Raw genomic sequence first — 144,179 nt, 5'->3', positions numbered from 1 at the left:
AATAGGTCTCATGAATGTCTTTTGAGCCTGGTATCCTCTACAGCTGTCTCCACGCCAGTATTCTCCATTGTAGCAGAACATCTCTCATCCATGTGTTCGCATCTCTCCTCAATCCGTGCAGCCAGCTTATCGGCCAGCTTCTCTTCATGTCTCCCCTAAAGTCGACTTCACCAGGACTGGGCAAGTCTGAAAGTACCTCGGAGCCTGACCAGTAAGCTGATGACAGGCAGATCTTCCACTGTCTGCCCTTTCAGGTTCTGGAAACTGACCTGTGACCTCAGGTCTTTGGGCAGCAGCAGTATCTCGAACTTACACAGCTTCCCGGACCAAACACCTAAGCCAAGCTCCACAGAGGGCGGCAGCCCCTCCATCACACTGATCCACCCACAGAACTCTGCCCGGTTACCTAGGATCCAACAGCCACAACAAGCCTCGCGGTAAACACCAACATTCCACCTGGAATCCAACCACTAACTGCCATCCCCAATGGCTGCTGCATCTTGTCAGTGTTGGGGGAGGGGCTGCATCCGACGAGAGGTTCCTAAGGTAAATGTGATTCTACCCACTAGCGTCCCATGGGCCTTTCTTCTTCCCTCTTTCCTTTTGTTCAGATCTCTATGCACAGTACCAATGGAGGGAAGTGTGTCCCTTTTCAGTTGATGGTTTCACACGTCTTTAAACTTTCTAACAGTTCACAGTACACAGAGACCCACTAAAGGAGACTTATGTTCCTATAATATCCGTACACCCGGAATACATATGCGTCGCCTGATTTCTGCTGAAACACCCGCACTCTCAGGACATGGATCCATTGGTTTCATGGGGGCTGAAATTCCAAGAAATGAAACCAACCCCAATGTGCACTTTGCTGTCAGTCTCTTTTGCTCTTAGTACACTTTGGCAGAGCTACTTGCCTTTGTTATAGGCTTCTTACAATTCTTCTCTACGTAGCCTAGAATATGGCATTCCTTCATCCTGTTGGAAGACATACAAGTCTACATCACGGACTAGGAATCCATTTGATTCCAAATCGGCATTAGGGTTAGGTCACGATATGTTCTTATGAATCAAAATTTACGAATATGAATGCACGCCTCCGAATACAAGTGTGCTGAGTACATGCAAGCCGCGATAATGGGTCGATGCATGCTGAATGATCCTTGACATCACCTTAAGTATTTTCTTTTGAATAATCATGGTTCCCTTGGTAAATATCAGCCAACCGTACCATTTTGGTGTTTGTTTGTTGGTTTGATTCTTTGTTGGTCTGCTTCTCGCTTGTATTGCAAACACGACAGGCCATGCATCTCTCCTTAAGCTTGAAACAGAGAGTCAAATAAGCTGATTCACTTAAGAGAGTGCTTCCAATCACCTATGATTTCCTGCTTCCTTCTCCCTTCTTTACGGTTTTGATGTCCTCCTTGCCTACTTCTGGTTTCTTCTTTGCCACTCATGCTATTCTTGCATTTCCAATAATGGTTTCTTCTTTCCATTTCATCTTGCTGCTTTTCTATTCAGGGTAGATTTCTCAACCATTCTTGTAGGATAAGTTTTGAACTGCTGAATTCTTTTAAGATTTGCCGGTTTGTGGAATTTTCTAGCTCTGCCGTTATTAGGACTGGTGATCATGTGGCATAGGCTCCCCTAGGTGGCAGCATTTGGCCATTCAGGATATGGTCTGTGTCCTGGCACTCCTCCCTCTCCTGCAATATTGCTGCCGAGATATCAGCTGAATCCCCTCTTGAGGTTCCCTTGTGACTATGTTGTTTCCTCCAGGTGCATTGTAAATCACTGTGATATTCGTGAGCTTTGTTGATTTGAATCATACAGCTGCTGGTAGGTCTATTGTGATTCCACCTCCTTTGGATGCTGTGTAATTCCTGAATTCGCATACATGATTCTTTCTTGGCTTTCAGGAAGTTTCAGTCTGATTTTTCTACAGATAAATTTTCAGACATTTTTTGTTTCCTTATCTCTTGCTTTTCCATCTGGGACCCTTATGAATTCTAGTCTTTCATGCCCTGTCTTAACCCAGGGTTCAACAGCAATGTTTACATTGCTTTGCACTTGCTTTCCTATGTCTGCTTCTGACCGAGGTTTTTCTGATCCCATGTCTTCACCGTCATTCACGCGTCCCTCTGCATTATCTAGTCTGCTTACGACTAAATTTTAGCCCTGATATTATCACATCCATTGAGTTTCCTGATATTTTTTGGCTCGTCTTTAGACTTTCTCTTCCCCTTTTCCGGTATTCTGCCTTATGTGATTCTGAGACACTGTTGTTTTTCAGTGATTTCCTGACCTCCATTTTCAACACATGGTCTGGATAGCGTTTTGCAGTCTAGTTGTTTGAAAGCTTATCTTTTGGGCCTTCAATATCTTTGGAACTGAAAATGGTACTTCCTGTTTCTTTTACTGTACTTCTTCACCTCTACTGCTCAGGTAATATCAGGTATGTAATGTGGACTTCTAGGGCTTTGTTAAGTGAAAATTTTAGACTTTTGGCTCTACGCAATTCCATGGGATTTCTGTGTGGACAATTTCTCCTAGACATTGATGCCATATCGTGTTCCTGTGTGTGTTGTCTGGTATATCTCCAATTGCTGTTGTTGCATTAGTTTTGATGAAAAACCAATACTATTTCGATTTGCATAACTTCATTTTGATAATGCTTATCTCACAATTCTGAAAGTGCACAGGACACTTCCTCTTGTGGAAATGAAGCTTTTAAAGGTTCTCAGCTCTGCATTCTGCTCTATGTCATTTTGGAGTGTTTCCAAAACAGCAAACTGAGAGTGCGCTTGTGCTTTGTAGTTCCACGGGAATGTGCCAATGAAAGCAGTTCTTCTCAGAGCTTCTCTGTCTACAGAAACACCAGTGGAAGCATATCTATGGATGTCACATATCAGGGCCTGCTGGAATGATCCCGCAGACCTACCTTGGTGTCCTCGGTGCCGTACCGTGCTGGTGCCATCCAAAATGTAGCATCCGCTTTAGGGAGATAATGCTGTAGGTAATGCTTCCTCTTCTAACGCTGTGGACTTGGACCACTCTTCCTTGTCCTCTCATCCTTTTGGCACGGGTGCACGAAGGCAACCACACAGCTGTTGCGCATCCTGTGCCTCAAACCAAACCATAATCCCAGCCCAGGTTATGAATGTAGCAGATCCTAAGTCTTTTCATTCTGATTTCAAAACCAAGGCCCCCTGGATCCCTCAGACCAGATGAACGATATCTCTGATTCAGCCCCACACGTGCTCTATTGGCAAAATGCCCAATTGGTCCCTGGACCTGCAGATGCACTGGCTGTGGCCATGGGACATATTGGTAATCTCAACCACGTGACCAGTTTTGATGCTTTATCATTGGTACACATTTTGGTTTGCTCTCTTGATTCGACCCACCACATCCCACAATGCACTCCAGATCCCTGAGACTCAGCGTGTGCCATCATTCGTATCCCTATCCCTCACAGAACGTTGCCTCTGCTACCTCAAATTTGGCAGCTGGGATCTTGGACTCCGAATCAACTGTGGGGATATTTTGCGCTGGTTTCTTTGAGTTCTGTCAGCCAAGCATCTGCTGTGCACTCTTGTAAATCTCAGCACATCACCTTCTATCCCATGTCTCCTGTCCGCTTGAGAGTGTGCGTCCAAGTTAAACAGAGTTTCACCCTTGTTGCTCCATCACCAGGGGTCAAACCCTCACTGGATTCCATTTCCTGCTTTGCCTTCTCCTGCTTCCAGGTGTCCTGAGGCCTCATCCTGTCTTTGGAAGTAACAGACCTCTCTTCGGCAAGTGTCCTGTGCCAAGGGCTGGGTGAGTGGATGTTTCCATTGCTCTGTTCATGGGAGCGAGTGAGTGCAGGTTGCACTTCTTCTCTGCCAACTGGGCTTCGATGAATCAACACTATCCAGATACATTTCACAGAAATGTGATATTTGCTTAGCTCTTTGTTTCTATACAGCCGTGGTGGGAGGGATGGTCCGAATACACCTGTTTTGACATTGTGTTGATATCTCATTTGCAGTCTTTAAGAAGTTTAAAAGAATTCATTTACATATTTTGGGAGTTATACGGAAATGAAGTTATTTTTTGAAACACACTCAATCGACCTAGAAGCCAGACTTGTCAATTTTGGTAACATTTTGTCAGCTCGACGGAAAACCTAGACAGATAGAATGCAAATTGGCAGTCCAAACTGTTAAAGGGTTCATGTCGGCTCTTTACGGTTGAAGCCTCCGAAACCAACAGGAACCATGAAATAACTATTGGAAACTTGAAATAACCCCCAAACTTGGATACACTTGTGCATTGGTGCCCTTTACTCCCAATGACACCTACTGGCCAATATTGGCATTTCAAGGGGTAACATCCCTCTCTAGGAAAATACAAGAGGAAAGAAACCAAATATATACATTTAGGTTTGAATCCAAAAGCACCTAGAGGCATTCTAGCTAGGAGAACCCTGCTGCTATTATGCTAGTCTATGGAGAACCAGGTGTTCTTCTATCAGTGATGAGAACGCTTAATCATCCGATCATGTTGGGTAAAGCCATTTAACGCAACCAAGTCTGCACCCGCATGATATAGTGCCCACGGGGGCTTGACTCAAGTGAAAGACGATCCACATAAGCTGTGTCTTTTATATCATTGGCGACTTTTACAGTACAGTTCCCTTTCTGACTTGTACTATTTACCTATACTGTCTTGAAAAATTGAGGCCTAATACAGATTCAAGTTCAGTCAGATTCCCCTCTCTTACCACACTCCCTTCACCCCAGGGAAGACATAAGCACAACATTTGCTGAATCTAGCGGAAGGCCATCGTTTCTAGGTGTGAGCTAAGTATTCAATTCCTATCTATTTCAGCCAAGTTTATTGGACCTTTAAGGAGTTCACTGTTGTTCACAGAGTGTGAAGCTGGAGGAACTCTGATTCTAGGAGGGGCTTGTTTTACTCGTAATGGCTTCATTGCAGCTCAGCTACTGATCCTTCAAAATGGATGCCTGTGTGGAGGGGAGGGAAGGCAAGTGCTTGCTAGCTAGGCCCAAACCTGGGAAAAGGCTTACCTGGGCTTGGTGAATTCTGGTCTGAATGGCTTGGGAAGGCCCCGTGGGAAGTGTGGATTCCCATGACCTCTTCCAAGAACAGGAGCGTTTTGATCATCTCTGCCATCTCTTCTCTTGCAGACGTCAGGGACCTTGGACCCGTTCTTGGAGAAGAGAATTGAGGAACTTCCTCAAGTCCACGTTGGCACTCCGTATGTTTCTGCCAGTATCAGCGAGGTTCAATATGTCTCATGAATGTCTTTTGAGCCTGGTATCCTCTACAGCTGTCTCCACGCCAGTATTCTCCATTGTAGCAGAACATCTCTCATCCATGTGTTCGCATCTCTCCTCAATCCGTTCAGCCAGCTTTTCGGCCAGCTTCTCTTCGTGTCTCCCCTAAAGTTGACTTCACCAGGACTGGGCAAGTCTGAAAGTACCTCGGAGCCTCACCAGTAAGCTGATGACAGGCAGATCTTCCACTGTCTGCCCTTTCAGGTTCTGGAAACTGACCTGTGACCTCAGGTCTTTGGGCAGCAGCAGTATCTCGAACTTACACAGCTTCCCGGACCAAACACCTAAGCCAAGCTCCACAGAGGGCGGCAGCCCCTCCATCACACTGATCCACCCACAGAACTCTGCCCGGTTACCTAGGATCCAACAGCCACAACAAGCCTCGCGGTACACACCAACATTCCACCTGGAATCCAACCGCTAACTGCCATCCCCAATGGCTGCTGCATCTTGTCAGTGTTGGGGGAGGGGCTGCATCCGACGAGAAGTTCCTAAGGTAAATGTGATTCTACCCACTAGCGTCCCATGGGCCTTTCTTCTTCCCTCTTTCCTTTTGTTCAGATCTCTATGCACAGTACCAATGGAGGGAAGTGTGTCCCTTTTCAGTTGATGGTTTCACACGTCTTTAAACTTTCTAACAGTTCACAGTACACAGAGACCCACTAAAGGAGACTTATGTTCCTATAATATCCGTACACCCGGAATACATATGCGTCGCCTGATTTCTGCTGAAACACCCGCACTCTCAGGACATGGATCCATTGGTTTCATGGGGGCTGAAATTCCAAGAAATGAAACCAACCCCAATGTGCACTTTGCTGTCAGTCTCTTTTGCTCTTAGTACACTTTGGCAGAGCTACTTGCCTTTGTTATAGGCTTCTTACAATTCTTCTCTACGTAGCCTAGAATATGGCATTCCTTCATCCTGTTGGAAGACATACAAGTCTACATCACGGACTAGGAATCCATTTGATTCCAAATCGGCATTAGGGTTAGGTCACGATATGTTCTTATGAATCAAAATTTACGAATATGAATGCACGCCTCCGAATACAAGTGTGCTGAGTACATGCAAGCCGCGATAATGGGTCGATGCATGCTGAATGATCCTTGACATCACCTTAAGTATTTTCTTTTGAATAATCATGGTTCCCTTGGTAAATATCAGCCAACCGTACCATTTTGGTGTTTGTTTGTTGGTTTGATTCTTTGTTGGTCTGCTTCTCGCTTGTATTGCAAACACGACAGGCCATGCATCTCTCCTTAAGCTTGAAACAGAGAGTCAAATAAGCTGATTCACTTAAGAGAGTGCTTCCAATCACCTATGATTTCCTGCTTCCCTCTCCCATCTTTAGGGTTTTGATGTCCTCCTTGCCTTCTTCTTGTTTCTTCTTTGCCACTCATGCTCTTCTTGCATTTCCAATAATGGTTTCTTCTTTCCATTTCATCTTGCTGCTTTTCTATTCAGGGTAGATTTCTCAACCATTCTTGTAGGATAAGTTTTGAACTGCTGAATTCTTTTAAGATTTGCCGGTTTGTGGAATTTTCTAGCTCTGCCGTTATTAGGACTGGCGGTCATGTGGCATAGGCTCCCCTAGCTGGCAGCATTTGGCCATTCAGGATATGGTCTGTGTCCTGGCACTCCTCCCTCTCCTGCAATATTGCTGCCGAGATATCAGCTGAATCCCCTCTTGAGGTTCCCTTGTGACTATGTTGTTTCCTCCAGGTGCATTTTAAATCACTGTGATATTCGTGAGCTTTGTTGATTTGAATCATACAGCTGCTGGTAGGTCTATTGGGATTCCACCTCCTTTGGATGCTGTGTAATTCCTGAATTCGCATACATGATTCTTTCTTGGCTTTCAGGAAGTTTCAGTCTGATTTTTCTACAGATAAATTTTCAGACATTTTTTGTTTCCTTATCTCTTGCTTTTCCATCTGGGACCCTTATGAATTCTAGTCTTTCATGCCCTGTCTTAACCCAGGGTTCAACAGCAATGTTTACATTGCTTTGCACTTGCTTTCCTATGTCTGCTTCTGACCGAGGTTTTTCTGATCCCATGTCTTCACCGTCATTCACGCGTCCCTCTGCATTATCTAGTCTGCTTACGACTAAATTTTAGCCCTGATATTATCACATCCATTGAGTTTCCTGATATTTTTTGGCTCGTCTTTAGACTTTCTCTTCCCCTTTTCCGGTATTCTGCCTTATGTGATTCTGAGACACTGTTGTTTTTCAGTGATTTCCTGACCTCCATTTTCAACACATGGTCTGGATAGCGTTTTGCAGTCTAGTTGTTTGAAAGCTTATCTTTTGGGCCTTCAATATCTTTGGAACTGAAAATGGTACTTCCTGTTTCTTTTACTGTACTTCTTCACCTCTACTGCTCAGGTAATATCAGGTATGTAATGTGGACTTCTAGGGCTTTGTTAAGTGAAAATTTTAGACTTTTGGCTCTACGCAATTCCATGGGATTTCTGTGCGGACAATTTCTCCTAGACATTGATGCCATATCGTGTTCCTGTGTGTGTTGTCTGGTATATCTCCAATTGCTGTTGTTGCATTAGTTTTGATGAAAAACCAATACTATTTCGATTTGCATAACTTCATTTTGATAATGCTTATCTCACAATTCTGAAAGTGCGCAGGACACTTCCTCTTGTGGAAATGAAGCTTTTAAAGGTTCTCAGCTCTGCATTCTGCTCTATGTCATTTTGGAGTGTTTCCAAAACAGCAAACTGAGAGTGCGCTTGTGCTTTGTAGTTCCACGGGAATGTGCCAATGAAAGCAGTTCTTCTCAGAGCTTCTCTGTCTACAGAAACACCAGTGGAATGCATATCTATGGATGTCACATATCAGGGCCTGCTGGAATGATCCCGCAGACCTACCTTGGTGTCCTCGGTGCCGTACCGTGCTGGTGCCATCCAAAATGTAGCATCCGCTTTAGGGAGATAATGCTGTAGGTAATGCTTCCTCTTCTAACGCTGTGGACTTGGACCACTCTTCCTTGTCCTCTCATCCTTGTGGCACGGGTGCACGAAGGCAACCACACAGCTGTTGCGCATCCTGTGCCTCAAACCAAACCATAATCCCAGCCCAGGTTATGAATGTAGCAGATCCTAAGTCTTTTCATTCTGATTTCAAAACCAAGGCCCCCTGGATCCCTCAGACCAGATGAACGATATCTCTGATTCAGCCCCACACGTGCTCTATTGGCAAAATGCCCAATTGGTCCCTGGTCCTGCAGATGCACTGGGTGTGGCCATGGGACATATTGGTAATCTCAACCACGTGACCAGTTTTGATGCTTTATCATTGGTACACATTTTGGTTTGCTCTCTTGATTCGACCCACCACATCCCACAATGCACTCCAGATCCCTGAGACTCAGCGTGTGCCATCATTCGTAGCCCTATCCCTCACAGAACGTTGCCTCTGCTACCTCAAATGTGGCAGCTGGGATCTTGGACTCCGAATCAACTGTGGGGATATTTTGCGCTGGTTTCTTTGAGTTCTGTCAGCCAAGCATCTGCTGTGCACTCTTGTAAATCTCAGCACATCACCTTCTATCCCATGTCTCCTGTCCGCTTGAGAGTGTGCGTCCATTTTAAACAGAGTTTCACCCTTGTTGCTCCATCACCAGGGGTCAGACCCTCACTGGATTCCATTTCCTGCTTTGCCTTCTCCTGCTTCCAGGTGTCCTGAGGCCTCATCCTCTCTTTGGAAGTAACAGACCTCTCTTCGGCAAGTGTCCTGTGCCAAGGGCTGGGTGAGTGGATGTTTCCATTGCTCTGTTCATGGGAGCGAGTGAGTGCAGGTTGCACTTCTTCTCTGCCAACTGGGCATCGATGAATCATCACTATCCAGATACATTTCACAGAAATGTGATATTTGCTTAGCTCTTTGTTTCTATACAGCCGTGGTGGGAGGGATGGTCCGAATACACCTGTTTTGACATTGTGTTGATATCTCATTTGCAGTCTTTAAGAAGTTTAAAAGAATTCATTTACATGTTTTGGGAGTTATACGGAAATGAAGTTATTTTTTGAAACACACTCAATCGACCTAGAAGCCAGACTTGTCAATTTTGGTAACATTTTGTCAGCTCGACGGAAAACCTAGACAGATAGAATGCAAATTGGCAGTCCAAACTGTTAAAGGGTTCATGTCGGCTCTTTACGGTTGAAGCCTCCGAAACCAACAGGAACCATGAAATAACTATTGGAAACTTGAAATAACCCCCAAACTTGGATACACTTGTGCATTGGTGCCCTTTACTCCCAATGACACCTACTGGCCAATATTGGCATTTCAAGGGGTAACATCCCTCTCTAGGAAAATACAAGAGGAAAGAAACCAAATATATACATTTAGGTTTGAATCCAAAAGCACCTAGAGGCATTCTAGCTAGGAGAACCCTGCTGCAATTATGCTAGTCTATGGAGAACCAGGTGTTCTTCTATCAGTGATGAGAACGCTTAATCATCCGATCATGTTGGGTAAAGCCATTTAACGCAACCAAGTCTGCACCCGCATGATATAGTGCCCACGGGGGCTTGACTCAAGTGAAAGACGATCCACATAAGCTGTGTCTTTTATATCATTGGCGACTTTTACAGTACAGTTCTCTTTCTGACTTGTAGTATTTACCTATACTGTCTTGAAAAATTGAGGCCTAATACAGATTCAAGTTCAGTCAGATTCCCCTCTCTTACCACACTCCCTTCACCCCAGGGAAGACATAAGCACAACATTTGCTGAATCTAGCGGAAGGCCATCGTTTCTAGGTGTGAGCTAAGTATTCAATTCCTATCTATTTCAGCCAAGTTTATTGGACCTTTAAGGAGTTCACTGTTGTTCACAGAGTGTGAAGCTGGAGGAACTCTGATTCTAGGAGGGGCTTGTTTTACTCGTAATGGCTTCATTGCAGCTCAGCTACTGATCCTTCAAAATGGATGCCTGTGTGGATGGGAGGGAAGGCAAGTGCTTGCTAGCTAGGCCCAAACCTGGGAAAAGGCTTACCTGGGCTTGGTGAATTCTGGTCTGAATGGCTTGGGAAGGCCCCTTGGGAAGTGTGGATTCCCATGACCTCTTCCAAGAACAGGAGCGTTTTGATCATCTCTGCCATCTCTTCTCTTGCAGACGTCAGGGACCTTGGACCCGTTCTTGGAGAAGAGAATTGAGGAACTTCCTCAAGTCCACGTTGGCACTCCGTATGTTTCTGCCAGTATCAGCGAGGTTCAATATGTCTCATGAATGTCTTTTGAGCCTGGTATCCTCTACAGCTGTCTCCACGCCAGTATTCTCCATTGTAGCAGAACATCTCTCATCCATGTGTTCGCATCTCTCCTCAATCCGTTCAGCCAGCTTTTCGGCCAGCTTCTCTTCGTGTCTCCCCTAAAGTTGACTTCACCAGGACTGGGCAAGTCTGAAAGTACCTCGGAGCCTCACCAGTAAGCTGATGACAGGCAGATCTTCCACTGTCTGCCCTTTCAGGTTCTGGAAACTGACCTGTGACCTCAGGTCTTTGGGCAGCAGCAGTATCTCGAACTTACACAGCTTCCCGGACCAAACACCTAAGCCAAGCTCCACAGAGGGCGGCAGCCCCTCCATCACACTGATCCACCCACAGAACTCTGCCCGGTTACCTAGGATCCAACAGCCACAACAAGCCTCGCGGTACACACCAACATTCCACCTGGAATCCAACCGCTAACTGCCATCCCCAATGGCTGCTGCATCTTGTCAGTGTTGGGGGAGGGGCTGCATCCGACGAGAAGTTCCTAAGGTACATGTGATTCTACCCACTAGCGTCCCATGGGCCTTTCTTCTTCCCTCTTTCCTTTTGTTCAGATCTCTATGCACAGTACCAATGGAGGGAAGTGTGTCCCTTTTCAGTTGATGGTTTCACACGTCTTTAAACTTTCTAACAGTTCACAGTACACAGAGACCCACTAAAGGAGACTTATGTTCCTATAATATCCGTACACCCGGAATACATATGCGTCGCCTGATTTCTGCTGAAACACCCGCACTCTCAGGACATGGATCCATTGGTTTCATGGGGGCTGAAATTCCAAGAAATGAAACCAACCCCAATGTGCACTTTGCTGTCAGTCTCTTTTGCTCTTAGTACACTTTGGCAGAGCTACTTGCCTTTGTTATAGGCTTCTTACAATTTTTCTCTACGTAGCCTAGAATATGGCATTCCTTCATCCTGTTGGAAGACATACAAGTCTACATCACGGACTAGGAATCCATTTGATTCCAAATCGGCATTAGGGTTAGGTCACGATATGTTCTTATGAATCAAAATTTACGAATATGAATGCACGCCTCCGAATACAAGTGTGCTGAGTACATGCAAGCCGCGATAATGGGTCGATGCATGCTGAATGATCCTTGACATCACCTTAAGTATTTTCTTTTGAATAATCATGGTTCCCTTGGTAAATATCAGCCAACCGTACCATTTTGGTGTTTGTTTTTTGGTTTGATTCTTTGTTGGTCTGCTTCTCGCTTGTATTGCAAACACGACAGGCCATGCATCTCTCCTTAAGCTTGAAACAGAGAGTCAAATAAGCTGATTCACTTAAGAGAGTGCTTCCAATCACCTATGATTTCCTGCTTCCTTCTCCCTTCTTTACGGTTTTGATGTCCTCCTTGCCTACTTCTGGTTTCTTCTTTGCCACTCATGCTATTCTTGCATTTCCAATAATGGTTTCTTCTTTCCATTTCATCTTGCTGCTTTTCTATTCAGGGTAGATTTCTCAACCATTCTTGTAGGATAAGTTTTGAACTGCTGAATTCTTTTAAGATTTGCCGGTTTGTGGAATTTTCTAGCTCTGCCGTTATTAGGACTGGCGGTCATGTGGCATAGGCTCCCCTAGGTGGCAGCATTTGGCCATTCAGGATATGGTCTGTGTCCTGGCACTCCTCCCTCTCCTGCAATATTGCTGCCGAGATATCAGCTGAATCCCCTCTTGAGGTTCCCTTGTGACTATGTTGTTTCCTCCAGGTGCATTGTAAATCACTGTGATATTCGTGAGCTTTGTTGATTTGAATCATACAGCTGCTGGTAGGTCTATTGTGATTCCACCTCCTTTGGATGCTGTGTAATTCCTGAATTCGCATACATGATTCTTTCTTGGCTTTCAGGAAGTTTCAGTCTGATTTTTCTACAGATAAATTTTCAGACATTTTTTGTTTCCTTATCTCTTGCTTTTCCATCTGGGACCCTTATGAATTCTAGTCTTTCATGCCCTGTCTTAACCCAGGGTTCAACAGCAATGTTTACATTGCTTTGCACTTGCTTTCCTATGTCTGCTTCTGACCGAGGTTTTTCTGATCCCATGTCTTCACCGTCATTCACGCGTCCCTCTGCATTATCTAGTCTGCTTACGACTAAATTTTAGCCCTGATATTATCACATCCATTGAGTTTCCTGATATTTTTTGGCTCGTCTTTAGACTTTCTCTTCCCCTTTTCCGGTATTCTGCCTTATGTGATTCTGAGACACTGTTGTTTTTCAGTGATTTCCTGACCTCCATTTTCAACACATGGTCTGGATAGCGTTTTGCAGTCTAGTTGTTTGAAAGCTTATCTTTTGGGCCTTCAATATCTTTGGAACTGAAAATGGTACTTCCTGTTTCTTTTACTGTACTTCTTCACCTCTACTGCTCAGGTAATATCAGGTATGTAATGTGGACTTCTAGGGCTTTGTTAAGTGAAAATTTTAGACTTTTGGCTCTACGCAATTCCATGGGATTTCTGTGCGGACAATTTCTCCTAGACATTGATGCCATATCGTGTTCCTGTGTGTGTTGTCTGGTATATCTCCAATTGCTGTTGTTGCATTAGTTTTGATGAAAAACCAATACTATTTCGATTTGCATAACTTCATTTTGATAATGCTTATCTCACAATTCTGAAAGTGCGCAGGACACTTCCTCTTGTGGAAATGAAGCTTTTAAAGGTTCTCAGCTCTGCATTCTGCTCTATGTCATTTTGGAGTGTTTCCAAAACAGCAAACTGAGAGTGCGCTTGTGCTTTGTAGTTCCACGGGAATGTGCCAATGAAAGCAGTTCTTCTCAGAGCTTCTCTGTCTACAGAAACACCAGTGGAATGCATATCTATGGATGTCACATATCAGGGCCTGCTGGAATGATCCCGCAGACCTACCTTGGTGTCCTCGGTGCCGTACCGTGCTGGTGCCATCCAAAATGTAGCATCCGCTTTAGGGAGATAATGCTGTAGGTAATGCTTCCTCTTCTAACGCTGTGGACTTGGACCACTCTTCCTTGTCCTCTCATCCTTGTGGCACGGGTGCACGAAGGCAACCACACAGCTGTTGCGCATCCTGTGCCTCAAACCAAACCATAATCCCAGCCCAGGTTATGAATGTAGCAGATCCTAAGTCTTTTCATTCTGATTTCAAAACCAAGGCCCCCTGGATCCCTCAGACCAGATGAACGATATCTCTGATTCAGCCCCACACGTGCTCTATTGGCAAAATGCCCAATTGGTCCCTGGTCCTGCAGATGCACTGGGTGTGGCCATGGGACATATTGGTAATCTCAACCACGTGACCAGTTTTGATGCTTTATCATTGGTACACATTTTGGTTTGCTCTCTTGATTCGACCCACCACATCCCACAATGCACTCCAGATCCCTGAGACTCAGCGTGTGCCATCATTCGTAGCCCTATCCCTCACAGAACGTTGCCTCTGCTACCTCAAATGTGGCAGCTGGGATCTTGGACTCCGAATCAACTGTGGGGATATTTTGCGCTGGTTTCTTTGAGTTCTGTCAGCCAAGCATCTGCTGTGCACTCTTGTAAATCTCAGCACATCACCTTCTATCCCATGTCTCCTGTCCGCTTGAGAGTGTGCGTCCATTTTAAACAGAGTTTCACCCTTGTTGCTCCATCACCAGGGGTCAGACCCTCACTGGATTCCATTTCCTGCTTTGCCTTCTCCTGCTTCCAGGTGTCCTGAGGCCTCATCCTCTCTTTGGAAGTAACAGACCTCTCTTCGGCAAGTGTCCTGTGCCAAGGGCTGGGTGAGTGGATGTTTCCATTGCTCTGTTCATGGGAGCGAGTGAGTGCAGGTTGCACTTCTTCTCTGCCAACTGGGCATCGATGAATCATCACTATCCAGATACATTTCACAGAAATGTGATATTTGCTTAGCTCTTTGTTTCTATACAGCCGTGGTGGGAGGGATGGTCCGAATACACCTGTTTTGACATTGTGTTGATATCTCATTTGCAGTCTTTAAGAAGTTTAAAAGAATTCATTTACATGTTTTGGGAGTTATACGGAAATGAAGTTATTTTTTGAAACACACTCAATCGACCTAGAAGCCAGACTTGTCAATTTTGGTAACATTTTGTCAGCTCGACGGAAAACCTAGACAGATAGAATGCAAATTGGCAGTCCAAACTGTTAAAGGGTTCATGTCGGCTCTTTACGGTTGAAGCCTCCGAAACCAACAGGAACCATGAAATAACTATTGGAAACTTGAAATAACCCCCAAACTTGGATACACTTGTGCATTGGTGCCCTTTACTCCCAATGACACCTACTGGCCAATATTGGCATTTCAAGGGGTAACATCCCTCTCTAGGAAAATACAAGAGGAAAGAAACCAAATATATACATTTAGGTTTGAATCCAAAAGCACCTAGAGGCATTCTAGCTAGGAGAACCCTGCTGCAATTATGCTAGTCTATGGAGAACCAGGTGTTCTTCTATCAGTGATGAGAACGCTTAATCATCCGATCATGTTGGGTAAAGCCATTTAACGCAACCAAGTCTGCACCCGCATGATATAGTGCCCACGGGGGCTTGACTCAAGTGAAAGACGATCCACATAAGCTGTGTCTTTTATATCATTGGCGACTTTTACAGTACAGTTCTCTTTCTGACTTGTAGTATTTACCTATACTGTCTTGAAAAATTGAGGCCTAATACAGATTCAAGTTCAGTCAGATTCCCCTCTCTTACCACACTCCCTTCACCCCAGGGAAGACATAAGCACAACATTTGCTGAATCTAGCGGAAGGCCATCGTTTCTAGGTGTGAGCTAAGTATTCAATTCCTATCTATTTCAGCCAAGTTTATTGGACCTTTAAGGAGTTCACTGTTGTTCACAGAGTGTGAAGCTGGAGGAACTCTGATTCTAGGAGGGGCTTGTTTTACTCGTAATGGCTTCATTGCAGCTCAGCTACTGATCCTTCAAAATGGATGCCTGTGTGGATGGGAGGGAAGGCAAGTGCTTGCTAGCTAGGCCCAAACCTGGGAAAAGGCTTACCTGGGCTTGGTGAATTCTGGTCTGAATGGCTTGGGAAGGCCCCTTGGGAAGTGTGGATTCCCATGACCTCTTCCAAGAACAGGAGCGTTTTGATCATCTCTGCCATCTCTTCTCTTGCAGACGTCAGGGACCTTGGACCCGTTCTTGGAGAAGAGAATTGAGGAACTTCCTCAAGTCCACGTTGGCACTCCGTATGTTTCTGCCAGTATCAGCGAGGTTCAATATGTCTCATGAATGTCTTTTGAGCCTGGTATCCTCTACAGCTGTCTCCACGCCAGTATTCTCCATTGTAGCAGAACATCTCTCATCCATGTGTTCGCATCTCTCCTCAATCCGTTCAGCCAGCTTTTCGGCCAGCTTCTCTTCGTGTCTCCCCTAAAGTTGACTTCACCAGGACTGGGCAAGTCTGAAAGTACCTCGGAGCCTCACCAGTAAGCTGATGACAGGCAGATCTTCCACTGTCTGCCCTTTCAGGTTCTGGAAACTGACCTGTGACCTCAGGTCTTTGGGCAGCAGCAGTATCTCGAACTTACACAGCTTCCCGGACCAAACACCTAAGCCAAGCTCCACAGAGGGCGGCAGCCCCTCCATCACACTGATCCACCCACAGAACTCTGCCCGGTTACCTAGGATCCAACAGCCACAACAAGCCTCGCGGTACACACCAACATTCCACCTGGAATCCAACCGCTAACTGCCATCCCCAATGGCTGCTGCATCTTGTCAGTGTTGGGGGAGGGGCTGCATCCGACGAGAAGTTCCTAAGGTACATGTGATTCTACCCACTAGCGTCCCATGGGCCTTTCTTCTTCCCTCTTTCCTTTTGTTCAGATCTCTATGCACAGTACCAATGGAGGGAAGTGTGTCCCTTTTCAGTTGATGGTTTCACACGTCTTTAAACTTTCTAACAGTTCACAGTACACAGAGACCCACTAAAGGAGACTTATGTTCCTATAATATCCGTACACCCGGAATACATATGCGTCGCCTGATTTCTGCTGAAACACCCGCACTCTCAGGACATGGATCCATTGGTTTCATGGGGGCTGAAATTCCAAGAAATGAAACCAACCCCAATGTGCACTTTGCTGTCAGTCTCTTTTGCTCTTAGTACACTTTGGCAGAGCTACTTGCCTTTGTTATAGGCTTCTTACAATTTTTCTCTACGTAGCCTAGAATATGGCATTCCTTCATCCTGTTGGAAGACATACAAGTCTACATCACGGACTAGGAATCCATTTGATTCCAAATCGGCATTAGGGTTAGGTCACGATATGTTCTTATGAATCAAAATTTACGAATATGAATGCACGCCTCCGAATACAAGTGTGCTGAGTACATGCAAGCCGCGATAATGGGTCGATGCATGCTGAATGATCCTTGACATCACCTTAAGTATTTTCTTTTGAATAATCATGGTTCCCTTGGTAAATATCAGCCAACCGTACCATTTTGGTGTTTGTTTTTTGGTTTGATTCTTTGTTGGTCTGCTTCTCGCTTGTATTGCAAACACGACAGGCCATGCATCTCTCCTTAAGCTTGAAACAGAGAGTCAAATAAGCTGATTCACTTAAGAGAGTGCTTCCAATCACCTATGATTTCCTGCTTCCTTCTCCCTTCTTTACGGTTTTGATGTCCTCCTTGCCTACTTCTGGTTTCTTCTTTGCCACTCATGCTATTCTTGCATTTCCAATAATGGTTTCTTCTTTCCATTTCATCTTGCTGCTTTTCTATTCAGGGTAGATTTCTCAACCATTCTTGTAGGATAAGTTTTGAACTGCTGAATTCTTTTAAGATTTGCCGGTTTGTGGAATTTTCTAGCTCTGCCGTTATTAGGACTGGCGGTCATGTGGCATAGGCTCCCCTAGGTGGCAGCATTTGGCCATTCAGGATATGGTCTGTGTCCTGGCACTCCTCCCTCTCCTGCAATATTGCTGCCGAGATATCAGCTGAATCCCCTCTTGAGGTTCCCTTGTGACTATGTTGTTTCCTCCAGGTGCATTGTAAATCACTGTGATATTCGTGAGCTTTGTTGATTTGAATCATACAGCTGCTGGTAGGTCTATTGTGATTCCACCTCCTTTGGATGCTGTGTAATTCCTGAATTCGCATACATGATTCTTTCTTGGCTTTCAGGAAGTTTCAGTCTGATTTTTCTACAGATAAATTTTCAGACATTTTTTGTTTCCTTATCTCTTGCTTTTCCATCTGGGACCCTTATGAATTCTAGTCTTTCATGCCCTGTCTTAACCCAGGGTTCAACAGCAATGTTTACATTGCTTTGCACTTGCTTTCCTATGTCTGCTTCTGACCGAGGTTTTTCTGATCCCATGTCTTCACCGTCATTCACGCGTCCCTCTGCATTATCTAGTCTGCTTACGACTAAATTTTAGCCCTGATATTATCACATCCATTGAGTTTCCTGATATTTTTTGGCTCGTCTTTAGACTTTCTCTTCCCCTTTTCCGGTATTCTGCCTTATGTGATTCTGAGACACTGTTGTTTTTCAGTGATTTCCTGACCTCCATTTTCAACACATGGTCTGGATAGCGTTTTGCAGTCTAGTTGTTTGAAAGCTTATCTTTTGGGCCTTCAATATCTTTGGAACTGAAAATGGTACTTCCTGTTTCTTTTACTGTACTTCTTCACCTCTACTGCTCAGGTAATATCAGGTATGTAATGTGGACTTCTAGGGCTTTGTTAAGTGAAAATTTTAGACTTTTGGCTCTACGCAATTCCATGGGATTTCTGTGCGGACAATTTCTCCTAGACATTGATGCCATATCGTGTTCCTGTGTGTGTTGTCTGGTATATCTCCAATTGCTGTTGTTGCATTAGTTTTGATGAAAAACCAATACTATTTCGATTTGCATAACTTCATTTTGATAATGCTTATCTCACAATTCTGAAAGTGCACAGGACACTTCCTCTTGTGGAAATGAAGCTTTTAAAGGTTCTCAGCTCTGCATTCTGCTCTATGTCATTTTGGAGTGTTTCCAAAACAGCAAACTGAGAGTGCGCTTGTGCTTTGTAGTTCCACGGGAATGTGCCAATGAAAGCAGTTCTTCTCAGAGCTTCTCTGTCTACAGAAACACCAGTGGAAGCATATCTATGGATGTCACATATCAGGGCCTGCTGGAATGATCCCGCAGACCTACCTTGGTGTCCTCGGTGCCGTACCGTGCTGGTGCCATCCAAAATGTAGCATCCGCTTTAGGGAGATAATGCTGTAGGTAATGCTTCCTCTTCTAATGCTGTGGACTTGGACCACTCTTCCTTGTCCTCTCATCCTTGTGGCACGGGTGCACGAAGGCAACCACACAGCTGTTGCGCATCCTGTGCCTCAAACCAAACCATAATCCCAGCCCAGGTTATGAATGTAGCAGATCCTAAGTCTTTTCATTCTGATTTCAAAACCAAGGCCCCCTGGATCCCTCAGACCAGATGAACGATATCTCTGATTCAGCCCCACACGTGCTCTATTGGCAAAATGCCCAATTGGTCCCTGGACCTGCAGATGCACTGGCTGTGGCCATGGGACATATTGGTAATCTCAACCACGTGACCAGTTTTGATGCTTTATCATTGGTACACATTTTGGTTTGCTCTCTTGATTCGACCCACCACATCCCACAATGCACTCCAGATCCCTGAGACTCAGCGTGTGCCATCATTCGTAGCCCTATCCCTCACAGAACGTTGCCTCTGCTACCTCAAATTTGGCAGCTGGGATCTTGGACTCCGAATCAACTGTGGGGATATTTTGCGCTGGTTTCTTTGAGTTCTGTCAGCCAAGCATCTGCTGTGCACTCTTGTAAATCTCAGCACATCACCTTCTATCCCATGTCTCCTGTCCGCTTGAGAGTGTGCGTCCAAGTTAAACAGAGTTTCACCCTTGTTGCTCCATCACCAGGGGTCAAACCCTCACTGGATTCCATTTCCTGCTTTGCCTTCTCCTGCTTCCAGGTGTCCTGAGGCCTCATCCTGTCTTTGGAAGTAACAGACCTCTCTTCGGCAAGTGTCCTGTGCCAAGGGCTGGGTGAGTGGATGTTTCCATTGCTCTGTTCATGGGAGCGAGTGAGTGCAGGTTGCACTTCTTCTCTGCCAACTGGGCTTCGATGAATCAACACTATCCAGATACATTTCACAGAAATGTGATATTTGCTTAGCTCTTTGTTTCTATACAGCCGTGGTGGGAGGGATGGTCCGAATACACCTGTTTTGACATTGTGTTGATATCTCATTTGCAGTCTTTAAGAAGTTTAAAAGAATTCATTTACATGTTTTGGGAGTTATACGGAAATGAAGTTATTTTTTGAAACACACTCAATCGACCTAGAAGCCAGACTTGTCAATTTTGGTAACATTTTGTCAGCTCGACGGAAAACCTAGACAGATAGAATGCAAATTGGCAGTCCAAACTGTTAAAGGGTTCATGTCGGCTCTTTACGGTTGAAGCCTCCGAAACCAACAGGAACCATGAAATAACTATTGGAAACTTGAAATAACCCCCAAACTTGGATACACTTGTGCATTGGTGCCCTTTACTCCCAATGACACCTACTGGCCAATATTGGCATTTCAAGGGGTAACATCCCTCTCTAGGAAAATACAAGAGGAAAGAAACCAAATATATACATTTAGGTTTGAATCCAAAAGCACCTAGAGGCATTCTAGCTAGGAGAACCCTGCTGCTATTATGCTAGTCTATGGAGAACCAGGTGTTCTTCTATCAGTGATGAGAACGCTTAATCATCCGATCATGTTGGGTAAAGCCATTTAACGCAACCAAGTCTGCACCCGCATGATATAGTGCCCACGGGGGCTTGACTCAAGTGAAAGACGATCCACATAAGCTGTGTCTTTTATATCATTGGCGACTTTTACAGTACAGTTCCCTTTCTGACTTGTACTATTTACCTATACTGTCTTGAAAAATTGAGGCCTAATACAGATTCAAGTTCAGTCAGATTCCCCTCTCTTACCACACTCCCTTCACCCCAGGGAAGACATAAGCACAACATTTGCTGAATCTAGCGGAAGGCCATCGTTTCTAGGTGTGAGCTAAGTATTCAATTCCTATCTATTTCAGCCAAGTTTATTGGACCTTTAAGGAGTTCACTGTTGTTCACAGAGTGTGAAGCTGGAGGAACTCTGATTCTAGGAGGGGCTTGTTTTACTCGTAATGGCTTCATTGCAGCTCAGCTACTGATCCTTCAAAATGGATGCCTGTGTGGAGGGGAGGGAAGGCAAGTGCTTGCTAGCTAGGCCCAAACCTGGGAAAAGGCTTACCTGGGCTTGGTGAATTCTGGTCTGAATGGCTTGGGAAGGCCCCTTGGGAAGTGTGGATTCCCATGGCCTCTTCCAAGAACAGGAGCGTTTTGATCATCTCTGCCATCTCTTCTCTTGCAGACGTCAGGGACCTTGGACCCGTTCTTGGAGAAGAGAATTGAGGAACTTCCTCAAGTCCACGTTGGCACTCCGTATGTTTCTGCCAGTATCAGCGAGGTTCAATATGTCTCATGAATGTCTTTGGAGCCTGGTATCCTCTACAGCTGTCTCCACGCCAGTATTCTCCATTGTAGCAGAACATCTCTCATCCATGTGTTCGCATCTCTCCTCAATCCGTTCAGCCAGCTTTTCGGCCAGCTTCTCTTCGTGTCTCCCCTAAAGTTGACTTCACCAGGACTGGGCAAGTCTGAAAGTACCTCGGAGCCTCACCAGTAAGCTGATGACAGGCAGATCTTCCACTGTCTGCCCTTTCAGGTTCTGGAAACTGACCTGTGACCTCAGGTCTTTGGGCAGCAGCAGTATCTCGAACTTACACAGCTTCCCGGACCAAACACCTAAGCCAAGCTCCACAGAGGGCGGCAGCCCCTCCATCACACTGATCCACCCACAGAACTCTGCCCGGTTACCTAGGATCCAACAGCCACAACAAGCCTCGCGGTACACACCAACATTCCACCTGGAATCCAACCGCTAACTGCCATCCCCAATGGCTGCTGCATCTTGTCAGTGTTGGGGGAGGGGCTGCATCCGACGAGAAGTTCCTAAGGTAAATGTGATTCTACCCACTAGCGTCCCATGGGCCTTTCTTCTTCCCTCTTTCCTTTTGTTCAGATCTCTATGCACAGTACCAATGGAGGGAAGTGTGTCCCTTTTCAGTTGATGGTTTCACACGTCTTTAAACTTTCTAACAGTTCACAGTACACAGAGACCCACTAAAGGAGACTTATGTTCCTATAATATCCGTACACCCGGAATACATATGCGTCGCCTGATTTCTGCTGAAACACCCGCACTCTCAGGACATGGATCCATTGGTTTCATGGGGGCTGAAATTCCAAGAAATGAAACCAACCCCAATGTGCACTTTGCTGTCAGTCTCTTTTGCTCTTAGTACACTTTGGCAGAGCTACTTGCCTTTGTTATAGGCTTCTTACAATTCTTCTCTACGTAGCCTAGAATATGGCATTCCTTCATCCTGTTGGAAGACATACAAGTCTACATCACGGACTAGGAATCCATTTGATTCCAAATCGGCATTAGGGTTAGGTCACGATATGTTCTTATGAATCAAAATTTACGAATATGAATGCACGCCTCCGAATACAAGTGTGCTGAGTACATGCAAGCCGCGATAATGGGTCGATGCATGCTGAATGATCCTTGACATCACCTTAAGTATTTTCTTTTGAATAATCATGGTTCCCTTGGTAAATATCAGCCAACCGTACCATTTTGGTGTTTGTTTGTTGGTTTGATTCTTTGTTGGTCTGCTTCTCGCTTGTATTGCAAACACGACAGGCCATGCATCTCTCCTTAAGCTTGAAACAGAGAGTCAAATAAGCTGATTCACTTAAGAGAGTGCTTCCAATCACCTATGATTTCCTGCTTCCCTCTCCCATCTTTAGGGTTTTGATGTCCTCCTTGCCTTCTTCTTGTTTCTTCTTTGCCACTCATGCTCTTCTTGCATTTCCAATAATGGTTTCTTCTTTCCATTTCATCTTGCTGCTTTTCTATTCAGGGTAGATTTCTCAACCATTCTTGTAGGATAAGTTTTGAACTGCTGAATTCTTTTAAGATTTGCCGGTTTGTGGAATTTTCTAGCTCTGCCGTTATTAGGACTGGCGGTCATGTGGCATAGGCTCCCCTAGGTGGCAGCATTTGGCCATTCAGGATATGGTCTGTGTCCTGGCACTCCTCCCTCTCCTGCAATATTGCTGCCGAGATATCAGCTGAATCCCCTCTTGAGGTTCCCTTGTGACTATGTTGTTTCCTCCAGGTGCATTTTAAATCACTGTGATATTCGTGAGCTTTGTTGATTTGAATCATACAGCTGCTGGTAGGTCTATTGGGATTCCACCTCCTTTGGATGCTGTGTAATTCCTGAATTCGCATACATGATTCTTTCTTGGCTTTCAGGAAGTTTCAGTCTGATTTTTCTACAGATAAATTTTCAGACATTTTTTGTTTCCTTATCTCTTGCTTTTCCATCTGGGACCCTTATGAATTCTAGTCTTTCATGCCCTGTCTTAACCCAGGGTTCAACAGCAATGTTTACATTGCTTTGCACTTGCTTTCCTATGTCTGCTTCTGACCGAGGTTTTTCTGATCCCATGTCTTCACCGTCATTCACGCGTCCCTCTGCATTATCTAGTCTGCTTACGACTAAATTTTAGCCCTGATATTATCACATCCATTGAGTTTCCTGATATTTTTTGGCTCGTCTTTAGACTTTCTCTTCCCCTTTTCCGGTATTCTGCCTTATGTGATTCTGAGACACTGTTGTTTTTCAGTGATTTCCTGACCTCCATTTTCAACACATGGTCTGGATAGCGTTTTGCAGTCTAGTTGTTTGAAAGCTTATCTTTTGGGCCTTCAATATCTTTGGAACTGAAAATGGTACTTCCTGTTTCTTTTACTGTACTTCTTCACCTCTACTGCTCAGGTAATATCAGGTATGTAATGTGGACTTCTAGGGCTTTGTTAAGTGAAAATTTTAGACTTTTGGCTCTACGCAATTCCATGGGATTTCTGTGCGGACAATTTCTCCTAGACATTGATGCCATATCGTGTTCCTGTGTGTGTTGTCTGGTATATCTCCAATTGCTGTTGTTGCATTAGTTTTGATGAAAAACCAATACTATTTCGATTTGCATAACTTCATTTTGATAATGCTTATCTCACAATTCTGAAAGTGCGCAGGACACTTCCTCTTGTGGAAATGAAGCTTTTAAAGGTTCTCAGCTCTGCATTCTGCTCTATGTCATTTTGGAGTGTTTCCAAAACAGCAAACTGAGAGTGCGCTTGTGCTTTGTAGTTCCACGGGAATGTGCCAATGAAAGCAGTTCTTCTCAGAGCTTCTCTGTCTACAGAAACACCAGTGGAAGCATATCTATGGATGTCACATATCAGGGCCTGCTGGAATGATCCCGCAGACCTACCTTGGTGTCCTCGGTGCCGTACCGTGCTGGTGCCATCCAAAATGTAGCATCCGCTTTAGGGAGATAATGCTGTAGGTAATGCTTCCTCTTCTAACGCTGTGGACTTGGACCACTCTTCCTTGTCCTCTCATCCTTGTGGCACGGGTGCACGAAGGCAACCACACAGCTGTTGCGCATCCTGTGCCTCAAACCAAACCATAATCCCAGCCCAGGTTATGAATGTAGCAGATCCTAAGTCTTTTCATTCTGATTTCAAAACCAAGGCCCCCTGGATCCCTCAGACCAGATGAACGATATCTCTGATTCAGCCCCACACGTGCTCTATTGGCAAAATGCCCAATTGGTCCCTGGTCCTGCAGATGCACTGGGTGTGGCCATGGGACATATTGGTAATCTCAACCACGTGACCAGTTTTGATGCTTTATCATTGGTACACATTTTGGTTTGCTCTCTTGATTCGACCCACCACATCCCACAATGCACTCCAGATCCCTGAGACTCAGCGTGTGCCATCATTCGTAGCCCTATCCCTCACAGAACGTTGCCTCTGCTACCTCAAATGTGGCAGCTGGGATCTTGGACTCCGAATCAACTGTGGGGATATTTTGCGCTGGTTTCTTTGAGTTCTGTCAGCCAAGCATCTGCTGTGCACTCTTGTAAATCTCAGCACATCACCTTCTATCCCATGTCTCCTGTCCGCTTGAGAGTGTGCGTCCATTTTAAACAGAGTTTCACCCTTGTTGCTCCATCACCAGGGGTCAGACCCTCACTGGATTCCATTTCCTGCTTTGCCTTCTCCTGCTTCCAGGTGTCCTGAGGCCTCATCCTGTCTTTGGAAGTAACAGACCTCTCTTCGGCAAGTGTCCTGTGCCAAGGGCTGGGTGAGTGGATGTTTCCATTGCTCTGTTCATGGGAGCGAGTGAGTGCAGGTTGCACTTCTTCTCTGCCAACTGGGCATTGATGAATCAACACTATCCAGATACATTTCACAGAAATGTGATATTTGCTTAGCTCTTTGTTTCTATACAGCCGTGGTGGGAGGGATGGTCCGAATACACCTGTTTTGACATTGTGTTGATATCTCATTTGCAGTCTTTAAGAAGTTTAAAAGAATTCATTTACATGTTTTGGGAGTTATACGAAAATGAAGTTATTTTTTGAAACACACTCAATCGACCTAGAAGCCAGACTTGTCAATTTTGGTAACATTTTGTCAGCTCGACGGAAAACCTAGACAGATAGAATGCAAATTGGCAGTCCAAACTGTTAAAGGGTTCATGTCGGCTCTTTACGGTTGAAGCCTCCGAAACCAACAGGAACCATGAAATAACTATTGGAAACTTGAAATAACCCCCAAACTTGGATACACTTGTGCATTGGTGCCCTTTACTCCCAATGACACCTACTGGCCAATATTGGCATTTCAAGGGGTAACATCCCTCTCTAGGAAAATACAAGAGGAAAGAAACCAAATATATACATTTAGGTTTGAATCCAAAAGCACCTAGAGGCATTCTAGCTAGGAGAACCCTGCTGCTATTATGCTAGTCTATGGAGAACCAGGTGTTCTTCTATCAGTGATGAGAACGCTTAATCATCCGATCATGTTGGGTAAAGCCATTTAACGCAACCAAGTCTGCACCCGCATGATATAGTGCCCACGGGGGCTTGACTCAAGTGAAAGACGATCCACATAAGCTGTGTCTTTTATATCATTGGCGACTTTTACAGTACAGTTCCCTTTCTGACTTGTACTATTTACCTATACTGTCTTGAAAAATTGAGGCCTAATACAGATTCAAGTTCAGTCAGATTCCCCTCTCTTACCACACTCCCTTCACCCCAGGGAAGACATAAGCACAACATTTGCTGAATCTAGCGGAAGGCCATCGTTTCTAGGTGTGAGCTAAGTATTCAATTCCTATCTATTTCAGCCAAGTTTATTGGACCTTTAAGGAGTTCACTGTTGTTCACAGAGTGTGAAGCTGGAGGAACTCTGATTCTAGGAGGGGCTTGTTTTACTCGTAATGGCTTCATTGCAGCTCAGCTACTGATCCTTCAAAATGGATGCCTGTGTGGAGGGGAGGGAAGGCAAGTGCTTGCTAGCTAGGCCCAAACCTGGGAAAAGGCTTACCTGGGCTTGGTGAATTCTGGTCTGAATGGCTTGGGAAGGCCCCTTGGGAAGTGTGGATTCCCATGACCTCTTCCACGAACAGGAGCGTTTTGATCATCTCTGCCATCTCTTCTCTTGCAGACGTCAGGGACCTTGGACCCGTTCTTGGAGAAGAGAATTGAGGAACTTCCTCAAGTCCACGTTGGCACTCCGTATGTTTCTGCCAGTATCAGCGAGGTTCAATATGTCTCATGAATGTCTTTTGAGCCTGGTATCCTCTACAGCTGTCTCCACGCCAGTATTCTCCATTGTAGCAGAACATCTCTCATCCATGTGTTCGCATCTCTCCTCAATCCGTTCAGCCAGCTTTTCGGCCAGCTTCTCTTCGTGTCTCCCCTAAAGTTGACTTCACCAGGACTGGGCAAGTCTGAAAGTACCTCGGAGCCTCACCAGTAAGCTGATGACAGGCAGATCTTCCACTGTCTGCCCTTTCAGGTTCTGGAAACTGACCTGTGACCTCAGGTCTTTGGGCAGCAGCAGTATCTCGAACTTACACAGCTTCCCGGACCAAACACCTAAGCCAAGCTCCACAGAGGGCGGCAGCCCCTCCATCACACTGATCCACCCACAGAACTCTGCCCGGTTACCTAGGATCCAACAGCCACAACAAGCCTCGCGGTACACACCAACATTCCACCTGGAATCCAACCGCTAACTGCCATCCCCAATGGCTGCTGCATCTTGTCAGTGTTGGGGGAGGGGCTGCATCCGACGAGAAGTTCCTAAGGTAAATGTGATTCTACCCACTAGCGTCCCATGGGCCTTTCTTCTTCCCTCTTTCCTTTTGTTCAGATCTCTATGCACAGTACCAATGGAGGAAAGTGTGTCCCTTTTCAGTTGATGGTTTCACACGTCTTTAAACTTTCTAACAGTTCACAGTACACAGAGACCCACTAAAGGAGACTTATGTTCCTATAATATCCGTACACCCGGAATACATATGCGTCGCCTGATTTCTGCTGAAACACCCGCACTCTCAGGACATGGATCCATTGGTTTCATGGGGGCTGAAATTCCAAGAAATGAAACCAACCCCAATGTGCACTTTGCTGTCAGTCTCTTTTGCTCTTAGTACACTTTGGCAGAGCTACTTGCCTTTGTTATAGGCTTCTTACAATTCTTCTCTACGTAGCCTAGAATATGGCATTCCTTCATCCTGTTGGAAGACATACAAGTCTACATCACGGACTAGGAATCCATTTGATTCCAAATCGGCATTAGGGTTAGGTCACGATATGTTCTTATGAATCAAAATTTACGAATATGAATGCACGCCTCCGAATACAAGTGTGCTGAGTACATGCAAGCCGCGATAATGGGTCGATGCATGCTGAATGATCCTTGACATCACCTTAAGTATTTTCTTTTGAATAATCATGGTTCCCTTGGTAAATATCAGCCAACCGTACCATTTTGGTGTTTGTTTGTTGGTTTGATTCTTTGTTGGTCTGCTTCTCGCTTGTATTGCAAACACGACAGGCCATGCATCTCTCCTTAAGCTTGAAACAGAGAGTCAAATAAGCTGATTCACTTAAGAGAGTGCTTCCAATCACCTATGATTTCCTGCTTCCCTCTCCCATCTTTAGGGTTTTGATGTCCTCCTTGCCTTCTTCTTGTTTCTTCTTTGCCACTCATGCTCTTCTTGCATTTCCAATAATGGTTTCTTCTTTCCATTTCATCTTGCTGCTTTTCTATTCAGGGTAGATTTCTCAACCATTCTTGTAGGATAAGTTTTGAACTGCTGAATTCTTTTAAGATTTGCCGGTTTGTGGAATTTTCTAGCTCTGCCGTTATTAGGACTGGCGGTCATGTGGCATAGGCTCCCCTAGGTGGCAGCATTTGGCCATTCAGGATATGGTCTGTGTCCTGGCACTCCTCCCTCTCCTGCAATATTGCTGCCGAGATATCAGCTGAATCCCCTCTTGAGGTTCCCTTGTGACTATGTTGTTTCCTCCAGGTGCATTTTAAATCACTGTGATATTCGTGAGCTTTGTTGATTTGAATCATACAGCTGCTGGTAGGTCTATTGGGATTCCACCTCCTTTGGATGCTGTGTAATTCCTGAATTCGCATACATGATTCTTTCTTGGCTTTCAGGAAGTTTCAGTCTGATTTTTCTACAGATAAATTTTCAGACATTTTTTGTTTCCTTATCTCTTGCTTTTCCATCTGGGACCCTTATGAATTCTAGTCTTTCATGCCCTGTCTTAACCCAGGGTTCAACAGCAATGTTTACATTGCTTTGCACTTGCTTTCCTATGTCTGCTTCTGACCGAGGTTTTTCTGATCCCATGTCTTCACCGTCATTCACGCGTCCCTCTGCATTATCTAGTCTGCTTACGACTAAATTTTAGCCCTGATATTATCACATCCATTGAGTTTCCTGATATTTTTTGGCTCGTCTTTAGACTTTCTCTTCCCCTTTTCCGGTATTCTGCCTTATGTGATTCTGAGACACTGTTGTTTTTCAGTGATTTCCTGACCTCCATTTTCAACACATGGTCTGGATAGCGTTTTGCAGTCTAGTTGTTTGAAAGCTTATCTTTTGGGCCTTCAATATCTTTGGAACTGAAAATGGTACTTCCTGTTTCTTTTACTGTACTTCTTCACCTCTACTGCTCAGGTAATATCAGGTATGTAATGTGGACTTCTAGGGCTTTGTTAAGTGAAAATTTTAGACTTTTGGCTCTACGCAATTCCATGGGATTTCTGTGCGGACAATTTCTCCTAGACATTGATGCCATATCGTGTTCCTGTGTGTGTTGTCTGGTATATCTCCAATTGCTGTTGTTGCATTAGTTTTGATGAAAAACCAATACTATTTTGATTTGCATAACTTCATTTTGATAATGCTTATCTCACAATTCTGAAAGTGCGCAGGACACTTCCTCTTGTGGAAATGAAGCTTTTAAAGGTTCTCAGCTCTGCATTCTGCTCTATGTCATTTTGGAGTGTTTCCAAAACAGCAAACTGAGAGTGCGCTTGTGCTTTGTAGTTCCACGGGAATGTGCCAATGAAAGCAGTTCTTCTCAGAGCTTCTCTGTCTACAGAAACACCAGTGGAAGCATATCTATGGATGTCACATATCAGGGCCTGCTGGAATGATCCCGCAGACCTACCTTGGTGTCCTCGGTGCCGTACCGTGCTGGTGCCATCCAAAATGTAGCATCCGCTTTAGGGAGATAATGCTGTAGGTAATGCTTCCTCTTCTAACGCTGTGGACTTGGACCACTCTTCCTTGTCCTCTCATCCTTGTGGCACGGGTGCACGAAGGCAACCACACAGCTGTTGCGCATCCTGTGCCTCAAACCAAACCATAATCCCAGCCCAGGTTATGAATGTAGCAGATCCTAAGTCTTTTCATTCTGATTTCAAAACCAAGGCCCCCTGGATCCCTCAGACCAGATGAACGATATCTCTGATTCAGCCCCACACGTGCTCTATTGGCAAAATGCCCAATTGGTCCCTGGTCCTGCAGATGCACTGGCTGTGGCCATGGGACATATTGGTAATCTCAACCACGTGACCAGTTTTGATGCTTTATCATTGGTACACATTTTGGTTTGCTCTCTTGATTCGACCCACCACATCCCACAATGCACTCCAGATCCCTGAGACTCAGCGTGTGCCATCATTCGTAGCCCTATCCCTCACAGAATGTTGCCTCTGCTACCTCAAATGTGGCAGCTGGGATCTTGGACTCCGAATCAACTGTGGGGATATTTTGCGCTGGTTTCTTTGAGTTCTGTCAGCCAAGCATCTGCTGTGCACTCTTGTAAATCTCAGCACATCACCTTCTATCCCATGTCTCCTGTCCGCTTGAGAGTGTGCGTCCAAGTTAAACAGTGGTTCACCCTTGTTGCTCCATCACCAGGGGTCAGACCCTCACTGGATTCCATTTCCTGCTTTGCCTTCTCCTGCTTCCAGGTGTCCTGAGGCCTCATCCTGTCTTTGGAAGTAACAGACCTCTCTTCGGCAAGTGTCCTGTGCCAAGGGCTGGGTGAGTGGATGTTTCCATTGCTCTGTTCATGGGAGCGAGTGAGTGCAGGTTGCACTTCTTCTCTGCCAACTGGGCATCGATGAATCAACACTATCCAGATACATTTCACAGAAATGTGATATTTGCTTAGCTCTTTGTTTCTATACAGCCGTGGTGGGAGGGATGGTCCGAATACACCTGTTTTGACATTGTGTTGATATCTCATTTGCAGTCTTTAAGAAGTTTAAAAGAATTCATTTACATGTTTTGGGAGTTATACGGAAATGAAGTTATTTTTTGAAACACACTCAATCGACCTAGAAGCCAGACTTGTCAATTTTGGTAACATTATGTCAGCTCGACGGAAAACCTAGACAGATAGAATGCAAGTTGGCAGTCCAAACTGTTAAAGGGTTCATGTCGGCTCTTTACGGTTGAAGCCTCCGAAACCAACAGGAACCATGAAATAACTATTGGAAACTTGAAATAACCCCCAAACTTGGATACACATGTGCATTGGTGCCCTTTACTCCCAATGACACCTACTGGCCAATATTGGCATTTCAAGGGGTAACATCCCTCTCTAGGAAAATACAAGAGGAAAGAAACCAAATATATACATTTAGGTTTGAATCCAAAAGCACCTAGAGGCATTCTAGCTAGGAGAACCCTGCTGCTATTATGCTAGTCTATGGAGAACCAGGTGTTCTTCTATCAGTGATGAGAACGCTTAATCATCCGATCATGTTGGGTAAAGCCATTTAACGCAACCAAGTCTGCACCCGCATGATATAGTGCCCACGGGGGCTTGACTCAAGTGAAAGACGATCCACATAATTTGTGTCTTTTATATCATTGGCGACTTTTACAGTACAGTTCCCTTTCTGACTTGTACTATTTACCTATACTGTCTTGAAAAATTGAGGCCTAATACAGATTCAAGTTCAGTCAGATTCCCCTCTCTTACCACACTCCCTTCACCCCAGGGAAGACATAAGCACAACATTTGCTGAATGTAGCGGAAGGCCATCGTTTCTAGGTGTGAGCTAAGTATTCAATTCCTATCTATTTCAGCCAAGTTTATTGGACCTTTAAGGAGTTCACTGTTGTTCACAGAGTGTGAAGCTGGAGGAACTCTGATTCTAGGAGGGGCTTGTTTTACTCGTAATGGCTTCATTGCAGCTCAGCTACTGATCCTTCAAAATGGATGCCTGTGTGGAGGGGAGGGAAGGCAAGTGCTTGCTCGCTAGGCCCAAACCTGGGAAAAGGCTTACCTGGGCTTGGTCAATTCTGGTCTGAATGGCTTGGGAAGGCCCCTTGGGAAGTGTGGATTCCCATGACCTCTTCCACGAACAGGAGCGTTTTGATCATCTCTGCCATCTCTTCTCTTGCAGACGTCAGGGACCTTGGACCCGTTCTTGGAGAAGAGAATTGAGGAACTTCCTCAAGTCCACGTTGGCACTCCGTATGTTTCTGCCAGTATCAGCGAGGTTCAATATGTCTCATGAATGTCTTTTGAGCCTGGTATCCTCTACAGCTGTCTCCACGCCAGTATTCTCCATTGTAGCAGAACATCTCTCATCCATGTGTTCGCATCTCTCCTCAATCCGTTCAGCCAGCTTTTCGGCCAGCTTCTCTTCGTGTCTCCCCTAAAGTTGACTTCACCAGGACTGGGCAAGTCTGAAAGTACCTCGGAGCCTGACCAGTAAGCTGATGACAGGCAGATCTTCCACTGTCTGCCCTTTCAGGTTCTGGAAACTGACCTGTGACCTCAGGTCTTTGGGCAGCAGCAGTATCTCGAACTTACACAGCTTCCCGGACCAAACACCTAAGCCAAGCTCCACAGAGGGCGGCAGCCCCTCCATCACACTGATCCACCCACAGAACTCTGCCCGGTTACCTAGGATCCAACAGCCACAACAAGCCTCGCGGTACACACCAACATTCCACCTGGAATCCAACCGCTAACTGCCATCCCCAATGGCTGCTGCATCTTGTCAGTGTTGGGGGAGGGGCTGCATCCGACGAGAAGTTCCTAAGGTAAATGTGATTCTACCCACTAGCGTCCCATGGGCCTTTCTTCTTCCCTCTTTCCTTTTGTTCAGATCTCTATGCACAGTACCAATGGAGGGAAGTGTGTCCCTTTTCAGTTGATGGTTTCACACGTCTTTAAACTTTCTAACAGTTCACAGTACACAGAGACCCACTAAAGGAGACTTATGTTCCTATAATATCCGTACACCCGGAATACATATGCGTCGCCTGATTTCTGCTGAAACACCCGCACTCTCAGGACATGGATCCATTGGTTTCATGGGGGCTGAAATTCCAAGAAATGAAACCAACCCCAATGTGCACTTTGCTGTCAGTCTCTTTTGCTCTTAGTACACTTTGGCAGAGCTACTTGCCTTTGTTATAGGCTTCTTACAATTCTTCTCTACGTAGCCTAGAATATGGCATTCCTTCATCCTGTTGGAAGACATACAAGTCTACATCACGGACTAGGAATCCATTTGATTCCAAATCGGCATTAGGGTTAGGTCACGATATGTTCTTATGAATCAAAATTTACGAATATGAATGCACGCCTCCGAATACAAGTGTGCTGAGTACATGCAAGCCGCGATAATGGGTCGATGCATGCTGAATGATCCTTGACATCACCTTAAGTATTTTCTTTTGAATAATCATGGTTCCCTTGGTAAATATCAGCCAACCGTACCATTTTGGTGTTTGTTTGTTGGTTTGATTCTTTGTTGGTCTGCTTCTCGCTTGTATTGCAAACACGACAGGCCATGCATCTCTCCTTAAGCTTGAAACAGAGAGTCAAATAAGCTGATTCACTTAAGAGAGTGCTTCCAATCACCTATGATTTCCTGCTTCCCTCTCCCATCTTTAGGGTTTTGATGTCCTCCTTGCCTTCTTCTTGTTTCTTCTTTGCCACTCATGCTCTTCTTGCATTTCCAATAATGGTTTCTTCTTTCCATTTCATCTTGCTGCTTTTCTATTCAGGGTAGATTTCTCAACCATTCTTGTAGGATAAGTTTTGAACTGCTGAATTCTTTTAAGATTTGCTGGTTTGTGGAATTTTCTAGCTCTGCCGTTATTAGGACTGGCGGTCATGTGGCATAGGCTCCCCTAGGTGGCAGCATTTGGCCATTCAGGATATGGTCTGTGTCCTGGCACTCCTCCCTCTCCTGCAATATTGCTGCCGAGATATCAGCTGAATCCCCTCTTGAGGTTCCCTTGTGACTATGTTGTTTCCTCCAGGTGCATTTTAAATCACTGTGATATTCGTGAGCTTTGTTGATTTGAATCATACAGCTGCTGGTAGGTCTATTGGGATTCCACCTCCTTTGGATGCTGTGTAATTCCTGAATTCGCATACATGATTCTTTCTTGGCTTTCAGGAAGTTTCAGTCTGATTTTTCTACAGATAAATTTTCAGACATTTTTTGTTTCCTTATCTCTTGCTTTTCCATCTGGGACCCTTATGAATTCTAGTCTTTCATGCCCTGTCTTAACCCAGGGTTCAACAGCAATGTTTACATTGCTTTGCACTTGCTTTCCTATGTCTGCTTCTGACCGAGGTTTTTCTGATCCCATGTCTTCACCGTCATTCACGCGTCCCTCTGCATTATCTAGTCTGCTTACGACTAAATTTTAGCCCTGATATTATCACATCCATTGAGTTTCCTGATATTTTTTGGCTCGTCTTTAGACTTTCTCTTCCCCTTTTCCGGTATTCTGCCTTATGTGATTCTGAGACACTGTTGTTTTTCAGTGATTTCCTGACCTCCATTTTCAACACATGGTCTGGATAGCGTTTTGCAGTCTAGTTGTTTGAAAGCTTATCTTTTGGGCCTTCAATATCTTTGGAACTGAAAATGGTACTTCCTGTTTCTTTTACTGTACTTCTTCACCTCTACTGCTCAGGTAATATCAGGTATGTAATGTGGACTTCTAGGGCTTTGTTAAGTGAAAATTTTAGACTTTTGGCTCTACGCAATTCCATGGGATTTCTGTGCGGACAATTTCTCCTAGACATTGATGCCATATCGTGTTCCTGTGTGTGTTGTCTGGTATATCTCCAATTGCTGTTGTTGCATTAGTTTTGATGAAAAACCAATACTATTTCGATTTGCATAACTTCATTTTGATAATGCTTATCTCACAATTCTGAAAGTGCGCAGGACACTTCCTCTTGTGGAAATGAAGCTTTTAAAGGTTCTCAGCTCTGCATTCTGCTCTATGTCATTTTGGAGTGTTTCCAAAACAGCAAACTGAGAGTGCGCTTGTGCTTTGTAGTTCCACGGGAATGTGCCAATGAAAGCAGTTCTTCTCAGAGCTTCTCTGTCTACAGAAACAACAGTGGAAGCATATCTATGGATGTCACATATCAGGGCCTGCTGGAATGATCCCGCAGACCTACCTTGGTGTCCTCGGTGCCGTACCGTGCTGGTGCCATCCAAAATGTAGCATCCGCTTTAGGGAGATAATGCTGTAGGTAATGCTTCCTCTTCTAACGCTGTGGACTTGGACCACTCTTCCTTGTCCTCTCATCCTTGTGGCACGGGTGCACGAAGGCAACCACACAGCTGTTGCGCATCCTGTGCCTCAAACCAAACCATAATCCCAGCCCAGGTTATGAATGTAGCAGATCCTAAGTCTTTTCATTCTGATTTCAAAACCAAGGCCCCCTGGATCCCTCAGACCAGATGAACGATATCTCTGATTCAGCCCCACACGTGCTCTATTGGCAAAATGCCCAATTGGTCCCTGGTCCTGCAGATGCACTGGCTGTGGCCATGGGACATATTGGTAATCTCAACCACGTGACCAGTTTTGATGCTTTATCATTGGTACACATTTTGGTTTGCTCTCTTGATTCGACCCACCACATCCCACAATGCACTCCAGATCCCTGAGACTCAGCGTGTGCCATCATTCGTAGCCCTATCCCTCACAGAACGTTGCCTCTGCTACCTCAAATGTGGCAGCTGGGATCTTGGACTCCGAATCAACTGTGGGGATATTTTGCGCTGGTTTCTTTGAGTTCTGTCAGCCAAGCATCTGCTGTGCACTCTTGTAAATCTCAGCACATCACCTTCTATCCCATGTCTCCTGTCCGCTTGAGAGTGTGCGTCCAAGTTAAACAGTGGTTCACACTTGTTGCTCCATCACCAGGGGTCAGACCCTCACTGGATTCCATTTCCTGCTTTGCCTTCTCCTGCTTCCAGGTGTCCTGAGGCCTCATCCTGTCTTTGGAAGTAACAGACCTCTCTTCGGCAAGTGTCCTGTGCCAAGGGCTGGGTGAGTGGATGTTTCCATTGCTCTGTTCATGGGAGCGAGTGAGTGCAGGTTGCACTTCTTCTCTGCCAACTGGGCATTGATGAATCAACACTATCCAGATACATTTCACAGAAATGTGATATTTGCTTAGCTCTTTGTTTCTATACAGCCGTGGTGGGAGGGATGGTCCGAATACACCTGTTTTGACATTGTGTTGATATCTCATTTGCAGTCTTTAAGAAGTTTAAAAGAATTCATTTACATGTTTTGGGAGTTATACGGAAATGAAGTTATTTTTTGAAACACACTCAATCGACCTAGAAGCCAGACTTGTCAATTTTGGTAACATTATGTCAGCTCGACGGAAAACCTAGACAGATAGAATGCAAATTGGCAGTCCAAACTGTTAAAGGGTTCATGTCGGCTCTTTACGGTTGAAGCCTCCGAAACCAACAGGAACCATGAAATAACTATTGGAAACTTGAAATAACCCCCAAACTTGGATACACTTGTGCATTGGTGCCCTTTACTCCCAATGACACCTACTGGCCAATATTGGCATTTCAAGGGGTAACATCCCTCTCTAGGAAAATACAAGAGGAAAGAAACCAAATATATACATTTAGGTTTGAATCCAAAAGCACCTAGAGGCATTCTAGCTAGGAGAACCCTGCTGCTATTATGCTAGTCTATGGAGAACCAGGTGTTCTTCTATCAGTGATGAGAATGCTTAATCATCCGATCATGTTGGGTAAAGCCATTTAACGCAACCAAGTCTGCACCCGCATGATATAGTGCCCACGGGGGCTTGACTCAAGTGAAAGACGATCCACATAATTTGTGTCTTTTATATCATTGGCGACTTTTACAGTACAGTTCCCTTTCTGACTTGTACTATTTACCTATACTGTCTTGAAAAATTGAGGCCTAATACAGATTCAAGTTCAGTCAGATTCCCCTCTCTTACCACACTCCCTTCACCCCAGGGAAGACATAAGCACAACATTTGCTGAATCTAGAGGAAGGCCATCGTTTCTAGGTGTGAGCTAAGTATTCAATTCCTATCTATTTCAGCCAAGTTTATTGGACCTTTAAGGAGTTCACTGTTGTTCACAGAGTGTGAAGCTGGAGGAACTCTGATTCTAGGAGGGGCTTGTTTTACTCATAATGGCTTTATTGCAGCTCAGCTACTGATCCTTCAAAATGGATGCCTGTGTGGAGGGGAGGGAAGGCAAGTGCTTGCTAGCTAGGCCCAAACCTGGGAAAAGGCTTACCTGGGCTTGGTGAATTCTGGTCTGAATGGCTTGGGAAGGCCCCTTGGGAAGTGTGGATTCCCATGACCTCTTCCAAGAACGGGAGCGTTTTGATCATCTCTGCCATCTCTTCTCTTGCAGACGTCAGGGACCTTGGACCCGTTCTTGGAGAAGAGAATTGAGGAACTTCCTCAAGTCCACGTTGGCACTCCGTATGTTTCTGCCAGTATCAGCGAGGTTCAATATGTCTCATGAATGTCTTTTGAGCCTGGTATCCTCTACAGCTGTCTCCACGCCAGTATTCTCCATTGTAGCAGAACGTCTCTCATCCATGTGTTCGCATCTCTCCTCAATCCGTTCAGCCAGCTTTTCGGCCAGCTTCTCTTCGTGTCTCCCCTAAAGTTGACTTCACCAGGACTGGGCAAGTCTGAAAGTACCTCGGAGCCTCACCAGTAAGCTGATGACAGGCAGATCTTCCACTGTCTGCCCTTTCAGGTTCTGGAAACTGACCTGTGACCTCAGGTCTTTGGGCAGCAGCAGTATCTCGAACTTACACAGCTTCCCGGACCAAACACCTAAGCCAAGCTCCACAGAGGGCGGCAGCCCCTCCATCACACTGATCCACCCACAGAACTCTGCCCGGTTACCTAGGATCCAACAGCCACAACAAGCCTCGCGGTACACACCAACATTCCACCTGGAATCCAACCGCTAACTGCCATCCCCAATGGCTGCTGCATCTTGTCAGTGTTGGGGGAGGGGCTGCATCCGACGAGAAGTTCCTAAGGTACATGTGATTCTACCCACTAGCGTCCCATGGGCCTTTCTTCTTCCCTCTTTCCTTTTGTTCAGATCTCTATGCACAGTACCAATGGAGGGAAGTGTGTCCCTTTTCAGTTGATGGTTTCACACGTCTTTAAACTTTCTAACAGTTCACAGTACACAGAGACCCACTAAAGGAGACTTATGTTCCTATAATATCCGTACACCCGGAATACATATGCGTCGCCTGATTTCTGCTGAAACACCCGCACTCTCAGGACATGGATCCATTGGTTTCATGGGGGCTGAAATTCCAAGAAATGAAACCAACCCCAATGTGCACTTTGCTGTCAGTCTCTTTTGCTCTTAGTACACTTTGGCAGAGCTACTTGCCTTTGTTATAGGCTTCTTACAATTCTTCTCTACGTAGCCTAGAATATGGCATTCCTTCATCCTGTTGGAAGACATACAAGTCTACATCACGGACTAGGAATCCATTTGATTCCAAATCGGCATTAGGGTTAGGTCACGATATGTTCTTATGAATCAAAATTTACGAATATGAATGCACGCCTCCGAATACAAGTGTGCTGAGTACATGCAAGCCGCGATAATGGGTCGATGCATGCTGAATGATCCTTGACATCACCTTAAGTATTTTCTTTTGAATAATCATGGTTCCCTTGGTAAATATCAGCCAACCGTACCATTTTGGTGTTTGCTTGTTGGTTTGATTCTTTGTTGGACTGCTTCTCGCTTGTATTGCAAACACGACAGGCCATGCATCTCTCCTTAAGCTTGAAACAGAGAGTCAAATAAGCTGATTCACTTAAGAGAGTGCTTCCAATCACCTATGATTTCCTGCTTCCCTCTCCCATCTTTAGGGTTTTGATGTCCTCCTTGCCTTCTTCTTGTTTCTTCTTTGCCACTCATGCTCTTCTTGCATTTCCAATAATGGTTTCTTCTTTCCATTTCATCTTGCTGCTTTTCTATTCAGGGTAGATTTCTCAACCATTCTTGTAGGATAAGTTTTGAACTGCTGAATTCTTTTAAGATTTGCCGGTTTGTGGAATTTTCTAGCTCTGCCGTTATTAGGACTGGCGGTCATGTGGCATAGGCTCCCCTAGGTGGCAGCATTTGGCCATTCAGGATATGGTCTGTGTCCTGGCACTCCTCCCTCTCCTGCAATATTGCTGCCGAGATATCAGCTGAATCCCCTCTTGAGGTTCCCTTGTGACTATGTTGTTTCCTCCAGGTGCATTTTAAATCACTGTGATATTCGTGAGCTTTGTTGATTTGAATCATACAGCTGCTGGTAGGTCTATTGGGATTCCACCTCCTTTGGATGCTGTGTAATTCCTGAATTCGCATACATGATTCTTTCTTGGCTTTCAGGAAGTTTCAGTCTGATTTTTCTACAGATAAATTTTCAGACATTTTTTGTTTCCTTATCTCTTGCTTTTCCATCTGGGACCCTTATGAATTCTAGTCTTTCATGCCCTGTCTTAACCCAGGGTTCAACAGCAATGTTTACATTGCTTTGCACTTGCTTTCCTATGTCTGCTTCTGACCGAGGTTTTTCTGATCCCATGTCTTCACCGTCATTCACGCGTCCCTCTGCATTATCTAGTCTGCTTTCGACTAAATTTTAGCCCTGATATTATCACATCCATTGAGTTTCCTGATATTTTTTGGCTCGTCTTTAGACTTTCTCTTCCCCTTTTCCGGTATTCTGCCTTATGTGATTCTGAGACACTGTTGTTTTTCAGTGATTTCCTGACCTCCATTTTTAACACATGGTCTGGATAGCGTTTTGCAGTCTAGTTGTTTGAAAGCTTATCTTTTGGGCCTTCAATATCTTTGGAACTGAAAATGGTACTTCCTGTTTCTTTTACTGTACTTCTTCACCTCTACTGCTCAGGTAATATCAGGTATGTAATGTGGACTTCTAGGGCTTTGTTAAGTGAAAATTTTAGACTTTTGGCTCTACGCAATTCCATGGGATTTCTGTGCGGACAATTTCTCCTAGACATTGATGCCATATCGTGTTCCTGTGTGTGTTGTCTGGTATATCTCCAATTGCTGTTGTTGCATTAGTTTTGATGAAAAACCAATACTATTTCGATTTGCATAACTTCATTTTGATAATGCTTATCTCACAATTCTGAAAGTGCGCAGGACACTTCCTCTTGTGGAAATGAAGCTTTTAAAGGTTCTCAGCTCTGCATTCTGCTCTATGTCATTTTGGAGTGTTTCCAAAACAGCAAACTGAGAGTGCGCTTGTGCTTTGTAGTTCCACGGGAATGTGCCAATGAAAGCAGTTCTTCTCAGAGCTTCTCTGTCTACAGAAACACCAGTGGAAGCATATCTATGGATGTCACATATCAGGGCCTGCTGGAATGATCCCGCAGACCTACCTTGGTGTCCTCGGTGCCGTACCGTGCTGGTGCCATCCAAAATGTAGCATCCGCTTTAGGGAGATAATGCTGTAGGTAATGCTTCCTCTTCTAACGCTGTGGACTTGGACCACTCTTCCTTGTCCTCTCATCCTTGTGGCACGGGTGCACGAAGGCAACCACACAGCTGTTGCGCATCCTGTGCCTCAAACCAAACCATAATCCCAGCCCAGGTTATGAATGTAGCAGATCCTAAGTCTTTTCATTCTGATTTCAAAACCAAGGCCCCCTGGATCCCTCAGACCAGATGAACGATATCTCTGATTCAGCCCCACACGTGCTCTATTGGCAAAATGCCCAATTGGTCCCTGGTCCTGCAGATGCACTGGGTGTGGCCATGGGACATATTGGTAATCTCAACCACGTGACCAGTTTTGATGCTTTATCATTGGTACACATTTTGGTTTGCTCTCTTGATTCGACCCACCACATCCCACAATGCACTCCAGATCCCTGAGACTCAGCGTGTGCCATCATTCGTAGCCCTATCCCTCACAGAACGTTGCCTCTGCTACCTCAAATGTGGCAGCTGGGATCTTGGACTCCGAATCAACTGTGGGGATATTTTGCGCTGGTTTCTTTGAGTTCTGTCAGCCAAGCATCTGCTGTGCACTCTTGTAAATCTCAGCACATCACCTTCTATCCCATGTCTCCTGTCCGCTTGAGAGTGTGCGTCCAAGTTAAACAGTGGTTCACCCTTGTTGCTCCATCACCAGGGGTCAGACCCTCACTGGATTCCATTTCCTGCTTTGCCTTCTCCTGCTTCCAGGTGTCCTGAGGCCTCATCCTCTCTTTGGAAGTAACAGACCTCTCTTCGGCAAGTGTCCTGTGCCAAGGGCTGGGTGAGTGGATGTTTCCATTGCTCAGTTCATGGGAGCGAGTGAGTGCAGGTTGCACTTCTTCTCTGCCAACTGGGCATCGATGAATCAACACTATCCAGATACATTTCACAGAAATGTGATATTTGCTTAGCTCTTTGTTTCTATACAGCCGTGGTGGGAGGGATGGTCCGAATACACCTGTTTTGACATTGTGTTGATATCTCATTTGCAGTCTTTAAGAAGTTTAAAAGAATTCATTTACATGTTTTGGGAGTTATACGGAAATGAAGTTGTTTTTTGAAACACACTCAATCGACCTAGAAGCCAGACTTGTCAATTTTGGTAACATTTTGTCAGCTCGACGGAAAACCTAGACAGATAGAATGCAAATTGGCAGTCCAAACTGTTAAAGGGTTCATGTCGGCTCTTTACGGTTGAAGCCTCCGAAACCAACAGGAACCATGAAATAACTATTGGAAACTTGAAATAACCCCCAAACTTGGATACACTTGTGCATTGGTGCCCTTTACTCCCAATGACACCTACTGGCCAATATTGGCATTTCAAGGGGTAACATCCCTCTCTAGGAAAATACAAGAGGAAAGAAACCAAATATATACATTTAGGTTTGAATCCAAAAGCACCTAGAGGCATTCTAGCTAGGAGAACCCTGCTGCAGTTATGCTAGTCTATGGAGAACCAGGTGTTCTTCTATCAGTGATGAGAACGCTTAATCATCCGATCATGTTGGGTAAAGCCATTTAACGCAACCAAGTCTGCACCCGCATGATATAGTGCCCACGGGGGCTTGACTCAAGTGAAAGACGATCCACATAAGCTGTGTCTTTTATATCATTGGCGACTTTTACAGTACAGTTCTCTTTCTGACTTGTACTATTTACCTATACTGTCTTGAAAAATTGAGGCCTAATACAGATTCAAGTTCAGTCAGATTCCCCTCTCTTACCACACTCCCTTCACCCCAGGGAAGACATAAGCACAACATTTGCTGAATCTAGCGGAAGGCCATCGTTTCTAGGTGTGAGCTAAGTATTCAATTCCTATCTATTTCAGCCAAGTTTATTGGACCTTTAAGGAGTTCACTGTTGTTCACAGAGTGTGAAGCTGGAGGAACTCTGATTCTAGGAGGGGCTTGTTTTACTCGTAATGGCTTCATTGCAGCTCAGCTATTGATCCTTCAAAATGGATGCCTGTGTGGAGGGGAGGGAAGGCAAGTGCTTGCTAGCTAGGCCCAAACCTGGGAAAAGGCTTACCTGGGCTTGGTGAATTCTGGTCTGAATGGCTTGGGAAGGCCCCTTGGGAAGTGTGGATTCCCATGACCTCTTCCAAGAACAGGAGCGTTTTGATCATCTCTGCCATCTCTTCTCTTGCAGACGTCAGGGACCTTGGACCCGTTCTTGGAGAAGAGAATTGAGGAACTTCCTCAAGTCCACGTTGGCACTCCGTATGTTTCTGCCAGTATCAGCGAGGTTCAATATGTCTCATGAATGTCTTTGGAGCCTGGTATCCTCTACAGCTGTCTCCACGCCAGTATTCTCCATTGTAGCAGAACATCTCTCATCCATGTGTTCGCATCTCTCCTCAATCCGTTCAGCCAGCTTTTCGGCCAGCTTCTCTTCGTGTCTCCCCTAAAGTTGACTTCACCAGGACTGGGCAAGTCTGAAAGTACCTCGGAGCCTCACCAGTAAGCTGATGACAGGCAGATCTTCCACTGTCTGCCCTTTCAGGTTCTGGAAACTGACCTGTGACCTCAGGTCTTTGGGCAGCAGCAGTATCTCGAACTTACACAGCTTCCCGGACCAAACACCTAAGCCAAGCTCCACAGAGGGCGGCAGCCCCTCCATCACACTGATCCACCCACAGAACTCTGCCCGGTTACCTAGGATCCAACAGCCACAACAAGCCTCGCGGTACACACCAACATTCCACCTGGAATCCAACCGCTAACTGCCATCCCCAATGGCTGCTGCATCTTGTCAGTGTTGGGGGAGGGGCTGCATCCGACGAGAAGTTCCTAAGGTACATGTGATTCTACCCACTAGCGTCCCATGGGCCTTTCTTCTTCCCTCTTTCCTTTTGTTCAGATCTCTATGCACAGTACCAATGGAGGGAAGTGTGTCCCTTTTCAGTTGATGGTTTCACACGTCTTTAAACTTTCTAACAGTTCACAGTACACAGAGACCCACTAAAGGAGACTTATGTTCCTATAATATCCGTACACCCGGAATACATATGCGTCGCCTGATTTCTGCTGAAACACCCGCACTCTCAGGACATGGATCCATTGGTTTCATGGGGGCTGAAATTCCAAGAAATGAAACCAACCCCAATGTGCACTTTGCTGTCAGTCTCTTTTGCTCTTAGTACACTTTGGCAGAGCTACTTGCCTTTGTTATAGGCTTCTTACAATTCTTCTCTACGTAGCCTAGAATATGGCATTCCTTCATCCTGTTGGAAGACATACAAGTCTACATCACGGACTAGGAATCCATTTGATTCCAAATCGGCATTAGGGTTAGGTCACGATATGTTCTTATGAATCAAAATTTACGAATATGAATGCACGCCTCCGAATACAAGTGTGCTGAGTACATGCAAGCCGCGATAATGGGTCGATGCATGCTGAATGATCCTTGACATCACCTTAAGTATTTTCTTTTGAATAATCATGGTTCCCTTGGTAAATATCAGCCAACCGTACCATTTTGGTGTTTGCTTGTTGGTTTGATTCTTTGTTGGACTGCTTCTCGCTTGTATTGCAAACACGACAGGCCATGCATCTCTCCTTAAGCTTGAAACAGAGAGTCAAATAAGCTGATTCACTTAAGAGAGTGCTTCCAATCACCTATGATTTCCTGCTTCCCTCTCTCATATTTAGGCTTTTGATGTCCTCCTTGCCTTCTTCTTGTTTCTTCTTTGCCACTCATGCTCTTCTTGCATTTCCAATAATGGTTTCTTCTTTCCATTTCATCTTGCTGCTTTTCTATTCAGGGTAGATTTCTCAACCATTCTTGTAGGATAAGTTTTGAACTGCTGAATTCTTTTAAGATTTGCCGGTTTGTGGAATTTTCTAGCTCTGCCGTTATTAGGAATGGCGGTCATGTGGCATAGGCTCCCCTAGGTGGCAGCATTTGGCCATTCAGGATATGGTCTGTGTCCTGGCACTCCTCCCTCTCCTGCAATATTGCTGCCGAGATATCAGCTGAATCCCCTCTTGAGGTTCCCTTGTGACTATGTTGTTTCCTCCAGGTGCATTTTAAATCACTGTGATATTCGTGAGCTTTGTTGATTTGAATCATACAGCTGCTGGTAGGTCTATTGTGATTCCACCTCCTTTGGATGCTGTGTAATTCCTGAATTCGCATACATGATTCTTTCTTGGCTTTCAGGAAGTTTCAGTCTGATTTTTCTACAGATAAATTTTCAGACATTTTTTTGTTTCCTTATCTCTTGCTTTTCCATCTGGGACCCTTATGAATTCTAGTCTTTCATGCCCTGTCTTAACCCAGGGTTCAACAGCAATGTTTACATTGCTTTGCACTTGCTTTCCTATGTCTGCTTCTGACCGAGGTTTTTCTGATCCCATGTCTTCACAGTCATTCACGCGTCCCTCTGCATTATCTAGTCTGCTTACGACTAAATTTTAGCCCTGATATTATCACATCCATTGAGTTTCCTGATATTTTTTGGCTCGTCTTTAGACTTTCTCTTCCCCTTTTCCGGTATTCTGCCTTATGTGATTCTGAGACACTGTTGTTTTTCAGTGATTTCCTGACCTCCATTTTCAACACATGGTCTGGATAGCGTTTTGCAGTCTAGTTGTTTGAAAGCTTATCTTTTGGGCCTTCAATATCTTTGGAACTGAAAATGGTACTTCCTGTTTCTTTTACTGTACTTCTTCACCTCTACTGCTCAGGTAATATCAGGTATGTAATGTGGACTTCTAGGGCTTTGTTAAGTGAAAATTTTAGACTTTTGGCTCTACGCAATTCCATGGGATTTCTGTGCGGACAATTTCTCCTAGACATTGATGCCATATCGTGTTCCTGTGTGTGTTGTCTGGTATATCTCCAATTGCTGTTGTTGCATTAGTTTTGATGAAAAACCAATACTATTTCGATTTGCATAACTTCATTTTGATAATGCTTATCTCACAATTCTGAAAGTGCGCAGGACACTTCCTCTTGTGGAAATGAAGCTTCTAAAGGTTCTCAGCTCTGCATTCTGCTCTATGTCATTTTGGAGTGTTTCCAAAACAGCAAACTGAGAGTGCGCTTGTGCTTTGTAGTTCCACGGGAATGTCCCAATGAAAGCAGTTCTTCTCAGAGCTTCTCTGTCTACAGAAACACCAGTGGAAGCATATCTATGGATGTCACATATCAGGGCCTGCTGGAATGATCCCGCAGACCTACCTTGGTGTCCTCGGTGCCGTACCGTGCTGGTGCCATCCAAAATGTAGCATCCGCTTTAGGGAGATAATGCTGTAGGTAATGCTTCCTCTTCTAACGCTGTGGACTTGTACCACTCTTCCTTGTCCTCTCATCCTTGTGGCACGGGTGCACGAAGGCAACCACACAGCTGTTGCGCATCCTGTGCCTCAAACCAAACCATAATCCCAGCCCAGGTTATGAATGTAGCAGATCCTAAGTCTTTTCATTCTGATTTCAAAACCAAGGCCCCCTGGATCCCTCAGACCAGATGAACGATATCTCTGATTCAGCCCCACACGTGCTCTATTGGCAAAATGCCCAATTGGTCCCTGGTCCTGCAGATGCACTGGGTGTGGCCATGGGACATATTGGTAATCTCAACCACGTGACCAGTTTTGATGCTTTATCATTGGTACACATTTTGGTTTGCTCTCTTGATTCGACCCACCACATCCCACAATGCACTCCAGATCCCTGAGACTCAGCGTGTGCCATCATTCGTAGCCCTATCCCTCACAGAACGTTGCCTCTGCTACCTCAAATGTGGCAGCTGGGATCTTGGACTCCGAATCAACTGTGGGGATATTTTGCGCTGGTTTCTTTGAGTTCTGTCAGCCAAGCATCTGCTGTGCACTCTTGTAAATCTCAGCACATCACCTTCTATCCCATGTCTCCTGTCCGCTTGAGAGTGTGCGTCCAAGTTAAACAGTGGTTCACCCTTGTTGCTCCATCACCAGGGGTCAGACCCTCACTGGATTCCATTTCCTGCTTTGCCTTCTCCTGCTTCCAGGTGTCCTGAGGCCTCATCCTCTCTTTGGAAGTAACAGACCTCTCTTCGGCAAGTGTCCTGTGCCAAGGGCTGGGTGAGTGGATGTTTCCATTGCTCAGTTCATGGGAGCGAGTGAGTGCAGGTTGCACTTCTTCTCTGCCAACTGGGCATCGATGAATCAACACTATTCAGATACATTTCACAGAAATGTGATATTTGCTTAGCTCTTTGTTTCTATACAGCCGTGGTGGGAGGGATGGTCCGAATACACCTGTTTTGACATTGTGTTGATATCTCATTTGCAGTCTTTAAGAAGTTTAAAAGAATTCATTTACATGTTTTGGGAGTTATACGAAAATGAAGTTATTTTTTGAAACACACTCAATCGACCTAGAAGCCAGACTTGTCAATTTTGGTAACATTATGTCAGCTCGACGGAAAACCTAGACAGATAGAATGCAAATTGGCAGTCCAAACTGTTAAAGGGTTCATGTCGGCTCTTTACGGTTGAAGCCTCCGAAACCAACAGGAACCATGAAATAACTATTGGAAACTTGAAATAACCCCCAAACTTGGATACACTTGTGCATTGGTGCCCTTTACTCCCAATGACACCTACTGGCCAATATTGGCATTTCAAGGGGTAACATCCCTCTCTAGGAAAATACAAGAGGAAAGAAACCAAATATATACATTTAGGTTTGAATCCAAAAGCACCTAGAGGCATTCTAGCTAGGAGAACCCTGCTGCAGTTATGCTAGTCTATGGAGAACCAGGTGTTCTTCTATCAGTGATGAGAACGCTTAATCATCCGATCATGTTGGGTAAAGCCATTTAACGCAACCAAGTCTGCACCCGCATGATATAGTGCCCACGGGGGCTTGACTCAAGTGAAAGACGATCCACATAAGCTGTGTCTTTTATATCATTGGCGACTTTTACAGTACAGTTCTCTTTCTGACTTGTACTATTTACCTATACTGTCTTGAAAAATTGAGGCCTAATACAGATTCAAGTTCAGTCAGATTCCCCTCTCTTACCACACTCCCTTCACCCCAGGGAAGACATAAGCACAACATTTGCTGAATCTAGCGGAAGGCCATCGTTTCTAGGTGTGAGCTAAGTATTCAATTCCTATCTATTTCAGCCAAGTTTATTGGACCTTTAAGGAGTTCACTGTTGTTCACAGAGTGTGAAGCTGGAGGAACTCTGATTCTAGGAGGGGCTTGTTTTACTCGTAATGGCTTCATTGCAGCTCAGCTACTGATCCTTCAAAATGGATGCCTGTGTAGAGGGGAGGGAAGGCAAGTGCTTGCTAGCTAGGCCCAAACCTGGGAAAAGGCTTACCTGGGCTTGGTGAATTCTGGTCTGAATGGCTTGGGAAGGCCCCTTGGGAAGTGTGGATTCCCATGACCTCTTCCAAGAACAGGAGCGTTTTGATCATCTCTGCCATCTCTTCTCTTGCAGACGTCAGGGACCTTGGACCCGTTCTTGGAGAAGAGAATTGAGGAACTTCCTCAAGTCCACGTTGGCACTCCGTATGTTTCTGCCAGTATCAGCGAGGTTCAATATGTCTCATGAATGTCTTTTGAGCCTGGTATCCTCTACAGCTGTCTCCACGCCAGTATTCTCCATTGTAGCAGAACATCTCTCATCCATGTGTTCGCATCTCTCCTCAATCCGTTCAGCCAGCTTTTCGGCCAGCTTCTCTTCGTGTCTCCCCTAAAGTTGACTTCACCAGGACTGGGCAAGTCTGAAAGTACCTCAGAGCTTCACCAGTAAGCTGATGACAGGCAGATCTTCCACTGTCTGCCCTTTCAGGTTCTGGAAACTGACCTGTGACCTCAGGTCTTTGGGCAGCAGCAGTATCTCGAACTTACACAGCTTCCCGGACCAAACACCTAAGCCAAGCTCCACAGAGGGCGGCAGCCCCTCCATCACACTGATCCACCCACAGAACTCTGCCCGGTTACCTAGGATCCAACATCCACAACAAGCCTCGCGGTACACACCAACATTCCACCTGGAATCCAACCGCTAACTGCCATCCCCAATGGCTGCTGCATCTTGTCAGTGTTGGGGGAGGGGCTGCATCCGACGAGAAGTTCCTAAGGTAAATGTGATTCTACCCACTAGCGTCCCATGGGCCTTTCTTCTTCCCTCTTTCCTTTTGTTCAGATCTCTATGCACAGTACCAATGGAGGGAAGTGTGTCCCTTTTCAGTTGATGGTTTCACACGTCTTTAAACTTTCTAACAGTTCACAGTACACAGAGACCCACTAAAGGAGACTTATGTTCCTATAATATCCGTACACCCGGAATACATATGCGTCGCCTGATTTCTGCTGAAACACCCGCACTCTCAGGACATGGATCCATTGGTTTCATGGGGGCTGAAATTCCAAGAAATGAAACCAACCCCAATGTGCACTTTGCTGTCAGTCTCTTTTGCTCTTAGTACACTTTGGCAGAGCTACTTGCCTTTGTTATAGGCTTCTTACAATTCTTCTCTACGTAGCCTAGAATATGGCATTCCTTCATCCTGTTGGAAGACATACAAGTATACATCACGGACTAGGAATCCATTTGATTCCAAATCGGCATTAGGGTTAGGTCACGATATGTTCTTATGAATCAAAATTTACGAATATGAATGCACGCCTCCGAATACAAGTGTGCTGAGTACATGCAAGCCGCGATAATGGGTCGATGCATGCTGAATGATCCTTGACATCACCTTAAGTATTTTCTTTTGAATAATCATGGTTCCCTTGGTAAATATCAGCCAACCGTACCATTTTGGTGTTTGCTTGTTGGTTTGATTCTTTGTTGGACTGCTTCTCGCTTGTATTGCAAACACGACAGGCCATGCATCTCTCCTTAAGCTTGAAACAGAGCGTCAAATAAGCTGATTCACTTAAGAGAGTGCTTCCAATCACCTATGATTTCCTGCTTCCTTCTCCCATCTTTAGGGTTTTGATGTCCTCCTTGCCTTCTTCTTGTTTCTTCTTTGCCACTCATGCTCTTCTTGCATTTCCAATAATGGTTTCTTCTTTCCATTTCATCTTGCTGCTTTTCTATTCAGGGTAGATTTCTCAACCATTCTTGTAGGATAAGTTTTGAACTGCTGAATTCTTTTAAGATTTGCCGGTTTGTGGAATTTTCTAGCTCTGCCGTTATTAGGAATGGCGGTCATGTGGCATAGGCTCCCCTAGGTGGCAGCATTTGGCCATTCAGGATATGGTCTGTGTCCTGGCACTCCTCCCTCTCCTGCAATATTGCTGCCGAGATATCAGCTGAATCCCCTCTTGAGGTTCCCTTGTGACTATGTTGTTTCCTCCAGGTGCATTTTAAATCACTGTGATATTCGTGAGCTTTGTTGATTTGAATCATACAGCTGCTGGTAGGTCTATTGTGATTCCACCTCCTTTGGATGCTGTGTAATTCCTGAATTCGCATACATGATTCTTTCTTGGCTTTCAGGAAGTTTCAGTCTGATTTTTCTACAGATAAATTTTCAGACATTTTTTTGTTTCCTTATCTCTTGCTTTTCCATCTGGGACCCTTATGAATTCTAGTCTTTCATGCCCTGTCTTAACCCAGGGTTCAACAGCAATGTTTACATTGCTTTGCACTTGCTTTCCTATGTCTGCTTCTGACCGAGGTTTTTCTGATCCCATGTCTTCACAGTCATTCACGCGTCCCTCTGCATTATCTAGTCTGCTTACGACTAAATTTTAGCCCTGATATTATCACATCCATTGAGTTTCCTGATATTTTTTGGCTCGTCTTTAGACTTTCTCTTCCCCTTTTCCGGTATTCTGCCTTATGTGATTCTGAGACACTGTTGTTTTTCAGTGATTTCCTGACCTCCATTTTCAACACATGGTCTGGATAGCGTTTTGCAGTCTAGTTGTTTGAAAGCTTATCTTTTGGGCCTTCAATATCTTTGGAACTGAAAATGGTACTTCCTGTTTCTTTTACTGTACTTCTTCACCTCTACTGCTCAGGTAATATCAGGTATGTAATGTGGACTTCTAGGGCTTTGTTAAGTGAAAATTTTAGACTTTTGGCTCTACGCAATTCCATGGGATTTCTGTGCGGACAATTTCTCCTAGACATTGATGCCATATCGTGTTCCTGTGTGTGTTGTCTGGTATATCTCCAATTGCTGTTGTTGCATTAGTTTTGATGAAAAACCAATACTATTTCGATTTGCATAACTTCATTTTGATAATGCTTATCTCACAATTCTGAAAGTGCGCAGGACACTTCCTCTTGTGGAAATGAAGCTTTTAAAGGTTCTCAGCTCTGCATTCTGCTCTATGTCATTTTGGAGTGTTTCCAAAACAGCAAACTGAGAGTGCGCTTGTGCTTTGTAGTTCCACGGGAATGTGCCAATGAAAGCAGTTCTTCTCAGAGCTTCTCTGTCTACAGAAACAACAGTGGAAGCATATCTATGGATGTCACATATCAGGGCCTGCTGGAATGATCCCGCAGACCTACCTTGGTGTCCTCGGTGCCGTACCGTGCTGGTGCCATCCAAAATGTAGCATCCGCTTTAGGGAGATAATGCTGTAGGTAATGCTTCCTCTTCTAACGCTGTGGACTTGGACCACTCTTCCTTGTCCTCTCATCCTTGTGGCACGGGTGCACGAAGGCAACCACACAGCTGTTGCGCATCCTGTGCCTCAAACCAAACCATAATCCCAGCCCAGGTTATGAATGTAGCAGATCCTAAGTCTTTTCATTCTGATTTCAAAACCAAGGCCCCCTGGATCCCTCAGACCAGATGAACGATATCTCTGATTCAGCCCCACACGTGCTCTATTGGCAAAATGCCCAATTGGTCCCTGGTCCTGCAGATGCACTGGGTGTGGCCATGGGACATATTGGTAATCTCAACCACGTGACCAGTTTTGATGCTTTATCATTGGTACACATTTTGGTTTGCTCTCTTGATTCGACCCACCACATCCCACAATGCACTCCAGATCCCTGAGACTCAGCGTGTGCCATCATTCGTAGCCCTATCCCTCACAGAACGTTGCCTCTGCTACCTCAAATGTGGCAGCTGGGATCTTGGACTCCGAATCAACTGTGGGGATATTTTGCGCTGGTTTCTTTGAGTTCTGTCAGCCAAGCATCTGCTGTGCACTCTTGTAAATCTCAGCACATCACCTTCTATCCCATGTCTCCTGTCCGCTTGAGAGTGTGCGTCCAAGTTAAACAGAGTTTCACCCTTGTTGCTCCATCACCAGGGGTCAAACCCTCACTGGATTCCATTTCCTGCTTTGCCTTCTCCTGCTTCCAGGTGTCCTGAGGCCTCATCCTGTCTTTGGAAGTAACAGACCTCTCTTCGGCAAGTGTCCTGTGCCAAGGGCTGGGTGAGTGGATGTTTCCATTGCTCTGTTCATGGGAGCGAGTGAGTGCAGGTTGCACTTCTTCTCTGCCAACTGGGCATCGATGAATCAACACTATCCAGATACATTTCACAGAAATGTGATATTTGCTTAGCTCTTTGTTTCTATACAGCCGTGGTGGGAGGGATGGTCCGAATACACCTGTTTTGACATTGTGTTGATATCTCATTTGCAGTCTTTAAGAAGTTTAAAAGAATTCATTTACATGTTTTGGGAGTTATACGGAAATGAAGTTGTTTTTTGAAACACACTCAATCGACCTAGAAGCCAGACTTGTCAATTTTGGTAACATTTTGTCAGCTCGACGGAAAACCTAGACAGATAGAATGCAAATTGGCAGTCCAAACTGTTAAAGGGTTCATGTCGGCTCTTTACGGTTGAAGCCTCCGAAACCAACAGGAACCATGAAATAACTATTGGAAACTTGAAATAACCCCCAAACTTGGATACACTTGTGCATTGGTGCCCTTTACTCCCAATGACACCTACTGGCCAATATTGGCATTTCAAGGGGTAACATCCCTCTCTAGGAAAATACAAGAGGAAAGAAACCAAATATATACATTTAGGTTTGAATCCAAAAGCACCTAGAGGCATTCTAGCTAGGAGAACCCTGCTGCAGTTATGCTAGTCTATGGAGAACCAGGTGTTCTTCTATCAGTGATGAGAACGCTTAATCATCCGATCATGTTGGGTAAAGCCATTTAACGCAACCAAGTCTGCACCCGCATGATATAGTGCCCACGGGGGCTTGACTCAAGTGAAAGACGATCCACATAAGCTGTGTCTTTTATATCATTGGCGACTTTTACTGTACTGTTCTGTTTCTGACTTGTACTATTTACCTATACTGTCTTGAAAAATTGAGGCCTAATACAGATTCAAGTTCAGTCAGATTCCCCTCTCTTACCACACTCCCTTCACCCCAGGGAAGACATAAGCACAACATTTGCTGAATCTAGCGGAAGGCCATCGTTTCTAGGTGTGAGCTAAGTATTCAATTCCTATCTATTTCAGCCAAGTTTATTGGACCTTTAAGGAGTTCACTGTTGTTCACAGAGTGTGAAGCTGGAGGAACTCTGATTCTAGGAGGGGCTTGTTTTACTCGTAATGGCTTCATTGCAGCTCAGCTACTGATCCTTCAAAATGGATGCCTGTGTGGAGGGGAGGGAAGGCAAGTGCTTGCTAGCTAGGCCCAAACCTGGGAAAAGGCTTACCTGGGCTTGGTGAATTCTGGTCTGAATGGCTTGGGAAGGCCCCTTGGGAAGTGTGGATTCCCATGACCTCTTCCAAGAACAGGAGCGTTTTGATCATCTCTGCCATCTCTTCTCTTGCAGACGTCAGGGACCTTGGACCCGTTCTTGGAGAAGAGAATTGAGGAACTTCCTCAAGTCCACGTTGGCACTCCGTATGTTTCTGCCAGTATCAGCGAGGTTCAATATGTCTCATGAATGTCTTTTGAGCCTGGTATCCTCTACAGCTGTCTCCACGCCAGTATTCTCCATTGTAGCAGAACATCTCTCATCCATGTGTTCGCATCTCTCCTCAATCCGTTCAGCCAGCTTTTCGGCCAGCTTCTCTTCGTGTCTCCCCTAAAGTTGACTTCACCAGGACTGGGCAAGTCTGAAAGTACCTCGGAGCCTCACCAGTAAGCTGATGACAGGCAGATCTTCCACTGTCTGCCCTTTCAGGTTCTGGAAACTGACCTGTGACCTCAGGTCTTTGGGCAGCAGCAGTATCTCGAACTTACACAGCTTCCCGGACCAAACACCTAAGCCAAGCTCCACAGAGGGCGGCAGCCCCTCCATCACACTGATCCACCCACAGAACTCTGCCCGGTTACCTAGGATCCAACAGCCACAACAAGCCTCGCGGTACACACCAACATTCCACCTGGAATCCAACCGCTAACTGCCATCCCCAATGGCTGCTGCATCTTGTCAGTGTTGGGGGAGGGGCTGCATCCGACGAGAAGTTCCTAAGGTAAATGTGATTCTACCCACTAGCGTCCCATGGGCCTTTCTTCTTCCCTCTTTCCTTTTGTTCAGATCTCTATGCACAGTACCAATGGAGGAAAGTGTGTCCCTTTTCAGTTGATGGTTTCACACGTCTTTAAACTTTCTAACAGTTCACAGTACACAGAGACCCACTAAAGGAGACTTATGTTCCTATAATATCCGTACACCCGGAATACATATGCGTCGCCTGATTTCTGCTGAAACACCCGCACTCTCAGGACATGGATCCATTGGTTTCATGGGGGCTGAAATTCCAAGAAATGAAACCAACCCCAATGTGCACTTTGCTGTCAGTCTCTTTTGCTCTTAGTACACTTTGGCAGAGCTACTTGCCTTTGTTATAGGCTTCTTACAATTCTTCTCTACGTAGCCTAGAATATGGCATTCCTTCATCCTGTTGGAAGACATACAAGTCTACATCACGGACTAGGAATCCATTTGATTCCAAATCGGCATTAGGGTTAGGTCACGATATGTTCTTATGAATCAAAATTTACGAATATGAATGCACGCCTCCGAATACAAGTGTGCTGAGTACATGCAAGCCGCGATAATGGGTCGATGCATGCTGAATGATCCTTGACATCACCTTAAGTATTTTCTTTTGAATAATCATGGTTCCCTTGGTAAATATCAGCCAACCGTAGCATTTTGGTGTTTGTTTGTTGGTTTGATTCTTTGTTGGTCTGCTTCTCGCTTGTATTGCAAACACGACAGGCCATGCATCTCTCCTTAAGCTTGAAACAGAGAGTCAAATAAGCTGATTCACTTAAGAGAGTGCTTCCAATCACCTATGATTTCCTGCTTCCCTCTCCCATCTTTAGGGTTTTGATGTCCTCCTTGCCTTCTTCTTGTTTCTTCTTTGCCACTCATGCTCTTCTTGCATTTCCAATAATGGTTTCTTCTTTCCATTTCATCTTGCTGCTTTTCTATTCAGGGTAGATTTCTCAACCATTCTTGTAGGATAAGTTTTGAACTGCTGAATTCTTTTAAGATTTGCTGGTTTGTGGAATTTTCTAGCTCTGCCGTTATTAGGACTGGCGGTCATGTGGCATAGGCTCCCCTAGGTGGCAGCATTTGGCCATTCAGGATATGGTCTGTGTCCTGGCACTCCTCCCTCTCCTGCAATATTGCTGCCGAGATATCAGCTGAATCCCCTCTTGAGGTTCCCTTGTGACTATGTTGTTTCCTCCAGGTGCATTTTAAATCACTGTGATATTCGTGAGCTTTGTTGATTTGAATCATACAGCTGCTGGTAGGTCTATTGGGATTCCACCTCCTTTGGATGCTGTGTAATTCCTGAATTCGCATACATGATTCTTTCTTGGCTTTCAGGAAGTTTCAGTCTGATTTTTCTACAGATAAATTTTCAGACATTTTTTGTTTCCTTATCTCTTGCTTTTCCATCTGGGACCCTTATGAATTCTAGTCTTTCATGCCCTGTCTTAACCCAGGGTTCAACAGCAATGTTTACATTGCTTTGCACTTGCTTTCCTATGTCTGCTTCTGACCGAGGTTTTTCTGATCCCATGTCTTCACAGTCATTCACGCGTCCCTCTGCATTATCTAGTCTGCTTACGACTAAATTTTAGCCCTGATATTATCACATCCATTGAGTTTCCTGATATTTTTTGGCTCGTCTTTAGACTTTCTCTTCCCCTTTTCCGGTATTCTGCCTTATGTGATTCTGAGACACTGTTGTTTTTCAGTGATTTCCTGACCTCCATTTTCAACACATGGTCTGGATAGCGTTTTGCAGTCTAGTTGTTTGAAAGCTTATCTTTTGGGCCTTCAATATCTTTGGAACTGAAAATGGTACTTCCTGTTTCTTTTACTGTACTTCTTCACCTCTACTGCTCAGGTAATATCAGGTATGTAATGTGGACTTCTAGGGCTTTGTTAAGTGAAAATTTTAGACTTTTGGCTCTACGCAATTCCATGGGATTTCTGTGCGGACAATTTCTCCTAGACATTGATGCCATATCGTGTTCCTGTGTGTGTTGTCTGGTATATCTCCAATTGCTGTTGTTGCATTAGTTTTGATGAAAAACCAATACTATTTCGATTTGCATAACTTCATTTTGATAATGCTTATCTCACAATTCTGAAAGTGCGCAGGACACTTCCTCTTGTGGAAATGAAGCTTTTAAAGGTTCTCAGCTCTGCATTCTGCTCTATGTCATTTTGGAGTGTTTCCAAAACAGCAAACTGAGAGTGCGCTTGTGCTTTGTAGTTCCACGGGAATGTGCCAATGAAAGCAGTTCTTCTCAGAGCTTCTCTGTCTACAGAAACACCAGTGGAAGCATATCTATGGATGTCACATATCAGGGCCTGCTGGAATGATCCCGCAGACCTACCTTGGTGTCCTCGGTGCCGTACCGTGCTGGTGCCATCCAAAATGTAGCATCCGCTTTAGGGAGATAATGCTGTAGGTAATGCTTCCTCTTCTAACGCTGTGGACTTGGACCACTCTTCCTTGTCCTCTCATCCTTGTGGCACGGGTGCACGAAGGCAACCACACAGCTGTTGCGCATCCTGTGCCTCAAACCAAACCATAATCCCAGCCCAGGTTATGAATGTAGCAGATCCTAAGTCTTTTCATTCTGATTTCAAAACCAAGGCCCCCTGGATCCCTCAGACCAGATGAACGATATCTCTGATTCAGCCCCACACGTGCTCTATTGGCAAAATGCCCAATTGGTCCCTGGTCCTGCAGATGCACTGGGTGTGGCCATGGGACATATTGGTAATCTCAACCACGTGACCAGTTTTGATGCTTTATCATTGGTACACATTTTGGTTTGCTCTCTTGATTCGACCCACCACATCCCACAATGCACTCCAGATCCCTGAGACTCAGCGTGTGCCATCATTCGTAGCCCTATCCCTCACAGAACGTTGCCTCTGCTACCTCAAATGTGGCAGCTGGGATCTTGGACTCCGAATCAACTGTGGGGATATTTTGCGCTGGTTTCTTTGAGTTCTGTCAGCCAAGCATCTGCTGTGCACTCTTGTAAATCTCAGCACATCACCTTCTATCCCATGTCTCCTGTCCGCTTGAGAGTGTGCGTCCATGTTAAACAGAGTTTCACCCTTGTTGCTCCATCACCAGGGGTCAGACCCTCACTGGATTCCATTTCCTGCTTTGCCTTCTCCTGCTTCCAGGTGTCCTGAGGCCTCATCCTGTCTTTGGAAGTAACAGACCTCTCTTCGGCAAGTGTCCTGTGCCAAGGGCTGGGTGAGTGGATGTTTCCATTGCTCTGTTCATGGGAGCGAGTGAGTGCAGGTTGCACTTCTTCTCTGCCAACTGGGCATCGATGAATCAACACTATCCAGATACATTTCACAGAAATGTGATATTTGCTTAGCTCTTTGTTTCTATACAGCCGTGGTGGGAGGGATGGTCCGAATACACCTGTTTTGACATTGTGTTGATATCTCATTTGCAGTCTTTAAGAAGTTTAAAAGAATTCATTTACATGTTTTGGGAGTTATACGAAAATGAAGTTATTTTTTGAAACACACTCAATCGACCTAGAAGCCAGACTTGTCAATTTTGGTAACATTTTGTCAGCTCGACGGAAAACCTAGACAGATAGAATGCAAATTGGCAGTCCAAACTGTTAAAGGGTTCATGTCGGCTCTTTACGGTTGAAGCCTCCGAAACCAACAGGAACCATGAAATAACTATTGGAAACTTGAAATAACCCCCAAACTTGGATACACTTGTGCATTGGTGCCCTTTACTCCCAATGACACCTACTGGCCAATATTGGCATTTCAAGGGGTAACATCCCTCTCTAGGAAAATACAAGAGGAAAGAAACCAAATATATACATTTAGGTTTGAATCCAAAAGCACCTAGAGGCATTCTAGCTAGGAGAACCCTGCTGCAGTTATGCTAGTCTATGGAGAACCAGGTGTTCTTCTATCAGTGATGAGAACGCTTAATCATCCGATCATGTTGGGTAAAGCCATTTAACGCAACCAAGTCTGCACCCGCATGATATAGTGCCCACGGGGGCTTGACTCAAGTGAAAGACGATCCACATAAGCTGTGTCTTTTATATCATTGGCGACTTTTACAGTACAGTTCTCTTTCTGACTTGTACTATTTACCTATACTGTCTTGAAAAATTGAGGCCTAATACAGATTCAAGTTCAGTCAGATTCCCCTCTCTTACCACACTCCCTTCACCCCAGGGAAGACATAAGCACAACATTTGCTGAATCTAGCGGAAGGCCATCGTTTCTAGGTGTGAGCTAAGTATTCAATTCCTATCTATTTCAGCCAAGTTTATTGGACCTTTAAGGAGTTCACTGTTGTTCACAGAGTGTGAAGCTGGAGGAACTCTGATTCTAGGAGGGGCTTGTTTTACTCGTAATGGCTTCATTGCAGCTCAGCTACTGATCCTTCAAAATGGATGCCTGTGTGGAGGGGAGGGAAGGCAAGTGCTTGCTAGCTAGGCCCAAACCTGGGAAAAGGCTTACCTGGGCTTGGTGAATTCTGGTCTGAATGGCTTGGGAAGGCCCCTTGGGAAGTGTGGATTCCCATGACCTCTTCCAAGAACAGGAGCGTTTTGATCATCTCTGCCATCTCTTCTCTTGCAGACGTCAGGGACCTTGGACCCGTTCTTGGAGAAGAGAATTGAGGAACTTCCTCAAGTCCACGTTGGCACTCCGTATGTTTCTGCCAGTATCAGCGAGGTTCAATATGTCTCATGAATGTCTTTGGAGCCTGGTATCCTCTACAGCTGTCTCCACGCCAGTATTCTCCATTGTAGCAGAACATCTCTCATCCATGTGTTCGCATCTCTCCTCAATCCGTTCAGCCAGCTTTTCGGCCAGCTTCTCTTCGTGTCTCCCCTAAAGTTGACTTCACCAGGACTGGGCAAGTCTGAAAGTACCTCGGAGCCTCACCAGTAAGCTGATGACAGGCAGATCTTCCACTGTCTGCCCTTTCAGGTTCTGGAAACTGACCTGTGACCTCAGGTCTTTGGGCAGCAGCAGTATCTCGAACTTACACAGCTTCCCGGACCAAACACCTAAGCCAAGCTCCACAGAGGGCGGCAGCCCCTCCATCACACTGATCCACCCACAGAACTCTGCCCGGTTACCTAGGATCCAACAGCCACAACAAGCCTCGCGGTACACACCAACATTCCACCTGGAATCCAACCGCTAACTGCCATCCCCAATGGCTGCTGCATCTTGTCAGTGTTGGGGGAGGGGCTGCATCCGACGAGAAGTTCCTAAGGTAAATGTGATTCTACCCACTAGCGTCCCATGGGCCTTTCTTCTTCCCTCTTTCCTTTTGTTCAGATCTCTATGCACAGTACCAATGGAGGGAAGTGTGTCCCTTTTCAGTTGATGGTTTCACACGTCTTTAAACTTTCTAACAGTTCACAGTACACAGAGACCCACTAAAGGAGACTTATGTTCCTATAATATCCGTACACCCGGAATACATATGCGTCGCCTGATTTCTGCTGAAACACCCGCACTCTCAGGACATGGATCCATTGGTTTCATGGGGGCTGAAATTCCAAGAAATGAAACCAACCCCAATGTGCACTTTGCTGTCAGTCTCTTTTGCTCTTAGTACACTTTGGCAGAGCTACTTGCCTTTGTTATAGGCTTCTTACAATTCTTCTCTACGTAGCCTAGAATATGGCATTCCTTCATCCTGTTGGAAGACATACAAGTCTACATCACGGACTAGGAATCCATTTGATTCCAAATCGGCATTAGGGTTAGGTCACGATATGTTCTTATGAATCAAAATTTACGAATATGAATGCACGCCTCCGAATACAAGTGTGCTGAGTACATGCAAGCCGCGATAATGGGTCGATGCATGCTGAATGATCCTTGACATCACCTTAAGTATTTTCTTTTGAATAATCATGGTTCCCTTGGTAAATATCAGCCAACCGTAGCATTTTGGTGTTTGTTTGTTGGTTTGATTCTTTGTTGGTCTGCTTCTCGCTTGTATTGCAAACACGACAGGCCATGCATCTCTCCTTAAGCTTGAAACAGAGAGTCAAATAAGCTGATTCACTTAAGAGAGTGCTTCCAATCACCTATGATTTCCTGCTTCCCTCTCCCATCTTTAGGGTTTTGATGTCCTCCTTGCCTTCTTCTTGTTTCTTCTTTGCCACTCATGCTCTTCTTGCATTTCCAATAATGGTTTCTTCTTTCCATTTCATCTTGCTGCTTTTCTATTCAGGGTAGATTTCTCAACCATTCTTGTAGGATAAGTTTTGAACTGCTGAATTCTTTTAAGATTTGCCGGTTTGTGGAATTTTCTAGCTCTGCCGTTATTAGGACTGGCGGTCATGTGGCATAGGCTCCCCTAGGTGGCAGCATTTGGCCATTCAGGATATGGTCTGTGTCCTGGCACTCCTCCCTCTCCTGCAATATTGCTGCCGAGATATCAGCTGAATCCCCTCTTGAGGTTCCCTTGTGACTATGTTGTTTCCTCCAGGTGCATTTTAAATCACTGTGATATTCGTGAGCTTTGTTGATTTGAATCATACAGCTGCTGGTAGGTCTATTGGGATTCCACCTCCTTTGGATGCTGTGTAATTCCTGAATTCGCATACATGATTCTTTCTTGGCTTTCAGGAAGTTTCAGTCTGATTTTTCTACAGATAAATTTTCAGACATTTTTTGTTTCCTTATCTCTTGCTTTTCCATCTGGGACCCTTATGAATTCTAGTCTTTCATGCCCTGTCTTAACCCAGGGTTCAACAGCAATGTTTACATTGCTTTGCACTTGCTTTCCTATGTCTGCTTCTGACCGAGGTTTTTCTGATCCCATGTCTTCACAGTCATTCACGCGTCCCTCTGCATTATCTAGTCTGCTTACGACTAAATTTTAGCCCTGATATTATCACATCCATTGAGTTTCCTGATATTTTTTGGCTCGTCTTTAGACTTTCTCTTCCCCTTTTCCGGTATTCTGCCTTATGTGATTCTGAGACACTGTTGTTTTTCAGTGATTTCCTGACCTCCATTTTCAACACATGGTCTGGATAGCGTTTTGCAGTCTAGTTGTTTGAAAGCTTATCTTTTGGGCCTTCAATATCTTTGGAACTGAAAATGGTACTTCCTGTTTCTTTTACTGTACTTCTTCACCTCTACTGCTCAGGTAATATCAGGTATGTAATGTGGACTTCTAGGGCTTTGTTAAGTGAAAATTTTAGACTTTTGGCTCTACGCAATTCCATGGGATTTCTGTGCGGACAATTTCTCCTAGACATTGATGCCATATCGTGTTCCTGTGTGTGTTGTCTGGTATATCTCCAATTGCTGTTGTTGCATTAGTTTTGATGAAAAACCAATACTATTTCGATTTGCATAACTTCATTTTGATAATGCTTATCTCACAATTCTGAAAGTGCGCAGGACACTTCCTCTTGTGGAAATGAAGCTTTTAAAGGTTCTCAGCTCTGCATTCTGCTCTATGTCATTTTGGAGTGTTTCCAAAACAGCAAACTGAGAGTGCGCTTGTGCTTTGTAGTTCCACGGGAATGTCCCAATGAAAGCAGTTCTTCTCAGAGCTTCTCTGTCTACAGAAACACCAGTGGAATGCATATCTATGGATGTCACATATCAGGGCCTGCTGGAATGATCCCGCAGACCTACCTTGGTGTCCTCGGTGCCGTACCGTGCTGGTGCCATCCAAAATGTAGCATCAGCTTTAGGGAGATAATGCTGTAGGTAATGCTTCCTCTTCTAACGCTGTGGACTTGGACCACTCTTCCTTGTCCTCTCATCCTTGTGGCACGGGTGCACGAAGGCAACCACACAGCTGTTGCGCATCCTGTGCCTCAAACCAAACCATAATCCCAGCCCAGGTTATGAATGTAGCAGATCCTAAGTCTTTTCATTCTGATTTCAAAACCAAGGCCCCCTGGATCCCTCAGACCAGATGAACGATATCTCTGATTCAGCCCCACACGTGCTCTATTGGCAAAATGCCCAATTGGTCCCTGGTCCTGCAGATGCACTGGGTGTGGCCATGGGACATATTGGTAATCTCAACCACGTGACCAGTTTTGATGCTTTATCATTGGTACACATTTTGGTTTGCTCTCTTGATTCGACCCACCACATCCCACAATGCACTCCAGATCCCTGAGACTCAGCGTGTGCCATCATTCGTAGCCCTATCCCTCACAGAACGTTGCCTCTGCTACCTCAAATGTGGCAGCTGGGATCTTGGACTCCGAATCAACTGTGGGGATATTTTGCGCTGGTTTCTTTGAGTTCTGTCAGCCAAGCATCTGCTGTGCACTCTTGTAAATCTCAGCACATCACCTTCTATCCCATGTCTCCTGTCCGCTTGAGAGTGTGCGTCCAAGTTAAACAGTGTTTCACCCTTGTTGCTCCATCACCAGGGGTCAGACCCTCACTGGATTCCATTTCCTGCTTTGCCTTCTCCTGCTTCCAGGTGTCCTGAGGCCTCATCCTGTCTTTGGAAGTAACAGACCTCTCTTCGGCAAGTGTCCTGTGCCAAGGGCTGGGTGAGTGGATGTTTCCATTGCTCTGTTCATGGGAGCGAGTGAGTGCAGGTTGCACTTCTTCTCTGCCAACTGGGCATCGATGAATCAACACTATCCAGATACATTTCACAGAAATGTGATATTTGCTTAGCTCTTTGTTTCTATACAGCCGTGGTGGGAGGGATGGTCCGAATACACCTGTTTTGACATTGTGTTGATATCTCATTTGCAGTCTTTAAGAATTTTAAAAGAATTCATTTACATGTTTTGGGAGTTATACGAAAATGAAGTTATTTTTTGAAACACACTCAATCGACCTAGAAGCCAGACTTGTCAATTTTGGTAACATTTTGTCAGCTCGACGGAAAACCTAGACAGATAGAATGCAAATTGGCAGTCCAAACTGTTAAAGGGTTCATGTCGGCTCTTTACGGTTGAAGCCTCCGAAACCAACAGGAACCATGAAATAACTATTGGAAACTTGAAATAACCCCCAAACTTGGATACACTTGTGCATTGGTGCCCTTTACTCCCAATGACACCTACTGGCCAATATTGGCATTTCAAGGGGTAACATCCCTCTCTAGGAAAATACAAGAGGAAAGAAACCAAATATATACTTTTAGGTTTGAATCCAAAAGCACCTAGAGGCATTCTAGCTAGGAGAACCCTGCTGCAATTATGCTAGTCTATGGAGAACCAGGTGTTCTTCTATCAGTGATGAGAACGCTTAATCATCCGATCATGTTGGGTAAAGCCATTTAACGCAACCAAGTCTGCACCCGCATGATATAGTGCCCACGGGGGCTTGACTCAAGTGAAAGACGATCCACATAAGCTGTGTCTTTTATATCATTGGCGACTTTTACAGTACAGTTCTCTTTCTGACTTGTACTATTTACCTATACTGTCTTGAAAAATTGAGGCCTAATACAGATTCAAGTTCAGTCAGATTCCCCTCTCTTACCACACTCCCTTCACCCCAGGGAAGACATAAGCACAACATTTGCTGAATCTAGCGGAAGGCCATCGTTTCTAGGTGTGAGCTAAGTATTCAATTCCTATCTATTTCAGCCAAGTTTATTGGACCTTTAAGGAGTTCACTGTTGTTCACAGAGTGTGAAGCTGGAGGAACTCTGATTCTAGGAGGGGCTTGTTTTACTCGTAATGGCTTCATTGCAGCTCAGCTACTGATCCTTCAAAATGGATGCCTGTGTGGAGGGGAGGGAAGGCAAGTGCTTGCTAGCTAGGCCCAAACCTGGGAAAAGGCTTACCTGGGCTTGGTGAATTCTGGTCTGAATGGCTTGGGAAGGCCCCTTGGGAAGTGTGGATTCCCATGACCTCTTCCAAGAACAGGAGCGTTTTGATCATCTCTGCCATCTCTTCTCTTGCAGACGTCAGGGACCTTGGACCCGTTCTTGGAGAAGAGAATTGAGGAACTTCCTCAAGTCCACGTTGGCACTCCGTATGTTTCTGCCAGTATCAGCGAGGTTCAATATGTCTCATGAATGTCTTTGGAGCCTGGTATCCTCTACAGCTGTCTCCACGCCAGTATTCTCCATTGTAGCAGAACATCTCTCATCCATGTGTTCGCATCTCTCCTCAATCCGTTCAGCCAGCTTTTCGGCCAGCTTCTCTTCGTGTCTCCCCTAAAGTTGACTTCACCAGGACTGGGCAAGTCTGAAAGTACCTCGGAGCCTCACCAGTAAGCTGATGACAGGCAGATCTTCCACTGTCTGCCCTTTCAGGTTCTGGAAACTGACCTGTGACCTCAGGTCTTTGGGCAGCAGCAGTATCTCGAACTTACACAGCTTCCCGGACCAAACACCTAAGCCAAGCTCCACAGAGGGCGGCAGCCCCTCCATCACACTGATCCACCCACAGAACTCTGCCCGGTTACCTAGGATCCAACAGCCACAACAAGCCTCGCGGTACACACCAACATTCCACCTGGAATCCAACCGCTAACTGCCATCCCCAATGGCTGCTGCATCTTGTCAGTGTTGGGGGAGGGGCTGCATCCGACGAGAAGTTCCTAAGGTACATGTGATTCTACCCACTAGCGTCCCATGGGCCTTTCTTCTTCCCTCTTTCCTTTTGTTCAGATCTCTATGCACAGTACCAATGGAGGGAAGTGTGTCCCTTTTCAGTTGATGGTTTCACACGTCTTTAAACTTTCTAACAGTTCACAGTACACAGAGACCCACTAAAGGAGACTTATGTTCCTATAATATCCGTACACCCGGAATACATATGCGTCGCCTGATTTCTGCTGAAACACCCGCACTCTCAGGACATGGATCCATTGGTTTCATGGGGGCTGAAATTCCAAGAAATGAAACCAACCCCAATGTGCACTTTGCTGTCAGTCTCTTTTGCTCTTAGTACACTTTGGCAGAGCTACTTGCCTTTGTTATAGGCTTCTTACAATTCTTCTCTACGTAGCCTAGAATATGGCATTCCTTCATCCTGTTGGAAGACATACAAGTCTACATCACGGACTAGGAATCCATTTGATTCCAAATCGGCATTAGGGTTAGGTCACGATATGTTCTTATGAATCAAAATTTACGAATATGAATGCACGCCTCCGAATACAAGTGTGCTGAGTACATGCAAGCCGCGATAATGGGTCGATGCATGCTGAATGATCCTTGACATCACCTTAAGTATTTTCTTTTGAATAATCATGGTTCCCTTGGTAAATATCAGCCAACCGTAGCATTTTGGTGTTTGTTTGTTGGTTTGATTTTTGTTGGTCTGCTTCTCGCTTGTATTGCAAACACGACAGGCCATGCATCTCTCCTTAAGCTTGAAACAGAGAGTCAAATAAGCTGATTCACTTAAGAGAGTGCTTCCAATCACCTATGATTTCCTGCTTCCCTCTCCCATCTTTAGGGTTTTGATGTCCTCCTTGCCTTCTTCTTGTTTCTTCTTTGCCACTCATGCTCTTCTTGCATTTCCAATAATGGTTTCTTCTTTCCATTTCATCTTGCTGCTTTTCTATTCAGGGTAGATTTCTCAACCATTCTTGTAGGATAAGTTTTGAACTGCTGAATTCTTTTAAGATTTGCCGGTTTGTGGAATTTTCTAGCTCTGCCGTTATTAGGACTGGCGGTCATGTGGCATAGGCTCCCCTAGGTGGCAGCATTTGGCCATTCAGGATATGGTCTGTGTCCTGGCACTCCTCCCTCTCCTGCAATATTGCTGCCGAGATATCAGCTGAATCCCCTCTTGAGGTTCCCTTGTGACTATGTTGTTTCCTCCAGGTGCATTTTAAATCACTGTGATATTCGTGAGCTTTGTTGATTTGAATCATACAGCTGCTGGTAGGTCTATTGGGATTCCACCTCCTTTGGATGCTGTGTAATTCCTGAATTCGCATACATGATTCTTTCTTGGCTTTCAGGAAGTTTCAGTCTGATTTTTCTACAGATAAATTTTCAGACATTTTTTGTTTCCTTATCTCTTGCTTTTCCATCTGGGACCCTTATGAATTCTAGTCTTTCATGCCCTGTCTTAACCCAGGGTTCAACAGCAATGTTTACATTGCTTTGCACTTGCTTTCCTATGTCTGCTTCTGACCGAGGTTTTTCTGATCCCATGTCTTCACCGTCATTCACGCGTCCCTCTGCATTATCTAGTCTGCTTTCGACTAAATTTTAGCCCTGATATTATCACATCCATTGAGTTTCCTGATATTTTTTGGCTCGTCTTTAGACTTTCTCTTCCCCTTTTCCGGTATTCTGCCTTATGTGATTCTGAGACACTGTTGTTTTTCAGTGATTTCCTGACCTCCATTTTCAACACATGGTCTGGATAGCGTTTTGCAGTCTAGTTGTTTGAAAGCTTATCTTTTGGGCCTTCAATATCTTTGGAACTGAAAATGGTACTTCCTGTTTCTTTTACTGTACTTCTTCACCTCTACTGCTCAGGTAATATCAGGTATGTAATGTGGACTTCTAGGGCTTTGTTAAGTGAAAATTTTAGACTTTTGGCTCTACGCAATTCCATGGGATTTCTGTGCGGACAATTTCTCCTAGACATTGATGCCATATCGTGTTCCTGTGTGTGTTGTCTGGTATATCTCCAATTGCTGTTGTTGCATTAGTTTTGATGAAAAACCAATACTATTTCGATTTGCATAACTTCATTTTGATAATGCTTATCTCACAATTCTGAAAGTGCGCAGGACACTTCCTCTTGTGGAAATGAAGCTTTTAAAGGTTCTCAGCTCTGCATTCTGCTCTATGTCATTTTGGAGTGTTTCCAAAACAGCAAACTGAGAGTGCGCTTGTGCTTTGTAGTTCCACGGGAATGTGCCAATGAAAGCAGTTCTTCTCAGAGCTTCTCTGTCTACAGAAACACCAGTGGAATGCATATCTATGGATGTCACATATCAGGGCCTGCTGGAATGATCCCGCAGACCTACCTTGGTGTCCTCGGTGCCGTACCGTGCTGGTGCCATCCAAAATGTAGCATCCGCTTTAGGGAGATAATGCTGTAGGTAATGCTTCCTCTTCTAATGCTGTGGACTTGGACCACTCTTCCTTGTCCTCTCATCCTTGTGGCACGGGTGCACGAAGGCAACCACACAGCTGTTGCGCATCCTGTGCCTCAAACCAAACCATAATCCCAGCCCAGGTTATGAATGTAGCAGATCCTAAGTCTTTTCATTCTGATTTCAAAACCAAGGCCCCCTGGATCCCTCAGACCAGATGAACGATATCTCTGATTCAGCCCCACACGTGCTCTATTGGCAAAATGCCCAATTGGTCCCTGGTCCTGCAGATGCACTGGCTGTGGCCATGGGACATATTGGTAATCTCAACCACGTGACCAGTTTTGATGCTTTATCATTGGTACACATTTTGGTTTGCTCTCTTGATTCGACCCACCACATCCCACAATGCACTCCAGATCCCTGAGACTCAGCGTGTGCCATCATTCGTAGCCCTATCCCTCACAGAACGTTGCCTCTGCTACCTCAAATGTGGCAGCTGGGATCTTGGACTCCGAATCAACTGTGGGGATATTTTGCGCTGGTTTCTTTGAGTTCTGTCAGCCAAGCATCTGCTGTGCACTCTTGTAAATCTCAGCACATCACCTTCTATCCCATGTCTCCTGTCCGCTTGAGAGTGTGCGTCCAAGTTAAACAGTTTCACCCTTGTTGCTCCATCACCAGGGGTCAGACCCTCACTGGATTCCATTTCCTGCTTTGCCTTCTCCTGCTTCCAGGTGTCCTGAGGCCTCATCCTCTCTTTGGAAGTAACAGACCTCTCTTCGGCAAGTGTCCTGTGCCAAGGGCTGGGTGAGTGGATGTTTCCATTGCTCTGTTCATGGGAGCGAGTGAGTGCAGGTTGCACTTCTTCTCTGCCAACTGGGCATCGATGAATCATCACTATCCAGATACATTTCACAGAAATGTGATATTTGCTTAGCTCTTTGTTTCTATACAGCCGTGGTGGGAGGGATGGTCCGAATACACCTGTTTTGACATTGTGTTGATATCTCATTTGCAGTCTTTAAGAAGTTTAAAAGAATTCATTTACATGTTTTGGGAGTTATACGGAAATGAAGTTATTTTTTGAAACACACTCAATCGACCTAGAAGCCAGACTTGTCAATTTTGGTAACATTTTGTCAGCTCGACGGAAAACCTAGACAGATAGAATGCAAATTGGCAGTCCAAACTGTTAAAGGGTTCATGTCGGCTCTTTACGGTTGAAGCCTCCGAAACCAACAGGAACCATGAAATAACTATTGGAAACTTGAAATAACCCCCAAACTTGGATACACTTGTGCATTGGTGCCCTTTACTCCCAATGACACCTACTGGCCAATATTGGCATTTCAAGGGGTAACATCCCTCTCTAGGAAAATACAAGAGGAAAGAAACCAAATATATACATTTAGGTTTGAATCCAAAAGCACCTAGAGGCATTCTAGCTAGGAGAACCCTGCTGCAATTATGCTAGTCTATGGAGAACCAGGTGTTCTTCTATCAGTGATGAGAACGCTTAATCATCCGATCATGTTGGGTAAAGCCATTTAACGCAACCAAGTCTGCACCCGCATGATATAGTGCCCACGGGGGCTTGACTCAAGTGAAAGACGATCCACATAAGCTGTGTCTTTTATATCATTGGCGACTTTTACAGTACAGTTCTCTTTCTGACTTGTACTATTTACCTATACTGTCTTGAAAAATTGAGGCCTAATACAGATTCAAGTTCAGTCAGATTCCCCTCTCTTACCACACTCCCTTCACCCCAGGGAAGACATAAGCACAACATTTGCTGAATCTAGCGGAAGGCCATCGTTTCTAGGTGTGAGCTAAGTATTCAATTCCTATCTATTTCAGCCAAGTTTATTGGACCTTTAAGGAGTTCACTGTTGTTCACAGAGTGTGAAGCTGGAGGAACTCTGATTCTAGGAGGGGCTTGTTTTACTCGTAATGGCTTCATTGCAGCTCAGCTACTGATCCTTCAAAATGGATGCCTGTGTGGAGGGGAGGGAAGGCAAGTGCTTGCTAGCTAGGCCCAAACCTGGGAAAAGGCTTACCTGGGCTTGGTGAATTCTGGTCTGAATGGCTTGGGAAGGCCCCTTGGGAAGTGTGGATTCCCATGACCTCTTCCAAGAACAGGAGCGTTTTGATCATCTCTGCCATCTCTTCTCTTGCAGACGTCAGGGACCTTGGACCCGTTCTTGGAGAAGAGAATTGAGGAACTTCCTCAAGTCCACGTTGGCACTCCGTATGTTTCTGCCAGTATCAGCGAGGTTCAATATGTCTCATGAATGTCTTTTGAGCCTGGTATCCTCTACAGCTGTCTCCACGCCAGTATTCTCCATTGTAGCAGAACATCTCTCATCCATGTGTTCGCATCTCTCCTCAATCCGTTCAGCCAGCTTTTCGGCCAGCTTCTCTTCGTGTCTCCCCTAAAGTTGACTTCACCAGGACTGGGCAAGTCTGAAAGTACCTCGGAGCCTCACCAGTAAGCTGATGACAGGCAGATCTTCCACTGTCTGCCCTTTCAGGTTCTGGAAACTGACCTGTGACCTCAGGTCTTTGGGCAGCAGCAGTATCTCGAACTTACACAGCTTCCCGGACCAAACACCTAAGCCAAGCTCCACAGAGGGCGGCAGCCCCTCCATCACACTGATCCACCCACAGAACTCTGCCCGGTTACCTAGGATCCAACAGCCACAACAAGCCTCGCGGTACACACCAACATTCCACCTGGAATCCAACCGCTAACTGCCATCCCCAATGGCTGCTGCATCTTGTCAGTGTTGGGGGAGGGGCTGCATCCGACGAGAAGTTCCTAAGGTACATGTGATTCTACCCACTAGCGTCCCATGGGCCTTTCTTCTTCCCTCTTTCCTTTTGTTCAGATCTCTATGCACAGTACCAATGGAGGGAAGTGTGTCCCTTTTCAGTTGATGGTTTCACACGTCTTTAAACTTTCTAACAGTTCACAGTACACAGAGACCCACTAAAGGAGACTTATGTTCCTATAATATCCGTACACCCGGAATACATATGCGTCGCCTGATTTCTGCTGAAACACCCGCACTCTCAGGACATGGATCCATTGGTTTCATGGGGGCTGAAATTCCAAGAAATGAAACCAACCCCAATGTGCACTTTGCTGTCAGTCTCTTTTGCTCTTAGTACACTTTGGCAGAGCTACTTGCCTTTGTTATAGGCTTCTTACAATTCTTCTCTACGTAGCCTAGAATATGGCATTCCTTCATCCTGTTGGAAGACATACAAGTCTACATCACGGACTAGGAATCCATTTGATTCCAAATCGGCATTAGGGTTAGGTCACGATATGTTCTTATGAATCAAAATTTACGAATATGAATGCACGCCTCCGAATACAAGTGTGCTGAGTACATGCAAGCCGCGATAATGGGTCGATGCATGCTGAATGATCCTTGACATCACCTTAAGTATTTTCTTTTGAATAATCATGGTTCCCTTGGTAAATATCAGCCAACCGTAGCATTTTGGTGTTTGTTTGTTGGTTTGATTCTTTGTTGGTCTGCTTCTCGCTTGTATTGCAAACACGACAGGCCATGCATCTCTCCTTAAGCTTGAAACAGAGAGTCAAATAAGCTGATTCACTTAAGAGAGTGCTTCCAATCACCTATGATTTCCTGCTTCCCTCTCCCATCTTTAGGGTTTTGATGTCCTCCTTGCCTTCTTCTTGTTTCTTCTTTGCCACTCATGCTCTTCTTGCATTTCCAATAATGGTTTCTTCTTTCCATTTCATCTTGCTGCTTTTCTATTCAGGGTAGATTTCTCAACCATTCTTGTAGGATAAGTTTTGAACTGCTGAATTCTTTTAAGATTTGCCGGTTTGTGGAATTTTCTAGCTCTGCCGTTATTAGGACTGGCGGTCATGTGGCATAGGCTCCCCTAGGTGGCAGCATTTGGCCATTCAGGATATGGTCTGTGTCCTGGCACTCCTCCCTCTCCTGCAATATTGCTGCCGAGATATCAGCTGAATCCCCTCTTGAGGTTCCCTTGTGACTATGTTGTTTCCTCCAGGTGCATTTTAAATCACTGTGATATTCGTGAGCTTTGTTGATTTGAATCATACAGCTGCTGGTAGGTCTATTGGGATTCCACCTCCTTTGGATGCTGTGTAATTCCTGAATTCGCATACATGATTCTTTCTTGGCTTTCAGGAAGTTTCAGTCTGATTTTTCTACAGATAAATTTTCAGACATTTTTTGTTTCCTTATCTCTTGCTTTTCCATCTGGGACCCTTATGAATTCTAGTCTTTCATGCCCTGTCTTAACCCAGGGTTCAACAGCAATGTTTACATTGCTTTGCACTTGCTTTCCTATGTCTGCTTCTGACCGAGGTTTTTCTGATCCCATGTCTTCACCGTCATTCACGCGTCCCTCTGCATTATCTAGTCTGCTTTCGACTAAATTTTAGCCCTGATATTATCACATCCATTGAGTTTCCTGATATTTTTTGGCTCGTCTTTAGACTTTCTCTTCCCCTTTTCCGGTATTCTGCCTTATGTGATTCTGAGACACTGTTGTTTTTCAGTGATTTCCTGACCTCCATTTTCAACACATGGTCTGGATAGCGTTTTGCAGTCTAGTTGTTTGAAAGCTTATCTTTTGGGCCTTCAATATCTTTGGAACTGAAAATGGTACTTCCTGTTTCTTTTACTGTACTTCTTCACCTCTACTGCTCAGGTAATATCAGGTATGTAATGTGGACTTCTAGGGCTTTGTTAAGTGAAAATTTTAGACTTTTGGCTCTACGCAATTCCATGGGATTTCTGTGCGGACAATTTCTCCTAGACATTGATGCCATATCGTGTTCCTGTGTGTGTTGTCTGGTATATCTCCAATTGCTGTTGTTGCATTAGTTTTGATGAAAAACCAATACTATTTCGATTTGCATAACTTCATTTTGATAATGCTTATCTCACAATTCTGAAAGTGCACAGGACACTTCCTCTTGTGGAAATGAAGCTTTTAAAGGTTCTCAGCTCTGCATTCTGCTCTATGTCATTTTGGAGTGTTTCCAAAACAGCAAACTGAGAGTGCGCTTGTGCTTTGTAGTTCCACGGGAATGTGCCAATGAAAGCAGTTCTTCTCAGAGCTTCTCTGTCTACAGAAACACCAGTGGAAGCATATCTATGGATGTCACATATCAGGGCCTGCTGGAATGATCCCGCAGACCTACCTTGGTGTCCTCGGTGCCGTACCGTGCTGGTGCCATCCAAAATGTAGCATCCGCTTTAGGGAGATAATGCTGTAGGTAATGCTTCCTCTTCTAACGCTGTGGACTTGGACCACTCTTCCTTGTCCTCTCATCCTTGTGGCACGGGTGCACGAAGGCAACCACACAGCTGTTGCGCATCCTGTGCCTCAAACCAAACCATAATCCCAGCCCAGGTTATGAATGTAGCAGATCCTAAGTCTTTTCATTCTGATTTCAAAACCAAGGCCCCCTGGATCCCTCAGACCAGATGAACGATATCTCTGATTCAGCCCCACACGTGCTCTATTGGCAAAATGCCCAATTGGTCCCTGGTCCTGCAGATGCACTGGCTGTGGCCATGGGACATATTGGTAATCTCAACCACGTGACCAGTTTTGATGCTTTATCATTGGTACACATTTTGGTTTGCTCTCTTGATTCGACCCACCACATCCCACAATGCACTCCAGATCCCTGAGACTCAGCGTGTGCCATCATTCGTAGCCCTATCCCTCACAGAACGTTGCCTCTGCTACCTCAAATGTGGCAGCTGGGATCTTGGACTCCGAATCAACTGTGGGGATATTTTGCGCTGGTTTCTTTGAGTTCTGTCAGCCAAGCATCTGCTGTGCACTCTTGTAAATCTCAGCACATCACCTTCTATCCCATGTCTCCTGTCCGCTTGAGAGTGTGTGTCCAAGTTAAACAGAGTTTCACCCTTGTTGCTCCATCACCAGGGGTCAGACCCTCACTGGATTCCATTTCCTGCTTTGCCTTCTCCTGCTTCCAGGTGTCCTGAGGCCTCATCCTGTCTTTGGAAGTAACAGACCTCTCTTCGGCAAGTGTCCTGTGCCAAGGGCTGGGTGAGTGGATGTTTCCATTGCTCTGTTCATGGGAGCGAGTGAGTGCAGGTTGCACTACTTCTCTGCCAACTGGGCATCGATGAATCAACACTATCCAGATACATTTCACAGAAATGTGATATTTGCTTAGCTCTTTGTTTCTATACAGCCGTTGTGGGAGGGATGGTCCGAATACACCTGTTTTGACATTGTGTTGATATCTCATTTGCAGTCTTTAAGAAGTTTAAAAGAATTCATTTACATGTTTTGGGAGTTATACGAAAATGAAGTTATTTTTTGAAACACACTCAATCGACCTAGAAGCCAGACTTGTCAATTTTGGTAACATTTTGTCAGCTCGACGGAAAACCTAGACAGATAGAATGCAAATTGGCAGTCCAAACTGTTAAAGGGTTCATGTCGGCTCTTTACGGTTGAAGCCTCCGGAACCAACAGGAACCATGAAATAACTATTGGAAACTTGAAATAACCCCCAAACTTGGATACACTTGTGCATTGGTGCCCTTTACTCCCAATGACACCTACTGGCCAATATTGGCATTTCAAGGGGTAACATCCCTCTCTAGGAAAATACAAGAGGAAAGAAACCAAATATATACATTTAAGTTTGAATCCAAAAGCACCTAGAGGCATTCTAGCTAGGAGAACCCTGCTGCAATTATGCTAGTCTATGGAGAACCAGGTGTTCTTCTATCAGTGATGAGAACGCTTAATCATCCGATCATGTTGGGTAAAGCCATTTAACGCAACCAAGTCTGCACCCGCATGATATAGTGCCCACGGGGGCTTGACTCAAGTGAAAGACGATCCACATAAGCTGTGTCTTTTATATCATTGGCGACTTTTACAGTACAGTTCTCTTTCTGACTTGTAGTATTTACCTATACTGTCTTGAAAAATTGAGGCCTAATACAGATTCAAGTTCAGTCAGATTCCCCTCTCTTACCACACTCCCTTCACCCCAGGGAAGACATAAGCACAACATTTGCTGAATCTAGCGGAAGGCCATCGTTTCTAGGTGTGAGCTAAGTATTCAATTCCTATCTATTTCAGCCAAGTTTATTGGACCTTTAAGGAGTTCACTGTTGTTCACAGAGTGTGAAGCTGGAGGAACTCTGATTCTAGGAGGGGCTTGTTTTACTCGTAATGGCTTCATTGCAGCTCAGCTACTGATCCTTCAAAATGGATGCCTGTGTGGAGGGGAGGGAAGGCAAGTGCTTGCTAGCTAGGCCCAAACCTGGGAAAAGGCTTACCTGGGCTTGGTGAATTCTGGTCTGAATGGCTTGGGAAGGCCCCTTGGGAAGTGTGGATTCCCATGACCTCTTCCAAGAACAGGAGCGTTTTGATCATCTCTGCCATCTCTTCTCTTGCAGACGTCAGGGACCTTGGACCCGTTCTTGGAGAAGAGAATTGAGGAACTTCCTCAAGTCCACGTTGGCACTCCGTATGTTTCTGCCAGTATCAGCGAGGTTCAATATGTCTCATGAATGTCTTTTGAGCCTGGTATCCTCTACAGCTGTCTCCACGCCAGTATTCTCCATTGTAGCAGAACATCTCTCATCCATGTGTTCGCATCTCTCCTCAATCCGTTCAGCCAGCTTTTCGGCCAGCTTCTCTTCGTGTCTCCCCTAAAGTTGACTTCACCAGGACTGGGCAAGTCTGAAAGTACCTCGGAGCCTCACCAGTAAGCTGATGACAGGCAGATCTTCCACTGTCTGCCCTTTCAGGTTCTGGAAACTGACCTGTGACCTCAGGTCTTTGGGCAGCAGCAGTATCTCGAACTTACACAGCTTCCCGGACCAAACACCTAAGCCAAGCTCCACAGAGGGCGGCAGCCCCTCCATCACACTGATCCACCCACAGAACTCTGCCCGGTTACCTAGGATCCAACAGCCACAACAAGCCTCGCGGTACACACCAACATTCCACCTGGAATCCAACCGCTAACTGCCATCCCCAATGGCTGCTGCATCTTGTCAGTGTTGGGGGAGGGGCTGCATCCGACGAGAAGTTCCTAAGGTACATGTGATTCTACCCACTAGCGTCCCATGGGCCTTTCTTCTTCCCTCTTTCCTTTTGTTCAGATCTCTATGCACAGTACCAATGGAGGGAAGTGTGTCCCTTTTCAGTTGATGGTTTCACACGTCTTTAAACTTTCTAACAGTTCACAGTACACAGAGACCCACTAAAGGAGACTTATGTTCCTATAATATCCGTACACCCGGAATACATATGCGTCGCCTGATTTCTGCTGAAACACCCGCACTCTCAGGACATGGATCCATTGGTTTCATGGGGGCTGAAATTCCAAGAAATGAAACCAACCCCAATGTGCACTTTGCTGTCAGTCTCTTTTGCTCTTAGTACACTTTGGCAGAGCTACTTGCCTTTGTTATAGGCTTCTTACAATTCTTCTCTACGTAGCCTAGAATATGGCATTCCTTCATCCTGTTGGAAGACATACAAGTCTACATCACGGACTAGGAATCCATTTGATTCCAAATCGGCATTAGGGTTAGGTCACGATATGTTCTTATGAATCAAAATTTACGAATATGAATGCACGCCTCCGAATACAAGTGTGCTGAGTACATGCAAGCCGCGATAATGGGTCGATGCATGCTGAATGATCCTTGACATCACCTTAAGTATTTTCTTTTGAATAATCATGGTTCCCTTGGTAAATATCAGCCAACCGTACCATTTTGGTGTTTGTTTGTTGGTTTGATTCTTTGTTGGACTGCTTCTCGCTTGTATTGCAAACACGACAGGCCATGCATCTCTCCTTAAGCTTGAAACAGAGAGTCAAATAAGCTGATTCACTTAAGAGAGTGCTTCCAATCACCTATGATTTCCTGCTTCCCTCTCCCATCTTTAGGGTTTTGATGTCCTCCTTGCCTTCTTCTTGTTTCTTCTTTGCCACTCATGCTCTTCTTGCATTTCCAATAATGGTTTCTTCTTTCCATTTCATCTTGCTGCTTTTCTATTCAGGGTAGATTTCTCAACCATTCTTGTAGGATAAGTTTTGAACTGCTGAATTCTTTTAAGATTTGCTGGTTTGTGGAATTTTCTAGCTCTGCCGTTATTAGGACTGGCGGTCATGTGGCATAGGCTCCCCTAGGTGGCAGCATTTGGCCATTCAGGATATGGTCTGTGTCCTGGCACTCCTCCCTCTCCTGCAATATTGCTGCCGAGATATCAGCTGAATCCCCTCTTGAGGTTCCCTTGTGACTATGTTGTTTCCTCCAGGTGCATTTTAAATCACTGTGATATTCGTGAGCTTTGTTGATTTGAATCATACAGCTGCTGGTAGGTCTATTGGGATTCCACCTCCTTTGGATGCTGTGTAATTCCTGAATTCGCATACATGATTCTTTCTTGGCTTTCAGGAAGTTTCAGTCTGATTTTTCTACAGATAAATTTTCAGACATTTTTTGTTTCCTTATCTCTTGCTTTTCCATCTGGGACCCTTATGAATTCTAGTCTTTCATGCCCTGTCTTAACCCAGGGTTCAACAGCAATGTTTACATTGCTTTGCACTTGCTTTCCTATGTCTGCTTCTGACCGAGGTTTTTCTGATCCCATGTCTTCACAGTCATTCACGCGTCCCTCTGCATTATCTAGTCTGCTTACGACTAAATTTTAGCCCTGATATTATCACATCCATTGAGTTTCCTGATATTTTTTGGCTCGTCTTTAGACTTTCTCTTCCCCTTTTCCGGTATTCTGCCTTATGTGATTCTGAGACACTGTTGTTTTTCAGTGATTTCCTGACCTCCATTTTCAACACATGGTCTGGATAGCGTTTTGCAGTCTAGTTGTTTGAAAGCTTATCTTTTGGGCCTTCAATATCTTTGGAACTGAAAATGGTACTTCCTGTTTCTTTTACTGTACTTCTTCACCTCTACTGCTCAGGTAATATCAGGTATGTAATGTGGACTTCTAGGGCTTTGTTAAGTGAAAATTTTAGACTTTTGGCTCTACGCAATTCCATGGGATTTCTGTGCGGACAATTTCTCCTAGACATTGATGCCATATCGTGTTCCTGTGTGTGTTGTCTGGTATATCTCCAATTGCTGTTGTTGCATTAGTTTTGATGAAAAACCAATACTATTTCGATTTGCATAACTTCATTTTGATAATGCTTATCTCACAATTCTGAAAGTGCGCAGGACACTTCCTCTTGTGGAAATGAAGCTTCTAAAGGTTCTCAGCTCTGCATTCTGCTCTATGTCATTTTGGAGTGTTTCCAAAACAGCAAACTGAGAGTGCGCTTGTGCTTTGTAGTTCCACGGGAATGTGCCAATGAAAGCAGTTCTTCTCAGAGCTTCTCTGTCTACAGAAACACCAGTGGAATGCATATCTATGGATGTCACATATCAGGGCCTGCTGGAATGATCCCGCAGACCTACCTTGGTGTCCTCGGTGCCGTACCGTGCTGGTGCCATCCAAAATGTAGCATCCGCTTTAGGGAGATAATGCTGTAGGTAATGCTTCCTCTTCTAACGCTGTGGACTTGGACCACTCTTCCTTGTCCTCTCATCCTTGTGGCACGGGTGCACGAAGGCAACCACACAGCTGTTGCGCATCCTGTGCCTCAAACCAAACCATAATCCCAGCCCAGGTTATGAATGTAGCAGATCCTAAGTCTTTTCATTCTGATTTCAAAACCAAGGCCCCCTGGATCCCTCAGACCAGATGAACGATATCTCTGATTCAGCCCCACACGTGCTCTATTGGCAAAATGCCCAATTGGTCCCTGGTCCTGCAGATGCACTTGGTGTGGCCATGGGACATATTGGTAATCTCAACCACGTGACCAGTTTTGATGCTTTATCATTGGTACACATTTTGGTTTGCTCTCTTGATTCGACCCACCACATCCCACAATGCACTCCAGATCCCTGAGACTCAGCGTGTGCCATCATTCGTAGCCCTATCCCTCACAGAACGTTGCCTCTGCTACCTCAAATGTGGCAGCTGGGATCTTGGACTCCGAATCAACTGTGGGGATATTTTGCGCTGGTTTCTTTGAGTTCTGTCAGCCAAGCATCTGCTGTGCACTCTTGTAAATCTCAGCACATCACCTTCTATCCCATGTCTCCTGTCCGCTTGAGAGTGTGCGTCCAAGTTAAACAGTTTCACCCTTGTTGCTCCATCACCAGGGGTCAGACCCTCACTGGATTCCATTTCCTGCTTTGCCTTCTCCTGCTTCCAGGTGTCCTGAGGCCTCATCCTGTCTTTGGAAGTAACAGACCTCTCTTCGGCAAGTGTCCTGTGCCAAGGGCTGGGTGAGTGGATGTTTCCATTGCTCTGTTCATGGGAGCGAGTGAGTGCAGGTTGCACTTCTTCTCTGCCAACTGGGCATCGATGAATCAACACTATCCAGATACATTTCACAGAAATGTGATATTTGCTTAGCTCTTTGTTTCTATACAGCCGTGGTGGGAGGGATGGTCCGAATACACCTGTTTTGACATTGTGTTGATATCTCATTTGCAGTCTTTAAGAAGTTTAAAAGAATTCATTTACATGTTTTGGGAGTTATACGAAAATGAAGTTATTTTTTGAAACACACTCAATCGACCTAGAAGCCAGACTTGTCAATTTTGGTAACATTTTGTCAGCTCGACGGAAAACCTAGACAGATAGAATGCAAATTGGCAGTCCAAACTGTTAAAGGGTTCATGTCGGCTCTTTACGGTTGAAGCCTCCGAAACCAACAGGAACCATGAAATAACTATTGGAAACTTGAAATAACCCCCAAACTTGGATACACTTGTGCATTGGTGCCCTTTACTCCCAATGACACCTACTGGCCAATATTGGCATTTCAAGGGGTAACATCCCTCTCTAGGAAAATACAAGAGGAAAGAAACCAAATATATACATTTAGGTTTGAATCCAAAAGCACCTAGAGGCATTCTAGCTAGTAGAACCCTGCTGCAATTATGCTAGTCTATGGAGAACCAGGTGTTCTTCTATCAGTGATGAGAACGCTTAATCATCCGATCATGTTGGGTAAAGCCATTTAACGCAACCAAGTCTGCACCCGCATGATATAGTGCCCACGGGGGCTTGACTCAAGTGAAAGACGATCCACATAAGCTGTGTCTTTTATATCATTGGCGACTTTTACAGTACAGTTCTCTTTCTGACTTGTACTATTTACCTATACTGTCTTGAAAAATTGAGGCCTAATACAGATTCAAGTTCAGTCAGATTCCCCTCTCTTACCACACTCCCTTCACCCCAGGGAAGACATAAGCACAACATTTGCTGAATCTAGCGGAAGGCCATCGTTTCTAGGTGTGAGCTAAGTATTCAATTCCTATCTATTTCAGCCAAGTTTATTGGACCTTTAAGGGGTTCACTGTTGTTCACAGAGTGTGAAGCTGGAGGAACTCTGATTCTAGGAGGGGCTTGTTTTACTCGTAATGGCTTCATTGCAGCTCAGCTACTGATCCTTCAAAATGGATGCCTGTGTGGAGGGGAGGGAAGGCAAGTGCTTGCTAGCTAGGCCCAAACCTGGGAAAAGGCTTACCTGGGCTTGGTGAATTCTGGTCTGAATGGCTTGGGAAGGCCCCTTGGGAAGTGTGGATTCCCATGACCTCTTCCAAGAACAGGAGCGTTTTGATCATCTCTGCCATCTCTTCTCTTGCAGACGTCAGGGACCTTGGACCCGTTCTTGGAGAAGAGAATTGAGGAACTTCCTCAAGTCCACGTTGGCACTCCGTATGTTTCTGCCAGTATCAGCGAGGTTCAATATGTCTCATGAATGTCTTTGGAGCCTGGTATCCTCTACAGCTGTCTCCACGCCAGTATTCTCCATTGTAGCAGAACATCTCTCATCCATGTGTTCGCATCTCTCCTCAATCCGTTCAGCCAGCTTTTCGGCCAGCTTCTCTTCGTGTCTCCCCTAAAGTTGACTTCACCAGGACTGGGCAAGTCTGAAAGTACCTCGGAGCCTCACCAGTAAGCTGATGACAGGCAGATCTTCCACTGTCTGCCCTTTCAGGTTCTGGAAACTGACCTGTGACCTCAGGTCTTTGGGCAGCAGCAGTATCTCGAACTTACACAGCTTCCCGGACCAAACACCTAAGCCAAGCTCCACAGAGGGCGGCAGCCCCTCCATCACACTGATCCACCCACAGAACTCTGCCCGGTTACCTAGGATCCAACAGCCACAACAAGCCTCGCGGTACACACCAACATTCCACCTGGAATCCAACCGCTAACTGCCATCCCCAATGGCTGCTGCATCTTGTCAGTGTTGGGGGAGGGGCTGCATCCGACGAGAAGTTCCTAAGGTACATGTGATTCTACCCACTAGCGTCCCATGGGCCTTTCTTCTTCCCTCTTTCCTTTTGTTCAGATCTCTATGCACAGTACCAATGGAGGGAAGTGTGTCCCTTTTCAGTTGATGGTTTCACACGTCTTTAAACTTTCTAACAGTTCACAGTACACAGAGACCCACTAAAGGAGACTTATGTTCCTATAATATCCGTACACCCGGAATACATATGCGTCGCCTGATTTCTGCTGAAACACCCGCACTCTCAGGACATGGATCCATTGGTTTCATGGGGGCTGAAATTCCAAGAAATGAAACCAACCCCAATGTGCACTTTGCTGTCAGTCTCTTTTGCTCTTAGTACACTTTGGCAGAGCTACTTGCCTTTGTTATAGGCTTCTTACAATTCTTCTCTACGTAGCCTAGAATATGGCATTCCTTCATCCTGTTGGAAGACATACAAGTCTACATCACGGACTAGGAATCCATTTGATTCCAAATCGGCATTAGGGTTAGGTCACGATATGTTCTTATGAATCAAAATTTACGAATATGAATGCACGCCTCCGAATACAAGTGTGCTGAGTACATGCAAGCCGCGATAATGGGTCGATGCATGCTGAATGATCCTTGACATCACCTTAAGTATTTTCTTTTGAATAATCATGGTTCCCTTGGTAAATATCAGCCAACCGTAGCATTTTGGTGTTTGTTTGTTGGTTTGATTCTTTGTTGGTCTGCTTCTCGCTTGTATTGCAAACACGACAGGCCATGCATCTCTCCTTAAGCTTGAAACAGAGAGTCAAATAAGCTGATTCACTTAAGAGAGTGCTTCCAATCACCTATGATTTCCTGCTTCCCTCTCCCATCTTTAGGGTTTTGATGTCCTCCTTGCCTTCTTCTTGTTTCTTCTTTGCCACTCATGCTCTTCTTGCATTTCCAATAATGGTTTCTTCTTTCCATTTCATCTTGCTGCTTTTCTATTCAGGGTAGATTTCTCAACCATTCTTGTAGGATAAGTTTTGAACTGCTGAATTCTTTTAAGATTTGCCGGTTTGTGGAATTTTCTAGCTCTGCCGTTATTAGGACTGGCGGTCATGTGGCATAGGCTCCCCTAGGTGGCAGCATTTGGCCATTCAGGATATGGTCTGTGTCCTGGCACTCCTCCCTCTCCTGCAATATTGCTGCCGAGATATCAGCTGAATCCCCTCTTGAGGTTCCCTTGTGACTATGTTGTTTCCTCCAGGTGCATTTTAAATCACTGTGATATTCGTGAGCTTTGTTGATTTGAATCATACAGCTGCTGGTAGGTCTATTGGGATTCCACCTCCTTTGGATGCTGTGTAATTCCTGAATTCGCATACATGATTCTTTCTTGGCTTTCAGGAAGTTTCAGTCTGATTTTTCTACAGATAAATTTTCAGACATTTTTTGTTTCCTTATCTCTTGCTTTTCCATCTGGGACCCTTATGAATTCTAGTCTTTCATGCCCTGTCTTAACCCAGGGTTCAACAGCAATGTTTACATTGCTTTGCACTTGCTTTCCTATGTCTGCTTCTGACCGAGGTTTTTCTGATCCCATGTCTTCACCGTCATTCACGCGTCCCTCTGCATTATCTAGTCTGCTTACGACTAAATTTTAGCCCTGATATTATCACATCCATTGAGTTTCCTGATATTTTTTGGCTCGTCTTTAGACTTTCTCTTCCCCTTTTCCGGTATTCTGCCTTATGTGATTCTGAGACACTGTTGTTTTTCAGTGATTTCCTGACCTCCATTTTCAACACATGGTCTGGATAGCGTTTTGCAGTCTAGTTGTTTGAAAGCTTATCTTTTGGGCCTTCAATATCTTTGGAACTGAAAATGGTACTTCCTGTTTCTTTTACTGTACTTCTTCACCTCTACTGCTCAGGTAATATCAGGTATGTAATGTGGACTTCTAGGGCTTTGTTAAGTGAAAATTTTAGACTTTTGGCTCTACGCAATTCCATGGGATTTCTGTGCGGACAATTTCTCCTAGACATTGATGCCATATCGTGTTCCTGTGTGTGTTGTCTGGTATATCTCCAATTGCTGTTGTTGCATTAGTTTTGATGAAAAACCAATACTATTTCGATTTGCATAACTTCATTTTGATAATGCTTATCTCACAATTCTGAAAGTGCGCAGGACACTTCCTCTTGTGGAAATGAAGCTTCTAAAGGTTCTCAGCTCTGCATTCTGCTCTATGTCATTTTGGAGTGTTTCCAAAACAGCAAACTGAGAGTGCGCTTGTGCTTTGTAGTTCCACGGGAATGTCCCAATGAAAGCAGTTCTTCTCAGAGCTTCTCTGTCTACAGAAACACCAGTGGAATGCATATCTATGGATGTCACATATCAGGGCCTGCTGGAATGATCCCGCAGACCTACCTTGGTGTCCTCGGTGCCGTACCGTGCTGGTGCCATCCAAAATGTAGCATCCGCTTTAGGGAGATAATGCTGTAGGTAATGCTTCCTCTTCTAACGCTGTGGACTTGGACCACTCTTCCTTGTCCTCTCATCCTTGTGGCACGGGTGCACGAAGGCAACCACACAGCTGTTGCGCATCCTGTGCCTCAAACCAAACCATAATCCCAGCCCAGGTTATGAATGTAGCAGATCCTAAGTCTTTTCATTCTGATTTCAAAACCAAGGCCCCCTGGATCCCTCAGACCAGATGAACGATATCTCTGATTCAGCCCCACACGTGCTCTATTGGCAAAATGCCCAATTGGTCCCTGGTCCTGCAGATGCACTGGGTGTGGCCATGGGACATATTGGTAATCTCAACCACGTGACCAGTTTTGATGCTTTATCATTGGTACACATTTTGGTTTGCTCTCTTGATTCGACCCACCACATCCCACAATGCACTCCAGATCCCTGAGACTCAGCGTGTGCCATCATTCGTAGCCCTATCCCTCACAGAACGTTGCCTCTGCTACCTCAAATGTGGCAGCTGGGATCTTGGACTCCGAATCAACTGTGGGGATATTTTGCGCTGGTTTCTTTGAGTTCTGTCAGCCAAGCATCTGCTGTGCACTCTTGTAAATCTCAGCACATCACCTTCTATCCCATGTCTCCTGTCCGCTTGAGAGTGTGCGTCCAAGTTAAACAGAGTTTCACCCTTGTTGCTCCATCACCAGGGGTCAGACCCTCACTGGATTCCATTTCCTGCTTTGCCTTCTCCTGCTTCCAGGTGTCCTGAGGCCTCATCCTGTCTTTGGAAGTAACAGACCTCTCTTCGGCAAGTGTCCTGTGCCAAGGGCTGGGTGAGTGGATGTTTCCATTGCTCTGTTCATGGGAGCGAGTGAGTGCAGGTTGCACTTCTTCTCTGCCAACTGGGCATCGATGAATCAACACTATCCAGATACATTTCACAGAAATGTGATATTTGCTTAGCTCTTTGTTTCTATACAGCCGTGGTGGGAGGGATGGTCCGAATACACCTGTTTTGACATTGTGTTGATATCTCATTTGCAGTCTTTAAGAAGTTTAAAAGAATTCATTTACATGTTTTGGGAGTTATACGAAAATGAAGTTATTTTTTGAAACACACTCAATCGACCTAGAAGCCAGACTTGTCAATTTTGGTAACATTTTGTCAGCTCGACGGAAAACCTAGACAGATAGAATGCAAATTGGCAGTCCAAACTGTTAAAGGGTTCATGTCGGCTCTTTACGGTTGAAGCCTCCGAAACCAACAGGAACCATGAAATAACTATTGGAAACTTGAAATAACCCCCAAACTTGGATACACTTGTGCATTGGTGCCCTTTACTCCCAATGACACCTACTGGCCAATATTGGCATTTCAAGGGGTAACATCCCTCTCTAGGAAAATACAAGAGGAAAGAAACCAAATATATACATTTAGGTTTGAATCCAAAAGCACCTAGAGGCATTCTAGCTAGGAGAACCCTGCTGCAATTATGCTAGTCTATGGAGAACCAGGTGTTCTTCTATCAGTGATGAGAACGCTTAATCATCCGATCATGTTGGGTAAAGCCATTTAACGCAACCAAGTCTGCACCCGCATGATATAGTGCCCACGGGGGCTTGACTCAAGTGAAAGACGATCCACATAAGCTGTGTCTTTTATATCATTGGCGACTTTTACAGTACAGTTCTCTTTCTGACTTGTACTATTTACCTATACTGTCTTGAAAAATTGAGGCCTAATACAGATTCAAGTTCAGTCAGATTCCCCTCTCTTACCACACTCCCTTCACCCCAGGGAAGACATAAGCACAACATTTGCTGAATCTAGCGGAAGGCCATCGTTTCTAGGTGTGAGCTAAGTATTCAATTCCTATCTATTTCAGCCAAGTTTATTGGACCTTTAAGGAGTTCACTGTTGTTCACAGAGTGTGAAGCTGGAGGAACTCTGATTCTAGGAGGGGCTTGTTTTACTCGTAATGGCTTCATTGCAGCTCAGCTACTGATCCTTCAAAATGGATGCCTGTGTGGAGGGGAGGGAAGGCAAGTGCTTGCTAGCTAGGCCCAAACCTGGGAAAAGGCTTACCTGGGCTTGGTGAATTCTGGTCTGAATGGCTTGGGAAGGCCCCTTGGGAAGTGTGGATTCCCATGACCTCTTCCAAGAACAGGAGCGTTTTGATCATCTCTGCCATCTCTTCTCTTGCAGACGTCAGGGACCTTGGACCCGTTCTTGGAGAAGAGAATTGAGGAACTTCCTCAAGTCCACGTTGGCACTCCGTATGTTTCTGCCAGTATCAGCGAGGTTCAATATGTCTCATGAATGTCTTTGGAGCCTGGTATCCTCTACAGCTGTCTCCACGCCAGTATTCTCCATTGTAGCAGAACATCTCTCATCCATGTGTTCGCATCTCTCCTCAATCCGTTCAGCCAGCTTTTCGGCCAGCTTCTCTTCGTGTCTCCCCTAAAGTTGACTTCACCAGGACTGGGCAAGTCTGAAAGTACCTCGGAGCCTCACCAGTAAGCTGATGACAGGCAGATCTTCCACTGTCTGCCCTTTCAGGTTCTGGAAACTGACCTGTGACCTCAGGTCTTTGGGCAGCAGCAGTATCTCGAACTTACACAGCTTCCCGGACCAAACACCTAAGCCAAGCTCCACAGAGGGCGGCAGCCCCTCCATCACACTGATCCACCCACAGAACTCTGCCCGGTTACCTAGGATCCAACAGCCACAACAAGCCTCGCGGTACACACCAACATTCCACCTGGAATCCAACCGCTAACTGCCATCCCCAATGGCTGCTGCATCTTGTCAGTGTTGGGGGAGGGGCTGCATCCGACGAGAAGTTCCTAAGGTAAATGTGATTCTACCCACTAGCGTCCCATGGGCCTTTCTTCTTCCCTCTTTCCTTTTGTTCAGATCTCTATGCACAGTACCAATGGAGGGAAGTGTGTCCCTTTTCAGTTGATGGTTTCACACGTCTTTAAACTTTCTAACAGTTCACAGTACACAGAGACCCACTAAAGGAGACTTATGTTCCTATAATATCCGTACACCCGGAATACATATGCGTCGCCTGATTTCTGCTGAAACACCCGCACTCTCAGGACATGGATCCATTGGTTTCATGGGGGCTGAAATTCCAAGAAATGAAACCAACCCCAATGTGCACTTTGCTGTCAGTCTCTTTTGCTCTTAGTACACTTTGGCAGAGCTACTTGCCTTTGTTATAGGCTTCTTACAATTCTTCTCTACGTAGCCTAGAATATGGCATTCCTTCATCCTGTTGGAAGACATACAAGTCTACATCACGGACTAGGAATCCATTTGATTCCAAATCGGCATTAGGGTTAGGTCACGATATGTTCTTATGAATCAAAATTTACGAATATGAATGCACGCCTCCGAATACAAGTGTGCTGAGTACATGCAAGCCGCGATAATGGGTCGATGCATGCTGAATGATCCTTGACATCACCTTAAGTATTTTCTTTTGAATAATCATGGTTCCCTTGGTAAATATCAGCCAACCGTAGCATTTTGGTGTTTGTTTGTTGGTTTGATTCTTTGTTGGTCTGCTTCTCGCTTGTATTGCAAACACGACAGGCCATGCATCTCTCCTTAAGCTTGAAACAGAGAGTCAAATAAGCTGATTCACTTAAGAGAGTGCTTCCAATCACCTATGATTTCCTGCTTCCCTCTCCCATCTTTAGGGTTTTGATGTCCTCCTTGCCTTCTTCTTGTTTCTTCTTTGCCACTCATGCTCTTCTTGCATTTCCAATAATGGTTTCTTCTTTCCATTTCATCTTGCTGCTTTTCTATTCAGGGTAGATTTCTCAACCATTCTTGTAGGATAAGTTTTGAACTGCTGAATTCTTTTAAGATTTGCCGGTTTGTGGAATTTTCTAGCTCTGCCGTTATTAGGACTGGCGGTCATGTGGCATAGGCTCCCCTAGCTGGCAGCATTTGGCCATTCAGGATATGGTCTGTGTCCTGGCACTCCTCCCTCTCCTGCAATATTGCTGCCGAGATATCAGCTGAATCCCCTCTTGAGGTTCCCTTGTGACTATGTTGTTTCCTCCAGGTGCATTTTAAATCACTGTGATATTCGTGAGCTTTGTTGATTTGAATCATACAGCTGCTGGTAGGTCTATTGGGATTCCACCTCCTTTGGATGCTGTGTAATTCCTGAATTCGCATACATGATTCTTTCTTGGCTTTCAGGAAGTTTCAGTCTGATTTTTCTACAGATAAATTTTCAGACATTTTTTGTTTCCTTATCTCTTGCTTTTCCATCTGGGACCCTTATGAATTCTAGTCTTTCATGCCCTGTCTTAACCCAGGGTTCAACAGCAATGTTTACATTGCTTTGCACTTGCTTTCCTATGTCTGCTTCTGACCGAGGTTTTTCTGATCCCATGTCTTCACCGTCATTCACGCGTCCCTCTGCATTATCTAGTCTGCTTACGACTAAATTTTAGCCCTGATATTATCACATCCATTGAGTTTCCTGATATTTTTTGGCTCGTCTTTAGACTTTCTCTTCCCCTTTTCCGGTATTCTGCCTTATGTGATTCTGAGACACTGTTGTTTTTCAGTGATTTCCTGACCTCCATTTTCAACACATGGTCTGGATAGCGTTTTGCAGTCTAGTTGTTTGAAAGCTTATCTTTTGGGCCTTCAATATCTTTGGAACTGAAAATGGTACTTCCTGTTTCTTTTACTGTACTTCTTCACCTCTACTGCTCAGGTAATATCAGGTATGTAATGTGGACTTCTAGGGCTTTGTTAAGTGAAAATTTTAGACTTTTGGCTCTACGCAATTCCATGGGATTTCTGTGCGGACAATTTCTCCTAGACATTGATGCCATATCGTGTTCCTGTGTGTGTTGTCTGGTATATCTCCAATTGCTGTTGTTGCATTAGTTTTGATGAAAAACCAATACTATTTCGATTTGCATAACTTCATTTTGATAATGCTTATCTCACAATTCTGAAAGTGCGCAGGACACTTCCTCTTGTGGAAATGAAGCTTCTAAAGGTTCTCAGCTCTGCATTCTGCTCTATGTCATTTTGGAGTGTTTCCAAAACAGCAAACTGAGAGTGCGCTTGTGCTTTGTAGTTCCACGGGAATGTCCCAATGAAAGCAGTTCTTCTCAGAGCTTCTCTGTCTACAGAAACACCAGTGGAATGCATATCTATGGATGTCACATATCAGGGCCTGCTGGAATGATCCCGCAGACCTACCTTGGTGTCCTCGGTGCCGTACCGTGCTGGTGCCATCCAAAATGTAGCATCCGCTTTAGGGAGATAATGCTGTAGGTAATGCTTCCTCTTCTAACGCTGTGGACTTGGACCACTCTTCCTTGTCCTCTCATCCTTGTGGCACGGGTGCACGAAGGCAACCACACAGCTGTTGCGCATCCTGTGCCTCAAACCAAACCATAATCCCAGCCCAGGTTATGAATGTAGCAGATCCTAAGTCTTTTCATTCTGATTTCAAAACCAAGGCCCCCTGGATCCCTCAGACCAGATGAACGATATCTCTGATTCAGCCCCACACGTGCTCTATTGGCAAAATGCCCAATTGGTCCCTGGTCCTGCAGATGCACTGGCTGTGGCCATGGGACATATTGGCAATCTCAACCACGTGACCAGTTTTGATGCTTTATCATTGGTACACATTTTGGTTTGCTCTCTTGATTCGACCCACCACATCCCACAATGCACTCCAGATCCCTGAGACTCAGCGTGTGCCATCATTCGTAGCCCTATCCCTCACAGAACGTTGCCTCTGCTACCTCAAATGTGGCAGCTGGGATCTTGGACTCCGAATCAACTGTGGGGATATTTTGCGCTGGTTTCTTTGAGTTCTGTCAGCCAAGCATCTGCTGTGCACTCTTGTAAATCTCAGCACATCACCTTCTATCCCATGTCTCCTGTCTGCTTGAGAGTGTGCGTCCAAGTTAAACAGAGTTTCACCCTTGTTGCTCCATCACCAGGGGTCAGACCCTCACTGGATTCCATTTCCTGCTTTGCCTTCTCCTGCTTCCAGGTGTCCTGAGGCCTCATCCTGTCTTTGGAAGTAACAGACCTCTCTTCGGCAAGTGTCCTGTGCCAAGGGCTGGGTGAGTGGATGTTTCCATTGCTCTGTTCATGGGAGCGAGTGAGTGCAGGTTGCACTTCTTCTCTGCCAACTGGGCATCGATGAATCAACACTATCCAGATACATTTCACAGAAATGTGATATTTGCTTAGCTCTTTGTTTCTATACAGCCGTGGTGGGAGGGATGGTCCGAATACACCTGTTTTGACATTGTGTTGATATCTCATTTGCAGTCTTTAAGAAGTTTAAAAGAATTCATTTACATGTTTTGGGAGTTATACGAAAATGAAGTTATTTTTTGAAACACACTCAATCGACCTAGAAGCCAGACTTGTCAATTTTGGTAACATTTTGTCAGCTCGACGGAAAACCTAGACAGATAGAATGCAAATTGGCAGTCCAAACTGTTAAAGGGTTCATGTCGGCTCTTTACGGTTGAAGCCTCCGGAACCAACAGGAACCATGAAATAACTATTGGAAACTTGAAATAACCCCCAAACTTGGATACACTTGTGCATTGGTGCCCTTTACTCCCAATGACACCTACTGGCCAATATTGGCATTTCAAGGGGTAACATCCCTCTCTAGGAAAATACAAGAGGAAAGAAACCAAATATATACATTTAGGTTTGAATCCAAAAGCACCTAGAGGCATTCTAGCTAGGAGAACCCTGCTGCAGTTATGCTAGTCTATGGAGAACCAGGTGTTCTTCTATCAGTGATGAGAACGCTTAATCATCCGATCATGTTGGGTAAAGCCATTTAACGCAACCAAGTCTGCACCCGCATGATATAGTGCCCACGGGGGCTTGACTCAAGTGAAAGACGATCCACATAAGCTGTGTCTTTTATATCATTGGCGACTTTTACAGTACAGTTCTCTTTCTGACTTGTACTATTTACCTATACTGTCTTGAAAAATTGAGGCCTAATACAGATTCAAGTTCAGTCAGATTCCCCTCTCTTACCACACTCCCTTCACCCCAGGGAAGACATAAGCACAACATTTGCTGAATCTAGCGGAAGGCCATCGTTTCTAGGTGTGAGCTAAGTATTCAATTCCTATCTATTTCAGCCAAGTTTATTGGACCTTTAAGGAGTTCACTGTTGTTCACAGAGTGTGAAGCTGGAGGAACTCTGATTCTAGGAGGGGCTTGTTTTACTCGTAATGGCTTCATTGCAGCTCAGCTACTGATCCTTCAAAATGGATGCCTGTGTGGAGGGGAGGGAAGGCAAGTGCTTGCTAGCTAGGCCCAAACCTGGGAAAAGGCTTACCTGGGCTTGGTGAATTCTGGTCTGAATGGCTTGGGAAGGCCCCTTGGGAAGTGTGGATTCCCATGACCTCTTCCAAGAACAGGAGCGTTTTGATCATCTCTGCCATCTCTTCTCTTGCAGACGTCAGGGACCTTGGACCCGTTCTTGGAGAAGAGAATTGAGGAACTTCCTCAAGTCCACGTTGGCACTCCGTATGTTTCTGCCAGTATCAGCGAGGTTCAATATGTCTCATGAATGTCTTTGGAGCCTGGTATCCTCTACAGCTGTCTCCACGCCAGTATTCTCCATTGTAGCAGAACATCTCTCATCCATGTGTTCGCATCTCTCCTCAATCCGTTCAGCCAGCTTTTCGGCCAGCTTCTCTTCGTGTCTCCCCTAAAGTTGACTTCACCAGGACTGGGCAAGTCTGAAAGTACCTCGGAGCCTCACCAGTAAGCTGATGACAGGCAGATCTTCCACTGTCTGCCCTTTCAGGTTCTGGAAACTGACCTGTGACCTCAGGTCTTTGGGCAGCAGCAGTATCTCGAACTTACACAGCTTCCCGGACCAAACACCTAAGCCAAGCTCCACAGAGGGCGGCAGCCCCTCCATCACACTGATCCACCCACAGAACTCTGCCCGGTTACCTAGGATCCAACAGCCACAACAAGCCTCGCGGTACACACCAACATTCCACCTGGAATCCAACCGCTAACTGCCATCCCCAATGGCTGCTGCATCTTGTCAGTGTTGGGGGAGGGGCTGCATCCGACGAGAAGTTCCTAAGGTAAATGTGATTCTACCCACTAGCGTCCCATGGGCCTTTCTTCTTCCCTCTTTCCTTTTGTTCAGATCTCTATGCACAGTACCAATGGAGGGAAGTGTGTCCCTTTTCAGTTGATGGTTTCACACGTCTTTAAACTTTCTAACAGTTCACAGTACACAGAGACCCACTAAAGGAGACTTATGTTCCTATAATATCCGTACACCCGGAATACATATGCGTCGCCTGATTTCTGCTGAAACACCCGCACTCTCAGGACATGGATCCATTGGTTTCATGGGGGCTGAAATTCCAAGAAATGAAACCAACCCCAATGTGCACTTTGCTGTCAGTCTCTTTTGCTCTTAGTACACTTTGGCAGAGCTACTTGCCTTTGTTATAGGCTTCTTACAATTCTTCTCTACGTAGCCTAGAATATGGCATTCCTTCATCCTGTTGGAAGACATACAAGTCTACATCACGGACTAGGAATCCATTTGATTCCAAATCGGCATTAGGGTTAGGTCACGATATGTTCTTATGAATCAAAATTTACGAATATGAATGCACGCCTCCGAATACAAGTGTGCTGAGTACATGCAAGCCGCGATAATGGGTCGATGCATGCTGAATGATCCTTGACATCACCTTAAGTATTTTCTTTTGAATAATCATGGTTCCCTTGGTAAATATCAGCCAACCGTAGCATTTTGGTGTTTGTTTGTTGGTTTGATTCTTTGTTGGTCTGCTTCTCGCTTGTATTGCAAACACGACAGGCCATGCATCTCTCCTTAAGCTTGAAACAGAGAGTCAAATAAGCTGATTCACTTAAGAGAGTGCTTCCAATCACCTATGATTTCCTGCTTCCCTCTCCCATCTTTAGGGTTTTGATGTCCTCCTTGCCTTCTTCTTGTTTCTTCTTTGCCACTCATGCTCTTCTTGCATTTCCAATAATGGTTTCTTCTTTCCATTTCATCTTGCTGCTTTTCTATTCAGGGTAGATTTCTCAACCATTCTTGTAGGATAAGTTTTGAACTGCTGAATTCTTTTAAGATTTGCCGGTTTGTGGAATTTTCTAGCTCTGCCGTTATTAGGACTGGCGGTCATGTGGCATAGGCTCGCCTAGCTGGCAGCATTTGGCCATTCAGGATATGGTCTGTGTCCTGGCACTCCTCCCTCTCCTGCAATATTGCTGCCGAGATATCAGCTGAATCCCCTCTTGAGGTTCCCTTGTGACTATGTTGTTTCCTCCAGGTGCATTTTAAATCACTGTGATATTCGTGAGCTTTGTTGATTTGAATCATACAGCTGCTGGTAGGTCTATTGGGATTCCACCTCCTTTGGATGCTGTGTAATTCCTGAATTCGCATACATGATTCTTTCTTGGCTTTCAGGAAGTTTCAGTCTGATTTTTCTACAGATAAATTTTCAGACATTTTTTGTTTCCTTATCTCTTGCTTTTCCATCTGGGACCCTTATGAATTCTAGTCTTTCATGCCCTGTCTTAACCCAGGGTTCAACAGCAATGTTTACATTGCTTTGCACTTGCTTTCCTATGTCTGCTTCTGACCGAGGTTTTTCTGATCCCATGTCTTCACCGTCATTCACGCGTCCCTCTGCATTATCTAGTCTGCTTACGACTAAATTTTAGCCCTGATATTATCACATCCATTGAGTTTCCTGATATTTTTTGGCTCGTCTTTAGACTTTCTCTTCCCCTTTTCCGGTATTCTGCCTTATGTGATTCTGAGACACTGTTGTTTTTCAGTGATTTCCTGACCTCCATTTTCAACACATGGTCTGGATAGCGTTTTGCAGTCTAGTTGTTTGAAAGCTTATCTTTTGGGCCTTCAATATCTTTGGAACTGAAAATGGTACTTCCTGTTTCTTTTACTGTACTTCTTCACCTCTACTGCTCAGGTAATATCAGGTATGTAATGTGGACTTCTAGGGCTTTGTTAAGTGAAAATTTTAGACTTTTGGCTCTACGCAATTCCATGGGATTTCTGTGCGGACAATTTCTCCTAGACATTGATGCCATATCGTGTTCCTGTGTGTGTTGTCTGGTATATCTCCAATTGCTGTTGTTGCATTAGTTTTGATGAAAAACCAATACTATTTCGATTTGCATAACTTCATTTTGATAATGCTTATCTCACAATTCTGAAAGTGCGCAGGACACTTCCTCTTGTGGAAATGAAGCTTCTAAAGGTTCTCAGCTCTGCATTCTGCTCTATGTCATTTTGGAGTGTTTCCAAAACAGCAAACTGAGAGTGCGCTTGTGCTTTGTAGTTCCACGGGAATGTCCCAATGAAAGCAGTTCTTCTCAGAGCTTCTCTGTCTACAGAAACACCAGTGGAATGCATATCTATGGATGTCACATATCAGGGCCTGCTGGAATGATCCCGCAGACCTACCTTGGTGTCCTCGGTGCCGTACCGTGCTGGTGCCATCCAAAATGTAGCATCCGCTTTAGGGAGATAATGCTGTAGGTAATGCTTCCTCTTCTAACGCTGTGGACTTGGACCACTCTTCCTTGTCCTCTCATCCTTGTGGCACGGGTGCACGAAGGCAACCACACAGCTGTTGCGCATCCTGTGCCTCAAACCAAACCATAATCCCAGCCCAGGTTATGAATGTAGCAGATCCTAAGTCTTTTCATTCTGATTTCAAAACCAAGGCCCCCTGGATCCCTCAGACCAGATGAACGATATCTCTGATTCAGCCCCACACGTGCTCTATTGGCAAAATGCCCAATTGGTCCCTGGTCCTGCAGATGCACTGGCTGTGGCCATGGGACATATTGGCAATCTCAACCACGTGACCAGTTTTGATGCTTTATCATTGGTACACATTTTGGTTTGCTCTCTTGATTCGACCCACCACATCCCACAATGCACTCCAGATCCCTGAGACTCAGCGTGTGCCATCATTCGTAGCCCTATCCCTCACAGAACGTTGCCTCTGCTACCTCAAATGTGGCAGCTGGGATCTTGGACTCCGAATCAACTGTGGGGATATTTTGCGCTGGTTTCTTTGAGTTCTGTCAGCCAAGCATCTGCTGTGCACTCTTGTAAATCTCAGCACATCACCTTCTATCCCATGTCTCCTGTCTGCTTGAGAGTGTGCGTCCAAGTTAAACAGAGTTTCACCCTTGTTGCTCCATCACCAGGGGTCAGACCCTCACTGGATTCCATTTCCTGCTTTGCCTTCTCCTGCTTCCAGGTGTCCTGAGGCCTCATCCTGTCTTTGGAAGTAACAGACCTCTCTTCGGCAAGTGTCCTGTGCCAAGGGCTGGGTGAGTGGATGTTTCCATTGCTCTGTTCATGGGAGCGAGTGAGTGCAGGTTGCACTTCTTCTCTGCCAACTGGGCATCGATGAATCAACACTATCCAGATACATTTCACAGAAATGTGATATTTGCTTAGCTCTTTGTTTCTATACAGCCGTGGTGGGAGGGATGGTCCGAATACACCTGTTTTGACATTGTGTTGATATCTCATTTGCAGTCTTTAAGAAGTTTAAAAGAATTCATTTACATGTTTTGGGAGTTATACGAAAATGAAGTTATTTTTTGAAACACACTCAATCGACCTAGAAGCCAGACTTGTCAATTTTGGTAACATTTTGTCAGCTCGACGGAAAACCTAGACAGATAGAATGCAAATTGGCAGTCCAAACTGTTAAAGGGTTCATGTCGGCTCTTTACGGTTGAAGCCTCCGGAACCAACAGGAACCATGAAATAACTATTGGAAACTTGAAATAACCCCCAAACTTGGATACACTTGTGCATTGGTGCCCTTTACTCCCAATGACACCTACTGGCCAATATTGGCATTTCAAGGGGTAACATCCCTCTCTAGGAAAATACAAGAGGAAAGAAACCAAATATATACATTTAGGTTTGAATCCAAAAGCACCTAGAGGCATTCTAGCTAGGAGAACCCTGCTGCAGTTATGCTAGTCTATGGAGAACCAGGTGTTCTTCTATCAGTGATGAGAACGCTTAATCATCCGATCATGTTGGGTAAAGCCATTTAACGCAACCAAGTCTGCACCCGCATGATATAGTGCCCACGGGGGCTTGACTCAAGTGAAAGACGATCCACATAAGCTGTGTCTTTTATATCATTGGCGACTTTTACAGTACAGTTCTCTTTCTGACTTGTACTATTTACCTATACTGTCTTGAAAAATTGAGGCCTAATACAGATTCAAGTTCAGTCAGATTCCCCTCTCTTACCACACTCCCTTCACCCCAGGGAAGACATAAGCACAACATTTGCTGAATCTAGCGGAAGGCCATCGTTTCTAGGTGTGAGCTAAGTATTCAATTCCTATCTATTTCAGCCAAGTTTATTGGACCTTTAAGGAGTTCACTGTTGTTCACAGAGTGTGAAGCTGGAGGAACTCTGATTCTAGGAGGGGCTTGTTTTACTCGTAATGGCTTCATTGCAGCTCAGCTACTGATCCTTCAAAATGGATGCCTGTGTGGAGGGGAGGGAAGGCAAGTGCTTGCTAGCTAGGCCCAAACCTGGGAAAAGGCTTACCTGGGCTTGGTGAATTCTGGTCTGAATGGCTTGGGAAGGCCCCTTGGGAAGTGTGGATTCCCATGACCTCTTCCAAGAACAGGAGCGTTTTGATCATCTCTGCCATCTCTTCTCTTGCAGACGTCAGGGACCTTGGACCCGTTCTTGGAGAAGAGAATTGAGGAACTTCCTCAAGTCCACGTTGGCACTCCGTATGTTTCTGCCAGTATCAGCGAGGTTCAATATGTCTCATGAATGTCTTTGGAGCCTGGTATCCTCTACAGCTGTCTCCACGCCAGTATTCTCCATTGTAGCAGAACATCTCTCATCCATGTGTTCGCATCTCTCCTCAATCCGTTCAGCCAGCTTTTCGGCCAGCTTCTCTTCGTGTCTCCCCTAAAGTTGACTTCACCAGGACTGGGCAAGTCTGAAAGTACCTCGGAGCCTCACCAGTAAGCTGATGACAGGCAGATCTTCCACTGTCTGCCCTTTCAGGTTCTGGAAACTGACCTGTGACCTCAGGTCTTTGGGCAGCAGCAGTATCTCGAACTTACACAGCTTCCCGGACCAAACACCTAAGCCAAGCTCCACAGAGGGCGGCAGCCCCTCCATCACACTGATCCACCCACAGAACTCTGCCCGGTTACCTAGGATCCAACAGCCACAACAAGCCTCGCGGTACACACCAACATTCCACCTGGAATCCAACCGCTAACTGCCATCCCCAATGGCTGCTGCATCTTGTCAGTGTTGGGGGAGGGGCTGCATCCGACGAGAAGTTCCTAAGGTAAATGTGATTCTACCCACTAGCGTCCCATGGGCCTTTCTTCTTCCCTCTTTCCTTTTGTTCAGATCTCTATGCACAGTACCAATGGAGGGAAGTGTGTCCCTTTTCAGTTGATGGTTTCACACGTCTTTAAACTTTCTAACAGTTCACAGTACACAGAGACCCACTAAAGGAGACTTATGTTCCTATAATATCCGTACACCCGGAATACATATGCGTCGCCTGATTTCTGCTGAAACACCCGCACTCTCAGGACATGGATCCATTGGTTTCATGGGGGCTGAAATTCCAAGAAATGAAACCAACCCCAATGTGCACTTTGCTGTCAGTCTCTTTTGCTCTTAGTACACTTTGGCAGAGCTACTTGCCTTTGTTATAGGCTTCTTACAATTCTTCTCTACGTAGCCTAGAATATGGCATTCCTTCATCCTGTTGGAAGACATACAAGTCTACATCACGGACTAGGAATCCATTTGATTCCAAATCGGCATTAGGGTTAGGTCACGATATGTTCTTATGAATCAAAATTTACGAATATGAATGCACGCCTCCGAATACAAGTGTGCTGAGTACATGCAAGCCGCGATAATGGGTCGATGCATGCTGAATGATCCTTGACATCACCTTAAGTATTTTCTTTTGAATAATCATGGTTCCCTTGGTAAATATCAGCCAACCGTAGCATTTTGGTGTTTGCTTGTTGGTTTGATTCTTTGTTGGTCTGCTTCTCGCTTGTATTGCAAACACGACAGGCCATGCATCTCTCCTTAAGCTTGAAACAGAGAGTCAAATAAGCTGATTCACTTAAGAGAGTGCTTCCAATCACCTATGATTTCCTGCTTCCCTCTCCCATCTTTAGGGTTTTGATGTCCTCCTTGCCTTCTTCTTGTTTCTTCTTTGCCACTCATGCTCTTCTTGCATTTCCAATAATGGTTTCTTCTTTCCATTTCATCTTGCTGCTTTTCTATTCAGGGTAGATTTCTCAACCATTCTTGTAGGATAAGTTTTGAACTGCTGAATTCTTTTAAGATTTGCCGGTTTGTGGAATTTTCTAGCTCTGCCGTTATTAGGACTGGCGGTCATGTGGCATAGGCTCGCCTAGCTGGCAGCATTTGGCCATTCAGGATATGGTCTGTGTCCTGGCACTCCTCCCTCTCCTGCAATATTGCTGCCGAGATATCAGCTGAATCCCCTCTTGAGGTTCCCTTGTGACTATGTTGTTTCCTCCAGGTGCATTTTAAATCACTGTGATATTCGTGAGCTTTGTTGATTTGAATCATACAGCTGCTGGTAGGTCTATTGGGATTCCACCTCCTTTGGATGCTGTGTAATTCCTGAATTCGCATACATGATTCTTTCTTGGCTTTCAGGAAGTTTCAGTCTGATTTTTCTACAGATAAATTTTCAGACATTTTTTGTTTCCTTATCTCTTGCTTTTCCATCTGGGACCCTTATGAATTCTAGTCTTTCATGCCCTGTCTTAACCCAGGGTTCAACAGCAATGTTTACATTGCTTTGCACTTGCTTTCCTATGTCTGCTTCTGACCGAGGTTTTTCTGATCCCATGTCTTCACCGTCATTCACGCGTCCCTCTGCATTATCTAGTCTGCTTACGACTAAATTTTAGCCCTGATATTATCACATCCATTGAGTTTCCTGATATTTTTTGGCTCGTCTTTAGACTTTCTCTTCCCCTTTTCCGGTATTCTGCCTTATGTGATTCTGAGACACTGTTGTTTTTCAGTGATTTCCTGACCTCCATTTTCAACACATGGTCTGGATAGCGTTTTGCAGTCTAGTTGTTTGAAAGCTTATCTTTTGGGCCTTCAATATCTTTGGAACTGAAAATGGTACTTCCTGTTTCTTTTACTGTACTTCTTCACCTCTACTGCTCAGGTAATATCAGGTATGTAATGTGGACTTCTAGGGCTTTGTTAAGTGAAAATTTTAGACTTTTGGCTCTACGCAATTCCATGGGATTTCTGTGCGGACAATTTCTCCTAGACATTGATGCCATATCGTGTTCCTGTGTGTGTTGTCTGGTATATCTCCAATTGCTGTTGTTGCATTAGTTTTGATGAAAAACCAATACTATTTCGATTTGCATAACTTCATTTTGATAATGCTTATCTCACAATTCTGAAAGTGCGCAGGACACTTCCTCTTGTGGAAATGAAGCTTCTAAAGGTTCTCAGCTCTGCATTCTGCTCTATGTCATTTTGGAGTGTTTCCAAAACAGCAAACTGAGAGTGCGCTTGTGCTTTGTAGTTCCACGGGAATGTCCCAATGAAAGCAGTTCTTCTCAGAGCTTCTCTGTCTACAGAAACACCAGTGGAATGCATATCTATGGATGTCACATATCAGGGCCTGCTGGAATGATCCCGCAGACCTACCTTGGTGTCCTCGGTGCCGTACCGTGCTGGTGCCATCCAAAATGTAGCATCCGCTTTAGGGAGATAATGCTGTAGGTAATGCTTCCTCTTCTAACGCTGTGGACTTGGACCACTCTTCCTTGTCCTCTCATCCTTGTGGCACGGGTGCACGAAGGCAACCACACAGCTGTTGCGCATCCTGTGCCTCAAACCAAACCATAATCCCAGCCCAGGTTATGAATGTAGCAGATCCTAAGTCTTTTCATTCTGATTTCAAAACCAAGGCCCCCTGGATCCCTCAGACCAGATGAACGATATCTCTGATTCAGCCCCACACGTGCTCTATTGGCAAAATGCCCAATTGGTCCCTGGTCCTGCAGATGCACTGGCTGTGGCCATGGGACATATTGGCAATCTCAACCACGTGACCAGTTTTGATGCTTTATCATTGGTACACATTTTGGTTTGCTCTCTTGATTCGACCCACCACATCCCACAATGCACTCCAGATCCCTGAGACTCAGCGTGTGCCATCATTCGTAGCCCTATCCCTCACAGAACGTTGCCTCTGCTACCTCAAATGTGGCAGCTGGGATCTTGGACTCCGAATCAACTGTGGGGATATTTTGCGCTGGTTTCTTTGAGTTCTGTCAGCCAAGCATCTGCTGTGCACTCTTGTAAATCTCAGCACATCACCTTCTATCCCATGTCTCCTGTCTGCTTGAGAGTGTGCGTCCAAGTTAAACAGAGTTTCACCCTTGTTGCTCCATCACCAGGGGTCAGACCCTCACTGGATTCCATTTCCTGCTTTGCCTTCTCCTGCTTCCAGGTGTCCTGAGGCCTCATCCTGTCTTTGGAAGTAACAGACCTCTCTTCGGCAAGTGTCCTGTGCCAAGGGCTGGGTGAGTGGATGTTTCCATTGCTCTGTTCATGGGAGCGAGTGAGTGCAGGTTGCACTTCTTCTCTGCCAACTGGGCATCGATGAATCAACACTATCCAGATACATTTCACAGAAATGTGATATTTGCTTAGCTCTTTGTTTCTATACAGCCGTGGTGGGAGGGATGGTCCGAATACACCTGTTTTGACATTGTGTTGATATCTCATTTGCAGTCTTTAAGAAGTTTAAAAGAATTCATTTACATGTTTTGGGAGTTATACGAAAATGAAGTTATTTTTTGAAACACACTCAATCGACCTAGAAGCCAGACTTGTCAATTTTGGTAACATTTTGTCAGCTCGACGGAAAACCTAGACAGATAGAATGCAAATTGGCAGTCCAAACTGTTAAAGGGTTCATGTCGGCTCTTTACGGTTGAAGCCTCCGGAACCAACAGGAACCATGAAATAACTATTGGAAACTTGAAATAACCCCCAAACTTGGATACACTTGTGCATTGGTGCCCTTTACTCCCAATGACACCTACTGGCCAATATTGGCATTTCAAGGGGTAACATCCCTCTCTAGGAAAATACAAGAGGAAAGAAACCAAATATATACATTTAGGTTTGAATCCAAAAGCACCTAGAGGCATTCTAGCTAGGAGAACCCTGCTGCAGTTATGCTAGTCTATGGAGAACCAGGTGTTCTTCTATCAGTGATGAGAACGCTTAATCATCCGATCATGTTGGGTAAAGCCATTTAACGCAACCAAGTCTGCACCCGCATGATATAGTGCCCACGGGGGCTTGACTCAAGTGAAAGACGATCCACATAAGCTGTGTCTTTTATATCATTGGCGACTTTTACAGTACAGTTCTCTTTCTGACTTGTACTATTTACCTATACTGTCTTGAAAAATTGAGGCCTAATACAGATTCAAGTTCAGTCAGATTCCCCTCTCTTACCACACTCCCTTCACCCCAGGGAAGACATAAGCACAACATTTGCTGAATCTAGCGGAAGGCCATCGTTTCTAGGTGTGAGCTAAGTATTCAATTCCTATCTATTTCAGCCAAGTTTATTGGACCTTTAAGGAGTTCACTGTTGTTCACAGAGTGTGAAGCTGGAGGAACTCTGATTCTAGGAGGGGCTTGTTTTACTCGTAATGGCTTCATTGCAGCTCAGCTACTGATCCTTCAAAATGGATGCCTGTGTGGAGGGGAGGGAAGGCAAGTGCTTGCTAGCTAGGCCCAAACCTGGGAAAAGGCTTACCTGGGCTTGGTGAATTCTGGTCTGAATGGCTTGGGAAGGCCCCTTGGGAAGTGTGGATTCCCATGACCTCTTCCAAGAACAGGAGCGTTTTGATCATCTCTGCCATCTCTTCTCTTGCAGACGTCAGGGACCTTGGACCCGTTCTTGGAGAAGAGAATTGAGGAACTTCCTCAAGTCCACGTTGGCACTCCGTATGTTTCTGCCAGTATCAGCGAGGTTCAATATGTCTCATGAATGTCTTTGGAGCCTGGTATCCTCTACAGCTGTCTCCACGCCAGTATTCTCCATTGTAGCAGAACATCTCTCATCCATGTGTTCGCATCTCTCCTCAATCCGTTCAGCCAGCTTTTCGGCCAGCTTCTCTTCGTGTCTCCCCTAAAGTTGACTTCACCAGGACTGGGCAAGTCTGAAAGTACCTCGGAGCCTCACCAGTAAGCTGATGACAGGCAGATCTTCCACTGTCTGCCCTTTCAGGTTCTGGAAACTGACCTGTGACCTCAGGTCTTTGGGCAGCAGCAGTATCTCGAACTTACACAGCTTCCCGGACCAAACACCTAAGCCAAGCTCCACAGAGGGCGGCAGCCCCTCCATCACACTGATCCACCCACAGAACTCTGCCCGGTTACCTAGGATCCAACAGCCACAACAAGCCTCGCGGTACACACCAACATTCCACCTGGAATCCAACCGCTAACTGCCATCCCCAATGGCTGCTGCATCTTGTCAGTGTTGGGGGAGGGGCTGCATCCGACGAGAAGTTCCTAAGGTAAATGTGATTCTACCCACTAGCGTCCCATGGGCCTTTCTTCTTCCCTCTTTCCTTTTGTTCAGATCTCTATGCACAGTACCAATGGAGGGAAGTGTGTCCCTTTTCAGTTGATGGTTTCACACGTCTTTAAACTTTCTAACAGTTCACAGTACACAGAGACCCACTAAAGGAGACTTATGTTCCTATAATATCCGTACACCCGGAATACATATGCGTCGCCTGATTTCTGCTGAAACACCCGCACTCTCAGGACATGGATCCATTGGTTTCATGGGGGCTGAAATTCCAAGAAATGAAACCAACCCCAATGTGCACTTTGCTGTCAGTCTCTTTTGCTCTTAGTACACTTTGGCAGAGCTACTTGCCTTTGTTATAGGCTTCTTACAATTCTTCTCTACGTAGCCTAGAATATGGCATTCCTTCATCCTGTTGGAAGACATACAAGTCTACATCACGGACTAGGAATCCATTTGATTCCAAATCGGCATTAGGGTTAGGTCACGATATGTTCTTATGAATCAAAATTTACGAATATGAATGCACGCCTCCGAATACAAGTGTGCTGAGTACATGCAAGCCGCGATAATGGGTCGATGCATGCTGAATGATCCTTGACATCACCTTAAGTATTTTCTTTTGAATAATCATGGTTCCCTTGGTAAATATCAGCCAACCGTAGCATTTTGGTGTTTGTTTGTTGGTTTGATTCTTTGTTGGTCTGCTTCTCGCTTGTATTGCAAACACGACAGGCCATGCATCTCTCCTTAAGCTTGAAACAGAGAGTCAAATAAGCTGATTCACTTAAGAGAGTGCTTCCAATCACCTATGATTTCCTGCTTCCCTCTCCCATCTTTAGGGTTTTGATGTCCTCCTTGCCTTCTTCTTGTTTCTTCTTTGCCACTCATGCTCTTCTTGCATTTCCAATAATGGTTTCTTCTTTCCATTTCATCTTGCTGCTTTTCTATTCAGGGTAGATTTCTCAACCATTCTTGTAGGATAAGTTTTGAACTGCTGAATTCTTTTAAGATTTGCCGGTTTGTGGAATTTTCTAGCTCTGCCGTTATTAGGACTGGCGGTCATGTGGCATAGGCTCGCCTAGCTGGCAGCATTTGGCCATTCAGGATATGGTCTGTGTCCTGGCACTCCTCCCTCTCCTGCAATATTGCTGCCGAGATATCAGCTGAATCCCCTCTTGAGGTTCCCTTGTGACTATGTTGTTTCCTCCAGGTGCATTTTAAATCACTGTGATATTCGTGAGCTTTGTTGATTTGAATCATACAGCTGCTGGTAGGTCTATTGGGATTCCACCTCCTTTGGATGCTGTGTAATTCCTGAATTCGCATACATGATTCTTTCTTGGCTTTCAGGAAGTTTCAGTCTGATTTTTCTACAGATAAATTTTCAGACATTTTTTGTTTCCTTATCTCTTGCTTTTCCATCTGGGACCCTTATGAATTCTAGTCTTTCATGCCCTGTCTTAACCCAGGGTTCAACAGCAATGTTTACATTGCTTTGCACTTGCTTTCCTATGTCTGCTTCTGACCGAGGTTTTTCTGATCCCATGTCTTCACCGTCATTCACGCGTCCCTCTGCATTATCTAGTCTGCTTACGACTAAATTTTAGCCCTGATATTATCACATCCATTGAGTTTCCTGATATTTTTTGGCTCGTCTTTAGACTTTCTCTTCCCCTTTTCCGGTATTCTGCCTTATGTGATTCTGAGACACTGTTGTTTTTCAGTGATTTCCTGACCTCCATTTTCAACACATGGTCTGGATAGCGTTTTGCAGTCTAGTTGTTTGAAAGCTTATCTTTTGGGCCTTCAATATCTTTGGAACTGAAAATGGTACTTCCTGTTTCTTTTACTGTACTTCTTCACCTCTACTGCTCAGGTAATATCAGGTATGTAATGTGGACTTCTAGGGCTTTGTTAAGTGAAAATTTTAGACTTTTGGCTCTACGCAATTCCATGGGATTTCTGTGCGGACAATTTCTCCTAGACATTGATGCCATATCGTGTTCCTGTGTGTGTTGTCTGGTATATCTCCAATTGCTGTTGTTGCATTAGTTTTGATGAAAAACCAATACTATTTCGATTTGCATAACTTCATTTTGATAATGCTTATCTCACAATTCTGAAAGTGCGCAGGACACTTCCTCTTGTGGAAATGAAGCTTCTAAAGGTTCTCAGCTCTGCATTCTGCTCTATGTCATTTTGGAGTGTTTCCAAAACAGCAAACTGAGAGTGCGCTTGTGCTTTGTAGTTCCACGGGAATGTCCCAATGAAAGCAGTTCTTCTCAGAGCTTCTCTGTCTACAGAAACACCAGTGGAATGCATATCTATGGATGTCACATATCAGGGCCTGCTGGAATGATCCCGCAGACCTACCTTGGTGTCCTCGGTGCCGTACCGTGCTGGTGCCATCCAAAATGTAGCATCCGCTTTAGGGAGATAATGCTGTAGGTAATGCTTCCTCTTCTAACGCTGTGGACTTGGACCACTCTTCCTTGTCCTCTCATCCTTGTGGCACGGGTGCACGAAGGCAACCACACAGCTGTTGCGCATCCTGTGCCTCAAACCAAACCATAATCCCAGCCCAGGTTATGAATGTAGCAGATCCTAAGTCTTTTCATTCTGATTTCAAAACCAAGGCCCCCTGGATCCCTCAGACCAGATGAACGATATCTCTGATTCAGCCCCACACGTGCTCTATTGGCAAAATGCCCAATTGGTCCCTGGTCCTGCAGATGCACTGGGTGTGGCCATGGGACATATTGGTAATCTCAACCACGTGACCAGTTTTGATGCTTTATCATTGGTACACATTTTGGTTTGCTCTCTTGATTCGACCCACCACATCCCACAATGCACTCCAGATCCCTGAGACTCAGCGTGTGCCATCATTCGTAGCCCTATCCCTCACAGAACGTTGCCTCTGCTACCTCAAATGTGGCAGCTGGGATCTTGGACTCCGAATCAACTGTGGGGATATTTTGCGCTGGTTTCTTTGAGTTCTGTCAGCCAAGCATCTGCTGTGCACTCTTGTAAATCTCAGCACATCACCTTCTATCCCATGTCTCCTGTCCGCTTGAGAGTGTGCGTCCAAGTTAAACAGAGTTTCACCCTTGTTGCTCCATCACCAGGGGTCAGACCCTCACTGGATTCCATTTCCTGCTTTGCCTTCTCCTGCTTCCAGGTGTCCTGAGGCCTCATCCTGTCTTTGGAAGTAACAGACCTCTCTTCGGCAAGTGTCCTGTGCCAAGGGCTGGGTGAGTGGATGTTTCCATTGCTCTGTTCATGGGAGCGAGTGAGTGCAGGTTGCACTTCTTCTCTGCCAACTGGGCATCGATGAATCAACACTATCCAGATACATTTCACAGAAATGTGATATTTGCTTAGCTCTTTGTTTCTATACAGCCGTGGTGGGAGGGATGGTCCGAATACACCTGTTTTGACATTGTGTTGATATCTCATTTGCAGTCTTTAAGAAGTTTAAAAGAATTCATTTACATGTTTTGGGAGTTATACGAAAATGAAGTTATTTTTTGAAACACACTCAATCGACCTAGAAGCCAGACTTGTCAATTTTGGTAACATTTTGTCAGCTCGACGGAAAACCTAGACAGATAGAATGCAAATTGGCAGTCCAAACTGTTAAAGGGTTCATGTCGGCTCTTTACGGTTGAAGCCTCCGAAACCAACAGGAACCATGAAATAACTATTGGAAACTTGAAATAACCCCCAAACTTGGATACACTTGTGCATTGGTGCCCTTTACTCCCAATGACACCTACTGGCCAATATTGGCATTTCAAGGGGTAACATCCCTCTCTAGGAAAATACAAGAGGAAAGAAACCAAATATATACATTTAGGTTTGAATCCAAAAGCACCTAGAGGCATTCTAGCTAGGAGAACCCTGCTGCAATTATGCTAGTCTATGGAGAACCAGGTGTTCTTCTATCAGTGATGAGAACGCTTAATCATCCGATCATGTTGGGTAAAGCCATTTAACGCAACCAAGTCTGCACCCGCATGATATAGTGCCCACGGGGGCTTGACTCAAGTGAAAGACGATCCACATAAGCTGTGTCTTTTATATCATTGGCGACTTTTACAGTACAGTTCTCTTTCTGACTTGTACTATTTACCTATACTGTCTTGAAAAATTGAGGCCTAATACAGATTCAAGTTCAGTCAGATTCCCCTCTCTTACCACACTCCCTTCACCCCAGGGAAGACATAAGCACAACATTTGCTGAATCTAGCGGAAGGCCATCGTTTCTAGGTGTGAGCTAAGTATTCAATTCCTATCTATTTCAGCCAAGTTTATTGGACCTTTAAGGAGTTCACTGTTGTTCACAGAGTGTGAAGCTGGAGGAACTCTGATTCTAGGAGGGGCTTGTTTTACTCGTAATGGCTTCATTGCAGCTCAGCTACTGATCCTTCAAAATGGATGCCTGTGTGGAGGGGAGGGAAGGCAAGTGCTTGCTAGCTAGGCCCAAACCTGGGAAAAGGCTTACCTGGGCTTGGTGAATTCTGGTCTGAATGGCTTGGGAAGGCCCCTTGGGAAGTGTGGATTCCCATGACCTCTTCCAAGAACAGGAGCGTTTTGATCATCTCTGCCATCTCTTCTCTTGCAGACGTCAGGGACCTTGGACCCGTTCTTGGAGAAGAGAATTGAGGAACTTCCTCAAGTCCACGTTGGCACTCCGTATGTTTCTGCCAGTATCAGCGAGGTTCAATATGTCTCATGAATGTCTTTGGAGCCTGGTATCCTCTACAGCTGTCTCCACGCCAGTATTCTCCATTGTAGCAGAACATCTCTCATCCATGTGTTCGCATCTCTCCTCAATCCGTTCAGCCAGCTTTTCGGCCAGCTTCTCTTCGTGTCTCCCCTAAAGTTGACTTCACCAGGACTGGGCAAGTCTGAAAGTACCTCGGAGCCTCACCAGTAAGCTGATGACAGGCAGATCTTCCACTGTCTGCCCTTTCAGGTTCTGGAAACTGACCTGTGACCTCAGGTCTTTGGGCAGCAGCAGTATCTCGAACTTACACAGCTTCCCGGACCAAACACCTAAGCCAAGCTCCACAGAGGGCGGCAGCCCCTCCATCACACTGATCCACCCACAGAACTCTGCCCGGTTACCTAGGATCCAACAGCCACAACAAGCCTCGCGGTACACACCAACATTCCACCTGGAATCCAACCGCTAACTGCCATCCCCAATGGCTGCTGCATCTTGTCAGTGTTGGGGGAGGGGCTGCATCCGACGAGAAGTTCCTAAGGTAAATGTGATTCTACCCACTAGCGTCCCATGGGCCTTTCTTCTTCCCTCTTTCCTTTTGTTCAGATCTCTATGCACAGTACCAATGGAGGGAAGTGTGTCCCTTTTCAGTTGATGGTTTCACACGTCTTTAAACTTTCTAACAGTTCACAGTACACAGAGACCCACTAAAGGAGACTTATGTTCCTATAATATCCGTACACCCGGAATACATATGCGTCGCCTGATTTCTGCTGAAACACCCGCACTCTCAGGACATGGATCCATTGGTTTCATGGGGGCTGAAATTCCAAGAAATGAAACCAACCCCAATGTGCACTTTGCTGTCAGTCTCTTTTGCTCTTAGTACACTTTGGCAGAGCTACTTGCCTTTGTTATAGGCTTCTTACAATTCTTCTCTACGTAGCCTAGAATATGGCATTCCTTCATCCTGTTGGAAGACATACAAGTCTACATCACGGACTAGGAATCCATTTGATTCCAAATCGGCATTAGGGTTAGGTCACGATATGTTCTTATGAATCAAAATTTACGAATATGAATGCACGCCTCCGAATACAAGTGTGCTGAGTACATGCAAGCCGCGATAATGGGTCGATGCATGCTGAATGATCCTTGACATCACCTTAAGTATTTTCTTTTGAATAATCATGGTTCCCTTGGTAAATATCAGCCAACCGTACCATTTTGGTGTTTGTTTGTTGGTTTGATTCTTTGTTGGTCTGCTTCTCGCTTGTATTGCAAACACGACAGGCCATGCATCTCTCCTTAAGCTTGAAACAGAGAGTCAAATAAGCTGATTCACTTAAGAGAGTGCTTCCAATCACCTATGATTTCCTGCTTCCCTCTCCCATCTTTAGGGTTTTGATGTCCTCCTTGCCTTCTTCTTGTTTCTTCTTTGCCACTCATGCTCTTCTTGCATTTCCAATAATGGTTTCTTCTTTCCATTTCATCTTGCTGCTTTTCTATTCAGGGTAGATTTCTCAACCATTCTTGTAGGATAAGTTTTGAACTGCTGAATTCTTTTAAGATTTGCCGGTTTGTGGAATTTTCTAGCTCTGCCGTTATTAGGACTGGCGGTCATGTGGCATAGGCTCCCCTAGCTGGCAGCATTTGGCCATTCAGGATATGGTCTGTGTCCTGGCACTCCTCCCTCTCCTGCAATATTGCTGCCGAGATATCAGCTGAATCCCCTCTTGAGGTTCCCTTGTGACTATGTTGTTTCCTCCAGGTGCATTTTAAATCACTGTGATATTCGTGAGCTTTGTTGATTTGAATCATACAGCTGCTGGTAGGTCTATTGGGATTCCACCTCCTTTGGATGCTGTGTAATTCCTGAATTCGCATACATGATTCTTTCTTGGCTTTCAGGAAGTTTCAGTCTGATTTTTCTACAGATAAATTTTCAGACATTTTTTGTTTCCTTATCTCTTGCTTTTCCATCTGGGACCCTTATGAATTCTAGTCTTTCATGCCCTGTCTTAACCCAGGGTTCAACAGCAATGTTTACATTGCTTTGCACTTGCTTTCCTATGTCTGCTTCTGACCGAGGTTTTTCTGATCCCATGTCTTCACCGTCATTCACGCGTCCCTCTGCATTATCTAGTCTGCTTACGACTAAATTTTAGCCCTGATATTATCACATCCATTGAGTTTCCTGATATTTTTTGGCTCGTCTTTAGACTTTCTCTTCCCCTTTTCCGGTATTCTGCCTTATGTGATTCTGAGACACTGTTGTTTTTCAGTGATTTCCTGACCTCCATTTTCAACACATGGTCTGGATAGCGTTTTGCAGTCTAGTTGTTTGAAAGCTTATCTTTTGGGCCTTCAATATCTTTGGAACTGAAAATGGTACTTCCTGTTTCTTTTACTGTACTTCTTCACCTCTACTGCTCAGGTAATATCAGGTATGTAATGTGGACTTCTAGGGCTTTGTTAAGTGAAAATTTTAGACTTTTGGCTCTACGCAATTCCATGGGATTTCTGTGCGGACAAATTCTCCTAGACATTGATGCCATATCGTGTTCCTGTGTGTGTTGTCTGGTATATCTCCAATTGCTGTTGTTGCATTAGTTTTGATGAAAAACCAATACTATTTCGATTTGCATAACTTCATTTTGATAATGCTTATCTCACAATTCTGAAAGTGCGCAGGACACTTCCTCTTGTGGAAATGAAGCTTCTAAAGGTTCTCAGCTCTGCATTCTGCTCTATGTCATTTTGGAGTGTTTCCAAAACAGCAAACTGAGAGTGCGCTTGTGCTTTGTAGTTCCACGGGAATGTCCCAATGAAAGCAGTTCTTCTCAGAGCTTCTCTGTCTACAGAAACACCAGTGGAATGCATATCTATGGATGTCACATATCAGGGCCTGCTGGAATGATCCCGCAGACCTACCTTGGTGTCCTCGGTGCCGTACCGTGCTGGTGCCATCCAAAATGTAGCATCCGCTTTAGGGAGATAATGCTGTAGGTAATGCTTCCTCTTCTAACGCTGTGGACTTGGACCACTCTTCCTTGTCCTCTCATCCTTGTGGCACGGGTGCACGAAGGCAACCACACAGCTGTTGCGCATCCTGTGCCTCAAACCAAACCATAATCCCAGCCCAGGTTATGAATGTAGCAGATCCTAAGTCTTTTCATTCTGATTTCAAAACCAAGGCCCCCTGGATCCCTCAGACCAGATGAACGATATCTCTGATTCAGCCCCACACGTGCTCTATTGGCAAAATGCCCAATTGGTCCCTGGTCCTGCAGATGCACTGGCTGTGGCCATGGGACATATTGGTAATCTCAACCACGTGACCAGTTTTGATGCTTTATCATTGGTACACATTTTGGTTTGCTCTCTTGATTCGACCCACCACATCCCACAATGCACTCCAGATCCCTGAGACTCAGCGTGTGCCATCATTCGTAGCCCTATCCCTCACAGAACGTTGCCTCTGCTACCTCAAATGTGGCAGCTGGGATCTTGGACTCCGAATCAACTGTGGGGATATTTTGCGCTGGTTTCTTTGAGTTCTGTCAGCCAAGCATCTGCTGTGCACTCTTGTAAATCTCAGCACATCACCTTCTATCCCATGTCTCCTGTCCGCTTGAGAGTGTGCGTCCAAGTTAAACAGAGTTTCACCCTTGTTGCTCCATCACCAGGGGTCAGACCCTCACTGGATTCCATTTCCTGCTTTGCCTTCTCCTGCTTCCAGGTGTCCTGAGGCCTCATCCTGTCTTTGGAAGTAACAGACCTCTCTTCGGCAAGTGTCCTGTGCCAAGGGCTGGGTGAGTGGATGTTTCCATTGCTCTGTTCATGGGAGCGAGTGAGTGCAGGTTGCACTTCTTCTCTGCCAACTGGGCATCGATGAATCAACACTATCCAGATACATTTCACAGAAATGTGATATTTGCTTAGCTCTTTGTTTCTATACAGCCGTGGTGGGAGGGATGGTCCGAATACACCTGTTTTGACATTGTGTTGATATCTCATTTGCAGTCTTTAAGAAGTTTAAAAGAATTCATTTACATGTTTTGGGAGTTATACGAAAATGAAGTTATTTTTTGAAACACACTCAATCGACCTAGAAGCCAGACTTGTCAATTTTGGTAACATTTTGTCAGCTCGACGGAAAACCTAGACAGATAGAATGCAAATTGGCAGTCCAAACTGTTAAAGGGTTCATGTCGGCTCTTTACGGTTGAAGCCTCCGGAACCAACAGGAACCATGAAATAACTATTGGAAACTTGAAATAACCCCCAAACTTGGATACACTTGTGCATTGGTGCCCTTTACTCCCAATGACACCTACTGGCCAATATTGGCATTTCAAGGGGTAACATCCCTCTCTAGGAAAATACAAGAGGAAAGAAACCAAATATATACATTTAGGTTTGAATCCAAAAGCACCTAGAGGCATTCTAGCTAGGAGAACCCTGCTGCAGTTATGCTAGTCTATGGAGAACCAGGTGTTCTTCTATCAGTGATGAGAACGCTTAATCATCCGATCATGTTGGGTAAAGCCATTTAACGCAACCAAGTCTGCACCCGCATGATATAGTGCCCACGGGGGCTTGACTCAAGTGAAAGACGATCCACATAAGCTGTGTCTTTTATATCATTGGCGACTTTTACAGTACAGTTCTCTTTCTGACTTGTACTATTTACCTATACTGTCTTGAAAAATTGAGGCCTAATACAGATTCAAGTTCAGTCAGATTCCCCTCTCTTACCACACTCCCTTCACCCCAGGGAAGACATAAGCACAACATTTGCTGAATCTAGCGGAAGGCCATCGTTTCTAGGTGTGAGCTAAGTATTCAATTCCTATCTATTTCAGCCAAGTTTATTGGACCTTTAAGGAGTTCACTGTTGTTCACAGAGTGTGAAGCTGGAGGAACTCTGATTCTAGGAGGGGCTTGTTTTACTCGTAATGGCTTCATTGCAGCTCAGCTACTGATCCTTCAAAATGGATGCCTGTGTGGAGGGGAGGGAAGGCAAGTGCTTGCTAGCTAGGCCCAAACCTGGGAAAAGGCTTACCTGGGCTTGGTGAATTCTGGTCTGAATGGCTTGGGAAGGCCCCTTGGGAAGTGTGGATTCCCATGACCTCTTCCAAGAACAGGAGCGTTTTGATCATCTCTGCCATCTCTTCTCTTGCAGACGTCAGGGACCTTGGACCCGTTCTTGGAGAAGAGAATTGAGGAACTTCCTCAAGTCCACGTTGGCACTCCGTATGTTTCTGCCAGTATCAGCGAGGTTCAATATGTCTCATGAATGTCTTTGGAGCCTGGTATCCTCTACAGCTGTCTCCACGCCAGTATTCTCCATTGTAGCAGAACATCTCTCATCCATGTGTTCGCATCTCTCCTCAATCCGTTCAGCCAGCTTTTCGGCCAGCTTCCCTTCGTGTCTCCCCTAAAGTTGACTTCAACAGGACTGGGCAAGTCTGAAAGTACCTCGGAGCCTCACCAGTAAGCTGATGACAGGCAGATCTTCCACTGTCTGCCCTTTCAGGTTCTGGAAACTGACCTGTGACCTCAGGTCTTTGGGCAGCAGCAGTATCTCGAACTTACACAGCTTCCCGGACCAAACACCTAAGCCAAGCTCCACAGAGGGCGGCAGCCCCTCCATCACACTGATCCACCCACAGAACTCTGCCCGGTTACCTAGGATCCAACAGCCACAACAAGCCTCACGGTACACACCAACATTCCACCTGGAATCCAACCGCTAACTGCCATCCCCAATGGCTGCTGCATCTTGTCAGTGTTGGGGGAGGGGCTGCATCCGACGAGAAGTTCCTAAGGTAAATGTGATTCTACCCACTAGCGTCCCATGGGCCTTTCTTCTTCCCTCTTTCCTTTTGTTCAGATCTCTATGCACAGTACCAATGGAGGGAAGTGTGTCCCTTTTCAGTTGATGGTTTCACACGTCTTTAAACTTTCTAACAGTTCACAGTACACAGAGACCCACTAAAGGAGACTTATGTTCCTATAATATCCGTACACCCGGAATACATATGCGTCGCCTGATTTCTGCTGAAACACCCGCACTCTCAGGACATGGATCCATTGGTTTCATGGGGGCTGAAATTCCAAGAAATGAAACCAACCCCAATGTGCACTTTGCTGTCAGTCTCTTTTGCTCTTAGTACACTTTGGCAGAGCTACTTGCCTTTGTTATAGGCTTCTTACAATTCTTCTCTACGTAGCCTAGAATATGGCATTCCTTCATCCTGTTGGAAGACATACAAGTCTACATCACGGACTAGGAATCCATTTGATTCCAAATCGGCATTAGGGTTAGGTCACGATATGTTCTTATGAATCAAAATTTACGAATATGAATGCACGCCTCCGAATACAAGTGTGCTGAGTACATGCAAGCCGCGATAATGGGTCGATGCATGCTGAATGATCCTTGACATCACCTTAAGTATTTTCTTTTGAATAATCATGGTTCCCTTGGTAAATATCAGCCAACCGTACCATTTTGGTGTTTGTTTGTTGGTTTGATTCTTTGTTGGTCTGCTTCTCGCTTGTATTGCAAACACGACAGGCCATGCATCTCTCCTTAAGCTTGAAACAGAGAGTCAAATAAGCTGATTCACTTAAGAGAGTGCTTCCAATCACCTATGATTTCCTGCTTCCCTCTCCCATCTTTAGGGTTTTGATGTCCTCCTTGCCTTCTTCTTGTTTCTTCTTTGCCACTCCTGCTCTTCTTGCATTTCCAATAATGGTTTCTTCTTTCCATTTCATCTTGCTGCTTTTCTATTCAGGGTAGATTTCTCAACCATTCTTGTAGGATAAGTTTTGAACTGCTGAAATCTTTTAAGATTTGCCGGTTTGTGGAATTTTCTAGCTCTGCCGTTATTAGGACTGGCGGTCATGTGGCATAGGCTCGCCTAGCTGGCAGCATTTGGCCATTCAGGATATGGTCTGTGTCCTGGCACTCCTCCCTCTCCTGCAATATTGCTGCCGAGATATCAGCTGAATCCCCTCTTGAGGTTCCCTTGTGACTATGTTGTTTCCTCCAGGTGCATTTTAAATCACTGTGATATTCGTGAGCTTTGTTGATTTGAATCATACAGCTGCTGGTAGGTCTATTGGGATTCCACCTCCTTTGGATGCTGTGTAATTCCTGAATTCGCATACATGATTCTTTCTTGGCTTTCAGGAAGTTTCAGTCTGATTTTTCTACAGATAAATTTTCAGACATTTTTTGTTTCCTTATCTCTTGCTTTTCCATCTGGGACCCTTATGAATTCTAGTCTTTCATGCCCTGTCTTAACCCAGGGTTCAACAGCAATGTTTACATTGCTTTGCACTTGCTTTCCTATGTCTGCTTCTGACCGAGGTTTTTCTGATCCCATGTCTTCACCGTCATTCACGCGTCCCTCTGCATTATCTAGTCTGCTTTCGACTAAATTTTAGCCCTGATATTATCACATACATTGAGTTTCCTGATATTTTTTGGCTCGTCTTTAGACTTTCTCTTCCCCTTTTCCGGTATTCTGCCTTATGTGATTCTGAGACACTGTTGTTTTTCAGTGATTTCCTGACCTCCATTTTCAACACATGGTCTGGATAGCGTTTTGCAGTCTAGTTGTTTGAAAGCTTATCTTTTGGGCCTTCAATATCTTTGGAACTGAAAATGGTACTTCCTGTTTCTTTTACTGTACTTCTTCACCTCTACTGCTCAGGTAATATCAGGTATGTAATGTGGACTTCTAGGGCTTTGTTAAGTGAAAATTTTAGACTTTTGGCTCTACGCAATTCCATGGGATTTCTGTGCGGACAATTTCTCCTAGACATTGATGCCATATCGTGTTCCTGTGTGTGTTGTCTGGTATATCTCCAATTGCTGTTGTTGCATTAGTTTTGATGAAAAACCAATACTATTTCGATTTGCATAACTTCATTTTGATAATGCTTATCTCACAATTCTGAAAGTGCGCAGGACACTTCCTCTTGTGGAAATGAAGCTTTTAAAGGTTCTCAGCTCTGCATTCTGCTCTATGTCATTTTGGAGTGTTTCCAAAACAGCAAACTGAGAGTGCGCTTGTGCTTTGTAGTTCCACGGGAATGTCCCAATGAAAGCAGTTCTTCTCAGAGCTTCTCTGTCTACAGAAACACCAGTGGAAGCATATCTATGGATGTCACATATCAGGGCCTGCTGGAATGATCCCGCAGACCTACCTTGGTGTCCTCGGTGCCGTACCGTGCTGGTGCCATCCAAAATGTAGCATCCGCTTTAGGGAGATAATGCTGTAGGTAATGCTTCCTCTTCTAACGCTGTGGACTTGGACCACTCTTCCTTGTCCTCTCATCCTTGTGGCACGGGTGCACGAAGGCAACCACACAGCTGTTGCGCATCCTGTGCCTCAAACCAAACCATAATCCCAGCCCAGGTTATGAATGTAGCAGATCCTAAGTCTTTTCATTCTGATTTCAAAACCAAGGCCCCCTGGATCCCTCAGACCAGATGAACGATATCTCTGATTCAGCCCCACACATGCTCTATTGGCAAAATGCCCAATTGGTCCCTGGTCCTGCAGATGCACTGGCTGTGGCCATGGGACATATTGGTAATCTCAACCACGTGACCAGTTTTGATGCTTTATCATTGGTACACATTTTGGTTTGCTCTCTTGATTCGACCCACCACATCCCACAATGCACTCCAGATCCCTGAGACTCAGCGTGTGCCATCATTCGTAGCCCTATCCCTCACAGAACGTTGCCTCTGCTACCTCAAATGTGGCAGCTGGGATCTTGGACTCCGAATCAACTGTGGGGATATTTTGCGCTGGTTTCTTTGAGTTCTGTCAGCCAAGCATCTGCTGTGCACTCTTGTAAATCTCAGCACATCACCTTCTATCCCATGTCTCCTGTCCGCTTGAGAGTGTGCGTCCAAGTTAAACAGAGTTTCACCCTTGTTGCTCCATCACCAGGGGTCAGACCCTCACTGGATTCCATTTCCTGCTTTGCCTTCTCCTGCTTCCAGGTGTCCTGAGGCCTCATCCTGTCTTTGGAAGTAACAGACCTCTCTTCGGCAAGTGTCCTGTGCCAAGGGCTGGGTGAGTGGATGTTTCCATTGCTCTGTTCATGGGAGCGAGTGAGTGCAGGTTGCACTTCTTCTCTGCCAACTGGGCATCGATGAATCAACACTATCCAGATACATTTCACAGAAATGTGATATTTGCTTAGCTCTTTGTTTCTATACAGCCGTGGTGGGAGGGATGGTCCGAATACACCTGTTTTGACATTGTGTTGATATCTCATTTGCAGTCTTTAAGAAGTTTAAAAGAATTCATTTACATGTTTTGGGAGTTATACGAAAATGAAGTTATTTTTTGAAACACACTCAATCGACCTAGAAGCCAGACTTGTCAATTTTGGTAACATTTTGTCAGCTCGACGGAAAACCTAGACAGATAGAATGCAAATTGGCAGTCCAAACTGTTAAAGGGTTCATGTCGGCTCTTTACGGTTGAAGCCTCCGGAACCAACAGGAACCATGAAATAACTATTGGAAACTTGAAATAACCCCCAAACTTGGATACACTTGTGCATTGGTGCCCTTTACTCCCAATGACACCTACTGGCCAATATTGGCATTTCAAGGGGTAACATCCCTCTCTAGGAAAATACAAGAGGAAAGAAACCAAATATATACATTTAGGTTTGAATCCAAAAGCACCTAGAGGCATTCTAGCTAGGAGAACCCTGCTGCAATTATGCTAGTCTATGGAGAACCAGGTGTTCTTCTATCAGTGATGAGAACGCTTAATCATCCGATCATGTTGGGTAAAGCCATTTAACGCAACCAAGTCTGCACCCGCATGATATAGTGCCCACGGGGGCTTGACTCAAGTGAAAGACGATCCACATAAGCTGTGTCTTTTATATCATTGGCGACTTTTACAGTACAGTTCTCTTTCTGACTTGTACTATTTACCTATACTGTCTTGAAAAATTGAGGCCTAATACAGATTCAAGTTCAGTCAGATTCCCCTCTCTTACCACACTCCCTTCACCCCAGGGAAGACATAAGCACAACATTTGCTGAATCTAGCGGAAGGCCATCGTTTCTAGGTGTGAGCTAAGTATTCAATTCCTATCTATTTCAGCCAAGTTTATTGGACCTTTAAGGAGTTCACTGTTGTTCACAGAGTGTGAAGCTGGAGGAACTCTGATTCTAGGAGGGGCTTGTTTTACTCGTAATGGCTTCATTGCAGCTCAGCTACTGATCCTTCAAAATGGATGCCTGTGTGGAGGGGAGGGAAGGCAAGTGCTTGCTAGCTAGGCCCAAACCTGGGAAAAGGCTTACCTGGGCTTGGTGAATTCTGGTCTGAATGGCTTGGGAAGGCCCCTTGGGAAGTGTGGATTCCCATGACCTCTTCCAAGAACAGGAGCGTTTTGATCATCTCTGCCATCTCTTCTCTTGCAGACGTCAGGGACCTTGGACCCGTTCTTGGAGAAGAGAATTGAGGAACTTCCTCAAGTCCACGTTGGCACTCCGTATGTTTCTGCCAGTATCAGCGAGGTTCAATATGTCTCATGAATGTCTTTGGAGCCTGGTATCCTCTACAGCTGTCTCCACGCCAGTATTCTCCATTGTAGCAGAACATCTCTCATCCATGTGTTCGCATCTCTCCTCAATCCGTTCAGCCAGCTTTTCGGCCAGCTTCTCTTCGTGTCTCCCCTAAAGTTGACTTCACCAGGACTGGGCAAGTCTGAAAGTACCTCGGAGCCTCACCAGTAAGCTGATGACAGGCAGATCTTCCACTGTCTGCCCTTTCAGGTTCTGGAAACTGACCTGTGACCTCAGGTCTTTGGGCAGCAGCAGTATCTCGAACTTACACAGCTTCCCGGACCAAACACCTAAGCCAAGCTCCACAGAGGGCGGCAGCCCCTCCATCACACTGATCCACCCACAGAACTCTGCCCGGTTACCTAGGATCCAACAGCCACAACAAGCCTCGCGGTACACACCAACATTCCACCTGGAATCCAACCGCTAACTGCCATCCCCAATGGCTGCTGCATCTTGTCAGTGTTGGGGGAGGGGCTGCATCCGACGAGAAGTTCCTAAGGTAAATGTGATTCTACCCACTAGCGTCCCATGGGCCTTTCTTCTTCCCTCTTTCCTTTTGTTCAGATCTCTATGCACAGTACCAATGGAGGGAAGTGTGTCCCTTTTCAGTTGATGGTTTCACACGTCTTTAAACTTTCTAACAGTTCACAGTACACAGAGACCCACTAAAGGAGACTTATGTTCCTATAATATCCGTACACCCGGAATACATATGCGTCGCCTGATTTCTGCTGAAACACCCGCACTCTCAGGACATGGATCCATTGGTTTCATGGGGGCTGAAATTCCAAGAAATGAAACCAACCCCAATGTGCACTTTGCTGTCAGTCTCTTTTGCTCTTAGTACACTTTGGCAGAGCTACTTGCCTTTGTTATAGGCTTCTTACAATTCTTCTCTACGTAGCCTAGAATATGGCATTCCTTCATCCTGTTGGAAGACATACAAGTCTACATCACGGACTAGGAATCCATTTGATTCCAAATCGGCATTAGGGTTAGGTCACGATATGTTCTTATGAATCAAAATTTACGAATATGAATGCACGCCTCCGAATACAAGTGTGCTGAGTACATGCAAGCCGCGATAATGGGTCGATGCATGCTGAATGATCCTTGACATCACCTTAAGTATTTTCTTTTGAATAATCATGGTTCCCTTGGTAAATATCAGCCAACCGTACCATTTTGGTGTTTGTTTGTTGGTTTGATTCTTTGTTGGTCTGCTTCTCGCTTGTATTGCAAACACGACAGGCCATGCATCTCTCCTTAAGCTTGAAACAGAGAGTCAAATAAGCTGATTCACTTAAGAGAGTGCTTCCAATCACCTATGATTTCCTGCTTCCCTCTCCCATCTTTAGGGTTTTGATGTCCTCCTTGCCTTCTTCTTGTTTCTTCTTTGCCACTCATGCTCTTCTTGCATTTCCAATAATGGTTTCTTCTTTCCATTTCATCTTGCTGCTTTTCTATTCAGGGTAGATTTCTCAACCATTCTTGTAGGATAAGTTTTGAACTGCTGAAATCTTTTAAGATTTGCCGGTTTGTGGAATTTTCTAGCTCTGCCGTTATTAGGACTGGCGGTCATGTGGCATAGGCTCCCCTAGCTGGCAGCATTTGGCCATTCAGGATATGGTCTGTGTCCTGGCACTCCTCCCTCTCCTGCAATATTGCTGCCGAGATATCAGCTGAATCCCCTCTTGAGGTTCCCTTGTGACTATGTTGTTTCCTCCAGGTGCATTTTAAATCACTGTGATATTCGTGAGCTTTGTTGATTTGAATCATACAGCTGCTGGTAGGTCTATTGGGATTCCACCTCCTTTGGATGCTGTGTAATTCCTGAATTCGCATACATGATTCTTTCTTGGCTTTCAGGAAGTTTCAGTCTGATTTTTCTACAGATAAATTTTCAGACATTTTTTGTTTCCTTATCTCTTGCTTTTCCATCTGGGACCCTTATGAATTCTAGTCTTTCATGCCCTGTCTTAACCCAGGGTTCAACAGCAATGTTTACATTGCTTTGCACTTGCTTTCCTATGTCTGCTTCTGACCGAGGTTTTTCTGATCCCATGTCTTCACAGTCATTCACGCGTCCCTCTGCATTATCTAGTCTGCTTACGACTAAATTTTAGCCCTGATATTATCACATCCATTGAGTTTCCTGATATTTTTTGGCTCGTCTTTAGACTTTCTCTTCCCCTTTTCCGGTATTCTGCCTTATGTGATTCTGAGACACTGTTGTTTTTCAGTGATTTCCTGACCTCCATTTTCAACACATGGTCTGGATAGCGTTTTGCAGTCTAGTTGTTTGAAAGCTTATCTTTTGGGCCTTCAATATCTTTGGAACTGAAAATGGTACTTCCTGTTTCTTTTACTGTACTTCTTCACCTCTACTGCTCAGGTAATATCAGGTATGTAATGTGGACTTCTAGGGCTTTGTTAAGTGAAAATTTTAGACTTTTGGCTCTACGCAATTCCATGGGATTTCTGTGCGGACAATTTCTCCTAGACATTGATGCCATATCGTGTTCCTGTGTGTGTTGTCTGGTATATCTCCAATTGCTGTTGTTGCATTAGTTTTGATGAAAAACCAATACTATTTTGATTTGCATAACTTCATTTTGATAATGCTTATCTCACAATTCTGAAAGTGCGCAGGACACTTCCTCTTGTGGAAATGAAGCTTCTAAAGGTTCTCAGCTCTGCATTCTGCTCTATGTCATTTTGGAGTGTTTCCAAAACAGCAAACTGAGATTGCGCTTGTGCTTTGTAGTTCCACGGGAATGTGCCAATGAAAGCAGTTCTTCTCAGAGCTTCTCTGTCTACAGAAACACCAGTGGAAGCATATCTATGGATGTCACATATCAGGGCCTGCTGGAATGATCCCGCAGACCTACCTTGGTGTCCTCGGTGCCGTACCGTGCTGGTGCCATCCAAAATGTAGCATCAGCTTTAGGGAGATAATGCTGTAGGTAATGCTTCCTCTTCTAACGCTGTGGACTTGGACCACTCTTCCTTGTCCTCTCATCCTTGTGGCACGGGTGCACGAAGGCAACCACACAGCTGTTGCGCATCCTGTGCCTCAAACCAAACCATAATCCCAGCCCAGGTTATGAATGTAGCAGATCCTAAGTCTTTTCATTCTGATTTCAAAACCAAGGCCCCCTGGATCCCTCAGACCAGATGAACGATATCTCTGATTCAGCCCCACACGTGCTCTATTGGCAAAATGCCCAATTGGTCCCTGGTCCTGCAGATGCACTGGGTGTGGCCATGGGACATATTGGTAATCTCAACCACGTGACCAGTTTTGATGCTTTATCATTGGTACACATTTTGGTTTGCTCTCTTGATTCGACCCACCACATCCCACAATGCACTCCAGATCCCTGAGACTCAGCGTGTGCCATCATTCGTAGCCCTATCCCTCACAGAACGTTGCCTCTGCTACCTCAAATGTGGCAGCTGGGATCTTGGACTCCGAATCAACTGTGGGGATATTTTGCGCTGGTTTCTTTGAGTTCTGTCAGCCAAGCATCTGCTGTGCACTCTTGTAAATCTCAGCACATCACCTTCTATCCCATGTCTCCTGTCCGCTTGAGAGTGTGCGTCCAAGTTAAACAGAGTTTCACCCTTGTTGCTCCATCACCAGGGGTCAGACCCTCACTGGATTCCATTTCCTGCTTTGCCTTCTCCTGCTTCCAGGTGTCCTGAGGCCTCATCCTGTCTTTGGAAGTAACAGACCTCTCTTCGGCAAGTGTCCTGTGCCAAGGGCTGGGTGAGTGGATGTTTCCATTGCTCTGTTCATGGGAGCGAGTGAGTGCAGGTTGCACTTCTTCTCTGCCAACTGGGCATCGATGAATCAACACTATCCAGATACATTTCACAGAAATGTGATATTTGCTTAGCTCTTTGTTTCTATACAGCCGTGGTGGGAGGGATGGTCCGAATACACCTGTTTTGACATTGTGTTGATATCTCATTTGCAGTCTTTAAGAAGTTTAAAAGAATTCATTTACATGTTTTGGGAGTTATACGAAAATGAAGTTATTTTTTGAAACACACTCAATCGACCTAGAAGCCAGACTTGTCAATTTTGGTAACATTTTGTCAGCTCGACGGAAAACCTAGACAGATAGAATGCAAATTGGCAGTCCAAACTGTTAAAGGGTTCATGTCGGCTCTTTACGGTTGAAGCCTCCGGAACCAACAGGAACCATGAAATAACTATTGGAAACTTGAAATAACCCCCAAACTTGGATACACTTGTGCATTGGTGCCCTTTACTCCCAATGACACCTACTGGCCAATATTGGCATTTCAAGGGGTAACATCCCTCTCTAGGAAAATACAAGAGGAAAGAAACCAAATATATACATTTAGGTTTGAATCCAAAAGCACCTAGAGGCATTCTAGCTAGGAGAACCCTGCTGCAGTTATGCTAGTCTATGGAGAACCAGGTGTTCTTCTATCAGTGATGAGAACGCTTAATCATCCGATCATGTTGGGTAAAGCCATTTAACGCAACCAAGTCTGCACCCGCATGATATAGTGCCCACGGGGGCTTGACTCAAGTGAAAGACGATCCACATAAGCTGTGTCTTTTATATCATTGGCGACTTTTACAGTACAGTTCTCTTTCTGACTTGTACTATTTACCTATACTGTCTTGAAAAATTGAGGCCTAATACAGATTCAAGTTCAGTCAGATTCCCCTCTCTTACCACACTCCCTTCACCCCAGGGAAGACATAAGCACAACATTTGCTGAATCTAGCGGAAGGCCATCGTTTCTAGGTGTGAGCTAAGTATTCAATTCCTATCTATTTCAGCCAAGTTTATTGGACCTTTAAGGAGTTCACTGTTGTTCACAGAGTGTGAAGCTGGAGGAACTCTGATTCTAGGAGGGGCTTGTTTTACTCGTAATGGCTTCATTGCAGCTCAGCTACTGATCCTTCAAAATGGATGCCTGTGTGGAGGGGAGGGAAGGCAAGTGCTTGCTAGCTAGGCCCAAACCTGGGAAAAGGCTTACCTGGGCTTGGTGAATTCTGGTCTGAATGGCTTGGGAAGGCCCCTTGGGTAGTGTGGATTCCCATGACCTCTTCCAAGAACAGGAGCGTTTTGATCATCTCTGCCATCTCTTCTCTTGCAGACGTCAGGGACCTTGGACCCGTTCTTGGAGAAGAGAATTGAGGAACTTCCTCAAGTCCACGTTGGCACTCCGTATGTTTCTGCCAGTATCAGCGAGGTTCAATATGTCTCATGAATGTCTTTGGAGCCTGGTATCCTCTACAGCTGTCTCCACGCCAGTATTCTCCATTGTAGCAGAACATCTCTCATCCATGTGTTCGCATCTCTCCTCAATCCGTTCAGCCAGCTTTTCGGCCAGCTTCTCTTCGTGTCTCCCCTAAAGTTGACTTCACCAGGACTGGGCAAGTCTGAAAGTACCTCGGAGCCTCACCAGTAAGCTGATGACAGGCAGATCTTCCACTGTCTGCCCTTTCAGGTTCTGGAAACTGACCTGTGACCTCAGGTCTTTGGGCAGCAGCAGTATCTCGAACTTACACAGCTTCCCGGACCAAACACCTAAGCCAAGCTCCACAGAGGGCGGCAGCCCCTCCATCACACTGATCCACCCACAGAACTCTGCCCGGTTACCTAGGATCCAACAGCCACAACAAGCCTCGCGGTACACACCAACATTCCACCTGGAATCCAACCGCTAACTGCCATCCCCAATGGCTGCTGCATCTTGTCAGTGTTGGGGGAGGGGCTGCATCCGACGAGAAGTTCCTAAGGTAAATGTGATTCTACCCACTAGCGTCCCATGGGCCTTTCTTCTTCCCTCTTTCCTTTTGTTCAGATCTCTATGCACAGTACCAATGGAGGGAAGTGTGTCCCTTTTCAGTTGATGGTTTCACACGTCTTTAAACTTTCTAACAGTCCACAGTACACAGAGACCCACTAAAGGAGACTTATGTTCCTATAATATCCGTACACCCGGAATACATATGCGTCGCCTGATTTCTGCTGAAACACCCGCACTCTCAGGACATGGATCCATTGGTTTCATGGGGGCTGAAATTCCAAGAAATGAAACCAACCCCAATGTGCACTTTGCTGTCAGTCTCTTTTGCTCTTAGTACAGTTTGGCAGAGCTACTTGCCTTTGTTATAGGCTTCTTACAATTCTTCTCTACGTAGCCTAGAATATGGCATTCCTTCATCCTGTTGGAAGACATACAAGTCTACATCACGGACTAGGAATCCATTTGATTCCAAATCGGCATTAGGGTTAGGTCACGATATGTTCTTATGAATCAAAATTTACGAATATGAATGCACGCCTCCGAATACAAGTGTGCTGAGTACATGCAAGCCGCGATAATGGGTCGATGCATGCTGAATGATCCTTGACATCACCTTAAGTATTTTCTTTTGAATAATCATGGTTCCCTTGGTAAATATCAGCCAACCGTACCATTTTGGTGTTTGCTTGTTGGTTTGATTCTTTGTTGGTCTGCTTCTCGCTTGTATTGCAAACACGACAGGCCATGCATCTCTCCTTAAGCTTGAAACAGAGAGTCAAATAAGCTGATTCACTTAAGAGAGTGCTTCCAATCACCTATGATTTCCTGCTTCCCTCTCCCATCTTTAGGGTTTTGATGTCCTCCTTGCCTTCTTCTTGTTTCTTCTTTGCCACTCATGCTCTTCTTGCATTTCCAATAATGGTTTCTTCTTTCCATTTCATCTTGCTGCTTTTCTATTCAGGGTAGATTTCTCAACCATTCTTGTAGGATAAGTTTTGAACTGCTGAATTCTTTTAAGATTTGCCGGTTTGTGGAATTTTCTAGCTCTGCCGTTATTAGGACTGGCGGTCATGTGGCATAGGCTCCCCTAGGTGGCAGCATTTGGCCATTCAGGATATGGTCTGTGTCCTGGCACTCCTCCCTCTCCTGCAATATTGCTGCCGAGATATCAGCTGAATCCCCTCTTGAGGTTCCCTTGTGACTATGTTGTTTCCTCCAGGTGCATTTTAAATCACTGTGATATTCGTGAGCTTTGTTGATTTGAATCATACAGCTGCTGGTAGGTCTATTGGGATTCCACCTCCTTTGGATGCTGTGTAATTCCTGAATTCGCATACATGATTCTTTCTTGGCTTTCAGGAAGTTTCAGTCTGATTTTTCTACAGATAAATTTTCAGACATTTTTTGTTTCCTTATCTCTTGCTTTTCCATCTGGGACCCTTATGAATTCTAGTCTTTCATGCCCTGTCTTAACCCAGGGTTCAACAGCAATGTTTACATTGCTTTGCACTTGCTTTCCTATGTCTGCTTCTGACCGAGGTTTTTCTGATCCCATGTCTTCACAGTCATTCACGCGTCCCTCTGCATTATCTAGTCTGCTTACGACTAAATTTTAGCCCTGATATTATCACATCCATTGAGTTTCCTGATATTTTTTGGCTCGTCTTTAGACTTTCTCTTCCCCTTTTCCGGTATTCTGCCTTATGTGATTCTGAGACACTGTTGTTTTTCAGTGATTTCCTGACCTCCATTTTCAACACATGGTCTGGATAGCGTTTTGCAGTCTAGTTGTTTGAAAGCATATCTTTTGGGCCTTCAATATCTTTGGAACTGAAAATGGTACTTCCTGTTTCTTTTACTGTACTTCTTCACCTCTACTGCTCAGGTAATATCAGGTATGTAATGTGGACTTCTAGGGCTTTGTTAAGTGAAAATTTTAGACTTTTGGCTCTATGCAATTCCATGGGATTTCTGTGCGGACAATTTCTCCTAGACATTGATGCCATATCGTGTTCCTGTGTGTGTTGTCTGGTATATCTCCAATTGCTGTTGTGGCATTAGTTTTGATGAAAAACCAATACTATTTTGATTTGCATAACTTCATTTTGATAATGCTTATCTCACAATTCTGAAAGTGCGCAGGACACTTCCTCTTGTGGAAATGAAGCTTCTAAAGGTTCTCAGCTCTGCATTCTGCTCTATGTCATTTTGGAGTGTTTCCAAAACAGCAAACTGAGAGTGCGCTTGTGCTTTGTAGTTCCACGGGAATGTGCCAATGAAAGCAGTTCTTCTCAGAGCTTCTCTGTCTACAGAAACACCAGTGGAAGCATATCTATGGATGTCACATATCAGGGCCTGCTGGAATGATCCCGCAGACCTACCTTGGTGTCCTCGGTGCCGTACCGTGCTGGTGCCATCCAAAATGTAGCATCCGCTTTAGGGAGATAATGCTGTAGGTAATGCTTCCTCTTCTAACGCTGTGGACTTGGACCACTCTTCCTTGTCCTCTCATCCTTGTGGCACGGGTGCACGAAGGCAACCACACAGCTGTTGCGCATCCTGTGCCTCAAACCAAACCATAATCCCAGCCCAGGTTATGAATGTAGCAGATCCTAAGTCTTTTCATTCTGATTTCAAAACCAAGGCCCCCTGGATCCCTCAGACCAGATGAACGATATCTCTGAGTCAGCCCCACACGTGCTCTATTGGCAAAATGCCCAATTGGTCCCTGGTCCTGCAGATGCACTGGGTGTGGCCATGGGACATATTGGTAATCTCAACCACGTGACCAGTTTTGATGCTTTATCATTGGTACACATTTTGGTTTGCTCTCTTGATTCGACCCACCACATCCCACAATGCACTCCAGATCCCTGAGACTCAGCGTGTGCCATCATTCGTAGCCCTATCCCTCACAGAACGTTGCCTCTGCTACCTCAAATGTGGCAGCTGGGATCTTGGACTCCGAATCAACTGTGGGGATATTTTGCGCTGGTTTCTTTGAGTTCTGTCAGCCAAGCATCTGCTGTGCACTCTTGTAAATCTCAGCACATCACCTTCTATCCCATGTCTCCTGTCCGCTTGAGAGTGTGCGTCCAAGTTAAACAGAGTTTCACCCTTGTTGCTCCATCACCAGGGGTCAGACCCTCACTGGATTCCATTTCCTGCTTTGCCTTCTCCTGCTTCCAGGTGTCCTGAGGCCTCATCCTGTCTTTGGAAGTAACAGACCTCTCTTCGGCAAGTGTCCTGTGCCAAGGGCTGGGTGAGTGGATGTTTCCATTGCTCTGTTCATGGGAGCGAGTGAGTGCAGGTTGCACTTCTTCTCTGCCAACTGGGCATCGATGAATCAACACTATCCAGATACATTTCACAGAAATGTGATATTTGCTTAGCTCTTTGTTTCTATACAGCCGTGGTGGGAGGGATGGTCCGAATACACCTGTTTTGACATTGTGTTGATATCTCATTTGCAGTCTTTAAGAAGTTTAAAAGAATTCATTTACATGTTTTGGGAGTTATACGAAAATGAAGTTATTTTTTGAAACACACTCAATCGACCTAGAAGCCAGACTTGTCAATTTTGGTAACATTTTGTCAGCTCGACGGAAAACCTAGACAGATAGAATGCAAATTGGCAGTCCAAACTGTTAAAGGGTTCATGTCGGCTCTTTACGGTTGAAGCCTCCGGAACCAACAGGAACCATGAAATAACTATTGGAAACTTGAAATAACCCCCAAACTTGGATACACTTGTGCATTGGTGCCCTTTACTCCCAATGACACCTACTGGCCAATATTGGCATTTCAAGGGGTAACATCCCTCTCTAGGAAAATACAAGAGGAAAGAAACCAAATATATACATTTAGGTTTGAATCCAAAAGCACCTAGAGGCATTCTAGCTAGGAGAACCCTGCTGCAATTATGCTAGTCTATGGAGAACCAGGTGTTCTTCTATCAGTGATGAGAACGCTTAATCATCCGATCATGTTGGGTAAAGCCATTTAACGCAACCAAGTCTGCACCCGCATGATATAGTGCCCACGGGGGCTTGACTCAAGTGAAAGACGATCCACATAAGCTGTGTCTTTTATATCATTGGCGACTTTTACAGTACAGTTCTCTTTCTGACTTGTACTATTTACCTATACTGTCTTGAAAAATTGAGGCCTAATACAGATTCAAGTTCAGTCAGATTCCCCTCTCTTACCACACTCCCTTCACCCCAGGGAAGACATAAGCACAACATTTGCTGAATCTAGCGGAAGGCCATCGTTTCTAGGTGTGAGCTAAGTATTCAATTCCTATCTATTTCAGCCAAGTTTATTGGACCTTTAAGGAGTTCACTGTTGTTCACAGAGTGTGAAGCTGGAGGAACTCTGATTCTAGGAGGGGCTTGTTTTACTCGTAATGGCTTCATTGCAGCTCAGCTACTGATCCTTCAAAATGGATGCCTGTGTGGAGGGGAGGGAAGGCAAGTGCTTGCTAGCTAGGCCCAAACCTGGGAAAAGGCTTACCTGGGCTTGGTGAATTCTGGTCTGAATGGCTTGGGAAGGCCCCTTGGGAAGTGTGGATTCCCATGACCTCTTCCAAGAACAGGAGCGTTTTGATCATCTCTGCCATCTCTTCTCTTGCAGACGTCAGGGACCTTGGACCCGTTCTTGGAGAAGAGAACTGAGGAACTTCCTCAAGTCCACGTTGGCACTCCGTATGTTTCTGCCAGTATCAGCGAGGTTCAATATGTCTCATGAATGTCTTTGGAGCCTGGTATCCTCTACAGCTGTCTCCACGCCAGTATTCTCCATTGTAGCAGAACATCTCTCATCCATGTGTTCGCATCTCTCCTCAATCCGTTCAGCCAGCTTTTCGGCCAGCTTCTCTTCGTGTCTCCCCTAAAGTTGACTTCACCAGGACTGGGCAAGTCTGAAAGTACCTCGGAGACTCACCAGTAAGCTGATGACAGGCAGATCTTCCACTGTCTGCCCTTTCAGGTTCTGGAAACTGACCTGTGACCTCAGGTCTTTGGGCAGCATCAGTATCTCGAACTTACACAGCTTCCCGGACCAAACACCTAAGCCAAGCTCCACAGAGGGCGGCAGCCCCTCCATCACACTGATCCACCCACAGAACTCTGCCCGGTTACCTAGGATCCAACAGCCACAACAAGCCTCGCGGTACACACCAACATTCCACCTGGAATCCAACCGCTAACTGCCATCCCCAATGGCTGCTGCATCTTGTCAGTGTTGGGAGAGGGGCTGCATCCGACGAGAAGTTCCTAAGGTAAATGTGATTCTACCCACTAGCGTCCCATGGGCCTTTCTTCTTCCCTCTTTCCTTTTGTTCAGATCTCTATGCACAGTACCAATGGAGGGAAGTGTGTCCCTTTTCAGTTGATGGTTTCACACGTCTTTAAACTTTCTAACAGTTCACAGTACACAGAGACCCACTAAAGGAGACTTATGTTCCTATAATATCCGTACACCCGGAATACATATGCGTCGCCTGATTTCTGCTGAAACACCCGCACTCTCAGGACATGGATCCATTGGTTTCATGGGGGCTGAAATTCCAAGAAATGAAACCAACCCCAATGTGCACTTTGCTGTCAGTCTCTTTTGCTCTTAGTACACTTTGGCAGAGCTACTTGCCTTTGTTATAGGCTTCTTACAATTCTTCTCTACGTAGCCTAGAATATGGCATTCCTTCATCCTGTTGGAAGACATACAAGTCTACATCACGGACTAGGAATCCATTTGATTCCAAATCGGCATTAGGGTTAGGTCACGATATGTTCTTATGAATCAAAATTTACGAATATGAATGCACGCCTCCGAATACAAGTGTGCTGAGTACATGCAAGCCATGATAATGGGTCGATGCATGCTGAATGATCCTTGACATCACCTTAAGTATTTTCTTTTGAATAATCATGGTTCCCTTGGTAAATATCAGCCAACCGTACCATTTTGGTGTTTGCTTGTTGGTTTGATTCTTTGTTGGTCTGCTTCTCGCTTGTATTGCAAACACGACAGGCCATGCATCTCTCCTTAAGCTTGAAACAGAGAGTCAAATAAGCTGATTCACTTAAGAGAGTGCTTCCAATCACCTATGATTTCCTGCTTCCCTCTCCCATCTTTAGGGTTTTGATGTCCTCCTTGCCTTCTTCTTGTTTCTTCTTTGCCACTCATGCTCTTCTTGCATTTCCAATAATGGTTTCTTCTTTCCATTTCATCTTGCTGCTTTTCTATTCAGGGTAGATTTCTCAACCATTCTTGTAGGATAAGTTTTGAACTGCTGAATTCTTTTAAGATTTGCCGGTTTGTGGAATTTTCTAGCTCTGCCGTTATTAGGACTGGCGGTCATGTGGCATAGGCTCCCCTAGGTGGCAGCATTTGGCCATTCAGGATATGGTCTGTGTCCTGGCACTCCTCCCTCTCCTGCAATATTGCTGCCGAGATATCAGCTGAATCCCCTCTTGAGGTTCCCTTGTGACTATGTTGTTTCCTCCAGGTGCATTTTAAATCACTGTGATATTCGTGAGCTTTGTTGATTTGAATCATACAGCTGCTGGTAGGTCTATTGGGATTCCACCTCCTTTGGATGCTGTGTAATTCCTGAATTCGCATACATGATTCTTTCTTGGCTTTCAGGAAGTTTCAGTCTGATTTTTCTACAGATAAATTTTCAGACATTTTTTGTTTCCTTATCTCTTGCTTTTCCATCTGGGACCCTTATGAATTCTAGTCTTTCATGCCCTGTCTTAACCCAGGGTTCAACAGCAATGTTTACATTGCTTTGCACTTGCTTTCCTATGTCTGCTTCTGACCGAGGTTTTTCTGATCCCATGTCTTCACAGTCATTCACGCGTCCCTCTGCATTATCTAGTCTGCTTACGACTAAATTTTAGCCCTGATATTATCACATCCATTGAGTTTCCTGATATTTTTTGGCTCGTCTTTAGACTTTCTCTTCCCCTTTTCCGGTATTCTGCCTTATGTGATTCTGAGACACTGTTGTTTTTCAGTGATTTCCTGACCTCCATTTTCAACACATGGTCTGGATAGCGTTTTGCAGTCTAGTTGTTTGAAAGCATATCTTTTGGGCCTTCAATATCTTTGGAACTGAAAATGGTACTTCCTGTTTCTTTTACTGTACTTCTTCACCTCTACTGCTCAGGTAATATCAGGTATGTAATGTGGACTTCTAGGGCTTTGTTAAGTGAAAATTTTAGACTTTTGGCTCTATGCAATTCCATGGGATTTCTGTGCGGACAATTTCTCCTAGACATTGATGCCATATCGTGTTCCTGTGTGTGTTGTCTGGTATATCTCCAATTGCTGTTGTTGCATTAGTTTTGATGAAAAACCAATACTATTTTGATTTGCATAACTTCATTTTGATAATGCTTATCTCACAATTCTGAAAGTGCGCAGGACACTTCCTCTTGTGGAAATGAAGCTTCTAAAGGTTCTCAGCTCTGCATTCTGCTCTATGTCATTTTGGAGTGTTTCCAAAACAGCAAACTGAGAGTGCGCTTGTGCTTTGTAGTTCCACGGGAATGTGCCAATGAAAGCAGTTCTTCTCAGAGCTTCTCTGTCTACAGAAACACCAGTGGAAGCATATCTATGGATGTCACATATCAGGGCCTGCTGGAATGATCCCGCAGACCTACCTTGGTGTCCTCGGTGCTGTACCGTGCTGGTGCCATCCAAAATGTAGCATCCGCTTTAGGGAGATAATGCTGTAGGTAATGCTTCCTCTTCTAACGCTGTGGACTTGGACCACTCTTCCTTGTCCTCTCATCCTTGTGGCACGGGTGCACGAAGGCAACCACACAGCTGTTGTGCATCCTGTGCCTCAAACCAAACCATAATCCCAGCCCAGGTTATGAATGTAGCAGATCCTAAGTCTTTCATTCTGATTTCAAAACCAAGGCCCCCTGGATCCCTCAGACCAGATGAACGATATCTCTGATTCAGCCCCACACGTGCTCTATTGGCAAAATGCCCAATTGGTCCCTGGTCCTGCAGATGCACTGGCTGTGGCCATGGGACATATTGGTAATCTCAACCACGTGACCAGTTTTGATGCTTTATCATTGGTACACATTTTGGTTTGCTCTCTTGATTCGACCCACCACATCCCACAATGCACTCCAGATCCCTGAGACTCAGCGTGTGCCATCATTCGTAGCCCTATCCCTCACAGAACGTTGCCTCTGCTACCTCAAATGTGGCAGCTGGGATCTTGGACTCCGAATCAACTGTGGGGATATTTTGCGCTGGTTTCTTTGAGTTCTGTCAGCCAAGCATCTGCTGTGCACTCTTGTAAATCTCAGCACATCACCTTCTATCCCATGTCTCCTGTCCGCTTGAGAGTGTGCGTCCAAGTTAAACAGAGTTTCACCCTTGTTGCTCCATCACCAGGGGTCAGACCCTCACTGGATTCCATTTCCTGCTTTGCCTTCTCCTGCTTCCAGGTGTCCTGAGGCCTCATCCTGTCTTTGGAAGTAACAGACCTCTCTTTGGCAAGTGTCCTGTGCCAAGGGCTGGGTGAGTGGATGTTTCCATTGCTCTGTTCATGGGAGCGAGTGAGTGCAGGTTGCACTTTTCTCTGCCAACTGGGCATCGATGAATCAACACTATCCAGATACATTTCACAGAAATGTGATATTTGCTTAGCTCTTTGTTTCTATACAGCCGTGGTGGGAGGGATGGTCCGAATACACCTGTTTTGACATTGTGTTGATATCTCATTTGCAGTCTTTAAGAAGTTTAAAAGAATTCATTTACATGTTTTGGGAGTTATACGAAAATGAAGTTATTTTTTGAAACACACTCAATCGACCTAGAAGCCAGACTTGTCAATTTTGGTAACATTTTGTCAGCTCGACGGAAAACCTAGACAGATAGAATGCAAATTGGCAGTCCAAACTGTTAAAGGGTTCATGTCGGCTCTTTACGGTTGAAGCCTCCGGAACCAACAGGAACCATGAAATAACTATTGGAAACTTGAAATAACCCCCAAACTTGGATACACTTGTGCATTGGTGCCCTTTACTCCCAATGACACCTACTGGCCAATATTGGCATTTCAAGGGGTAACATCCCTCTCTAGGAAAATACAAGAGGAAAGAAACCAAATATATACATTTAGGTTTGAATCCAAAAGCACCTAGAGGCATTCTAGCTAGGAGAACCCTGCTGCAATTATGCTAGTCTATGGAGAACCAGGTGTTCTTCTATCAGTGATGAGAACGCTTAATCATCCGATCATGTTGGGTAAAGCCATTTAACGCAACCAAGTCTGCACCCGCATGATATAGTGCCCACGGGGGCTTGACTCAAGTGAAAGACGATCCACATAAGCTGTGTCTTTTATATCATTGGCGACTTTTACAGTACAGTTCTCTTTCTGACTTGTACTATTTACCTATACTGTCTTGAAAAATTGAGGCCTAATACAGATTCAAGTTCAGTCAGATTCCCCTCTCTTACCACACTCCCTTCACCCCAGGGAAGACATAAGCACAACATTTGCTGAATCTAGCGGAAGGCCATCGTTTCTAGGTGTGAGCTAAGTATTCAATTCCTATCTATTTCAGCCAAGTTTATTGGACCTTTAAGGAGTTCACTGTTGTTCACAGAGTGTGAAGCTGGAGGAACTCTGATTCTAGGAGGGGCTTGTTTTACTCGTAATGGCTTCATTGCAGCTCAGCTACTGATCCTTCAAAATGGATGCCTGTGTGGAGGGGAGGGAAGGCAAGTGCTTGCTAGCTAGGCCCAAACCTGGGAAAAGGCTTACCTGGGCTTGGTGAATTCTGGTCTGAATGGCTTGGGAAGGCCCCTTGGGAAGTGTGGATTCCCATGACCTCTTCCAAGAACAGGAGCGTTTTGATCATCTCTGCCATCTCTTCTCTTGCAGACGTCAGGGACCTTGGACCCGTTCTTGGAGAAGAGAATTGAGGAACTTCCTCAAGTCCACGTTGGCACTCCGTATGTTTCTGCCAGTATCAGCGAGGTTCAATATGTCTCATGAATGTCTTTGGAGCCTGGTATCCTCTACAGCTGTCTCCACGCCAGTATTCTCCATTGTAGCAGAACATCTCTCATCCATGTGTTCGCATCTCTCCTCAATCCGTTCAGCCAGCTTTTCGGCCAGCTTCCCTTCGTGTCTCCCCTAAAGTTGACTTCAACAGGACTGGGCAAGTCTGAAAGTACCTCGGAGCCTCACCAGTAAGCTGATGACAGGCAGATCTTCCACTGTCTGCCCTTTCAGGTTCTGGAAACTGACCTGTGACCTCAGGTCTTTGGGCAGCAGCAGTATCTCGAACTTACACAGCTTCCCGGACCAAACACCTAAGCCAAGCTCCACAGAGGGCGGCAGCCCCTCCATCACACTGATCCACCCACAGAACTCTGCCCGGTTACCTAGGATCCAACAGCCACAACAAGCCTCACGGTACACACCAACATTCCACCTGGAATCCAACCGCTAACTGCCATCCCCAATGGCTGCTGCATCTTGTCAGTGTTGGGGGAGGGGCTGCATCCGACGAGAAGTTCCTAAGGTAAATGTGATTCTACCCACTAGCGTCCCATGGGCCTTTCTTCTTCCCTCTTTCCTTTTGTTCAGATCTCTATGCACAGTACCAATGGAGGGAAGTGTGTCCCTTTTCAGTTGATGGTTTCACACGTCTTTAAACTTTCTAACAGTTCACAGTACACAGAGACCCACTAAAGGAGACTTATGTTCCTATAATATCCGTACACCCGGAATACATATGCGTCGCCTGATTTCTGCTGAAACACCCGCACTCTCAGGACATGGATCCATTGGTTTCATGGGGGCTGAAATTCCAAGAAATGAAACCAACCCCAATGTGCACTTTGCTGTCAGTCTCTTTTGCTCTTAGTACACTTTGGCAGAGCTACTTGCCTTTGTTATAGGCTTCTTACAATTCTTCTCTACGTAGCCTAGAATATGGCATTCCTTCATCCTGTTGGAAGACATACAAGTCTACATCACGGACTAGGAATCCATTTGATTCCAAATCGGCATTAGGGTTAGGTCACGATATGTTCTTATGAATCAAAATTTACGAATATGAATGCACGCCTCCGAATACAAGTGTGCTGAGTACATGCAAGCCGCGATAATGGGTCGATGCATGCTGAATGATCCTTGACATCACCTTAAGTATTTTCTTTTGAATAATCATGGTTCCCTTGGTAAATATCAGCCAACCGTACCATTTTGGTGTTTGCTTGTTGGTTTGATTCTTTGTTGGTCTGCTTCTCGCTTGTATTGCAAACACGACAGGCCATGCATCTCTCCTTAAGCTTGAAACAGAGAGTCAAATAAGCTGATTCACTTAAGAGAGTGCTTCCAATCACCTATGATTTCCTGCTTCCCTCTCCCATCTTTAGGGTTTTGATGTCCTCCTTGCCTTCTTCTTGTTTCTTCTTTGCCACTCATGCTCTTCTTGCATTTCCAATAATGGTTTCTTCTTTCCATTTCATCTTGCTGCTTTTCTATTCAGGGTAGATTTCTCAACCATTCTTGTAGGATAAGTTTTGAACTGCTGAATTCTTTTAAGATTTGCCGGTTTGTGGAATTTTCTAGCTCTGCCGTTATTAGGACTGGCGGTCATGTGGCATAGGCTCCCCTAGGTGGCAGCATTTGGCCATTCAGGATATGGTCTGTGTCCTGGCACTCCTCCCTCTCCTGCAATATTGCTGCCGAGATATCAGCTGAATCCCCTCTTGAGGTTCCCTTGTGACTATGTTGTTTCCTCCAGGTGCATTTTAAATCACTGTGATATTCGTGAGCTTTGTTGATTTGAATCATACAGCTGCTGGTAGGTCTATTGGGATTCCACCTCCTTTGGATGCTGTGTAATTCCTGAATTCGCATACATGATTCTTTCTTGGCTTTCAGGAAGTTTCAGTCTGATTTTTCTACAGATAAATTTTCAGACATTTTTTGTTTCCTTATCTCTTGCTTTTCCATCTGGGACCCTTATGAATTCTAGTCTTTCATGCCCTGTCTTAACCCAGGGTTCAACAGCAATGTTTACATTGCTTTGCACTTGCTTTCCTATGTCTGCTTCTGACCGAGGTTTTTCTGATCCCATGTCTTCACAGTCATTCACGCGTCCCTCTGCATTATCTAGTCTGCTTACGACTAAATTTTAGCCCTGATATTATCACATCCATTGAGTTTCCTGATATTTTTTGGCTCGTCTTTAGACTTTCTCTTCCCCTTTTCCGGTATTCTGCCTTATGTGATTCTGAGACACTGTTGTTTTTCAGTGATTTCCTGACCTCCATTTTCAACACATGGTCTGGATAGCGTTTTGCAGTCTAGTTGTTTGAAAGCATATCTTTTGGGCCTTCAATATCTTTGGAACTGAAAATGGTACTTCCTGTTTCTTTTACTGTACTTCTTCACCTCTACTGCTCAGGTAATATCAGGTATGTAATGTGGACTTCTAGGGCTTTGTTAAGTGAAAATTTTAGACTTTTGGCTCTATGCAATTCCATGGGATTTCTGTGCGGACAATTTCTCCTAGACATTGATGCCATATCGTGTTCCTGTGTGTGTTGTCTGGTATATCTCCAATTGCTGGTGTTGCATTAGTTTTGATGAAAAACCAATACTATTTTGATTTGCATAACTTCATTTTGATAATGCTTATCTCACAATTCTGAAAGTGCGCAGGACACTTCCTCTTGTGGAAATGAAGCTTCTAAAGGTTCTCAGCTCTGCATTCTGCTCTATGTCATTTTGGAGTGTTTCCAAAACAGCAAACTGAGAGTGCGCTTGTGCTTTGTAGTTCCACGGGAATGTGCCAATGAAAGCAGTTCTTCTCAGAGCTTCTCTGTCTACAGAAACACCAGTGGAAGCATATCTATGGATGTCACATATCAGGGCCTGCTGGAATGATCCCGCAGACCTACCTTGGTGTCCTCGGTGCCGTACCGTGCTGGTGCCATCCAAAATGTAGCATCCGCTTTAGGGAGATAATGCTGTAGGTAATGCTTCCTCTTCTAACGCTGTGGACTTGGACCACTCTTCCTTGTCCTCTCATCCTTGTGGCACGGGTGCACGAAGGCAACCACACAGCTGTTGTGCATCCTGTGCCTCAAACCAAACCATAATCCCAGCCCAGGTTATGAATGTAGCAGATCCTATGTCTTTCATTCTGATTTCAAAACCAAGGCCCCCTGGATCCCTCAGACCAGATGAACGATATCTCTGATTCAGCCCCACACGTGCTCTATTGGCAAAATGCCCAATTGGTCCCTGGTCCTGCAGATGCACTGGCTGTGGCCATGGGACATATTGGTAATCTCAACCACGTGACCAGTTTTGATGCTTTATCATTGGTACACATTTTGGTTTGCTCTCTTGATTCGACCCACCACATCCCACAATGCACTCCAGATCCCTGAGACTCAGCGTGTGCCATCATTCGTAGCCCTATCCCTCACAGAACGTTGCCTCTGCTACCTCAAATGTGGCAGCTGGGATCTTGGACTCCGAATCAACTGTGGGGATATTTTGCGCTGGTTTCTTTGAGTTCTGTCAGCCAAGCATCTGCTGTGCACTCTTGTAAATCTCAGCACATCACCTTCTATCCCATGTCTCCTGTCCGCTTGAGAGTGTGCGTCCAAGTTAAACAGAGTTTCACCCTTGTTGCTCCATCACCAGGGGTCAGACCCTCACTGGATTCCATTTCCTGCTTTGCCTTCTCCTGCTTCCAGGTGTCCTGAGGCCTCATCCTGTCTTTGGAAGTAACAGACCTCTCTTTGGCAAGTGTCCTGTGCCAAGGGCTGGGTGAGTGGATGTTTCCATTGCTCTGTTCATGGGAGCGAGTGAGTGCAGGTTGCACTTTTCTCTGCCAACTGGGCATCGATGAATCAACACTATCCAGATACATTTCACAGAAATGTGATATTTGCTTAGCTCTTTGTTTCTATACAGCCGTGGTGGGAGGGATGGTCCGAATACACCTGTTTTGACATTGTGTTGATATCTCATTTGCAGTCTTTAAGAAGTTTAAAAGAATTCATTTACATGTTTTGGGAGTTATACGAAAATGAAGTTATTTTTTGAAACACACTCAATCGACCTAGAAGCCAGACTTGTCAATTTTGGTAACATTTTGTCAGCTCGACGGAAAACCTAGACAGATAGAATGCAAATTGGCAGTCCAAACTGTTAAAGGGTTCATGTCGGCTCTTTACGGTTGAAGCCTCCGGAACCAACAGGAACCATGAAATAACTATTGGAAACTTGAAATAACCCCCAAACTTGGATACACTTGTGCATTGGTGCCCTTTACTCCCAATGACACCTACTGGCCAATATTGGCATTTCAAGGGGTAACATCCCTCTCTAGGAAAATACAAGAGGAAAGAAACCAAATATATACATTTAGGTTTGAATCCAAAAGCACCTAGAGGCATTCTAGCTAGGAGAACCCTGCTGCAATTATGCTAGTCTATGGAGAACCAGGTGTTCTTCTATCAGTGATGAGAACGCTTAATCATCCGATCATGTTGGGTAAAGCCATTTAACGCAACCAAGTCTGCACCCGCATGATATAGTGCCCACGGGGGCTTGACTCAAGTGAAAGACGATCCACATAAGCTGTGTCTTTTATATCATTGGCGACTTTTACAGTACAGTTCTCTTTCTGACTTGTACTATTTACCTATACTGTCTTGAAAAATTGAGGCCTAATACAGATTCAAGTTCAGTCAGATTCCCCTCTCTTACCACACTCCCTTCACCCCAGGGAAGACATAAGCACAACATTTGCTGAATCTAGCGGAAGGCCATCGTTTCTAGGTGTGAGCTAAGTATTCAATTCCTATCTATTTCAGCCAAGTTTATTGGACCTTTAAGGAGTTCACTGTTGTTCACAGAGTGTGAAGCTGGAGGAACTCTGATTCTAGGAGGGGCTTGTTTTACTCGTAATGGCTTCATTGCAGCTCAGCTACTGATCCTTCAAAATGGATGCCTGTGTGGAGGGGAGGGAAGGCAAGTGCTTGCTAGCTAGGCCCAAACCTGGGAAAAGGCTTACCTGGGCTTGGTGAATTCTGGTCTGAATGGCTTGGGAAGGCCCCTTGGGAAGTGTGGATTCCCATGACCTCTTCCAAGAACAGGAGCGTTTTGATCATCTCTGCCATCTCTTCTCTTGCAGACGTCAGGGACCTTGGACCCGTTCTTGGAGAAGAGAATTGAGGAACTTCCTCAAGTCCACGTTGGCACTCCGTATGTTTCTGCCAGTATCAGCGAGGTTCAATATGTCTCATGAATGTCTTTGGAGCCTGGTATCCTCTACAGCTGTCTCCACGCCAGTATTCTCCATTGTAGCAGAACATCTCTCATCCATGTGTTCGCATCTCTCCTCAATCCGTTCAGCCAGCTTTTCGGCCAGCTTCTCTTCGTGTCTCCCCTAAAGTTGACTTCACCAGGACTGGGCAAGTCTGAAAGTACCTCGGAGCCTCACCAGTAAGCTGATGACAGGCAGATCTTCCACTGTCTGCCCTTTCAGGTTCTGGAAACTGACCTGTGACCTCAGGTCTTTGGGCAGCAGCAGTATCTCGAACTTACACAGCTTCCCGGACCAAACACCTAAGCCAAGCTCCACAGAGGGCGGCAGCCCCTCCATCACACTGATCCACCCACAGAACTCTGCCCGGTTACCTAGGATCCAACAGCCACAACAAGCCTCGCGGTACACACCAACATTCCACCTGGAATCCAACCGCTAACTGCCATCCCCAATGGCTGCTGCATCTTGTCAGTGTTGGGGGAGGGGCTGCATCCGACGAGAAGTTCCTAAGGTAAATGTGATTCTACCCACTAGCGTCCCATGGGCCTTTCTTCTTCCCTCTTTCCTTTTGTTCAGATCTCTATGCACAGTACCAATGGAGGGAAGTGTGTCCCTTTTCAGTTGATGGTTTCACACGTCTTTAAACTTTCTAACAGTTCACAGTACACAGAGACCCACTAAAGGAGACTTATGTTCCTATAATATCCGTACACCCGGAATACATATGCGTCGCCTGATTTCTGCTGAAACACCCGCACTCTCAGGACATGGATCCATTGGTTTCATGGGGGCTGAAATTCCAAGAAATGAAACCAACCCCAATGTGCACTTTGCTGTCAGTCTCTTTTGCTCTTAGTACACTTTGGCAGAGCTACTTGCCTTTGTTATAGGCTTCTTACAATTCTTCTCTACGTAGCCTAGAATATGGCATTCCTTCATCCTGTTGGAAGACATACAAGTCTACATCACGGACTAGGAATCCATTTGATTCCAAATCGGCATTAGGGTTAGGTCACGATATGTTCTTATGAATCAAAATTTACGAATATGAATGCACGCCTCCGAATACAAGTGTGCTGAGTACATGCAAGCCGCGATAATGGGTCGATGCATGCTGAATGATCCTTGACATCACCTTAAGTATTTTCTTTTGAATAATCATGGTTCCCTTGGTAAATATCAGCCAACCGTACCATTTTGGTGTTTGTTTGTTGGTTTGATTCTTTGTTGGTCTGCTTCTCGCTTGTATTGCAAACACGACAGGCCATGCATCTCTCCTTAAGCTTGAAACAGAGAGTCAAATAAGCTGATTCACTTAAGAGAGTGCTTCCAATCACCTATGATTTCCTGCTTCCCTCTCCCATCTTTAGGGTTTTGATGTCCTCCTTGCCTTCTTCTTGTTTCTTCTTTGCCACTCATGCTCTTCTTGCATTTCCAATAATGGTTTCTTCTTTCCATTTCATCTTGCTGCTTTTCTATTCAGGGTAGATTTCTCAACCATTCTTGTAGGATAAGTTTTGAACTGCTGAATTCTTTTAAGATTTGCCGGTTTGTGGAATTTTCTAGCTCTGCCGTTATTAGGACTGGCGGTCATGTGGCATAGGCTCCCCTAGGTGGCAGCATTTGGCCATTCAGGATATGGTCTGTGTCCTGGCACTCCTCCCTCTCCTGCAATATTGCTGCCGAGATATCAGCTGAATCCCCTCTTGAGGTTCCCTTGTGACTATGTTGTTTCCTCCAGGTGCATTTTAAATCACTGTGATATTCGTGAGCTTTGTTGATTTGAATCATACAGCTGCTGGTAGGTCTATTGGGATTCCACCTCCTTTGGATGCTGTGTAATTCCTGAATTCGCATACATGATTCTTTCTTGGCTTTCAGGAAGTTTCAGTCTGATTTTTCTACAGATAAATTTTCAGACATTTTTTGTTTCCTTATCTCTTGCTTTTCCATCTGGGACCCTTATGAATTCTAGTCTTTCATGCCCTGTCTTAACCCAGGGTTCAACAGCAATGTTTACATTGCTTTGCACTTGCTTTCCTATGTCTGCTTCTGACCGAGGTTTTTCTGATCCCATGTCTTCACAGTCATTCACGCGTCCCTCTGCATTATCTAGTCTGCTTACGACTAAATTTTAGCCCTGATATTATCACATCCATTGAGTTTCCTGATATTTTTTGGCTCGTCTTTAGACTTTCTCTTCCCCTTTTCCGGTATTCTGCCTTATGTGATTCTGAGACACTGTTGTTTTTCAGTGATTTCCTGACCTCCATTTTCAACACATGGTCTGGATAGCGTTTTGCAGTCTAGTTGTTTGAAAGCATATCTTTTGGGCCTTCAATATCTTTGGAACTGAAAATGGTACTTCCTGTTTCTTTTACTGTACTTCTTCACCTCTACTGCTCAGGTAATATCAGGTATGTAATGTGGACTTCTAGGGCTTTGTTAAGTGAAAATTTTAGACTTTTGGCTCTATGCAATTCCATGGGATTTCTGTGCGGACAATTTCTCCTAGACATTGATGCCATATCGTGTTCCTGTGTGTGTTGTCTGGTATATCTCCAATTGCTGGTGTTGCATTAGTTTTGATGAAAAACCAATACTATTTTGATTTGCATAACTTCATTTTGATAATGCTTATCTCACAATTCTGAAAGTGCGCAGGACACTTCCTCTTGTGGAAATGAAGCTTCTAAAGGTTCTCAGCTCTGCATTCTGCTCTATGTCATTTTGGAGTGTTTCCAAAACAGCAAACTGAGAGTGCGCTTGTGCTTTGTAGTTCCACGGGAATGTGCCAATGAAAGCAGTTCTTCTCAGAGCTTCTCTGTCTACAGAAACACCAGTGGAAGCATATCTATGGATGTCACATATCAGGGCCTGCTGGAATGATCCCGCAGACCTACCTTGGTGTCCTCGGTGCCGTACCGTGCTGGTGCCATCCAAAATGTAGCATCCGCTTTAGGGAGATAATGCTGTAGGTAATGCTTCCTCTTCTAACGCTGTGGACTTGGACCACTCTTCCTTGTCCTCTCATCCTTGTGGCACGGGTGCACGAAGGCAACCACACAGCTGTTGTGCATCCTGTGCCTCAAACCAAACCATAATCCCAGCCCAGGTTATGAATGTAGCAGATCCTAAGTCTTTCATTCTGATTTCAAAACCAAGGCCCCCTGGATCCCTCAGACCAGATGAACGATATCTCTGATTCAGCCCCACACGTGCTCTATTGGCAAAATGCCCAATTGGTCCCTGGTCCTGCAGATGCACTGGCTGTGGCCATGGGACATATTGGTAATCTCAACCACGTGACCAGTTTTGATGCTTTATCATTGGTACACATTTTGGTTTGCTCTCTTGATTCGACCCACCACATCCCACAATGCACTCCAGATCCCTGAGACTCAGCGTGTGCCATCATTCGTAGCCCTATCCCTCACAGAACGTTGCCTCTGCTACCTCAAATGTGGCAGCTGGGATCTTGGACTCCGAATCAACTGTGGGGATATTTTGCGCTGGTTTCTTTGAGTTCTGTCAGCCAAGCATCTGCTGTGCACTCTTGTAAATCTCAGCACATCACCTTCTATCCCATGTCTCCTGTCCGCTTGAGAGTGTGCGTCCAAGTTAAACAGAGTTTCACCCTTGTTGCTCCATCACCAGGGGTCAGACCCTCACTGGATTCCATTTCCTGCTTTGCCTTCTCCTGCTTCCAGGTGTCCTGAGGCCTCATCCTGTCTTTGGAAGTAACAGACCTCTCTTTGGCAAGTGTCCTGTGCCAAGGGCTGGGTGAGTGGATGTTTCCATTGCTCTGTTCATGGGAGCGAGTGAGTGCAGGTTGCACTTTTCTCTGCCAACTGGGCATCGATGAATCAACACTATCCAGATACATTTCACAGAAATGTGATATTTGCTTAGCTCTTTGTTTCTATACAGCCGTGGTGGGAGGGATGGTCCGAATACACCTGTTTTGACATTGTGTTGATATCTCATTTGCAGTCTTTAAGAAGTTTAAAAGAATTCATTTACATGTTTTGGGAGTTATACGAAAATGAAGTTATTTTTTGAAACACACTCAATCGACCTAGAAGCCAGACTTGTCAATTTTGGTAACATTTTGTCAGCTCGACGGAAAACCTAGACAGATAGAATGCAAATTGGCAGTCCAAACTGTTAAAGGGTTCATGTCGGCTCTTTACGGTTGAAGCCTCCGGAACCAACAGGAACCATGAAATAACTATTGGAAACTTGAAATAACCCCCAAACTTGGATACACTTGTGCATTGGTGCCCTTTACTCCCAATGACACCTACTGGCCAATATTGGCATTTCAAGGGGTAACATCCCTCTCTAGGAAAATACAAGAGGAAAGAAACCAAATATATACATTTAGGTTTGAATCCAAAAGCACCTAGAGGCATTCTAGCTAGGAGAACCCTGCTGCAATTATGCTAGTCTATGGAGAACCAGGTGTTCTTCTATCAGTGATGAGAACGCTTAATCATCCGATCATGTTGGGTAAAGCCATTTAACGCAACCAAGTCTGCACCCGCATGATATAGTGCCCACGGGGGCTTGACTCAAGTGAAAGACGATCCACATAAGCTGTGTCTTTTATATCATTGGCGACTTTTACAGTACAGTTCTCTTTCTGACTTGTACTATTTACCTATACTGTCTTGAAAAATTGAGGCCTAATACAGATTCAAGTTCAGTCAGATTCCCCTCTCTTACCACACTCCCTTCACCCCAGGGAAGACATAAGCACAACATTTGCTGAATCTAGCGGAAGGCCATCGTTTCTAGGTGTGAGCTAAGTATTCAATTCCTATCTATTTCAGCCAAGTTTATTGGACCTTTAAGGAGTTCACTGTTGTTCACAGAGTGTGAAGCTGGAGGAACTCTGATTCTAGGAGGGGCTTGTTTTACTCGTAATGGCTTCATTGCAGCTCAGCTACTGATCCTTCAAAATGGATGCCTGTGTGGAGGGGAGGGAAGGCAAGTGCTTGCTAGCTAGGCCCAAACCTGGGAAAAGGCTTACCTGGGCTTGGTGAATTCTGGTCTGAATGGCTTGGGAAGGCCCCTTGGGAAGTGTGGATTCCCATGACCTCTTCCAAGAACAGGAGCGTTTTGATCATCTCTGCCATCTCTTCTCTTGCAGACGTCAGGGACCTTGGACCCGTTCTTGGAGAAGAGAATTGAGGAACTTCCTCAAGTCCACGTTGGCACTCCGTATGTTTCTGCCAGTATCAGCGAGGTTCAATATGTCTCATGAATGTCTTTGGAGCCTGGTATCCTCTACAGCTGTCTCCACGCCAGTATTCTCCATTGTAGCAGAACATCTCTCATCCATGTGTTCGCATCTCTCCTCAATCCGTTCAGCCAGCTTTTCGGCCAGCTTCTCTTCGTGTCTCCCCTAAAGTTGACTTCAACAGGACTGGGCAAGTCTGAAAGTACCTCGGAGCCTCACCAGTAAGCTGATGACAGGCAGATCTTCCACTGTCTGCCCTTTCAGGTTCTGGAAACTGACCTGTGACCTCAGGTCTTTGGGCAGCAGCAGTATCTCGAACTTACACAGCTTCCCGGACCAAACACCTAAGCCAAGCTCCACAGAGGGCGGCAGCCCCTCCATCACACTGATCCACCCACAGAACTCTGCCCGGTTACCTAGGATCCAACAGCCACAACAAGCCTCACGGTACACACCAACATTCCACCTGGAATCCAACCGCTAACTGCCATCCCCAATGGCTGCTGCATCTTGTCAGTGTTGGGGGAGGGGCTGCATCCGACGAGAAGTTCCTAAGGTAAATGTGATTCTACCCACTAGCGTCCCATGGGCCTTTCTTCTTCCCTCTTTCCTTTTGTTCAGATCTCTATGCACAGTACCAATGGAGGGAAGTGTGTCCCTTTTCAGTTGATGGTTTCACACGTCTTTAAACTTTCTAACAGTTCACAGTACACAGAGACCCACTAAAGGAGACTTATGTTCCTATAATATCCGTACACCCGGAATACATATGCGTCGCCTGATTTCTGCTGAAACACCCGCACTCTCAGGACATGGATCCATTGGTTTCATGGGGGCTGAAATTCCAAGAAATGAAACCAACCCCAATGTGCACTTTGCTGTCAGTCTCTTTTGCTCTTAGTACACTTTGGCAGAGCTACTTGCCTTTGTTATAGGCTTCTTACAATTCTTCTCTACGTAGCCTAGAATATGGCATTCCTTCATCCTGTTGGAAGACATACAAGTCTACATCACGGACTAGGAATCCATTTGATTCCAAATCGGCATTAGGGTTAGGTCACGATATGTTCTTATGAATCAAAATTTACGAATATGAATGCACGCCTCCGAATACAAGTGTGCTGAGTACATGCAAGCCGCGATAATGGGTCGATGCATGCTGAATGATCCTTGACATCACCTTAAGTATTTTCTTTTGAATAATCATGGTTCCCTTGGTAAATATCAGCCAACCGTAGCATTTTGGTGTTTGTTTGTTGGTTTGATTCTTTGTTGGTCTGCTTCTCGCTTGTATTGCAAACAC

General features: G+C 45.1%; 12 long non-coding RNA genes across 12 annotated transcripts; all 12 read left to right on the top strand.

Moving 5' to 3' along the window:
- The first annotated feature begins 16,339 nt into the window (after positions 1–16,339).
- LOC140692652 (uncharacterized) lies at positions 16,340–21,264 on the top strand. Its single transcript, XR_012068234.1, has 3 exons — positions 16,340–16,424; positions 19,625–19,697; positions 21,071–21,264. It is a non-coding gene; the product is annotated as an uncharacterized lncRNA (long non-coding RNA).
- A 32,121-nt stretch (positions 21,265–53,385) lies between these two features.
- Positions 53,386–58,309, top strand: LOC140692657 (uncharacterized). Its single transcript, XR_012068238.1, has 3 exons — positions 53,386–53,470; positions 56,671–56,743; positions 58,117–58,309. It is a non-coding gene; the product is annotated as an uncharacterized lncRNA (long non-coding RNA).
- Positions 58,310–58,656: 347 nt separating this feature from the next.
- Positions 58,657–63,603, top strand: LOC140692665 (uncharacterized). Its single transcript, XR_012068248.1, has 3 exons — positions 58,657–58,762; positions 61,964–62,036; positions 63,410–63,603. It is a non-coding gene; the product is annotated as an uncharacterized lncRNA (long non-coding RNA).
- A 10,949-nt stretch (positions 63,604–74,552) lies between these two features.
- LOC140692670 (uncharacterized) lies at positions 74,553–79,476 on the top strand. Its single transcript, XR_012068253.1, has 3 exons — positions 74,553–74,637; positions 77,837–77,909; positions 79,283–79,476. It is a non-coding gene; the product is annotated as an uncharacterized lncRNA (long non-coding RNA).
- A 351-nt stretch (positions 79,477–79,827) lies between these two features.
- On the top strand, positions 79,828–84,769 carry LOC140692668 (uncharacterized). The gene is made up of 3 exons (XR_012068251.1): positions 79,828–79,928; positions 83,130–83,202; positions 84,576–84,769. It is a non-coding gene; the product is annotated as an uncharacterized lncRNA (long non-coding RNA).
- Positions 84,770–85,139: 370 nt separating this feature from the next.
- Positions 85,140–90,062, top strand: LOC140692661 (uncharacterized). The gene is made up of 3 exons (XR_012068244.1): positions 85,140–85,221; positions 88,423–88,495; positions 89,869–90,062. It is a non-coding gene; the product is annotated as an uncharacterized lncRNA (long non-coding RNA).
- A 325-nt stretch (positions 90,063–90,387) lies between these two features.
- On the top strand, positions 90,388–95,355 carry LOC140692666 (uncharacterized). The gene is made up of 3 exons (XR_012068249.1): positions 90,388–90,514; positions 93,716–93,788; positions 95,162–95,355. It is a non-coding gene; the product is annotated as an uncharacterized lncRNA (long non-coding RNA).
- Positions 95,356–95,722: 367 nt separating this feature from the next.
- LOC140692664 (uncharacterized) lies at positions 95,723–100,648 on the top strand. The gene is made up of 3 exons (XR_012068247.1): positions 95,723–95,807; positions 99,009–99,081; positions 100,455–100,648. It is a non-coding gene; the product is annotated as an uncharacterized lncRNA (long non-coding RNA).
- A 370-nt stretch (positions 100,649–101,018) lies between these two features.
- LOC140692655 (uncharacterized) lies at positions 101,019–105,941 on the top strand. Its single transcript, XR_012068236.1, has 3 exons — positions 101,019–101,100; positions 104,302–104,374; positions 105,748–105,941. It is a non-coding gene; the product is annotated as an uncharacterized lncRNA (long non-coding RNA).
- Positions 105,942–106,311: 370 nt separating this feature from the next.
- On the top strand, positions 106,312–111,234 carry LOC140692660 (uncharacterized). Its single transcript, XR_012068243.1, has 3 exons — positions 106,312–106,393; positions 109,595–109,667; positions 111,041–111,234. It is a non-coding gene; the product is annotated as an uncharacterized lncRNA (long non-coding RNA).
- A 370-nt stretch (positions 111,235–111,604) lies between these two features.
- Positions 111,605–116,526, top strand: LOC140692663 (uncharacterized). Its single transcript, XR_012068246.1, has 3 exons — positions 111,605–111,686; positions 114,887–114,959; positions 116,333–116,526. It is a non-coding gene; the product is annotated as an uncharacterized lncRNA (long non-coding RNA).
- Positions 116,527–116,893: 367 nt separating this feature from the next.
- LOC140692659 (uncharacterized) lies at positions 116,894–121,818 on the top strand. Its single transcript, XR_012068242.1, has 3 exons — positions 116,894–116,978; positions 120,179–120,251; positions 121,625–121,818. It is a non-coding gene; the product is annotated as an uncharacterized lncRNA (long non-coding RNA).
- Positions 121,819–144,179: the final 22,361 nt, after the last annotated feature.

Source organism: Vicugna pacos, unplaced genomic scaffold (genome assembly GCF_048564905.1).
Source record: "Vicugna pacos unplaced genomic scaffold, VicPac4 scaffold_14, whole genome shotgun sequence".
Taxonomy (NCBI): domain Eukaryota; kingdom Metazoa; phylum Chordata; class Mammalia; order Artiodactyla; family Camelidae; genus Vicugna; species Vicugna pacos.
Note: the sequence above shows the minus strand (reverse complement) of the source record. Positions and strands in the feature narration are given on the sequence as shown.